At 42.6% G+C, this 143,331-nt stretch overlaps 9 protein-coding genes and 1 long non-coding RNA gene across 19 annotated transcripts; 5 read left to right on the forward strand and 5 right to left on the reverse strand.

Moving 5' to 3' along the window:
• Window positions 1-1,315: 1,315 nt before the first annotated feature.
• chst1 (carbohydrate (keratan sulfate Gal-6) sulfotransferase 1) lies at window positions 1,316-4,582 on the forward strand. Its single transcript, XM_012822357.3, has 2 exons — window positions 1,316-1,712; window positions 2,847-4,582. Exon 2 carries the CDS (start codon window positions 2,906-2,908, stop codon window positions 4,163-4,165), a length of 1,260 nt encoding a protein of 419 aa, XP_012677811.2. The 5' UTR covers window positions 1,316-1,712; window positions 2,847-2,905; the 3' UTR covers window positions 4,166-4,582.
• Window positions 4,583-12,151: 7,569 nt separating this feature from the next.
• On the reverse strand, window positions 12,152-35,410 carry zgc:101566 (Transmembrane protein 263-B-like). The gene is made up of 3 exons (XM_012822359.3): window positions 35,211-35,410; window positions 34,328-34,430; window positions 12,152-14,273 (listed from the first exon to the last, which is right to left on the reverse strand). Exons 1-3 carry the CDS (start codon window positions 35,217-35,219, stop codon window positions 13,993-13,995), a joined length of 393 nt encoding a protein of 130 aa, XP_012677813.1. The 5' UTR covers window positions 35,220-35,410; the 3' UTR covers window positions 12,152-13,992.
• A 3,294-nt stretch (window positions 35,411-38,704) lies between these two features.
• On the forward strand, window positions 38,705-39,999 carry guca1g (guanylate cyclase activator 1g). Its single transcript, XM_012822236.3, has 4 exons — window positions 38,705-39,011; window positions 39,238-39,387; window positions 39,494-39,584; window positions 39,878-39,999. The coding sequence occupies exons 1-4, from the start codon at window positions 38,808-38,810 to the stop codon at window positions 39,997-39,999; spliced, it is 567 nt and encodes a 188-aa protein (XP_012677690.2). The 5' UTR covers window positions 38,705-38,807.
• A 5,716-nt stretch (window positions 40,000-45,715) lies between these two features.
• acte1 (actin, epsilon 1) lies at window positions 45,716-50,563 on the forward strand. Its single transcript, XM_012822329.2, has 9 exons — window positions 45,716-45,810; window positions 46,407-46,557; window positions 46,989-47,117; window positions 47,376-47,486; window positions 47,687-47,771; window positions 47,963-48,124; window positions 48,636-48,827; window positions 49,560-49,741; window positions 50,224-50,563. The coding sequence occupies exons 2-9, from the start codon at window positions 46,429-46,431 to the stop codon at window positions 50,365-50,367; spliced, it is 1,134 nt and encodes a 377-aa protein (XP_012677783.1). The 5' UTR covers window positions 45,716-45,810; window positions 46,407-46,428; the 3' UTR covers window positions 50,368-50,563.
• Window positions 50,564-51,670: 1,107 nt separating this feature from the next.
• On the forward strand, window positions 51,671-52,913 carry LOC116219367. Its single transcript, XR_004163177.2, has 3 exons — window positions 51,671-52,105; window positions 52,430-52,481; window positions 52,582-52,913. It is a non-coding gene; the product is annotated as an uncharacterized LOC116219367 (long non-coding RNA).
• Window positions 52,914-60,759: 7,846 nt separating this feature from the next.
• On the reverse strand, window positions 60,760-66,597 carry LOC116219965. Its single transcript, XM_031564262.2, has 10 exons — window positions 66,188-66,597; window positions 64,982-65,054; window positions 64,739-64,799; window positions 64,619-64,655; window positions 64,314-64,468; window positions 61,781-64,058; window positions 61,576-61,636; window positions 61,327-61,454; window positions 61,067-61,139; window positions 60,760-60,948 (listed from the first exon to the last, which is right to left on the reverse strand). Exons 1-10 carry the CDS (start codon window positions 66,203-66,205, stop codon window positions 60,917-60,919), a joined length of 2,916 nt encoding a protein of 971 aa, XP_031420122.1. The 5' UTR covers window positions 66,206-66,597; the 3' UTR covers window positions 60,760-60,916.
• A 1,935-nt stretch (window positions 66,598-68,532) lies between these two features.
• LOC105895667 (liprin-beta-1) lies at window positions 68,533-97,386 on the reverse strand. Of its 9 annotated transcripts, none has more exons than XM_031564263.2 (30): window positions 97,179-97,386; window positions 90,424-90,508; window positions 87,434-87,639; window positions 85,091-85,177; window positions 84,871-84,984; window positions 84,321-84,452; window positions 83,072-83,164; window positions 82,696-82,788; window positions 81,156-81,273; window positions 80,843-80,887; window positions 79,433-79,494; window positions 79,140-79,224; window positions 78,382-78,521; window positions 77,612-77,685; window positions 77,362-77,422; window positions 77,154-77,186; window positions 77,027-77,056; window positions 76,324-76,504; window positions 75,973-76,005; window positions 74,664-74,805; window positions 74,290-74,421; window positions 73,881-74,043; window positions 73,377-73,488; window positions 72,233-72,321; window positions 71,526-71,648; window positions 71,267-71,392; window positions 70,840-71,028; window positions 70,292-70,513; window positions 69,893-69,958; window positions 68,533-69,671 (listed from the first exon to the last, which is right to left on the reverse strand). In XM_031564263.2, exons 2-30 carry the CDS (start codon window positions 90,485-90,487, stop codon window positions 69,588-69,590), a joined length of 3,099 nt encoding a protein of 1,032 aa, XP_031420123.1. In that variant the 5' UTR covers window positions 90,488-90,508; window positions 97,179-97,386; the 3' UTR covers window positions 68,533-69,587. The 9 variants fall into 9 exon arrangements, with proteins under 9 accessions (XP_031420123.1, XP_031420128.1, XP_031420126.1 ...); XM_031564268.2 differs by having other exon boundaries at window positions 70,349-70,513; window positions 97,179-97,385; XM_031564266.2 differs by lacking the exon at window positions 80,843-80,887.
• A 355-nt stretch (window positions 97,387-97,741) lies between these two features.
• On the reverse strand, window positions 97,742-103,483 carry si:ch211-245j22.3 (uncharacterized protein LOC563798 homolog). Its single transcript, XM_012822235.2, has 5 exons — window positions 100,510-103,483; window positions 100,105-100,237; window positions 99,149-99,298; window positions 98,716-98,821; window positions 97,742-98,192 (listed from the first exon to the last, which is right to left on the reverse strand). The coding sequence occupies exons 1-5, from the start codon at window positions 100,578-100,580 to the stop codon at window positions 98,014-98,016; spliced, it is 639 nt and encodes a 212-aa protein (XP_012677689.1). The 5' UTR covers window positions 100,581-103,483; the 3' UTR covers window positions 97,742-98,013.
• On the reverse strand, window positions 103,477-120,969 carry arntl2 (aryl hydrocarbon receptor nuclear translocator-like 2). Of its 2 annotated transcripts, XM_031564272.2 has the most exons (18): window positions 120,610-120,969; window positions 113,166-113,295; window positions 112,807-112,854; window positions 112,674-112,715; window positions 112,267-112,424; window positions 111,788-111,867; window positions 111,421-111,513; window positions 111,032-111,149; window positions 110,701-110,850; window positions 108,950-109,187; window positions 107,767-107,873; window positions 107,321-107,471; window positions 106,483-106,550; window positions 106,245-106,359; window positions 105,357-105,447; window positions 105,021-105,120; window positions 104,699-104,846; window positions 103,477-103,664 (listed from the first exon to the last, which is right to left on the reverse strand). In XM_031564272.2, the coding sequence occupies exons 1-18, from the start codon at window positions 120,665-120,667 to the stop codon at window positions 103,622-103,624; spliced, it is 1,938 nt and encodes a 645-aa protein (XP_031420132.1). In that variant the 5' UTR covers window positions 120,668-120,969; the 3' UTR covers window positions 103,477-103,621. The 2 variants fall into 2 exon arrangements, with proteins under 2 accessions (XP_031420132.1, XP_012677796.2); XM_012822342.3 differs by having other exon boundaries at window positions 103,477-104,846.
• A 14,773-nt stretch (window positions 120,970-135,742) lies between these two features.
• Window positions 135,743-141,713, forward strand: LOC116219030. The gene is made up of 10 exons (XM_042707488.1): window positions 135,743-135,909; window positions 137,076-137,148; window positions 137,334-137,394; window positions 137,478-137,514; window positions 137,665-137,819; window positions 138,066-140,343; window positions 140,488-140,548; window positions 140,669-140,796; window positions 140,984-141,056; window positions 141,176-141,713. The coding sequence occupies exons 1-10, from the start codon at window positions 135,892-135,894 to the stop codon at window positions 141,319-141,321; spliced, it is 3,030 nt and encodes a 1,009-aa protein (XP_042563422.1). The 5' UTR covers window positions 135,743-135,891; the 3' UTR covers window positions 141,322-141,713.
• The last annotated feature ends 1,618 nt before the right edge of the window (window positions 141,714-143,331 follow it).

A 143,331-nucleotide genomic window follows, 5' to 3' on the forward strand; every position in this document is an offset into this window, starting at 1 on the left:
TATAGGCCCTTGTTTTCAAAAGACATGACAGCATATTAACCATAGTTACAAGTAGATATGTTGAAAACTATTTTTACATGGATGTGTCAAATTAGTTTTAAACATGACACTTTTAGGAGATTCCTTGTGGTGTTCACACAAGCCCTCCCAAAGATGATGAATCTGACATGCATCACACTCTCTGTCCTAACACGTAATCTCCATGACTAATGTCAGCATAAGTCTGAATGGCTGGTGTCAAATTATACTCCCAAATGTACTTGTGCGCCAATTGTGTCGTTTGGTCTCAGTTCTGTAACCAAGCTCTGAGATAACATAGGAGCTAGCATATTTAATGAAAACATCTGGACGTGTTTCTGATAGCACAGCATTTGGCCTGGTTCTGGGAGACTTAAACTGGCATATTGAGCAGCTGTTGCTCTGCTCCCAGGCATTAAATAACTACAGGGAAAATGCAGTGTCTCACAAAATTGTTGCCATGTATGCAGAAGGCTGACAAGCCTAATTGTTTGAATGCTATGACTTCAGACACCAAGACTTAGCCATGAGTAGTATTAGAGAGTGAACAGAGGCATGGCTCAAAGTAAAGAGCAATGCACCCAACACTACCTAGCAATATAGGGAAAGTATAAGATGTACACGTATGAGTATTTCTTACTTTTCTATCACAGCAAAAATTGACACAGTATCTTCAAAGGCAAACAGTGTGTCTTTTGTATTATTCTTTGTAAGATCTGCTACGTTATACATAGATTGAATACACTTTTCAACTGAACACGATTCTAGTGTTTCATATGGGGTTTGTTTTTTGCAAGTAACAGGTTACATTGAGGGTTTCGTGTGTCCTCAGAAATGACTCAATTCTCAATGAAATGACTCAAAGATTAGTGACAGATACGATCATGTTTCAGAACAGTAATCATTTATGAGTCTTCATAAACCCATCTGACTAAATTATAAAGGCATTTCATGTTAGTGCAGGTGTATGTTAAAACTAATGCGAAAAGAGAAAATTATTCTTCGTATTGCTTTTTACGCGTAAAATGTTTTACTTGCTTAGAGCCATTGCATTAAATGCATAATGTCATTGGCCAAAACCTTTCAGAAAGGAAGGCATTGTTTATTTTGTCGAACAAATCATGTGACTGCTATTATCAGTAAAATTCTCAAATAACACCTGTTTACAACAATACAGTTCTTTCGTGGAGGTACAGTGGCAGAGATTTTTCTCACCTCAAATTGTTTTATGCTGTCGGCAGCCACGTCTTTAAGAGGCGGGGGCATATGTAGAGAAGGTTTGGGTGGTCCAGACTGAGCTCGAGCTGTAACACCTCACGCAACACAACCGTCAAGCCAGTGTACTTGGACTGTACAATGAGAAAGCTGGATCTTGTGTTGGACTTAGCTATGCTTGCCTCTTCATCCCTGAAACCCCATTGTTCTGCATTTATTTTCTGTCTCGCTTTACAGTCGTGCCTAGCACGTTTTAATCTGTGCTGCATAAATTAAACCCATCTCGGAAATATTTATTATTTTGGCACGCCGCTCAGATGGACGCTGGCTGGGCACAGGGCTTCTGCCCTTCATCATATCATATGGAAGAATCGAGTCCACATCTCTGTGGCTGGAGCTTTAGCATCTCAAAGCTTAATTCACCATCACTTGCGGACACCTCAATTTCCCCCATTATTCCAAGATTTCAGCTTCATAAGGCAAGTATACTGGCTGCTTTTAACATACAATTTGTTCCTCCAGGTTAACGTCGGTTACTTTAGATAAGTATGAGTATGAAGTGTGGCATGATAAAACCGAAGTGCAAATCTGGGAAATTAATAGTTTTTGACAATGGTCTTCATTACACCACTTTAATTTTTCAACAAATATGAATTCTGTGGCACTGCGGTAAATCAGATTCGGGTGCGCTGCTGTTTGTTCCATGTCAAATATATCTGCTAACAGCTTTATGTCTGAGATGGGAATATCACTCATCTACAGGTGCCAGCAGATCAGAGTCAAGTCGTAAGCGAAATTTGGATCGCATCTTCCATTAACCAGCTGCTTTCAATAGGCGCGTTCATCGAACTCATTAGCTGAAGATACCCAGAGGACAACGGCGTAAGACAGTCAACCCACCAACGGACCACAAATGTTTTTTTTTAAATCGTTATTAAAGTAACATTGAATCATTCCTCAAACGCCCTCTTCTTCATGACTCACACTACCAAAATATACATTAAAGCAACTTGTTGAGGGGAAAAATAAATTATGAAATAACCCAATTATAATTTTGCTATATATAATGTATTTTCATTGTAGTAAAAGGTATATTCTGCATTTACTGAACAATCAGACGCAGAACAGTAGGCTACTCTTGAGGGAGCCAGCCCACTCATATACAATGACTTTAAATCATTACACAAAAATCAGTGTACCATAGCCTACCAACTGTACAAAAATGTAGGTGTTTTTTCCGTTTATTATTTTTTTTGTCTCATCTCAACAAACCACCCATGAACAAATTTGAACTGACCTGTAAATGTCTTCAAATATACTGTGCAGTTTTATAGAAAAAATGTCAGCTGTATGTTTGTTTAGGGGGTTCATTTTATATAATAAATGGGTGCCCTCAAGGACATTTTATTCCTTACCTTTGGTCCACGGTAATCACGTGGAAATTTGAATAGCAAATCTCTTATGTGTTTATTTATATAGTGTCTTATAGATTGCCTCTATCTGATAATACTCTTCAACAACATTGTAGTTTCTTATGAAATGCTTTACTTCCTTTTGATTTAGCTACTTGCACATCAGACACACTCTCACTGTGCTTGTTATCCTGTTTTCAGCTGCACATTTACTGATAGGATCAAATCAGACTGCATCACCTAAATGAGGTTATTCAGCCATGCAATGTTCCTGGAAGGCTGTGATTCTGCTTGCCCTGGCGTCTATAGCAATCCAGTACACAGCAATCAGGACTTTCACAGCCAAACCCTTTCAGATGTGCCCGATCCCAAACCCTCTGAACTGTGGCCTAGGGCAGGACGCCGAGGCTTTCGAGCACGTTTGTGACGAGTATCCCTACTTCAACTACAACTTCTCCAGAAAGACTCACATCCTCATCCTGGCCACCACGCGCAGTGGCTCCTCTTTCGTCGGACAGCTGTTCAATCAGCACTCGGACGTCTTCTACCTGTTCGAGCCGCTCTACCACGTCCAGACCACTCTGATCCCCCGCCTGGCCCACAGCCGAAACGCGGCCGACCGGCGGGTGATGCTGGGGGCCAGCCGAGACCTTCTGAGGAGCCTGTACAACTGTGACCTCTACTTCCTGGAGAGCTACATCAAGCCGGTGCCGTCCAACCACACCACGGACAAGCTGTTCCGCCGGGGGGCCAGCAGGGCGCTGTGCTCCCCGCCCGCGTGCGACGCCTTCAGCCCCGGCGAGACCAACATCGAGGAGGGCGACTGCGTGAGGAAGTGCGCCTCCCTCAACCTGACTCTGGCCGCCGACGGCTGCCGGGAGAACCGGCACGTGGCCATCAAGACGGTGCGCGTGCCAGAGGTGGGCGACCTGCGCGCGCTGGTAGAGGACCCCCGGCTAAACCTGAAGGTCATCCAGCTGGTGAGGGACCCTCGCGGCATCCTCTCCTCCAGGATCGAGACCTTCAGAGACACGTACAGGCTCTGGAGGATCTGGAGGGCCACGGGCAGGAAGCCCTACAACCTGGACCTGACACAGCTGACCACTGTCTGCGACGACTTCCTGAGCTCCGTGTCCACAGGTATGAGTCGGCCGCTGTGGCTCAAAGGACGCTATATGCTGGTGAGGTACGAGGACCTGGCTCTGAACCCCCTCCAGAAGACCAAGGAGATTTACGACTTCCTGGGACTTTCCATGGACAAGAATGTGGTGGATTGGATTCAGAACAACACCAGGGGAAGCAATGAGCTGTTAGCGAAGCATAAATACGGCACTGTGAGGGATTCGGCAGCCAACGCGGAGAGCTGGAGGCTGAAGCTGTCCTATGACATTGTTGATTACACTCAAACTGTGTGTCAGCACATTTTACAGGAGCTTGGTTACAAGACGGTCAGATCCCTCGAGGAGCTGAAAAATATGTCTCTTTCACTCATCGAGGACAAAACATTTGTACCTTTTTAGTAACAAAGGTAATGATGCACAAGTATTTTTGATATGTTTATACTGTTGCCTTAAATCAATTCACATTTGCACTAAATCTGGGAGAACCCCTTTGGGGTTATGCTATGCCGAAATTTTGAACAGCACAACTAAGTTAAACTGGTATAGCTGTGAAGGGACTTCAACATTACTAATTAGAGTACAGAACGATGGTCATTTTCAAGTTGGTGTGATTCTAACAGATCCCAGAAGCATCATCTCACTTTAAATTCTTGTATGCTGGCTGTTGCTTTGACAAAAGTGAATGTTGATATTTGTACATTTTTGTCCCCGTAACGCTAGTGTTGCTGGGGATCGTATATGACAGTCCACTCCAATGCTGAGGTGTATGATAAAAATTGTGCAATAAAAATGTGAATGTTGCAGTCAACCTCAAAAGTGCTTTGTCAGCTGTCATAATTAGCATGTAATCCTCAAAAGGGCATCTTTTACTACAGAGCAGTAATAATCAGTCAAGCTGTGCACCCATTTAGGGATTACACACCACTGACAAATAATCAACACATGCTCAATTTCACGCAGTTCAGAGCAGTCTGCTACTGTCATTGGGAATAAAGCAATGGCTATTTTATGAAGTCAGCACTTCTGTTAGATTGTGTGTCTACACATGGTGCATTATTTTAACACAAGCAATATGAAAATGAATGAAATATGACTTAAGTAACAAGTAAGTAAGTAATATGATCATAGACATCACACCATATGTCATTTCAAATCATCTTAGATATTGTCTGCAAAGGAATCAGGCATGATTCTATCTGCTAAACATGATTGCATCGCCTTCTGTGCAATTCTCTTACTTAGGTGTCCTCACTTCTACAGTGTGTTAGCGATGCTCACCTTCCTGGAATTTATTGTAAAAGTGGGATCTTATCCTGACATGAGAGGAAATTAAAGTATAGTAAGACAAAGCAGGAAACACGATAAAGGTGTGCCACCACACGAAGAATGCAACATTGGGGAATGCCACATTGGGGAATGCAACATTGCAGACATAGGGTATTGAACCATGATGTGGTTGTTGTTGTGTAATTTACCAAGAACTGTAGTGTGTCTAATTACAAGGGGGAGTGAACACGCCACGGGTTCTGTGATTGGATTTATGGGCTGGCTCACAGGAACAATATCTGTCCTGCCCTCAATGAAGAGATGGACTGGGTCTTCATTTTCAGAACGTTTAAATGACTCACAGTGGGATCAAAGACAAATAACGAATAGTGTACGGTGTGTCACCACAATTAACAAAGAGAAGCAGGCACATCCAGGCTCTTCAGGAGTGCGGGGCTCTCAGAGAGGTCTGGGTAGCTGCTGGAGCTGGTGTGGACTTACTCACCCAGCCTGCCTAATGGAAAGGTTCACCGTGTCAGAGATGCTTCAAGAGCAGCACTTCAATCCAGCAGCTCTACGTAGCAGGAGGCTCCACTAATGGACTCCTCTAATATCTCCTTGCTGTTTTATTCAAGGGCTTATTAGGAACTGTAAGAAAGATGAAAGCAGATGGTTGAATATATATTATTAGAGCCATTGGTTTGCCTCCTCCTCCTCTGTAACGAAGGAATAATCATTCTATAATGTAACAGCAGAAGTCATAGCCTATCCATTAAAAGTAAAACCAGTGTTTTGTTAGATTGTGACCATCAAATCTTGATTGCCAGTAACATCCATCCTTTCTAGAGTGTGCAAGGATAAAATGGCTGTTTTGAAAAGAAAGTCAAAAAGTATTTGTTACATAAGTGTGTATAGGCAAACTGCCTCGCTTATAAGAGGACAATGAGCTATATTTATAAACGATACCTTTCATCAAGAAGAATTAGGTCAGTTGCCACTGTCAAGTGCTTTCAGCAATCCCATTCACTCCATTCACCTGAGTTATAATGGGGTGTTGAAGGCTACACTGATGGTTTTATCTGTTTGGCTGCAGAGGTTCCAGATAATCTAGAATATCTGGATTTCGGAGAAGTATTGTTTTATGGGACCACAAGTGACTCTGACACGTTGTAACAACGGGTGTAGGTTTGACGATAACGTGGACTTTTGGTATTTGTGTTTGTCTTTTATTCACCACTGCTCCTTTGAGCTCCAGCTTCACAAGTGTTGGACTGTGAATGTTTAAACCTCACTAAACTCGCCAGTCCTTCCCATCCACAGGCAGACCAAGTTTTACACATGCTTAAACCCAGATACATATGGTGATATACATCTGGCTCCAACAGACTGTAAGAGGTATTCTGAGGGTTATTTGCAAAGAATGAGTTCTAATACTAAGCATCATTAGTGGAATTCAAGATAAACGATTTTACTGGAATTCAAGAACATCAATATTGAAGAACAATAATTGATTAGCTATGGCAGACGAACATCAAAAAGATGGAATTCTGAATCTTTTGGGGAACTGCATTCAGGAAATACATCATCACTCATACCAACAACTCGCTCAGGAGGTGTAACACCTTAAATCCATTCTAGGCATTTTTCTCTTAACGGTAGCCAGGTGCCATCATATCCTATATTTTCACTGCATTGATTTTTGTTGTAAGATTTTCCTTTGGATTTTGATTGGGTTTCGGGTGTTGGTAAAAAGCTTGATCAGCTTGTTGGTTTGGTTTGGTTTGCTGTTGTGAGCTCAACAGCCTTGATTTGCACAGGCAACCAGTGAATCAGGTGTTATGAGCTCAACAGCCTTGATTTGTACAGGCAAACAGTGAATCAGACTTTACAAGGAGAGAAGGAGAAAAGCCTCGACGGGAGAAACGGCCAAGGCCTATTCTAATGCTCGGATTTTCATATTATCCCCCCAGCCATTTTCTACAGGTGGATTTCAAATGCCATCACTTCCCCATCCAACACTGAAAAGAACATCAAGTTTGCTGTGTTGACTTGTGGGTTGCTTAGTGCAGCTGCTTTTAAAGATTTCTGCCAACTGAACCATTTAAATTCTTTCACCACAAAATGTCACGAGTCAAAGATGCTGTAAGTTATGTTAGCATTTCTGCTTACATTTCTTAGTTCTGTCCGAGTTAGCCACCTGAATAATCTACCCCTATTCTTCGATGCGCAATACACCTGCAAAATAATTGGCGGATTTCTTTAGAAGGGCCCTTATTAGTCACCCAGACATTTTAGTTGTTTATTATCAAGCCCCAAGGAGTCCAGAAAACAGGTTTGTTTTGTCAGAGCTCTCAGTGATAGGAGCAGTGTAAGCATTCAAAAAGGATCTTCTACTGCAGTTTTAACAGTCACCCTTGTCTGGGCTGCCTTCTAAATTGTAAGCAAATACAGAAAAACACCTGACGCAAAGTATCAATATGGACAACATATTACTATTATCCTTCAGATACAAATCATTATTGTAGTTCTAGAACCATTTAAACATTTCCACAATGAAAAAAACATAGACTGTAGGCCTACCTTTTAACTGTTACACTTTTAAACAGTCAATTCTGGCTAAACAATATGATTAGTTAAAAAACACTCTCACAACAGAACAGCATTCATTACTTCTCATGACAGCACTTGTATAATGTATATATGTAATTGGTATAATTCAAGCAATGAAAATCATTGTACAATATTTCAGGGGCTTCACAGACCTCAGTATTACAGTGAGTGTAAAAATAAAAATGAGATTTAAAACAGAATTGACAACAGATGTTCGCATATTTATATGAGTTTTTACATTGAGGTAACATGTACATGAGTGATTGGTTAACATTACATTTGAGGATGGTCGGGTCGGGTCGACCTGATGCTCTAGCAAACAGACAGACAATTCATAGTTGTTTTTATATTTATTTAACATAGAACTGATTTAGTCTGATTTTCTGGCAGCAAGTAAGGCAGACTGACAAGAGTTGCCAGGGTTCAGAGACTCGCCAGATTTGAAGTTTGAACTCAAGCTGCTACAAATGTGTTCAGACTCTGCGCAGCTCTGAGAAGTGGGACAGTGGGCAACACAGGGCAGCGTGATGACGCACCCCCATCTCCCGCTAGACTAAGGGACTGCCAAATGCCTTGGACTGACAGACAGGCTGTGCCGACTGCCCCTCTCAATAAGCAATAAATTCAATGTTATTTGTTAGATGCTAGTTAATTTCGACGTGTCTGTGATGCCATTCCCAATTGTTGATAATATTTTTTCATCAGGTTTTTGGTTGTATTTTCTTTAGAGTATTTGCGTGTGTGGAGAGTCATATCAGTAGACGCCCAATCTGGGGGTCCCATGAATGGATTTCCATTTTTTACAAACAAGGCTGACTGCTGTCAGTTTTTTATTGCACAAACGACTCACTGCAACACACACGTGTTATATATGGAGGCGACACAGGACACACACACACACACACGCAGGCCTGAGGTCGCCGTGAATTCGTCTTCTGCTTTTTTCCCATCCCGGGACATCCTTCCTCCAGGACCCCCCAGGAGCAGTGGGCAGCTTCTAGCTTGATAAGCCAGCATTAAACAACTACAAAGGGTCACTACACTTGCACTGGTCAAAGTCGGTGTCAAAACATTAACAGCAAAGATAGTCCCTTCAACCAGGCAGTCTACAATCAGTGCTAAACCTCTTCTCTGTATTCCAAACTCTAGTGTTTGCTATGCTAACTTGTGAAATGTTGGGGAAAGGAAAATGCTGAGCAATCTGGAGTGATGTAAGGACAACCATTGCCAAACATGTCAAATCTAACTCTAGAAATGAGTCCAAAGAACTGCTCTGAGGCAGGATGCAAAATCACAGCGTCAGCTGTGTTCACCTTTGGCATCTTGCGAGCGAAACCTACCCACTCATCTCAAAAGAATCTTCGAAGGGCTAAATAACAGTGCTTACTTTTGCCTGTCAATAATCGGAGTGCATTCAGCATAAATTCGAAAACTTTCATCCATTTTTTCAGTCCATTCAGCATTCTACCCTACTAATGAGCAGTGTGTGTTGACAAACTATCCTCTAAAGATGTTGATATTTGAGCTCAACGACAAATTACACCATCGCAGATTGTTGATTGGCTGGAATTGTTTATGGCTTGGTCTGAGCCATGTCTCATTTACAGAGCCTGAGTATTTTGAGCACACACAGAATGGACATCAAGAGACAGAGAGGAGCAATTCTCTGAACTTGGGAATACATTTCCCAGTAATGGTGCAGTATGACAGGAAAGCAACACTGAGAAACACTTTGTTTTGACATCCTATTATAGATTGTTAACCAACTTCCAGTAGCTGTGTAGCAAATGCTCTTATTGTTCCTAGTATTGGTAACGGTCAACTGTCCTTCATCTTAACCTTACTGTGAGTTTATGGTGTTCGGGTCTGTGGGACCCATTTACATTTTTTTATCAAAACAAAAATAATACGATTAATTATTTTTTCAAACTCAGACTTATTGGCCTTGGCTCATTTTCTGCAAAGAAAATATATCAGACCACATTTTCCTTGACCGCACACCGTAACCCCCCCCCACACACATTTGTATTACATACAGGGTGTTCGGATCAAATAAAAGTGTGGAAATTGTAGGTCCTGTGTACCTTCAGTCTGTCCTCCTCCTGTCTGAGCCTGCTGTAAGTGTGTGTGTGTGTGTGTGTGTGTGTGTGTGTGTGTGTGTGTGTGTGTGTGTGTGTCTGTGTTTGTGTGTGTGTGTGTTGTATGTGTGTGTGTGTGTGTGTGTTTGCACACGTGTGTATGTGAGTGGGCCTGCTGTAAGTGTGTGTGTGTGTGTGTGTGTGTGTGTGCGCGCACGCGCATGCGTATGTGTGTTGTATGTGGGCCTGCTGTAGAGTAAGTGTGTGTGTGTGTGTGTGTGTGTGTGTGTGTGTGTGTGTGTGAGTGAGTGAGTGTGTGAGAGTGTGAGTGTGAGGAAGAGTTTTATGTTTCTGCCCCTGCCGCTGATGTCATTTAGGGGCCTCTGCCCCTTTGGACAGTATATACCATCTAAACCTGCAAAATATGGTATAAAGATCTGGGCTGCCTCTGATGCGACTTCCTCATATGCTTGGAACTTACAAGTCTACAAAGGGAAACCTGATGGAGGACGCCCTGAGAAAAAATCAAGGAATGAGAGTTGTCCTGGACTCAGTGGACACAACATCATATGCAACAATTTTTTTTTACGTCGTACAAGCTGGGACAGGAGCTGACCATGGTGGGAACGATAAGGGAAAACAGGTCTGAGCTCCCACCCCAACTGCTTCACACAAAGAACAGGCCTGTCAACTCTTCCCAGTTTGTGTACACGGCTGACACGTCCCTGGTATCCTATGTGCCAAAGGAACGCAAGAATGTGGTACTCATGAGTACACTGCACAAGGATGGGAGAATCTGTGGCCTTGGTGCCTTTTTTTGTTTGTTTGTTTTTGTTTGTTTTTGTTTCACAGCCTGACCATGGCCTTGTTTGATTTGGCACAGGGGCTGCAGAAAGAGCTAGTCCCGCAGCTGCTCAAACAGGCAGGCCGATGACCCCTATTAGTTAATACACAAGTCAGCTCTTCTGCTGATGTACCTCATTATCTTGACCATCTGAACTGAGGTCCCAAAAGGTCCTATCCACTTGGCAGTGAATGATAAGCGGTACAACATACGCTGTCTGTAGCCCAGTTTTGTTGATTAGGGGGTTATTGCATGTGTTTAGATATGTTTAGTTATGCTGGCATTTAGCATTTGGTTTGGTTTGGTACATGTGGAGATTTTAGGTCGTAAGCTTTGTAAGGGTGGCAGGGTGCACAGCAGTGCCCCATTGGCTGGTGAGAGTCGCAACACGCTGTCCCCGGGATCTGTCGCACTCCTTCATGGTACAACATACGCTGTCTGTGGCCCAGTGTTAGAGATTTCGGGTTTTTTGGATGTGTTCAGATATGTCTAGTTATGCTTGCTGGCTGGCTGGCCCAGCAGGTGATGGGTTTGTTGACGCAATTACTTGTGGCTATAGGATGCACTAAAGAGGAATGTGTTTAGTCTCGATTTGAATATAGGTAGGGTGTCTGCATCTCGGATGGAGGCAGGGAGATTGTTCCAGAGGAGGGGGTCTCGGTAGCTAAAGGCTCTGCCGCCTATTGTGGTTTTTGATATTCTTGGAATTACGAGGAGGCCTGAACTCTGGGAACGGAGCGGCCTTGGAGGGCAATAGGGGACAACTAATTCCTTAAGGTAGTTTGGTGCCAGGTCGTTTAGGGCTTTGTATGTTAGCAGTAGTACTTTGAAATCAATTCTACTTTTCTAATTTTGCCAATATTGCGTAAAAGAAAAAAGGATGTCTTTGAGATCTGTTTTATGTATGAGTCAAGTAGGAGGTCTTGGTTGATAGTTACACCAAGGTTTTTGATGCTAGTATTGGGTGTTGGGATGCCATCGAGTGTTGGTAGATGGCTAGATAGTGTCATTCTCAATTGATCGGATTATACTTATATAAGTACTTGAATACAAATCCTTAGTTCAGAAAATCTGATTCTTGTGCTCATCTGGAGGAAAGGATAATTAAGTCATTGATTACAGTTCCCTGGTTGTACCTTAACCTGCAAATAGTACCTTAAGATGGGTTGCAGATGCAGCTTAACCAAACATTTGGTCATTGCCAGTTTTCTTTAGGTCTTTCTAAGCTGGCTCTGACACTCTCTTTTTCTGTCACAGTGTTTTCGGAAACATTTACATATTATGTTGTCAGTGCAATGGAATCAAATTCAAAAGGTTACAGGTTAGGTGAGACTGCACAATGTCTCATTATTAATTGGTATTTCTTGATATTCGAAGATAACCCTTTGTTGCCATATTAATTCTGATAGTTGTTCACTTTAAACTAAACATTTCTTCAACCATGTGTTTAGCATTCCCAATGAAGGTCAACTGAAAGTTCTAAATGCTGTAGCGCAGTGTAAACTCTCAGGTGGTGGGTCTGGGTGGGATGAGGGCGGGGGTTTGGGCCAAAGTCATAGTGGAATGTAATGATGGAATACACTGTTGTCAGTTTAGACATCTTTTATTGGCTTTGTTGTGTCTAAAGGTGAATACTCAAATAAAGTGATCAGCCTTTTAATAGGTCAGCAAAAAACAACAAAAACAACAAAAACAAACAAAAAAAAAACCCAGGGCACATCATTTTAAAATACAGAGTTGCTTTATTTATAGAATACAGCAGATTTAGCAAAAATAGTTCTATAATAGACAAAATCTACCTGGTCTTTAAAGTCCAGTTTATCGTAACAGAGTTTCCAAGACATAAGCATCCTATCAGAAATACATAATGCAGATGAGCACGTAAAAAGACAAAGAAAAAAAAGCATAAAAAAATGAAACAGATTTATAATAACTTAAACAGTACACTGTGTGTAGAAGACACTGTTCTCAAGCTCAAATAACACACTGCAAAAAAGGTTGGGGACTTATATAGGATAATCATATATGAACACACAAACAAAACAAGATGTACATGGATGGTTTGTCCTGGGCAATTTGCTTCAAAAACTAAACACCTTTGAAATACGAAAAATCAGGAAAAGGACTTTGCAGAGATAACAGCTTAGTGTTTTTTGTGAGTAATCTTTTGTCTGAAAAGATTTTTCTATTGACGAAACAGAATACTGAGATTGGAACAAAACGTACACAGCAGTGGCACTATAACAAGGAATGTTCCATTTTTTAAAGGGCATAAGTGGCTACAAATCATTTATTTCCTTAAGAGCTGAGGCACATGGATGTACATTTAAATCAAGAGCAGAAAATGCCAGGGCTAAGTGTGTCCTCACATCCTGTGGCTTTCAATTTGTTTTCATGATGACATAACAGTTGTGCTGACAAAGACTTCTGGATGTTGCACAGAGAAGCCGAGGCCCCGATAAACTGAACTTGACAAACAGCAAAAGTAGAAGAAATACTAGACACAGTCCACTGATCTTACATGAAAGAAAAAATAACATTTTTATTCACACCAAATGTTGCATCCTCTGAACCTCCCTAACATGGAATCAAATGCCTGATTTTGAGGCTGGAATTCAATGAACAACAGACATACAAGACTGACGGACATGTGTGGTCTTGGAGTCAACATTTCAATGTTCATCGTTAAAATGACAAATGGAATTAATAACACCGTTCATTCATTCATTCATTCATTCTGCAGTGGGGCAGTTATGTGTAAGCATGTGAAAGATCTCCCTCTTGGAAAATTCTCTCTCCTGTTCCCAAACACATCCTGAAAAGAAGAAAAATGCTTCCCCCAAAACAAAAACAGCATAGATCCCAAACACGTTTGAATTTGAATTGGAAATACTAGCGAGCATTTGATTGCACAAAGTTTGTAATAATACGATGGATAATTCACACTACTACACATGTATATACGTTGGACCAATGGACATCTGTGAAACTAAGGCTGAATGTACAGCTTAGCTTTTTATTCATTGCAACATAAGCGTTAAGCTCAGCATTGACACTGAGTGTTGTTTGACCAAAATCAGCTTGAATGTCTACAAATGTCTACATTTAGCAACAAAGGCAAAAGCACCTACACTCAACCCTACATTGCTTGCACACATCAAGACACAGCCTTCTCCCAGAAGAGAAAAAAAGAGAAAACACAACTAAATCTAAAGTAAATGACAAAATTAAATTGCTACTGTCACAAGTACCTCGGTAACAGATTGTTTGCAATAAAACGGTCTTACTCTTTTTGTAAGAAAACATCTGTCTTGTTGATCGATTGAAGGGGCAGACACAGAAGCAGACAGAGGCTGTTGAGAGAGAGGTGGGGTCGGTGAGAGGGATCTCTGGTCTGGAGTGGGCAGTTGGACTGATTGGTTTGGACTTTAATCAGACTTGTCCTTTTTCTTTGGTGTGACTTTACTCGCCACTGCCGAGCCCACCGCGCCCACCCCTCCGGTCACCACGGACACGCTGCCCTTGACCAGGCCCACGCCGGCGGCGGGCACGCTGGTGACGGCCGTCTTGGTGAGCTCGTAGCTCTTGCAGCCCACCCAGGCCACTCCGCCCAGCGTGGCGCCCACCGCGCCCCTGGTCATGTTGAAGAGGCCGCCCGTCACCCGCCAGATCACGCCAGCCTCCGTCTTCGGGTGGTCTTTCTCCAGGTCTGCAAAAGAGCACAGGGGAACATGAAGGGCAGCTATCTGCAGTTCCCACCCATATCTCAACCCTAGGGGTAGTATGAGATCCCTCGGGGGCCACTAGAAGCTTACACAAATGGAATTCTATCTATTTTTGTCTAACTGCAGGGCAGGAGGGCATTTCAGATGCCATCCCAAACTGGAAGGATGACAAAGAAGTTTGCAATAAGACCTACTTGTACCATTTAAACACAAAAGACATGCATCCTAAAACCAACTAGGGACCGATCAATTGTGAGTGATCAATAGTGAGTGAAATGAAAAGGAGCCCGTGTCAACATTTGGTGTGAACAGGGAGAGGCAACTCAAAGTTCAGGTCACAATCAAGAATAGTTTCAGATGCAATGATAACACAACATGAGACTCACGCAGCGTGTATCCTTTGCTGGATAAATAAAACCCCCCTGCTTCCAACCATGACAGGCCTTATGAGCATTTAGAGGTGGAAGGCTGCTACAGAGCCCATGCAAGGCTGAGGAGGAGTAAAGCCTGTTTCACGACCTGATGTAAAAGGGTTACGTGAATCATAGTGTGCTGTTTTTCCCAAGGAGGAGGTTTTCGGTTGCCTTTCAAACACTGACATAAAGTTCCAGTCGGATGAAGCACTACGGTGAGTCACCAGAGTGAAAATAAACATGCCTTGGCTAAAAGAGAGGAAAACATATAAATAAAAAAAAGCTGTGTATTAGTATTCTGAGTAGGGATAGGCCAAACTGTTTTAAAGCCCTCTACTTTAGTGGCTCTCCTAAAATCCTTTCCCTTTCATCTGAATCAAATTCTATCTCTAATAGTACACTCACCCTGTGTCTAAGACTAACCCCACGTGCATATGCAACTGATGGGTTTCTTATCCCCTTCATGGTCAAAACAGACAGGTGGTCCTCCGATGTACAGAACGGGCAGCATGTTGTGTTGTGTGGACAGGACTGGTCCTAAACATCCTACCACTTGATAGCTCAGGTTTCCCCACAGGGACTGCAACATGTATCTACACACAGCAGAAAACAGAGCATTATCTCTTCTCTAGCTGTTCAAATTAGCTGCATTCTACCCTCAGAAGTTTTACATTTAGGAAATTCCACATGATTAAATGTGTCTTCATCCATCCCAGAGGACGTAAGTGCTTCTACCATCTAAACAGACTGATCTTAAGTAGCTGTTGATACAGAGGAGCCAATCAGATTCTTTTGTACAATCAGCTTTGTGCTAAATCACAGCCTTGGCAGAGAATGTGAGAATAGCTCCGGAGGATGACAGACCAAATTCAGTGCAAGACGAATGATGAGCTGGTAGGGACACTAGGATTACAGTTAGAGTTCAAACTGTGTTGAAACCTGGATGTTTTTTTGGTGACAGCCAAGTCACCAAGTTCCTCCTCTAACCACAAGAATTTAGGGACACTATTTTTCCACCGAACATAAAACTGCTCGCAGCAATGGCCAGATCAGTTTTTCAAGCCTTCTTTCTGAGGTCCTCCATGACACATCACAGCAGCCTCAGCTCCTCTGAAATCACCATGGCTACTTTACTGGCTGAGCAGTGACTATCACAGGCAAACACTACCACTACATCACTCTGTGTCACATCCCCGTAAGGGGGAGATTAGAGAGAAGACACTCACAGAGGAGCTCAAACACTCACACAACATCAATTGGACGAATGATTGGGATGTTGCCCATTACACCAAGAGGAAACAACATAAAACACTGGGATGAAGCTTCTTTAGACCTAGCTTCTTCTTCGTGTCTCCGTATGTAAATCATATATTAGTGCTATCAAACGCATACATTTTTGCTATTAATTGCTTTATATTCTTTTCTGCTTCTCAGCTTCTTTATCTTATTACCCGTTTCAAAATCTCTTCTCGCTTTACGTGCTACACATATCACAAGTATGCCTTTCAAGCCGACAGTCAATTCTGACTCTTTTAATCGACTGACAACACCAGTATGTATTTGAGCGTGTTTTGCATGTGGGTGTGTGCAGTAAATGAGTATTGGTCAAATGATGGTTCAAGGGTGAGCAGTGAGTAGTACCCAACCATAAGACACATTCAGTTCAGCTCAGGCGTCCTTACCAATCCCACTCAGACAGGTGTTCATTTGACCATACAGCTTGTATTTATTTCTGTAATCCTCAGCAGAACAATTCTAAGTCAGCTCTTTATTTTTTATTTATTTTGAAGTTAAGCCTTGCATCCTCATCTGTCCTCATAAGTGCTTAAGCGGATGCAACTTCACACTTGACTGGTGGGGAATAAATCACCCAGCACCCATCATCTGCCAATGATGTCTGGACAAATACGACAACTTCAGCCCAGCCCAGCCCAGCCCAACCCAGCCCAGCCCAGCCCAGCCCAGCCCAGCCCAGCCCAGCCCAGCCCAGCCCAGCCCAGCGGTGCCCTGCGGTGCGGTGCGATGCGGTGCGATGCGGTGCGGTGCGGCCCCTGAATCAGAACACTGCATCTGCCCACTGCACCCACTTTCCCTCCGTCCTGCCGGGAGACTGGAACACTGACCCAAACCACCTCTGGAATCAATGAGCGGAGCAGACGCACAAACAAACACACCGCTCTTCACACACTCACATCGCACAGTACACGCCCTACCTCTCACAGAGACGACAACCTCAAAACACACACACACCACTCACTCACACACTTTCTCCAACTTCGACAACACAGAGTCTGTCTGTCTGTCTGTCTGTCTGTCTCTCTCTTATTTTGCTCTCTCATTCAGTCCCTACCACAGTGACGCAAGGCAGTGAGTCATTGTCAAAACAAGGCAATAATAAGCAGATCAAAGCCAATAGTTCAAGTTAATGTGAGTGGGCAGAAAATCCCCACGTATCCAAACCAGAACAACTGAGCTGAAACAAAGTGACACTCGAGCGTCTGGGAAACACTGAGAGAAGCTCCACTCCCCTCCTCCACTCCCCTCCTCCACACCTCCTCCACTCCCCTCCTCCACTCCCCTCCTCCACTCCCCTCCTCCACACCTCCTCCACACCTCCTGCTTGTTGTGCTGTTTTAGTCACCAGAGAGCCTCCGCTCCCAGCACTCTGAATGGCCTCTAGAGTAACAGGAACAGGTTGGACACATCTTCATCTTCATCTTCGTCTTCATGTGCCTGATGACGGGGGCGGGGTGTTATCATTGGCGGTGGGGAGTAGCAGGTTCTCTTCTGGTGTATGGAAACAAGCAGCAGTAACAACATCTAGGCACTTTAATCCTCATGAACAAGATGTGATTGTGGTTGAGTGTGTGTGTGTGTGTGTGTGTGTGTGTGTGTGTGTGTGTGTGTGCAGCAGTGTATAGGTTATACCTAGGTGATGACATTGTGTGAATTTAACACCTCCTGAAACACTTTATCTGCAGAGCAATTAAAAAGCTAGCTGCCAGCATTAAGCTTGGCAAAGTGGTAATTAAGTATTTTCTCACTTAACAGCCTCTGAGCAGTCCGAAACTTGAAAGAGGGGGAAAAAAACAGCATCTCATTTCACGTCAGAGTTCACAGTGCAAAAGCAGCTATTTTAAAGTCATGTCCTATGTGTATTGGACAACTGCTTGCTTTGACAGCAACTCATTGGTTTTATTTATTTTGGATGAATAGATTAATAGACTTTTACCTACACAAAGTATCAATGATGAAGCCTCTATTAAAACAGAGCCTTTCACTCAACTCACTCCATCATATCTTTTATTACACTGAATGCGTGTACATATTATAAACAAACATGACCAGTGGAAGAGCAGTTTTCTGTCCGTGAGACTGACCAAGTAAACGGTCAGCGATAACTCCCCTTCCCTTCGCACTCTACTGTTTGCCTGCTAATCCGTCAAACGGCCTAAACGCTGGCTGTTATTCATAAGGTGGGGATTCCGTTGCACGATCATCCTTCTTATGTCCACCTTTTTCTGGCCTCAACCTCAAGCCGCCTGCTCCCAGGGCAGTGTCTCTGACAGAGCCTGACCCCTCTCCTCCTCCCCTGCGCATGGAGCTCTGTGTGGGGTGCGCACAGCCTGACCCCTCTCCTCCTCCCCTGCGCATGGAGCTCTGTGTGGGGTGCGCACAGCCTGACCCCTCTCCTCCACCCCTGCGTTGAGCTCTGTGTGGGGTGCGCACAGCCTGCCATTATCTCATTACGCCTTGCTTGAGTGTTCGCCAGAGTAACCATCTTTAATCTGTGCTAACTAATGACTGGCCTGCAGCAGCAGTGTAATAAAGGAGGTGGCGGGACGAATCAATCTCTGCGCTGATGGGGCAGAAGTGATGCACTCGGCAGCACCACCCTGTTGGGCTGAGCAGGTCTGGGGTGTGCGGTGGGGTGCGGTGCGGTGCGGTGCGGTACGGTGCGGTGCGGTGCGGTGCGGTGCGGTGCGGTGCGGTGCGGTGCGGTGCCTGACTGCAGTGTGCGTGTGGCACGCGGGTTAAGACAATTACAAGTCAGTGATAAGCTGCCGTGATGGGACTTGAACAATGTGATGATCATGTCATGAGCTTAAGCTCTTTACGTATCTTTTGTCACGGGTGTCACTCAACTATATTTAGCGGCACAGGCTCATTTTCAACACTCTCTCTCTAATAGTCTGTTCCTCTTCTGGTACAGAGGACTATGAGTCAGATATGACAGTTAGAAGCACCAATTCCATACCACAACAAAAGCTGAAATGTGTGTGAACACAATCCTTTAGAATAATTATTATTACACCAAGAAGAAGAGCACTCCCTGCCAGTGAGTCAAAGTCAGACTAAACGGTTCTTCGGCAGGGGCGGACTGGGGAAAAACTAGTGGCCCGGGACAGTGGCGTAAGGCAGTTACGACGGGCCCAGGTGCAGGCTATTATGACCTAGTCAGTGGCGTAAGGCAGTGGTTCCCAAACATTTTACAGTCCCGTACCCCCTTTTTTTCATGTTTGTAACCGCCGCCACGCCCCCTCCCCCCGCGCACATATTCCGCCTTCAGACTATTTAGATTGACGTAAATATATCTATGGCCCACGACTACGGACCCCCAAGACCCACGGGCCCAGGTGCAACCGCACCTGCTGCACCCCCTATAGTTACGCCCCTGAGGTGGGCAGGTATTGGACCGGTCCAATCCCGTCGGCCCACCAGGGATTTCCCCGGTATCCCCGATGGCCAGTCCGCCCCTGTTCTTCGGCATGCGTAGGCGGTATCCACATCATTCAATTAAGCATCCATTTAGAACACAAATATTAATTTGTACAATAGATACAGTAGATAAAAAAAGAAGGAAGTAGAAAAACATCTTTATCCTCATTCCAGGAATCAGGAATTTTTCAGCAATTTCCCAATAAATAATACTTTTTAAAACTCATAAAAAGGAAGAAAACATTTAATTAAAGAGGCATTATGGAGTTTTGGTCTAAAAACGTCAAGCTAAGTAGCAAGCCATCAGACTTTCCTTGCAAACACCAGCAAAGGCTTTATTTCAAGCCCTGATGATATACTTGGTTGCTTCTTAAGTCTCCCTCTCTCTCTCTGTCAAATGATTTATCCCACTCAGACCAGGGGTGGGCAATTCACCACACTGCAGTCTCCCCTGTTCCGTTCCCTTCCCGTGTTCCTCTCACCCTCTCTCTCTCCCCTGTTCCCTTCCCCTGTTCCTCTCTCTCTCCCCTGTTCCCTTCCCCTGTTCCTCTCACCCTTTCTCTCTCTCTCCCGTTCCGTTCCCTTCCTGTGTTCCTCTCACCCTCTCCCCTGTTCCCTTCCCCTGTTCCTCTCCCTCTCGCTCTCTCTCTCTCTCTCTCCCCTGTTCCTCTCCCTCTCTCTCTCTCTCTCTCTCTCTCCCCTGTTCCCTTCCCCTGTTCCTCTCACCCTCTCCCCTGTTCCCTTCCCCTGTTCCTCTCCCTCTCTCTCTCTCTCTCCCCTGTTCCCTTCCCCTGTTCCTCTCCCTCTCTCTCTCTCTCTCTCTCTCCCCTGTTCCCTTCCCCTGTTCCTCTCACCCTCTCTCTCTCTCTCCCCTGTTCCCTTCCCCTGTTCCTCTCCCTCTCTCTCTCTCTCTCTCTCTCCCCTGTTCCCTTCCCCTGTTCCTCTCACCCTCTCTCTCTCTCTCCCGTTCCGTTCCCTTCCTGTGTTCCTCTCACCCTCTCCCCTGTTCCCTTCCCCTGTCTCTCTCTCTCTCTCTCTCTCTCTCTCTCTCTCTCTCTCTCTCTCTCTCTCTCTCTCTCTCTCTCTCTCTCTCTCTCTCTCTCTCTCTCTCTCCCCTGTTCCCTTCCCCTGTTCCTCTCACCCTCTCTCTCTCCCCTGTTCCTTTCACCCTCTCTCTCTCTCTCTCTCCCCTGTTCCTCTCTCTCTCCCCTGTTCCTCTCCCTCTCTCTCTCTCTCTCTCTCTCCCCTGTTCCCTTCCCCTGTTCCTCTCACCCTCTCTCTCTCCCCCCTTCTCTACACACCATCTCCTCTTTCCAAGGAGGGGGAAATATCACTTTACTCTTTCCAACAGGAACCAGAAAGATCAATCCCATTCCACAGAAAAGACTAAAATGTCACTTTGTCTTCAAACACATGCCAGAGCACAATGGCATTTGGAGAGTTGGAGGAAAAGGTTACAGTATTCCGTAAGAGACAGGTTTTTTCTTTCAAGGGAAGGAGGTTGTAGGTCCTACTAAAAAAAAAAAAACATCCACAAAAAACGTACTAATATTAAGAGTTACCTTGGTGATGTATTTTCACAGAGTACAGAACCTATAGCTACATTCATCGCACCTTTTTTAATCCTCTCTTCACTTCATCTAAATGACACAGCAATTTGTGTGGTGTCAATTGCTGTTGCCCGCGGGGTGTAAGTGTTCTCTGGAGGGTAGTCGGAACTGGGTAAATTAGGGTGTGGGGAAGGAGGCAAGGAAACGCTGGCTCCTGCCTCGTTCATATCTCCTCACAGTTTCAAACACATCCCATCACCTCCCCGCCGTGATCACTCATCTCTGAGCTGCCACGCAGCTGCTGCACTCTCAAACAAAGAGAGAAAGAGACAGCGAGAGGGAGACTGAAGGAATGACAGAGACAGAGAGAGAAAGAGAGAGAGAGAGAGAGAGAGAGAGAGAGAGAGAGAGAGAGCTGGAGAAAGAAGATCTGAGGGGTGTAACCCTTTGTTCTCTCAGCACACCTGAGTATTCTCAGAGGAAGCTTCCTGCCCTCCACGTTGCATGATACATACTCACAGCAGGCAGTGGATGCAGCTGAACACTGTAGCTTCATGCCCTGGAACTCGTACTTATTGTATAAGGCTATGAAGAAAGTGATTTATATGGCTGAGAAATATCATTAATGTTGAATAATTAAATCAGTACCGAACACTATTTGTCAAAAAGGCTTAGAGTGTGCCGTTCTCATGGAGACTCTAGAGCAGAGTGCCGTGAGGATTATTGGATGGGAAGTCTGTGCACAGAGAAAATCCTCCAGCATCTTCGTGTGTGTGAACCCTATTAACACACAATCTACATCTTCTGACAGGGTCTGGCAAGCAATGACTGACACATTGAATAGCCGTTCATATGAATAGTATTCCATTGAGTTGCAGGGTGGCTAGGAAAGACACACATAGGGAGAGTGGGATGTATAATAATATACCTAGAGATATGGACAGACAGGAGGACAGACAGACAGACAGACAGACAGGAGGACAGAGAAATGAAGAACATATCCTGTGTCCCTCTCTGCTGTGCTGGCGTATCCCTGCCTGTGTCCCAGCCTTTCTTTATTCCCATGGGCCATATTGTTCAGGAAACACAGCGTAGCACAAAGCCAGATAAAAAAACCAGAGCTTATGTGGAAGCATGGGAATAAAATAAGGTCTGTTTTTGTTACTTTCCTTGTGAAGGCTGCCATTCGTGTTGTGTTGTATGGGGGAGTACATTCTTTGCTTCTGCAGGGTAATATAATATACGCAGAATGATTTTACAAATAGTTTGTGAAAGACAATAGGATGCATTTACTGTTTTACACACACACATGCATACAAACACTCTCACTCACTCTCTGATCCCTCACTCCTTCACTCTTTCACTCTCACTCTTTCACTCTCTCTTACACACACACACACACACACACACACACACACACACACACACACACACACACACACACACACACAATAGAAAGGCCCCTAAAAAGTATCTAAATTAGCCGTAAGAGCCTAGCATTGATGAGGTGAATAATGACTACATTAACAAGTAGTCTGAGGTGCAGGAGCGTGTGTGTGTGTGTGTCTGCTGACAAAAGATATTGCAATTACATACACAGAAACAAAACAACAGAGAACAAAAACACAACAGTCTTCTGTTCTTACTTTACAGAATTTGCTGTGGGAGATGGGTGCTGAAATAATTGCCTACTTCAGTTAGGTGGGACAATCCTAAGGGACATATAACTGCAAGGACCACTTTTGTCCATTTCTTAGGAAGGAGCTCATTATTTCTTTTCAAAGGGAAACTAGCCTTTTTCTCCCCAAACAATGCAGGCTATCGCTCAGGGTCCTTGGGACCATCTTAGACATTCATCTCTGTTATTGTGTAGCAAGAGGACTTATCATGTAGCACAGTACATATGGCATGGGTCCCCAAAACAAGTTTGGTACTTTGGAGTAGAAAATAAGGAACTTTACTTTGTGATTGTGTCGGCTATACACTAAAAAAGTATGAAGCAGTAACACTATATGACCACCTGTGCACACGTATGACATGTATACATTATCATAAATGAACAAAATAGCTGCAAGCAGCAATCATTGCTCTTCAACCGAAATATGCAAACTGCCCCAAGTAGTGAAAGATTGACTGATTCTGTGAATGTTCCGTAAGGATTTAAAGAACATTTTATTTTGAAGATTGATCAAACCATGTCAGAGGAACAGAGGAAAAGCGACATGATTGATTTGTTTGGAATAGAGTCAATACTTTCTGAATACCATTATCAATGAGTCTACAATATTCCATTAAGATTGGCCATTCACACAAGCATGCATTAGCTGCTGTATTTCGATTGACAATAGGTAACCATTTTGTTGAGCAAGCCAAATAGAATTTTAGGAGATATGAGCAAATGTAGCCAAGTATAAGTACACAAAATGTCCAACTTTTAGCTTCAGTGGTTCCTGAAATGTGTCAGTTACAGCACCCACTTTTCAACATTTGGAATGCATCCGAAAAATGTGGTAGCGATGCAGCATGTCAAATTTCACGAACTATTCACTAGATGGCGCTACTCCACAAATGAGTCACAATGAGCTAGGGTCATGCCTCTCCTAGAGGCCCACTTGCAATATCAATTTTGAAATTTTTGGTGAAACGGTTGTTGAGCCTCCACCACTTCAGGGGGCACTAGCACGAAGGGACACACCCACCTAGGGACACAAACCTTATATTCCATATCAGCCATGTGGGGCCACAAACATGCGAAGTGTCATGTGGATTGGTGAATACCTGAAAATACTGTACTATCACCTCCTAATCGTCACCTTATTACATTCAAATATGCAACGAGAATGGTGTGCACCAACGTATTCAGTTCACTTGTACAGCCGTTGTTTATCTGACAAGACTACATCAGAGTTCCTGTCAAAATTACCAGCCGCACTTGCCTCAGTTCTTACTGCAGGCGCAAAAAGAGGCACTAGCACATCCTCACCTCTGGTCACCCTACCCACAGATGGAGGCACAAATGTGCTTTTGCTCAACCCCGGTCACTGCTACACCACTGAGAAAGAAAATATGAAAACAGAAAATACTGGCTTTATGGCACACAGACCAGACTAGAAACTAGAGAGACTACAAAGAACATGGTACTCCGCCAAAGTAGATGTATTTTACCTGGCATGGAAAGATAGCTTTGTAGGCTATAAAAAAAAACACGTTCTGATGCCAAATCAGCCTCTTATCCTTCGTTGGTTGACATAAAAATAAAAGCCATCAAAGATTTCTCTTCAAAACCCTTTCTAGACTAGCAAAAAACCCCGATGCAGTCAAACCCTCTGTTCTTCCAACCTGTAGCAGTAATGACTTCATGACCTTTATCCTGGCTTAGGTCTTCCCCAAGTTCCCCAAGGCTCAGCGCTTGAACCCCTGCTCTGCTTCTCTTTGTAAGTGCTACCCCTAGGTGCTGTAATAAGGAAGCAATGGTATTAAATTCCATTGCTATGCTGATGACACCCAAGTACACCTATCTGTTAAACCGGACTAAATCATACAACTACATACAACAAGATAGAAGCATGCCTGAAAGATGTCAACGCATGGATGACTTACAATTTCCTAAACATTTGATAATGACACTATTCAGCCATCTACTCACACTCGATGGCATCTCACTAACATCCAACCAAAGTGTCAAAGATCTTAAGTGTTATTATTGACTAAAACCTCTTATTTGACTCATACACAAATCAGATCTCAAATACATTATTTCTTCTATGTAATACTACCAAAATCAGAAAAGTCTTATCCCTTCAATATGCAGAAAAACTAATCCACGTGACTTTCTTTGTGACTAGACTTCTGCAATGCTCTCCTTTCCAGATGTAGAAAAAAACTCTAATAATATAGATTGCTGCTGCTCACACACTTACTAGAACTAGAAAAATATGAACATATCTCACCTGTACTTGCCTCTCTGCACTGACCACCTATCAAAAGTAGAATTGATGTCAAAGTACTCCTTCTCACTTACAAAGCCCTAAATGATTTAGCTCCAAACTACGTAAAGGAATGACCGGTCCCCTACTGCCCACCAAGACCCCTTCATTCCCAGGGTGCAGATCTTCTTGTAATGCCAAGAGTATCAAAAAGCACAATAGGAGGCAGAGCCTTTTACCATCGAGCCCCCCTCCTGTGGAATAATCTTCCTGTCTCCATCCGAGAAGTAGACACCCTTTCCATCTTTTAGTCTAGACTAAAAAACATTCCTGTTTAGTGCATCCTTTAGTCAGGAATAACGCATCAAGATCCAGCCACATACTTCCCATTCGCTATGCCAGGCAGCCTCTCCTTCTACCCCTTCCTCTCTCTCTATATCATATTGTGAGACGTCATTGATACTGATGGAGGGGGGCCATATGACTTGTCTTCTTTGCATCCCAGTCTCTTTCCTATTCTTTCCCTACCCTAATTCAGGATCATAACCCTTTGGGGGCTCGCCACTCAAAACAGGAGAGGTGATATGTTCACACCTAGCATCAGAATCCATGGATCCATTCTGTTAACCCAGATGTTCCCTTGTGTTTCTGACAACGTGTTAATGAACGTCTGTGAAACACAAGCATCTGTGATGCACTTCAGTAATACAAGCAGCAGTGTGGTAATTAATGACCGTTGTTATTTCAGTTTCATTAGCAGCTAAATCGGTTAGCTTCCACTAGCTGTAGCATCCTCTTCACTGATAGCCCCACTACACATGCATCCTCCTCATTATGCAGTATTAGCTGAATTATGCAACGTGTTTTCTGCAAACTATTCCTTTCCCATCGCAGAGGCAGGGCTCTAACTCTTTATGTATTAGAGCTAAATGATGAGGGCCAGCTAGGTGACCTCAGTTGTGTAATCCTGCTTGGGGCTACGAGTGAAATGCAAACAGGTCCTGTTGCGTGGGTGGTTGAATATCTCAAAAGAAGGTTGCCCTGAGAAAACAACAAATGTGTGTGTGTGTGTGTGTGTGTGTGTGTGTGTGTGTGTGTGTGTGTGTGTGTGTGTGTGTGTGTGGGCCCCTGTGTTGGAGAAATAAAATACCAAATATATTATACAATTTGAAAACGTTTTTTTTTTTTTTATACATGTACAATAAATGCGACGTTTCTCTACAATTGTGTGCTTGGAATTTGTAGGTATAAGATAGATTCATAATGTTTACACCAATAAGGTCATTTTCATTTCATGCACTAAAATTGAAAGGAATGATTAATATTATCCTGAGAATTGACATTTTGACAAATGCCTAAGATGATCTACAATGACAAATGTCTAAATGTCATTGAAAAAGGAATGAGAAAGAATTCTGAGTACTGTTTTGTTAATGATGCACATTTTCAATCATAACTGCCAGTTTACCTCATCAATTAACCTTAAAATGGCATTTATGTCCCTTACGTAAGCAGCTATTCCAGTATCCAAGTTTTCATTTTGTCCAAATGTAAATGGTACAAAGCAATAGGAAATGAGGTGTGCACATTCAGTGGGCCACATCCTCAACCCGTCTGTCTCCAGCTCCACTGTACTGTCTGGAGAGACTGTTAGCCCAGTCCTCATCTGAACAAACCATTCAGTACAGTGCAGCCGAGATGGCGGCCATGTTGTCTTCACCCATGCAGTTGGTATGAGAGCTGAGGACGGAGAGAGAGTGCAATAATGAGCCTGGGGCTCCGTGATTCGTCACCTTTGACAGCGGATATTTTAATATCCCTCAGGCCTTGCGGAAGACGAGTGTAAAACGCCAGGTCTCTTCCATTTCCTGTGCAGGCTCATGCCTCAGCCCTCCTCCTATCTCCTATCTCCCTGCTCCAAGACACAATGTGTGTAGGGCGTCTGGATCCTGAACACATGAGCGCCAGGTCTGACAATGATCTGAGCACCGCAATCTCCACTGAGGGCACAGGCCTTTTCACTGTCGGTATTGCCTGCTGCAATTCACACCATGAGACCAGCCTTTCAGATCACTCTTGAGCCCAGCATCCAGCATTTGATGTTAGTGTTTGTGTGTGTGTGTGTGTGTGTGTGTGGGGGGGGGGTTGATATTGAGGCTGTGTGTCTGTCTGCAGGGACACCCTGCCTGCTCACGTTACTGTAGGCAGCAGCAGCCTCAGCCGTGTGTGTGTGTGTGTGTGAGAGGGGTAGTGCTGCTGCTGCAGGTATGCTTTGCTAAGGAGAGTTGATTCCTCCATGTTTGTGTGGGTTCTTGCGTCCACATGCATAATGGAGTTATCATTGTCATTCTCACACAGTGAACCTGACACAGTGATTCACAACCTATTGGATATGCATATGATTCCACTAGACTGTGTCCAGGCTATCAAATAGCCTCTACAGTGTCGTCACTATAAACTACGCATTCAGCTCACAAACTGTTGGACACTTGACTGTCAGCATGTTCGACTTCCCCATTGTCCACTGAATAATGCAACAGAGCTGTGAACTTTGATGGCAAGCCCCTGATAAGGTAAGGCATACGGTATTGTTTAATAATTCAAAAGATAAAACAACTGAGATTTTTTTTGCTGACTTGTTAGCATCACTGCCCTGGGATTTGCAGTGAAAGCAGTTCACTGCAAAACAAGCTGATGAAAGACAAAAGGTCTAACCAGGAAAGCCTCAGGGCTGTTTCATCTGATGCTTGACAGAGGCTCTATCTCTGTAGCAGGAGGACGCTGTCTGTGAGAACAGGCTGGGTTTAGATATTACATGCTGTTGTTTTGGCCTTCCTTACACTATATACTAATGGCAAGGCCATATCCATAGGAGATGTCCCTTACATCTAGAGCCTATAGTCCCTTAACACTGCCCACAGCACCAACCCAGAGAACCAGACAGAACAGTCAGATCTCCAAGTCTCAGGACCTGAGTCCCATTGCAATGAAATGAGAGAGAAAAAGGCAGGCAGTAATCCCTGTCTATCGCAAGGGCGGCTTGCATTTCTCTCATGACTGTTTTTTTGTTTCTTGTAATCTCCATTTCTATACCACATTTCACTCATATTCTCTCCATCCCTCCCTCCCTCACTGTATCACTCTCTCCAACCCTTGCACAATGCTGTATCGCTCTAACGTAGCCCCTTTGGGATGGTGAAACAAATATCAACATCTAGAGAGAGAAAAGAGAGGGAGGGAGGAGGGGGGGGGGCAGGTTTGATGGTACATGAGTAAAACTCTCTCCAGAGCATTCCTCCAGCCTGACCTGGTTCCCACAGCTCTGGGGGATGTATTTCAGGGCAGCTGGGGACCATTATGAGGTGTCAGACCACACCAGGTACATGCAGACAGCGAGCCAGCATCTTCCCAAGCATGGGGGAAAATTGGTTGAAGAAAACTGTGGGTAGTTTTTTTTTTTTTTTTTTTTTTTTTTTTTTTTTAGATAAATAATAGGAAACACTAGCTGAGAAATGAAATCACGCCATCCTGTCACTTCCACCAAAACATTATTTATTAATCTCCTCAGGAAACAAAAGAGGCAGAACATAGCTGTTCCTCGCTGTCACAGCAGATGATAATTGCACGAGAGAGCTGTGGCTGGTGTTGAATAGAGACCATATGAAAAATGTTTTCCTCCAAAATCTAAACTGTTCGAATTTGATAAACAGACCCCCCACCCCCTCTCCTTCCATTCCCTCCTTTTTTTCCTTCTCTCGTTCCCACCTGACGGCAGCGCTGTGTTTCATCTTGTCCTCTGATGCTTCGTGTCTGCACCCGGCCTCCCAGGGGACTGTTTAATAGCAGGGAGTGAGCAGAGCACGGCAAACACAAACACACCTCTGGAACAGCAGATAAGGCTTCTAATGGCACCTACTGAATGAAGTTGCTGCCGATGAGGGAGTCGATCTTTGTGAGCCATGCTGGATCAATCCACCATATCATTTAATTGCTGTCAGATGTGAATAAGCCTGGAACACCCACTGCAGCATTCCTTACAGAAATATGGAGAGAGAATCCTTCCCTCCCTCTCTCTATTCTTCACTGGCAGGATTTGCTGTTGCTGGACAAATATAGCTGACCTAAATTGAAGTTTAAAAAAAAACTACCTGGGCCATGATGCTTTTCGAGAGGAAGGAGCGCTGTGTTGATTAATGGAGGGTTATTGATGCAGCTGGGGGCTCAGCTGACTGGGAGGGAGCTGATGGTTATCGGGCCGCCCGCGCCCCGCGCCCCGCGCCCAGAGAGCCAGAGAGCCTGCGCCCAGACATCAGGTGGCACACTGGCATGACTGTGCATTATGTGGACTGATAACCTCCGGGTGTGCACAGTCAAAAATGAATCATGAAAAGAAATGAAATGTATAATGAAAAAGACCAAAATGAAGCAAATTCTTCGAAGCACATAAACATGTTCATCTTGTTCCATCAGCCTTTAGCGAACAGTTTTTAAATAATCTACCAGCTGAATATGTTGAGGGCAATCAGGCTTGTTAGAGTCACAGTTTGTGTTGGTATCGCTAGATCATATCACTGCTGTTGAATGGGTTGTCATATGAAGTCTCTAGATTCATGACGTTCAGACTTTCAGACAAATGCAAGCACAACCTCTTATGCCAAGGGGGAGGCTATTTCTGTACATTCACACAAGATCTGTGCCGTGTTTAGAATTTGTATGGAGATTCTGAAAAGGGCCTTTGAGGATTTCGGTGTGTTCCTGGTACCTGTACCCCAGATGAGAGAGATAATAAGCAGAGGTGTGAAAGCAGGGGGAATGGCATGTTTTACTGAAGTCATACTGCTGGAATAGACCTGGAAGGACCCTTTGCAGAAAAAGCTCAGGGCAGCATCTTCACAGCGTAGGGAAGGGAGGCCCACATGGATTTGGACATGGACTTGGACTTCACTAAGACATATCAAAAGTTCACTACAACATTTCAACATATTGGTAGACGATCTCCTCTGTCAGGTCAAACTATGTTTTTTTTTTTAACTTGGCATCTGCAGGTGGAGTAACCTCATCTGAAGTCTTCACCACAATGACAAACTAGACAGAAATACCAAATTTCATCTTGACTCTCATGACCGCATTTACGTGGAACTCCCATTTTGCTCATACTGACACTCCCATACGATGTGCAAACACAGCCATCCTGCCTCCCCAAGCAGTGTCCAACTCATGGCATGAAAATTATCACCATCTTGTTTTTATCTGGTTATTTCAATTAAGGATTTATCTCAGTGCATGGACATGGACTAGGTTTCCGTGTCTGTTTCTGTATGGCAGTGAGTCCTGGAGATTGCATTTCAGTTCGCATTTTACAAGGTTTTCACATCTCCGTGACTCATCCTGAAGGTGTGCCGGCCTTCTACAGATGCATCCTATGGGGTTCCAAAAAGATTTTTGGCAGCGATCAACCCTCTCCCTGTATCCTCTCCTCATTCATCTGTCCACTGCATACAGTCGTCTGTTAAGCCACAGTAATGGTCAGAGAGGGAGTGTTTAACGGAATTAGAAGTTCAAACTGAATTTGTTCGATGCCAGAAAAAAGGGAAATGGTATATTTCCATTAAGCACCACTGAAGGCAAAAAAATAGAAGATTTGATTATTGTAGAATCTACCTCCCTAGATCCACATCATATAGACGTGGGAAGGATGTCAGTAATAATGAGTAATTCTACAGCTATGAGGTGGAATGAATCACATAATATGGCAATTCTTTAACAGTACATATTCCTGCCGTGTGATGTCATTCATGACTATTCTTAACTTGGCAACTGCAGGTGGAGTAACCCCATCAGAAGTCTTCACCACAATGACAAGCTAGACAGAAATACCAAATTTCATCTTGACTCTCATGACCGCATTTACGTGGAACTCCCATTTTGCTCATACTGACACTCCCATACGATGTGCAAACACAGCCATCCTGCCTCCCCAAGCAGTGTCCAACTCATTTCAGTTTGCATTTTACTTGAAGGTTTTCACATCTCCGTGACTCATCCTGAAGATGTGCTGGCCTTGTATGCATCCTATAGGGCTCCAAGGCCAGCACCTGCTAACCCTATATGGCTTAGAGTGAGCAATGGAGACATTTTCTCCCTCTCAATATTACAGCTTTCGAGGAAACTTTAGATGCGATCATCTCCTCGGCAGTTACCAGTGTTGTTACATTTGATGAAGTCCTGAATACAAATCTGAATCTAAAGTACACTTCTAGAAAAGGGGTTTCTTCAGTGTGATCGTTGGGAAATCATGATACACCGCGAAACCCCAGTGTAATGCACCGTGTTATGTCGAACACAACTAATGCTCAAAGGCTGAGCACAAAGGCAGAACATCCTTTCAGCTTTATTTTCGTCCCAGACACGGGTATTGTGGGACGTCTGGATTTTCAGCTGTGTTCATGAGTCACTTTTTGTTTTTTTGTTAGTGTTTTTTTTTTTTTTTTTTTGCCTCCGTAATTCCCAGGGCGGCTCCTCCGGTGAGAACTGCGCTAATCAAAGAGGCTGCGAAGGAGCGCAGGTGGACCGCGCTCGGAGAGCTCGTCCGCCTGACAGTCCATCCATCACGCTTTCACAGCACATCACGCTCACGCCCTCCCCTGAGCCCTGGATCTGTCTGGATGATGGAACAGCCTGGCCAGTGTTGGCAAACAGGACAGGGTTTTGAAGGGAGGGTGAGGGGGGGAAAAAAAGTCAATACAATCTCATTTTGTCCAATTAATTACTCGTGTAACTGACATGTACTTTTCAGTTGTAAAAGTTGATCACATGTAGTATATCTGTGCATCTGTCTGTGTAGGCATGTGTTTGGCCGGTGAGGGAGTGCAGAGCATCCATTAGACAGATGCTTTGTATGGACTGCACAAGCAATAGAGAGGTGCCAACTTTTAAGCCAACCTAGTGAGTTCAACCACCTCTTGGAAATCACTTTAAAATGTTAGCTAAAAGCTCCTGCACTCAAGGCAGTAGGCAGGGCTAGGGGAACGCTCTCTTGGTGCAGGGACAGTGATTTTGTGGAGAGCTGAATTTATGACTGAAAAAAAAAAAAAACGAAAATGGGGGGTTTTCACAAAAAGGCATTGTGTCTGAGCAACGAGCCCAACTCTGGCCAGACAGTTTCAGTGATGGGGGCCATTACCAAGCTGTCTGTCACAGCATGAGTTAGAGTGTGTGGAACGCACCTACCCTCCATCTGTGTGAAAGTGTGTTTGATTTGAGAGATGAGAGGAGGCTCGGAATGTGTTTAAAAAACACTTGTGATAAACTCATGATAATCAGACCCTTTTTTGGGTCAAACATTAAAGCAGGCCTAATGCAGACTTAATAAAGTAGCAAAAGGGTAATTTAGCAGCTGTAGACTAACAACAAGAAACAAGCACCCAGATTTTCATCAAAAGGGTCAAAGGCAGAGTCAGTTGATGTTCAAATGTAGGGTTCACAAACATCTGCATCCTGAATACAAATGTGTCCTGTGTAGTCCAAAGTAGCAACAAACCATAATAAAAGTCCCTGCGATGCCCAAAAGGAGACCCCGTTGACAAATTCCCACCATCCATTTCAGCGCTACTAACCTTGTGCATCCTACTAAACACTCTAAATATGAAGCGCTGTTTCAGAGCAGTAGACAAAGCCTGTGCCAAAGGGGCAAACGATGCGTTATGCAACCACCTTGCTGCAGTGCCGTGAATCCACTCTGTGGAGCCTATTAGCTGAGTTCACAGCAACACAACGCTACCATTTCACCCCAACTAAGCACATGTAGACCTAAAATGGGACCCTATTTAGTTTGCCTTAAGAGCTTTATAGCTACAACCTAGAATGCAACATAAAACAAAGACGGGAAGCACACTGTGGAAAATTGTTTACAGATAAAAAAAAAGCAGAGTACGTTTGGATTTTTTTTTTATTGTGTGCATGTAGTGTTTAAAAGCAATTACTGCACAGACTAGATAATCAATGAGCCCCCCTCTGCCAAGATAGATCTCTCAGCACAGTTTAGCATGACTGATCCCACATACTGGAGGATCTCTCAGCACAGTTTAGCATGACTGATCCCACATACTGGTACATCTTTGAGTTGCCTGTGGATATACTTACACCCAAAGAGATTCAAATAATAAGTGACGTGAAGAGCTATTAGTTTGGAGTATTCCAACACAGCGGACTTAAAAGGGTTCAGTGTAAGAGGCTAATTCAGGTGCCTCGACAAGACAACAGAAGAGAGGGCAGAATGTCTTATTAATGCCTAATGCCTAGAGCAATGCTTGGCTTTGAACGTGCTTCGGACAGCCTTTATGAGCTTAATTTATATTTTATGTGTTTGCTGAAAGAATGCAGTTTATACAGAGAATGTTGATACTTAAACTACTCTTTAAAAGGAAATACCCATGGGGTATTGTGGTACACACAATATGCCTCCAAAAGGACTCAACACTCATTCACTTAAGTGAACTACATGTAGCTTGAATTAATTAAGCCAGTGAAATGGTTTCTCAACATATGGGCTGACAGTATCTGTAAAGGACCGCTCTGCAGGGAAAATCTTTCTTGACAGCCAAAAACTGGCATTTTTCTTTCTAAAAAGGACCAGAGAACTGACTAGCATTTTGGATGGTTCAGCAACAAGGTCTACCTTTTTTACAACCGCATTAACTAGGCTTGTGTGGCCCCCTGCTGACAGATCTTGTGTACTGCATTACAAACCAGTGACACAATGGAAGAAACAGACATTGTGACCTCAAGTAAATGTTGATATTGGTGTCCCTGCATTGAGGTGGCCTATCTAGATTGTTTTGAGTAGAGGCTGTGCTGATGATTGTGTCCCTAAGAGACTCTGAATCAGCTGTTTCATTCACGAGGCTATAAATAATTTTTTAAACAAAGGTCCTAAAAAAGAAGATGACTGATGACATAAATCTTCTGGTACAACTGGGAGCTCTTTAATGCTAAGTTAAAGACAAGGGTGTTCGTTCACTGGGGGGGGGGGGGGGAGTTGTCTTTCTGGCTTTCTATTTTGCACCAGTAGCCAAGTAGTTGGTGTGTAGGCTTAGAGTGATCCTAACCAAATTAACAATTCTCTGTGTGGTTGTCTGTTTTATTAACTGTCTGTGTGGTTTCACTAGGCATGTCCTTAGCTGAGGATATACCTGTGGTTGGTTAACAAGAGCCTGGAGGTTTTTAAAAAACATCTGTTTCTTGGTTCCTAGAGAAATTCTCTCAATTTATTTCACATGCATGTTCTTCTTGTTCTTGTACTTTTTACTGACCTAAACTACAGTGAGGTAAGTTTCAGAATACTACCTCAGATATTGAATGACAGACAGCTGCTACTTGGCGTTGTTGTTATTGGTACCTTGGAGGTATAAGATAAGGGCACAGGACTTACCTTCAGGTGGCTCTTCCCGGAGGTATGGTGGGATTTCTTCATTGTTAGCATCTACAGGTGATGAACTGTTCTCCTCCACAACCTCTGTGTCTGGGTCTGGACCCTGGGGATGCACCATTGAAAAGATTTCACTCAACAGTAGTACTGATGATTCCTTGCCCTGAAACTCATCCCAGTCACTTTATTCACTTGAGAAATTATCTTAAGTAGTGTGTGAGTTAAGAGGACTAGGGTATTCCAAGTACATGTTTTATTGACAAATAGATTAGCCCTATGGCTTCATTCTTCTGGCAAAATAAAGCCATTAGGCTCTTCTTTTAGGAGGTTTACCACATACTAAGAGTTAACTTACCCAGGTTTGTCACTAAACCATGTATTTGGAATACACCCCTTGTATGCATTTAGACTGAATAAGCACAGCTAAATGGTTCCGGCCTCTATAACAGCCTCCTAAGCAACGTACGTTGCTTACATTGTTGCTGTCATCAAATTGTTATGGGCTACAGATGACATACAAATGTTATTTCATTTTTATGGAGCGACAGATACATACATTTGTGGTGGCATCGTCTGACTGTGATTTGACGCCAAAACTAACTGTCACTTGAGGTTGGATGCTAGAAACTATTATGTTTGTCTCAGGGGGATGAGGGGCAGGTTATGTTAGTGGTGATGCTCCAAAAGAATAAGTGATGCCAAACATTTCAGCGAATCTGGAATTTTTCAATCTGCGTCATAACACAAAAAATACCTGAAACTATTGTGCAACAAAGCAATGGCACAGACGTGGTAAAGAACCTGAAGCAATACCAGCAGACCATCATCACCGTAGCTATTAGCAAATCCTATCAGAGGGGAACAACAACAAATCCACTCGACTCACCTTCATCATGTACCTGATACTAAACGGGAGACAGTGTCGATAATCCTTCCTTGAAAGACCACGTTGGTTGAATGAACAATGCGTGTGGGAGGACCTGTAAACACACTTTTTTTTCCTCAAAAGAGTATTTTGTGATTTTTCTTCTATTCACGATTTAGCAGTGTTTGGCTACACTGTACAGGAAGTGACGTTATAGATGTTTACTGTGTAGACTGAAGTAATGGTTGCACTTCACCACTAGATGGGAGCATTGACGACATTCGTCCACCTAGTCTTCTTGGTATTCTGGCCTGCCATGCAAATTCGTGGCCCGGAGGATAAGCCAGTGGTCCATGGTATCTTTAGTTTGTATGCAGTGCTTCAGTTAAATATCTTATCACAGCAAAAAAGGAAAACCATTCGAAGCTAATTCAGTTATATAACATATAATAACTTGGTACGGTTATGTATAAGATACATAAGGGACAATTCCAGAATAGGCTACTGTGCACAAGTTGTGCCTATAGACATAGGAAGACTTACGCCGAGGTCACAGTACACGATTCTACCCCTTATTATCCACTTGTCAACATGTTTTTCGATATCGCCGACAAAAGCCCCAGATCAGAGGCAAATCACACTCAAAAATGGGTGCTCAATTGTTATGCGTGAACAGTTTAAAGACACAACCCAAGAGACTCGCCAATGCCTTGCAGACACCCGAATGTCTCTACCTATCGGGGAGTCCAGGGGGTAAGCCTACATGGTTAGTGACAAACCTAGAAGAGCCCTTTGGCATTTTCTTTGCAAGGAGAATGGATCCATAGGGCTCTTCTATTAGGAGGTTTACCACTTACTCTGAGTTAACCTCCCCAGGTTTTATCACTAAACCACATACTTGGAATACCCCCAAATCCTGTAGTGTGAAACATGTTGTGACCTTGCTGTGACTGGCAATGAGGGGGGGACGAGCTGCAGCAAATGGGAGAACAAGACATTGGGTGAGGGGAAACCTAGGCTATTAAGGAAAGAGGGTTTTGTTAAACACTGAGTTTGTTAACCCTGAGATGAGGGAAACTCTAGGTTTGTAACTCAAACTTTGGGTCAGCTTCTATGGTATCTGATTCTGTGAACCAAACCTGTTCTCTGGCAGGTTTTTGTTAACAAACCTTCAGTTTCTCCCTCCTCCTGAGCAGCTATTGGACCCCTGATAGAAAAAGGCCAGTGGACCACTGTCGGCCCACTGGGGGCAGAGCTGGCCATCCCTTTGCTTATCGGTTTTCGGGTGTTCCACAGACAAACAGCCCATTTTATACTTCTTCAGTTATTTTCACCAACCCTTAACATTTGTATAGATGTTACCAGTTTGTAACAAATGTCTTTAATTGACCAAGTCATTTTTCACCAAGAGCCTTCTAGTATCTTGGGCTATGAACTTTTACAATTTTAAATAAACTATACTAATTCTGCTAACATTTTATGTTATTTTCTTAATATCCACACCCAGTTATACTAAAGATGATGGTGGTCCGACTTCTGGTCCGACTTCTGGTGCCGAGCACAATCCACCAGTGGACTATGCAATATGATTGGTACATGCACAAGAGCTGCCCTTTCCTTGTTTACCATGCGATGTTGAAGGAAATTCACAGTTAATTAATTAAGTATTGCAGTTTGTTTGTCCTGGTTTGGGCAGTCAAAATCATTGGTTGTGCTGTTAGGGTGTTTTTTTTATGTCACTTGCCAGAAAATAGATATAATTAGGCCTAGGCCTACTGAAAACCCATAACAGCACAAACGGAAAAAAATGTAGAGCCCAAACCAAATGTAATACTTTTATAAATGTTCTGATGACATGGGGACCAGCTTCACAAAGGTCTGCAACTGTGTTGTTTTTTTGTTATTCTTTTTTTGTTTCTGCTGAAAATGTGCTTATAGGCCTACTCGCCATGAGCACTATCACACCTTCTAAATTCAGTGGGGTGAAGTAGGACGACCTTGTAGCTCACCAGTTGCCATGGTGACTCATAGTATCGGAGCAGATGATGGCTTTTTATAAGTCGTTGGGCACGCAGAACGTACTCAGAGTTGATTGAACTAAGATCAGCTGGTCTGGAACCGAAAACTCAGGCTCAGAGTTGGGCTCAGCAGGGGGGGGGGAGTCGTAACACCTGCAACACAAAAAGCATGTTTTTCTTCCTGTGGTGTTACTTATGGATCAGCTTGGATCGCTCGTTTTTTGTGGACATCCATTGTTCAGAACACAAAAAAACTGTCTCGAGTGTGCTATTGTGTGCCACTTCTCGCGTGTGAGTGTCTAAATGTAGTTTGGAGACCAGACATACTCGTTATAGATTCCTCCAGGTGAAAGATTTTGTAATGTGTTACCCCATGTCGCTAATCAGTCATGTAGTGTAAACACCAAAACGACTTCAGTATTCCTGATTTCGGGATAGCAATACTAGGCTACCTGACGACTTTGAAAGTCATGTAGTGTGTCTGTGCTATGTCTGTGGTTGTGCCATCAGTTAGTGGTCATGAGTGGTAAAAGTGTGTCTTGGGGAGGTAGCCAACTACCCACTGTATCTCTTTATATCCACACTTATAAAATGTATTAAAAAGCAACAAGTCTGTGCTATGTAGTAAACTAACACACACAACATACACAGAGACCGTAGGCTTAAGACACACAGATAAACTAGGGGAAAAGGAGTGGCTCTCCAAATATTGAAGAGGGGTAGTTAACTGTTATGCAGCCTTGGCTGAGACACCCTGCCGCCCGTAGATCTCAACTCACAATGGAGGATATTTAGTAGTCTAATAAACAAATGGTCTGAGGTGCCTGTCCTTTTATCGTTTTAGAAACAGACAATACAAGGTTAGAATCAACCCTGTGGTTGACCCACTCCCAACCGACAGACTAACCTACCATCCAAACACCAGCATGCTGACCTCTGAATATAACGTCTCTGTGTTCGCCCTGGCCGTTTACCATTGAAAATAAACTGGAGCAAACCAGAATGGGGGGGCAATAAGACCAGAACTGAAAAAGACCACCATGAGCATAAGAGGAAATACTGTTAATTAAAGTAATCGGTTTTTTTTGCACTTCATTGTATTGCATGCCGGTGATAGGAGCCGAGTGTTACTTAGGAGCAATAGCAGTACTGATCCTCTATACAAACATACTACAGCTTACCCTCCAGCTTTACCCACAAGTCCCTAAGAATTAGCAAAAATGTAATCCTAATGCTATTATATAGCGCTATTTGAAAACATTTAAATGACAACTTTAACTTGCCTTTGGAAATGTATTCACAAAACTATTTTAAAGAAGTGTCTCCATTCACAACATAGAGGGTCAGTTCAGGTCTTTGTCTGTCTTTAAATAAGGTAGGGATTAGAGAAAATTAGATTGAAGCATTCTAAAAATGGCTCTTTTCAAATCTATGTGTCCCTAACTAGCAAGTCAAGAGGATTAAGTCAGTATGTGTAGTGGAGCCTTGGAAGAAGGATGCATATGGCTGATCACATATTTTAACTTGAGTTTTTGAAATTGCTATCAATGGTGATATGATGCGAAATATCTGACTTTTCTCTGGATTAGCAGCACTGACCATGGGTCAGTCCGAAAGTAATGGAGATGGAGATGGAGAGGTGGAATTGGCGCAGATCCAAGGCCTCTACACAGCCTTCATAAAGGAATGCCCAAGTGGAGCTTTACACATGCATGAATTTAGAAACATATTTGGAATATCAAGCTCTTCAGAAGAGGAATGTCTTTACATAGAGAGAGTATTCAAGTCCTTTGACCAGAACAAGGTGGGTTTTTTAAAGAGCTGAATTATTGCTGTAGGATTTCAGTCAATTGTAAATGCATTGCAGTGGTTAATGGAACTCCTTGTGTTTTTTCTTTCAGTCATATTCATGTAATTTGGTTTTATATTCTTATAGTCTTACAAGTCTCAGAACCCCCACAAAACTGTGTCTTAATCATGTGTACACCATTTCAATTTGAATTTGTAATGAAATGGATTGTGGTTTTCAGGATAATGTGATAGACTTCATGGAGTTTGTAGCAGCAGTGAACCTTGTTCTCCGAGGGAAGTTAGAGGACGGACTGAAGTGGTCTTTTAAAGTCTATGACCGAGATGACAACGGAAAACTTGACAGAAGTGAGGTGAAGCACATAATAAAGGTGAGGACTTTACGATTATAGATGTTGCAGAGCATATTTGCCTATAACTCATATTTGAGTATAACTTGTATTTACATAAAAGGTGGTTATTTGTTCCACTTTGCAGATAATTTACAAACTCAGGAAATCCAACTCAGACATGACACCGGACCAAGTCTGTGACAGAATATTTGAACTTGTGGATTCAAATAAAGATGGTAAGATCTCCCTTACCTAGAAAATTATTTTTGAACAGTTACATTGTGATTCTATGAACTGTAAAGCTGAAACTAAGGCAAAGAAGCATCATTTTGTGGTAAACTTAGAAGTGTTATTGCATTGCATTTGTGAACATCTAATGTGATATAAGTGACATTCTCTTGACTGACTTACTGAAATGTAATGCTTCAATATCAGACAATCACATGGTGTCCATTGTCTGAGACGAGTGTCATCAATGTGTTTCAGTAAGAGATTAATTGATTCTTTGAACATATCTTCTGTTTCACAGGCCAAATCTCCCTTGCAGAATTTATGGAAGGGGCGCAGAAAGATCAATGGATTATGGATCAGCTCAAACTGGACATTAATGCTAGACGCTGGTTCAAGGAGAACTGGAAACAGAAATTATAATTCCATTGGTATCATTCAGGACTCCCTAATTTAATATGTATTCTCCATCCATGCCTCTAAACATGGATCGCCTGCAAGGCTTTGGAGACTGGAGACTGGGTTACCCTATTGTGGGATTTTCTTTAGATATGCCTTCTGTTCCTGCGAATACACAGATCCATCTACACGGATCACTGTAAGTGGAATGTTTCTTTTTTTTGTATTGGCTGCCTGGATTATACACTGATGGGCCCAAATGTAATGACCTCGTGCCCAATATGTTTTAAGCCCTTTGAACTGTGAGGTGAAGCCACCATGGATTTGGACTGTTACTCAACTACATCCCACAGATGCTTGTGCAGATTGAAATGGGCCCAGGCTGAACCATGAATGCTTCTTCATGTTTATCAAACCATCCACGGAAAATGTGTGCATTATGGCAGAACACATTATGCCCAGTGAAAGAGGCCAATGCTATCACGGAATACCATGGCCATGACGATGTATTGCTGGACGTTGCAGTAGGTGGAATGTGTCAAACTTGTATGTGCTTGATTGCCATACCCATGGTTTCACAACAGAGCATTTGCAAGAGCATTACACTCCCTGGGCTAGTATGTCCTATTCTCTCAGTTCATCCTGGTGCCAGAATTTCCCCTTGTACATGATGACACCTGGTAGTCCATTTTGAAAAAGAAAACTAGGAATCAGTCCTCCGTTGCTCAGAGTTCCAGTTCCAATGCTTGCATGCCCATTGTTGGTGATCAAACTTGTTTGTCATCAGTACTGGGACTGGTCGGGGCGACAGTGGTACAGGAGGTAAAGAAGTCGTTTAGTAATCAGAAGGTTGCTAGTTCGATTCCCTGTCGAAGCGTCCTTGAGCAAGACACTGAACCCCTAATTGCTCCTGATGTGCAGTGTGCCATCAGTGTAAAATGTAAAGTGTATATACATTGTAAGTCGCACATATGTAAGTCGCTTTGGATAAAAGCGTCTGCTAAATGACTAAATGTAAATGTAAATGTGGTCTGTGGCAGTGTGATGCACTTTCATACTTTTCTCTTATAACCAGTAATACCTTCCTCTCATATCAGTAAATTGTTATGCAACTTGTGCCCTTTGTTGGCTTCGGGAGTTCAACATCCTGTTGCCATGTCCCTCCTCCCCTCTGCTGACCAGCAGTACCCCACAAGACCATACATTTTGGAGATTCACCGATCCAGCCATCTGCCCGTGATGGTTTGACTTTAGTTTCTCTAGTATCTGTATTCTTTAGTATCTGCTCATTTCTCTCCCATCCAGATGTCTTCTATAGACCATTGGCTTCTCTGCTGACATCCCAATCCCTGACAATCCAAGTGCTATTATTCCAAGCTTATTCATTATATTTTCTTCATCTGTAGTCATTGGTGTCATGATCTGATGGCACATCGGTGTGTGCACAAGCAGCTTGATTACTGTGTATGATTGCCCCTAGAGGGAAAATTGACCCTGTAAGATTTTGTGTCACAATCACCATGTATAGAAAGAACCAACACACTTTTCAGAACTTTTCCAAACTTTTCAAAATGCTTGAAAAATATGCTCTATACAACAACTATCCTGAAGAACATAGTTCTGATGTGTCATTTTGTGTGAATACAAATGTCCTAGCCTGCATATGTAATGTTGAGCACTGTTCAGAGTATCAAAAGGCTTCCTGGCAATGAGGGGTGAGAGGTTAGAGACAATGACAGATAGTGACTGTGAGTGGTGAATGTCTGGGAAATATAGTTCTATCTTGGCTGAGTTGTCAGCTCTGGACAAGAACCTTCTCTCTATCTGTTCTACGCCACAGATAGAGAAAGCCCTTTTTACCACTACTGCCAAACTATCTGCCAAAGTAGACTCTTTGCACCAACATTCAGAGAGAGCATGCTATCTAAATCATTTGACTAATTGAGTGAAGTTGCTGACATCAAATCTTTGCATGTTGGAGAAGGTTCCTTATTGATATGTTGTGTCATCATTGTTTGTGATAACTCTTCATTAAGGTTTGATTTAGAATGCATGCATTACAATATGTTACATAAAACAACTTTTAGTGTGAAAGAGTTCAACAAAAACTTTACGCTGGCACTAATACCTATGTTATAATGACATGGTAGTGTCCTGTTTTATAGTTATGACAAATTCTGTTCTAATGGAAAAGACCTTGATAGTACCATACCAAGGTTGATTGATCTCAAAACATGCTTGATTATTGGCTATAATCAAATTTTGACTGCCAACTTTAGCAGTGGGTTTCTTAACTGTAATGGTGTGATTGCTAACTTGTCTGATCCAGTTCTATTACATGTAACTAGACCAAATGGATCGATAAACCAAAATGTACCTTGTCTATTCATGTTTTTAATGTATGCTTAAAAGTTTAAAGAAACGTATTACTCTTGGACGCTTCATTGTAACCCAAAGGTATACATCAAAAATAAGTTTGCCATCTGGGATGTCCATGCCAAACTTTGGGAACACAGCATGATAAATGTCAAAGAATTCTTGAAAGAGCCTTGTTAAAACATCTGGAATGGTTCTTCAGTTAGGTCCTCTCCAACATGTTGGTTAAGCAAGGTTTTTTTGCTGGGTACATTTGAGTAGAAATGCTGAAAGCCTTTATTGTCATTGTATTTGCATAAGATGAAATTTGGACACTTGTACAAAATGTTTTGAATCTAATGTCTTACATGCATGTGTATTTGAGAAAATACCCCATGACATCATCAAATGGATTTAATAATATACAACTGCTTGAAATTTCATCAGTATTGATCATTAAGTTTGTCCAGGGGAGACAAAATGCACACAATGCCTGTTCATATCTTACATATGCATGTATATTTATTTTGAATAAATCTATTCTTTTTAACACATTTTGTGACTGATACTTGTGTTCAAGGGAAGTGATGGTATCCTCTGAAGATTAGCCCCCCATATGGTTAGCTAAGGTGAACTAATCTTAACTGCCACATAACCCAGAGCATGCTATTTATTCTCTAAGCCCCCAGAAGAGCTAATCCTCTGGTAATAAGTAAAACCATTAAAGACCAGTCACCTCTTTGCACAGGGTCACAACAAAGCTTATGGGAATATCTCGTTAAAGACATTTACAGCAGTATGTTTTGTGTGCTTCTGTTTATGATTGTTTCATTGCTCTCACTGCGACCCCCTCTGAGAAGTCATGAGTCCTGTGTAGATGTAGCCATGAAATATGCACTAGAGGTCCAGCACCCCTGATAATGCTCTTATGAGATTACCTTCTTCACCTTTAGCCTTGATTTGATGGTGACAAGATATAAGTCTCTTTCTTGGACTGAGGAAAAGCAATGCAAGTGATTGGCTGCAGGACCTCATTCTAAGAGCAATTCAGTATTTGTGTTGAATGTGACATGTATAATTCAAATCAATCAGTCTGTAATTTGTCTTAACAAACCTTGTCCTAATTATACAGATGTGGGATATAGTTCCTAAGCTCTCTGCCATACAAGTAAAATAGTCCTATATTCATTCTTATAGAGTTACTAGATAATAGAGTCAACTCAAAAGGTCAGTATGATGAACAAATTCCTTCTGAAAAGAAACACCTCATGGTTGGAACAGCTATAACCATTGTTCTTGTGGGGTTTTGTTGTTACTTAGCTGGTATACAGTGGAATATTTCAGAAGGAATCTGCCAAGATCACTGCTGTGCTGTTGCTGTGATCTGCTGTGTTGCTGTGATCTGACCTTATCTGGCAGATGCATTGTTGAATCTTCATACACTGCAATTGCTTCTGTCTGCCATAGAACCATAACCACTCGGTACCAAATATCACCTCCAAAGAATAAAACTTAAAGCGACTTTTAAACACATTTATTCCAAACTGTTCCTGTTGAAAAAGGCCCTACATCACAGTTGTTTGTCTTGGGCTTTGTAGGGAGGCAATATCTATGTTTAGTGAGGGAAGAATGTCAACTATGGAACAAAGGCACTGGCTCCAGGAGGGTGGTTACATGATCCCATGGTGACAGGATCTCACAGGAAACCTCATAAAAGCTGCTCGATTGACATATAAGGAGACCTAGTCTTTGATTTTTGCTCTCTTGTTTTCCAGGGGTTGTAGAAGGTAATTAAAAGGAAATGTAGTGAAGACAACGGACATGTGAGAAACATCAATGAAGTTTGAACGCGTGTCAGTGTGTGATGGAAGACTTATGAGAGGTCAGGGGTCACTCATAGATGAAGGCTAAAGTTTTGGGGCTGTGGAGTTATAATTACACCTATCAGTATACGCTAAAAACAAAAAGCATGTTCTCGGTCATATCTCCTTAACTAATTTACCGCCATGCACATCATGCCATGTCCTTAAACATACAGAGAAAGCAAACAGGTCATTGTCAATTGCCTGATATGCTTAACCAGACCAAACGGCACACTGTTCATTCATCCTCCATGTTTTGCACCAATGAACTAATGAAGTGTGTGTGGCTCATCCCCTCTATGACCATGTACAGTAATATCAGTCATATAGTCGTGTTGCATCAAGGCGGCCCTTCAGAGCGGCGCTATTGGCCGCCGGCCCAAACCCGGTGGGAGTGTGTCACTGTGAGATAGTTGACTGTGGGTAGCTTCACCCCCCCCCCGCTCCTCTGAGTGGACCAGAGCCAGAACTGCTTCCAGATGACTAAGAGCCAGGTGCTGAAGTGGGCCAGCGTGGAGAAGATTTAAGATCACCTGTGACACAGGAATACAGATAATCCCGCTTGTATAATGAGAGAGGTTGGTGAGATAGGTGGCATTAGCCACTCTCACACTGGTGTGGCTCTGAATGACTGCTGGCCCTCTACTGAGCAAATTAGACGTGATCTGTTTGGTAACTGTGCTTAGGTGTGTCACTTGGGTCCTAAGAGTTCGTGTCCATGCCTTGTCCTCATCTTCTTTGGTAACAGCCTGCAGGCATCCCAAAGAAACCCCAGCCAGTGTTTGTATTATTCAATGGGTTGTGTTGCTGGGTAAAAGAACCTGGCGTCATGTGAAGGAAAATAGACTCTGGATTTCCAGACAGTTTAGTAAATAATAAATACACTGTATTGTCATCTACCATTTCTTCTCAATGAAAAGTGTACAAAGGGCTGTCCATTTCACATGTCTTCTCTGTCAATCTATGTTTAGGTTTAGTGTCCAGTGTTGTTTAGTGTCTTAGTCAAAGACACTTCAGTATGCAGCCCAGAGGACTTGATTGAGGGACCCTGAGTCATTGAGGCCTGAGTTCCCAGTATATGAGCCTGTCCCACACCCAGTGCAGTGCACTGTTCAAAACTTCCTTTGAAGGCTTCTGGCAGAGAGTAGAGCCTTTTGTAGTTGCACTCCACGACTGGTATGCCTGAATCTGAATGACAGACAAGCATCTCCATCATGACGGATGTCCAAAGCCTTATTTATAGAGGACATACCATTCTCTACGACTGTGAGGGCTCCATCCACCTTGATTCCCACAATAGACTGTGCCATCCCCCTTGCAGCAATAAATTATCTTCTAATATTAAATGTGAGATGTCTGCTGACAACCAGTGTAGTGGCAATGGGTCTGGTGACTTTTTTTCAAACACACAGGACAGCCTACATTGCTGTTTTGTTGGTGGTTGTGTTGTCACCTAAAAAGGTATGAGGTGCTGGGGGCATGTTATGGCCCCGGAAGTGTGTGGCCCTATTTAAATACAGAGGAGCAAGGGAACGGACGTCTGACTCTCTCTCACACTCTCTCTCTTTCTCTCTCCTGGGAGCGACTGTAGACCAGCCTTCTCTTCCAGCTCTTCCGGGTGAGTCTGAGACACAGGCACCTTCCATTAAGCTCTCCGCTATGGGGAAATACCTGGTGCAAATCCTTTTCAATAAACACGTGTTAAGAGCTATTGTTGAGGGCGGTCTGCATACACCACAGCACCAATTGCAGCAGGTCTACAGGCATTGCTGTATTCTTAAATGTATTTTACGCACGCTGTAATGGTGCATAATTTAAGTTGTCTTATGTTGAAAAAAATGTAACAGTAGTAATCTAAAACCTATATAGTGATATGTGATGTATGATGGATTCGGTGGAATATGTCTTTTTCTTCAAGGGGTTCTTTTACTGTTCTACATAGGACTGTTCTTTGCTTGAGTAACAACCGGACATACTGCGTGACACTGTCAGAAAACAATCATGCGCTCAGTGAATTGTGGTGTATTGTTACTGCAGCATGTGTTGGGCTCCCTGCAGTTGTCCTGTCAGGCAGGGTGTGATTAATTGGACATGTACTCTCTGTGTGTGTGTGTGTGTGTGTGTGTGTGTGTGTGTGTGTGTGTGTGTGTGTGTGTGTGTGTGTGTGTGTGTGTGTGTGTGTGTGTGTGTGTGTGTGTGTGTGTGTGCCTGCAGATCCACAGCTGCCTAACTCAACATGTGCGACGAGGACGAGACCACCGCCCTGGTGTGTGATAATGGCTCCGGGCTGGTGAAGGCTGGCTTCGCCGGTGACGATGCCCCCAGAGCAGTGTTCCCCTCCATTGTAGGCCGACCCCGTCACCAGGTGCGACCCCTCGTCATTCTTTTCAGCTCTGCAGGATCTCACACTCACCTGTGGTCGTCCATTGATGAAATGAGTTTGGAGATTACAGATATAAAATAATTACATTTAGGTTTCTTTATTACTTTTCCATCTTGATGTGTATCCTATATTTCATCATGAAAGTGTGCTTCTATGCATTGACATATTGCTTTAAAATGCTCGCCTTTAAGACCTGGAAGATGACCATGCTGGATGTTATACATTCTAAAATATCAGATTACTGTCCTGTTAATGTGGATAAGCTAAATATCCGGTGAATATGTATTTTTAGAAAGCATTGTATAGACTTACTTACTTTCAGGGCAGAGCTAAAGTTTATGCACTGACTGTCCTGATGCGCTGTGACGGGGAGAGGATGTGATTGAGCAGCTGGTGTTTGTGTGTTTGTTCAGGGAGTCATGGTGGGCATGGGGCAGAAGGACAGCTACGTAGGAGATGAGGCCCAGAGCAAGAGAGGTATCCTCACCCTCAAGTACCCCATTGAGCACGGCATCATCACCAACTGGGATGACATGGAGAAGGTACACGAAGGCAGTGATAACACTTGGACATGAGAGTGTGTGCCGAGGAAGAGACACTTTCACATCAAATTCTTTAAATAGTTTCGGAGAAGGAATATTAGGCCCTTCACAGAAAAACACATCTTGACCTTACTTTCATGTTAACTATGGTAGAGATCACAACCCATGAATGTACTATCTCAGGTTTCACTGACGTACACAAAAGCCACACACACCCCAGCAGGCATACAATGTTGAAATTGACTGCTTTGTCTCCAGATCTGGCACCACACCTTCTACAATGAGCTGCGTGTGGCCCCCGAGGAGCACCCCGTCCTGCTGACAGAGGCTCCTCTCAACCCCAAGGCCAACAGGGAGAAGATGACCCAGGTCTTGTTTACTGAACTCGCAGCCAATCCAATAAGACTGACACAGCATGTGATCTCATAATACAAACACTAGATTAAGGCTACTTTTAAGGCTAAGGCTACACACAAGAACCACTTTAACATGACCTTAATTGCACTTTTGTTTGGATGTGTATTTTTGTCTGAATTGTAAGTTTAACAGCCAAACTCTGATCCCTGCAGATCATGTTTGAGACCTTCAACGTACCAGCCATGTATGTGGCCATCCAGGCTGTTCTGTCCCTGTATGCCTCTGGCCGTACCACAGGTGAGGATCTTTAGCGCAATGAAAATGAAAACCACCATAGTGCTAAATATAACCTCAAGTCTACACTAGAAAAAATGTCAATGTGAATGTGTGTGTGAATGTGTGTGTGTGTGTGTGTGTGTGTGTGTCTGTGTGTGTGTGTGTGTGTGTGTGTGTGTGTGTGTGTGTGTGTGTGTGTGTGTGCCCAACAGGTATTGTGTTGGATGCTGGTGATGGTGTGACCCACAATGTGCCTGTATATGAGGGTTATGCTCTGCCCCATGCCATCATGAGGCTGGACCTGGCTGGCAGAGACCTGACTGACTACCTGATGAAGATCCTCACAGAGAGAGGCTACTCTTTTGTCACCACAGGTAATCAGGACACCGCTTAGCGGTACAATAATCAAGACATACTGTATGTGCACTACATATTGATTTCTTTTGAGGACTGAGAGAGTAATTTCCTCAGAATGCTAGTTATGCACAAACCCTCTCCCTTTTTTTCACCCTCTGAGTTAGAATATTCATCAATTCAAAATTGCATCAAAACTCAATCCATCAATTTTATACCAGGGCACCATGTCTTCTTCAACTGTAAAGTATGTATGATATGCTAGTAGTTTTCAGCCCCTGTACACTCAGTGTGTTAAGGTTGTCCTCAGCTGTCATACTAGAAGTTAACAGTAAACAGTAGACATAACAGCTGCTGCTGTTAATGTGGTGAGTCACCACCTGCTGGTGTATAAGTGGAACTGCATTTTTGTCAACATTTCTGCCTCTGTCCAATGCTTTCAGTGAGGGGCCTTGCTCAATGAGACTCTAGCATATTGTGTTGTGCTGGTGGAACTAAGATTCTCTGAACTCTGTTTTACCTTTGGAACAGCTGAGAGAGAGATTGTCCGCGACATCAAGGAGAAGCTGTGCTATGTGGCGCTGGACTTTGAGAATGAGATGGCCACTGCTGCCTCCTCCTCCTCCCTGGAGAAATCCTATGAGTTGCCCGATGGCCAGGTCATCACCATTGGAAACGAGAGGTTCCGCTGTCCAGAGACTCTTTTCCAGCCCTCCTTTATTGGTTAGTACTGTCAGGTCGTGTCACGTAGTACAAAATGGGGGTAGCAATAAAGCTGTAATCTGAATCTACTTTCTCTAACGTTAGATGTGAATGTTAGATATATCAAGTGCCAAGAAGATGGCAGGGATAACTATAGACATCCATCATCATTTAATCACTTTCAGGAGGTCTTTTGAGTTTTCGGATTCCTCAGCGCTATACATAATGCATGGTTTTTCTTTTAAGCCACAGCCAAGCTAAGCTTCAATTGAAATATTTATTCAATGAATAATTCTCAATGGCACAACAATGTGAGAACAAAATGATGATGATTTAATGGCACATTCTGGAGCACATGTCTTCAAGGAATTGAATAGAAGTGAACTGAAAAGTGTTTGGCCATGAGAGTGTCTGGACTTTTAAATTTCTCTTACAGCCAAAGCATTAGAAAAGGTGCCCGGGTGACTGATCACCTCTCATTAGAGCTCATTTGGGGGAAATAATGGTTGAACGTAACTGCAGGCCATATCTCTACTTATGGATAGTGAGGATTCTTGGTCATTGATTCTGAACATCAATCACTTTCCCATCTGTGGAAACATTCCAGGACCTGGAAACATTAGCTCACATATGAATTTGTTACAAACCAAATATAACATTGAATTCTAATTTTACGTGTATTGTTTGAAATGGATATACAAAAAATTCTTGCTGTTTTACATCAGTTGCTGTCTTTGCCCTCGCCACATCCAGGTATGGAGTCTGCTGGAATCCATGAGACCACATACAATGGCATCATGAAGTGCGACATTGACATCCGTAAAGATCTTTATGCCAACAACGTCCTGTCTGGTGGTACCACCATGTATCCAGGTATTGGTGACCGTATGCAGAAGGAAATCACTGCCCTGGCTCCCAGCACCATGAAGATCAAGGTAAAGCACCCCATATCATTCAGCTATTTTGTATAGTATACTGCTGGTAATGCAAAGACTAGAAGTCATATAGAAGTCATATAAAAGTCTTCTTGGCAGTGAGCAGGACAACAGTAAAAAAAGGCCAAGCTGTTTCCCTAAATTATTTAAAATAATAGTTTGACTAAGGAAATTATGTTTATATATTTGGTGGGATCATACCACCATCATCCCAAAAACACTGGCACTTACAGCTCATAGAAAACAACTATTTCCACACCCCTGCTGAGAAAATCCTACATCAGTATTGATGGATTTCCATGCATTTATCTGTAAACAATCACAGTGTCTCAGTTCACAGTCACATTGTATTATGTCAACTTGGAATTTCTTTATTCCAGATGTACTATTTCTTTGTACTCTCAGTACTTTCTCAGTCAGTGTAGAGAGCTGTGGATTGGTGTTAACTGAACCTGAGGACTCATATGTGTGTTGTCTTGTAGATGATTGCCCCTCCTGAGCGTAAGTACTCCGTATGGATTGGTGGCTCCATCCTGGCCTCCCTCTCTACTTTCCAGCAGATGTGGATCAGCAAGGATGAGTATGAGGAAGCTGGACCCTCTATCGTCCACCGGAAGTGCTTCTAAACGTCAGGACCTCCCATTTTGTCAGCTCTCTTTGTGTGCTTCTTGTTTTCTGTCTTTTGTCTTCCCCGTCTCTCAGCAGATTTTGTTTATCTCAAGCCCATTTGTCATCATTATCATGAACATCTTCGTGACATTTCTGTTCCAAACCATGGCAAAATACTGAATAAACTGAGGACAAATCAAATCGTTTACTTTTCAACAAAGTGGTTCTTTGTGATTCTTTTGCCAGAAATCTCCAATCAACTATATGGGGGTGGTTTGGGATCACAGATTGACTAAAAGGGGATGGTTTTGGATCACAGATTGACTAAAAGGGGATGGTTTTGGATCACAGATTGACTACATGGGGATGGTTTTGGATCACAGATTGATTAAATGCTATTGCACCCACTGTGTCCACTGGGTGGCCAAAAAAGGACCATCTCCACCAACAAGGTCATAGGGAGAAGTTTTTGTTCCAGTGGTGAAAGTAAATGATGGCTGATGATTTCCAATGATCAATAATGGCTCTGAGTGAATCATATGTTTACAAGAGTTTGAATCAATTGATCTGTGGTTCTTTTTCCACACATCAGTGTGAAACATTATCAGAAAACGGGTTGGCAAAATCTAGGACAGAGCCATCAGTCTCTTTGTGGCATAAAATATGTTTTATACATTAATTCCCTATCCATCTCTCATGGAAAGCTTATCAGGGAAACACGCTACGGAGACTCAGTTCGGTCTATCCTGTCATTAGACACCAACCCTTTTCTATCCACATTCCATATGAAACAATAAATCAAAAACAATAACAAAAAAGTTTGAAAAATGAATCCCTTTGAACTTACAATACAGTCTTAAAGTCAAACTATTTGTCGACAGCTACAAAATGTTTGAAGCTACAACTCAGAAACATTCATCCTCTTCCTTAACTCCTCATGACCACTTTTTCCACACAGTAAATTGCTTCCCAAACCTGCTGGACCTGCCTCTATGATGTTTCCATTTATAAATCCAATTGCAGACCTAGTTCTCTGCTGCTGTCACGATCTGAGAATATGATTTCTTGTGGAGTGTACGAGAAGGTCATGGTGCCAGACCTGGTAGGCTAATGCTTGCTGCTGTGCTAGCTGCCTCTGAACCAGTCAAAGTCAAATGAAGGTGAAGGCATCTGAGAGGGCAAGTGAGTTATGCCCCACAAATCGTCTCTTGGGAGCAGTGCATGGGGGAAGGAGGTGGTCATTAATGAAGCCCACTGGCAGTCACAGGTAGTTTTAAAACATGCACAACATGATCATGCACATTGACCACATCTTGGAGTTCTGACGTCAACTGCTTGTGCCGAAGGTAAAATACACATGTAGTAAAAAGCCAATAGATGTCACATTCGTGTCGCTTGGATCCACACGTGTCCACACAAGCTGCTTTAATTACATTTCCCGGCTCCTCCTCCAATCGGCAGCATCCCTGCGAGCTGTTTGTAGTCCATGTACCGTTTGATATTTTCTCCCCCTCCCTCCTGGCTCCCGCATCTACTGCAAGAGCGGCACACATACACACGCAGCCACCTCCTCCTGCTTGTAATGCGGAGAAAAGCCGTTCGCCTCATATCTCCCTCTCCGAAGGTAGGATCTCATTTAACATCTTTGTTTTGGAAAAGAAAAAAAGTCGTTCTTGGGAGCTCGAATGGTTTTACTCTTTTTTTTGTCTAGGAAGACTCATATTTTCTCAATACAGGGGAAAGTACAGCAGAAAGGTGAGCATTTTGGCTTTTTTTATTGAGCAGTGCATTCGTGGAAAGTGGCTAGTGAAAAACGTATTCAGATGCTTTATTTGTTATATTTACTTAATGTTACACCTCTGTGGTAGTTGCACGTACTCTCTGTGCAGGAAACTTTGTTTTTTGTTTGTAAATCAGTATGTGAAATGCAACTAACTGTGTAGTTAATTTTATCTCTGCGATGATAACTTTGCTTGATCCTTTTTCCTTTTTGTTAGAGCACTGCATTGTTGTTGTATTGTACTGCGTTAGACCCCCTGTATAGAGCAATGCAATGATATTTGTGGCATGTGTCTCTAGGTGACCTCAAGGAGTCGAGACAATGACCCCAATGACTACGTAGAACAGGATGGTGAGCAAAGACCCTCCCTTTTTCTGTTTCAGTGCTGACCTTCATTTATTTCTGTCTCCTTGTTCAGCTCAGCTAACATAATCATTCTGCTCTCCAACAGACAAGTAGGCTACAAAGATGTCCGTCTTGAAAGCTTACCTCCGTGGTCAGTCCCCTTCGCAGTCTGAGGAAGAACACACCTGTGTGAGCACAGATTCATTATCTCCTCTGGAGATGCTCTGGTACCTGTTTATGCTAATTTGTGGCTTACCTCAATTTATCAATTTCCTGGAGAACTTGAATGAATGTCCTCTCCCCTCATTTTCCCAAGCAACATCTTTGAACTTAGCTGATGGCCTGAAATGGAAGGGACTTTTAACTGACATGCAAAGCAACCAGCCACAGTTAGTGGTGAGTCACTATGGCATTTAAAGAGAGAGAATGTTGTTGGTCATATTGAGACAGCTTTACAGAAGTACATGCACAGTTAAACTGGCAGATTCCCACTTAATGCAATACACACTCAGATGGTCACTGGTACTTTGTGGATGGGCTGTCGGTGGCTGAAACTATCTTCATCATATTTATATCATGCTTACTGTCTTACAACTAGGTGGAGGTCTTTTATCTCTTTTCACCTACACAATACTACGGCTGAAGCTCTACTCATATCAGCAGGTCAGCAGCTGGTACCGTGAGAGTGAATGCACAGAGGAACGTATGAGCTAGAACTTCACAATTAATGCATTCCTTAATAAACATTATGACTAATGTAGGGAGGTCTAAAGAAATAATATTTACAATTTTACATGAAGCCAGTTAACCTCACTGTATGTTTCAATTATTTTCCAGACAGAAATGATCAAGATGTGCATCCCATGTGCGCATTTCTGATTTGTTGGCTATGTGGAAATGGAGCTACATTGCGTATTACTAATGTAATAGGGGTTATGCGCAACATTCTTCCGGGTTCTACAAAACAGGTAAACACAGACGAGGTTATTATGGCGACCTTCTACAGCCGGTGTTTACAGGAGCTACCACGTATGACAATTTCTGATGTACATAGTATTGCCAAACCAGAGCCCCGACTACTCTGTTAGACAAGGGATTTAAGTTTTATGCCTCCTCATTTATTCATAATTATGAAGGTATATAGCTGCTATGTAGCTTTTGCTAATGGCACCCTTTAGCGTTAGCTAACTATCAGTAGTTGTAGACTTGTATGCGATCAGTAGTTTAGCCTTTTATTTTTGATCACAGACGGATAACCCAATCAAATGAAGACTGCATTTTAGTATAATTATACGATATCCTGTTTATGCTCGTCTAATGTGTCGACGTGTTATGCTGGTCTAATGGGTCGACTGTAGCTGCCAGGTCTAATGTCTGCTGTTCTGGCAGGTGTTTCAGATTGCTAAAACATTGCTTTGTATTATGACAAATGTGATGAATAAATGAATGAGTGAATGAATGGATGGATGCTGTATCTTCTTTTCCACCAGTGTCAAACAAAGACAGGTTGACAGGTACTGTGAGTGTCAGAGCAGCTTGTCACAGGTCCATGCAGAAGAATGAAAAACCACACAGCTTGAGAGTAGGCTAATGTTCAGGGAAGGGTTTGGGTATTGCTATACTGTGTAATATATGTTAATTGTAGTATACTTGTAGGAAGTCTTAATTCAGTGGTATCTGTTCTGCCAACTGTCCAATGTCTCTTTGTGTATTCTACACAGATAGTGCTTCGTGATGCAGAACCTGTCGTCATGACCTCCAGTCAGTGTTCATGCAAAGCGGGCACAGCAGTGTGTAATCACACTGTTGCACTGCTCTTTCAGACAGCTCACTACTCAGAGCTCAATATCCAGGTTATCCCCCCTGTTCATGCTTGCACCGAAACCGAACAACAATGGCACAAGCCCAGAACTGCAGTAAGGGTTGAGGCAAATGTACTGTATATGTATGTAAGAGTTAGGCAGCAATACAAATAGTAAATTGCTAAAAGAAAGTATAGTGATCTAAGGTCAGAAACATTAAAGGTGCAGCGTAATGTAGTGGAGACTCAGTTAAATCTCTTTACTTCAATAAGGGAGTGAAACCCGGGCCCGTAAACAGCATGATGATTACAAGACCCAGGCTAAACAGGCGCATGGAAGGAGGAATCAGGTGAGGTGCTGTACTGCAGTCACTGAGGTCATACACGTAAACATTAGCTGGGACACAGCAGGTTATGATTCGTAACAATATCACTGTATTAGATTGCCACGAGAATAGAAACTTTTCTGAAAACTAGCACTGAGTGAAAAATGGTTGCTTTTTCCACACATTGCAGTTACTGAAGCCAGCAGACTATGCATACAACATATTTTACTTTTATAATTGTAACCTACTTGTCACAGTAGGATATTAACTTTACCACTTTGTTTCATACATTCTGGAAGTTCAGAGTGGCATTAGCTGCGCAGGCCTAGAATAACCTCCTCCCACTTTAGAGAGGTGTGCTTTGTGAGGGGAGATGGTTCAGCACAGTCTCTGGCTGAACGCATCCTGAAAGGAACGAGGCAGACAGCGGACATGAAAAGAGGTGCAGACACACATAACTGTCCATTTCTAAATTAAATTAAATTAATTTTCTAAATTAAATTAACTATTACCTTGCAATGACATTCGTTTCCTAATTACAACAATTTTCATTATGATCACTGTATTGCGGTCATTCAACTCAAATTTAGAAACATCTTTTATTCAAACAGGTGCAGATATGGAGTTTACAGCAGCCCAAGAGTACAGCAAAATCAGGAACGTAAACTACATGCCCTGTGGCCTAATTGTTCATCCTGACGCCCCATGGCTTGGCACCTCACCAGATGGCCTTGTATTCAACCCCCTCGCACAGCCACCTTTTGGCCTAGTAGAGATCAAGTGCCCTAACGTCACCAGCTATGTTGACTGCAAGTACCTTAATATGAAAGAAGGCACACTGCTCTTTAAGGAAAGTCACATCTATTACTGGCAGATACAGGGGCAACTTATGCTAACATGAATGACATGGTGTGACTTTGTAATTTCTGCCCAAGAAGACATGCTAGTTCAACAAATCATAGTTGACCCAGAGGTGACAAAAGTGATAAGAGAAAAGGCAGACAGGTTTTTTTTTTCAATATTTATATGCCCAAGTACCTGACTTCTAACAGACGTTAGGTACTTGGCACAACATTTATTTGACAAAATTAAAATTATTTTCTGCAAACATGTTTCAATTATCCTTCATGTACTAATGTATTTACAATATGTACAATGGTAAATGGTAGATAATCTATTTGGCCCAAGCCTTGACCAGTGGCTTGTTCTGGTAATTTGATAGAAGGCAGGCTACTGCAAAAAGCTGGTTGTCTCCTTATAACGAAATGATCACGCCTAATGTTTCGGACCCATATCGCCCTGACTCTCATCCTTCGGAAACTGGTGGAAACTTACGATAGAGTTAAATCTCCCCGACACAGAGCAGCTCGGCACACAGCAAAAGCTGTTGTTTAGATGTTCCCGTTTTTGATATGTTACCATTCGTGACATTTTAATTAAAACAAATGCTCTAAAGTTTGACCAGAAATAAAAAAAAATATTATAATAAGCGACACTTAGAAGTTAGCTCAGAGGAGATAACCTACCGCTGCAGTCAACCTGTGTACGGAAGTGAGAAGCGGAAATTATTAGCTCTGTTTAGAAGTGTTTTCCGGTTCAAACGTTGGGCGTTCCGCATAAAGCGAATTGCCAGCCTTATTGTATGAAGAAATTTGGTTATGTTTTACAGAAACAAAAAGATGAATTCCTCAGGAAAGTGACATAACTCTCTGTGGTAAGATTTCAGTTAGAGCACCTTCATGTTGCATTGGATTACATGGTGACTAAATTACATCTACATTGAGTGTCATGGTATTTCCTCTTCCAGACCTCTACTATTTCCTTCTGGCCCCCACTCTGTGTTACCAGAGGGACTTCCCTCAAACACCAAGGGTCCGTATCAATTTCATACTTCAAAGCTTGGTGGAAATGGTGAGATTTTCTGCCATTCCATAAGGTTTTTTAGGGGTATATATATATATATATATATATCCAAATATATTCCAAATATATTCCTCTTCTCACACTCCTATCTGAACTTCCTCACTGAACTCCTGCGCTTTGGTGACCGCCATTTCTATGGTGACTGGTGGTGAGTCAGACCATCTTCAAAGCTGTAATCGTGCTGACTGCAGTACTTTTTATTGTATATTTAGTGACAAAGTTTTGGCAAATCCAATTGGAAAGCACACTGGGCTTTATTGAGCCCAGGCTTGTTTTGTATGCCAGACTCCAATTACAGGTTGTTACACAATAACATGCTGAGGCCTGTTCTGCATCAGACCTCTGAAAGAGGCCTGTTCCAGTGAGCACCCCTGAAAACGTTATGCCCTCGCACAGCGTTAGGGTGGAGCTCCATCAGCACTGTGGAAACTTAAACAAAGCAGTTACATAAACACATAGTCTGTTGGTGCACCCACAAGTCTGAACAGTATTTTCTATTATATGAGATTCATTATTTTGGGGAGGAATGTCACCAAGACCAAGTATACTCACAGGAATACGTGGTTATGGTGCTAAGCTTATTCTCATCAACATAGGAGAAGAGGGGTTTCACCAGTGGCTGGACCACTGTTCAGTATCATCAAAATTCCAAAGCTTGCCCTGGAAGAAGACACAATATAAGTCAAAGTAAGATATCCCGTAGAGGAAAATTTGCAATAGTAGAATTCACCTTATTAGTTACAGTATATTATTGCATAGCAGCACTGCATAATTATCAACATCAAACAAAGTAACACAAGCAGCGGAAACTATCTGTACTTATGAACCTATACAAAGTCGTAAAACTATTAACTTTAAGAACATTTTTCGACAAAGACTGTTGGCGTCACAAACGTAAAACCTGTCCATAACGTTAACACACTGAATTGACTCAACGGAGGATATTTAGCCACACTGACCATTTTTCAATATAGAATGACAGAACCACCAACAATAGCAATCCTGAGAGAAGAATACTCACCCGTATGCCATGGTTGCAGTCTGGTGAACAGTCAACAAAGTCAACAATTGATGATTCTGCGAGCGGCCAGGTCCTCCCCTCTGGTAATTAACCTGTTAATGGCATTAAACGCTGTTCTCACATGTCTATGCATGTCAAGATATTGACGTAAAATGGCCTGGTTGATGATATTGGATAGAACTTCACCATAATGCCCACACACACACACACACACACACAAGCACAAGACCACTATCTTGCACTACCCATCCTCACAAGCACAAGAACATTATATATATATATTTGTTTGCACTATCCACACCAGCTGCACAAGATCACTTTCCTCCTGGACACCGACACTGTCAAAATCATTGCACTCTGTACAATAGGGCCTGTATCTGGAAACACTCTGTGTGAAAAAATTCTCCCTATGTGTATGTATATGTGATTTATGTATGTATGTCGGTAATGTGTATAAGTGTATATGTGTATAAGCTACTGGATGACCTAAATTTCCCTCGGGATTAATAAAGTATCCATCTATCTATCTATCTATCTATCTATCTATCTAATGCTATTGAAGCTGCTTCTGTGCCATTCTCCAAATTCGTCCTGTGCCAATTTTCAAAGCATTCCCGTAACACTACAGATACTATTTCTGAAACACAGAATAGAGAAGTCATCTGGATGACTAGACTGCCTTCACAGAATTAAATGTACTACATAAATTAAACTCAAGTCCTGGCAGGGGCGGAGATCCCATTTCATTGTAGGGGGGGGTCACATGGTCAAATTTCAGAGAGTAATTCCTGGGGACACACACACACACAAAAATTGCTGTCTGGCCCTATTGCCCTCTCTCTCTCTATGCTAGGGTGACCAGATTTGAGTTTGTGAAAAAGAGGACACTTCGTGGCGGGGGGGGGGGGGGGGGGGGGGGGGGGGGTAGTGTATAGCATGCCGCACCATGACCATGTGAATGCATACAAATGTCACAAATGACTATATGAACATCTATTTATTGAACTTTAACAAAACTGCAAAGTGCAAATGTAAAACAAATCTTTTTTGTGGCATTTAGTCCAGCGCTTCTTTAATGTGTCTTGTCCATATATTGAAGCAATAATGATAACAAATAAAAAAAATCTAAATAATAAATACTTTATATAGCCACATATTAAAATAAGAAAATGAAGACACTTTTCAGTCCTCCTCATATATTAAAGCAATAATAATAACAAATACAAAATTCTAAATAATAAATTCTTTATATATCACTTTTCAGTCCTCCTCATGTGGTTGGGCATATTTCTCTGAAGACTGAATCTTTCCCATGAGTCGGCGATTACCTATCAAATAGGTATGAAAGTCCTTGCAGGTCATGTGTTTGAAATTGTACTGGGTGCACAGAATCCCCTTCAGCACTTGAGATTTTTTGAGCGGTCACCGAATCTGGGAAAATCTTTCTTAGCAAACCAGATGTGCAGTCCATTGATCTGTAGCTGTTGTGATGCTTTATTGTTTAAAAAGCAAGGGTACCCTCTGCAGCCGTAACAGAAGTGTCTGTTTTACTCACAAAAAAGTCTGTCACTTTACTCGATGAGCTCTCTCCTCTTGCTGCAGTTTTGTGTTTTGCAGAGTGCACGTGAGCTTCCAAATCGCTGCCACCTTTATTTGCCACCGACACGTAAGTGCCTGCTCTGCATGTCATGCACTAAGCTTCCGAAGCATCACGGCCGAGGCGAAAACATGGGTATTTTTTTTTGAGTTCGTCCGTGAACTTCCATTTACGTTTAGGCATGGCTGCAGATGTCATGTGCTGTAAACAATGCAACTAGTGGAGGCGGCAAGGTGCTCAATGTTGCCAGATTGGAAATGGTGAAGTATCTTACCAAAGGCTTAAAATGGTCGTATTTGGAGGATAATTATCGTGTATCTGGCAACACTGAGAGTGGTCGACCAATGACTGTTCTCTCTACAGTCAGCGCTCGCGCAAGAAGGTGGAACGTAAGGGAGATACCATTTCAAAAACTTGTAAGGGCGTAATAACTAGTTTGTGAAAGACCCAGAGAAACACAAATATCCGACGAAGCAAAATCCCGGACGTTTTTGGAATCCCTGCCGGACGCATTTTTTAGGTCTCGAAAAGAGGACATGTCCGGGGAAAAGAGGACGTCTGGTCACCCTACTCTATGCTGTCCTCGTACTGCGTTTTCTACCTTACAGGACTAGACAGCTAGCTAACACTTGTCTTAGCAGAATAAAGATGATGAATTTCAAGTGAATCTACAAGTCTTGTTTTTCTTCAGTTTACTGAAGTTGTCAGCATACAATTATTCATATAGGGCGTTTGATTTTGTAAAACTGTCTGTAACAGACAGAAATAAAGAGATACACACATACATACATGTCACGTCAAATAATGTGGCCTAAAAGTAGCATGATACCACGAGAGCTAGCATAACTTAGCTGCTAAATACCGAATTATCTTATAACATTTACAAACAGAAATTCAACGTCATTTTTAAATTCTCTAAACGGAATTAAATGTTTTAACACAAAATATCTACTCACATACAAATAATGTCAAAAGTTCAAACGCAAATGAAGGCTCTTCAAGGAGGAATTCAGCTGCATGTAATGAAAGTTTTCTCCATTCTATATCCACACGAGTTTAGTGCTTGTTTATTTATTCAATGCCATTTGTAGTGTTCGTGAAGTGCTTTTATTTATGTTACATCACGATGCCTCGTGGAATCATGACTATAAATGTGAAACGTAATTGTTTATGATACAAATACTCTTGTATTTATTATTATTATAATTATTTAAATCCGAGGATGTCTGTAGAATCACCAACGATTTCTCGCTAATTCAGACCTTAAGAACATGGGCGCACTACAATCTGGCCGATTTACGACATCTCAACTTCTCATCAAAACACAATGCAAAGCTAACCTTTCAGCTTCAAGCCTGTGACATATCTTACAATTAAGCACAGTTAGATTCATATGATTTGATATTTTAATATGAGATTAAAATCAATTAAAAGCTGTTGTTCAAGAACTTTGAAGAAACTAACAGATTCACAAACTTTCAAGCGCCACTGTATGTAGTCATCCTTATAGTACCCAACAAATGGCAAAGTTACACCAATATGCATGCAATAATAAGTTTAATTAAAATAGCCAGATTGGGGTTCAACAAAATGTAGTTGAAAGGACCGAAGAGTTCTTAGAGGATCCGATGATCCAAAGGATCATTGAGCTGTGTCGGTGACTTAAACAGCTAAGTGAGACAGTCCCATCTCTGGAGTAGATGTGTTGGTCAGTCTAGATGCAGTCTCTTCCAGGTAGTTTGGCTCTCAGAAGCAGTCAGTTCAGCAGTAGCCTCATTGAGCCGAGTCTGACAAGATGTTGATGGCTGAAAAAGAGATGGCGAAGAAAAAAACAACACTTTCCAAGTACGTCTACTTAGTGAATACTCAATGTTACAGTGAATTAATGTATTTTTATGTGTTCAGACTTTCAGTTTCACTTACCTGAGACATTGATGTTCTCTTCGAAGGACTTATCATCGTCACAATGCCCAATTTTAGCACCTTTCCACATTTTCTTATAAAGTAAGAGAGAGATTAAATCATTTCAGATTCAAATTGTAATGAATAAAAAAATATCTAAACTGCATACTCACAGATCATGTTACACCAATGTGTTCTTCACTCAGTAGCCTCTCTGATCAGCATTAGTACACATAATGTCTAAAATTACAATAACATCTCGTATAGAAACTGAACTCCACCTTGAAGGAGAACTTGAATTTCGGCATCCTGAAGAAACAGCACCCTACGGTCTCTTCCTCCTGTGGCATCTCCAGTGGGCCAGCAGATACAGGAGCCTTGGTGACCTCAGCCAGCGTCTCACTGAGCTCTGTGAAAAAAATAGGGAATGATTTATCCTCCTCATCCAAACGGATAATTTATAGCAGGCAAAAACATGAACATAGTTAGATCTAGTTGAAGTGTTGCTTCAAATATCACCATGAACTTACTAGTGTTTGCAACAGGAGAGGCCTGGCTTACAAGGAGACTCTGTGATCCTCTCTTTGGTTTCTGAAGAACACATTGTTATATAGTAACTTAAAGATGTACCCTACAACTGGGTACAGTACATCTTGTAGTGAATAGACAGTATGGCTGTATGACAGTATGACAGAAAAAAGCTCCATGAGCTAAATTATATGCATGATACTCCACCTTCGATTTGATTGTTGGCATCTTGAGCCAAACTGGAAACATTTTGTTCCTGGTCTTTTCCTTTCCTTGGTCTTGTCCAACTGTAGGTTGAATTGGAGGGAGATGTGTAGAAGCTGGTATGCTGGTTTGGCTACAAGTCTTTGTTATCTCTTTTGTTAGCGTTTCTACCAGTGATGATTCAAAAGATTGATCTTGTGATTCAAGGGCAAAACGGAGCACATCTTCAGACCCAAACTGTCGAGTAAGTTCTTTGTAAACGTTTCTGTAAATCTGGTGAAAATTCACATCCTTAGGATAGGTTTCATCGCCTGTCATACCAAAAGCTGTATCGAGCTCAGACAGAATCTTCCGAATCAAGTCTCTGGACATATCCAGCACATTATCTGGAAGTCCATCCTGGTGGGTGCCAATGTCCTGGTGTAAGCTATTGACTTTCTTCAGGAGTCGAATGACCAGCATGGAGACCAAGGAGGCATAGTCCTTCTTGTTGGACTCTAACAGACGTAGGTGACATGAACTGGTGACTCCTTCACACTGACTATTTTGCATCAAATCTGTATGTTCGTCAAAAGTACGAGGGGGCAGATTGTTTGAGTTAGTGGTGGGTGATCTAGTTTTAGTGTCCTGTGCCCGTTTGTCTAAGAGTTTCTGATCCTCCTTAACTAATTCCTTCAAGTCAGAAGAAACATTTTCCTTTAACTCTGTGGAGAGTGCCACCATGACTTCGTTGGTCATCACTTGTGTGAATACGTTCATTGTACTTCCAAACACCTCAGGTGATGATTTTGAGGTCTCTAGATTATTCTGTAAACGTTCTTGATTCTCAGAAGCTGCTGAGGGGAACAAACATGACAGGAGTAGTCGCTTCACAGCCTCCTCTACATAACTGTAAACGAACTCTGATGGAATTTCATTCTTTCCCTCAGCTCTAGATGTTAATTTGCAAAGCATAGAATCTGAAAGACTCTTTCCAACTGGCACGGAAATGGTCTGGAGACCATGATAACCTTTTAGTGTTTTATGTACTCGATCTGCAATATCACAGGAATATTGACCTATTTGTGTTTCAGTGATCAATTTCTCCAGTCTTCCAGTGATGGGTACACGTTTTTCCCATTCTAAGATGGTGTCTAACACACTACTGATGGTTTCATTTGCACATCCAGGAGACAATGAAGCAGCATCCATGTCAACAAAAGTATGCGTCAGAAGAGGGGAAATCCTTTCGATAAACACTTCAGGGAGAACAGCAGTACCAGGGAGTTTGGTTTGGTCATCTATTTCTGAGTGAAATGATACTGAGGAGTGTGACAATGGCAATCCAGGGCTTTGTGACCTGTCTGTTTCTGTTTCAATGTCAATCACTTGTACTTCATTCAACATAGCACTAAGGATCTTATCAATCAGCTCTACCTGCTCTAGATTTCCTGCCGTCTTGAGACCGGGAAGTTCACTCTGCATGGACACAATTGCTTGGCTAGTGACATTGATGGCAGAAGCCACTGTCATTTTCTTTTCACTGTCAGAGTGAAAAGATTTGCAAAACAATTTCCCCACCATGTTCTGAATTGCATTGAACATTATTTGACATGTTGTCCTGTAGATCCTTTTCATTGGAACAACAGTTCCTAGGGCTCGTGTTTTCTCCAAAAGATCTTTCATCCCTTCAATAACACATCCAACAACATCATATGATGTTGAATAAACCTCTTGGCCGGAGACTTTGTCCTTAATGGATTCAATAATATCATCAACTAGATCAACTGCAAGAGACTCTGACAGGGGACCAGATGGAAAGATAGCATGAACCCTACAGAGGTCTGTTTGACTTTCTGCTTTGGAGTTTGATTCCTCGTCATCTTCAGCAAATTCCTCAATTGGGGATTCATTTTCAAGAGTTTTGAGCAAAACCTCACTCACTTGCTTTGCTGCCCTTTGTTGAAATTCAGTGTCGGTGAACTGGTTGAGCAAGGGGATGGATTGTGATAGTCCTGAGGCTTTAGCGTCCTCAACCATCATAGGTGCTGTAGTAGGACCAGAGTCAAAGTCCTTAATGGTGCATGAGGCTGTCAAATCCACATTCTTTTCGGAGATGGAAGAATATCCCTCTGGTAAGGCAGGCACAACTGGATCCAAACCACTGACTATTCTGACAGATTCTTGAAAAATCTCATCGACTTCTTTCTTAGCTGCTGCCAAGAGCATTTCATTTGTTATCCCCTGAGATCCTTGGCGTAGAGATGACCCTTCAGGTCTCTTGGCCTCTGAGGTGCTTACCCTATTCCAAGGCATAAAAACCACATGTATAACTGACAACACATAGTTACACAGAACTTACACATAGTTCACTTTAATTAAAACATGACGATGAATCCCATGCTAATTCACAACAGGGATGTTATTTGGGCATGATTTGCAGTGGGGAAGTGCTACTTTAGGTTTGCATCTGATGACGGGAGTAATAAACAGTAAAATATTGTGTTTTATGAAAATAAAATGATAAACAAGTAATTCCAGTGATTACTGTACATACCAAAATGTGTGTTGCCCTGATCTTGTCATTCCACATACGTATGCGGCAGGAACACCCAGAATTTCACTGAGGACTGGGAGCAGGTAATAATGAGCAGTCTGGACTACTTTCTTCACTATGATAGCACAAAGATTGCCAACTTCTTCTTTGGTCCTCTGAGTAAACGAAATCAGACAATAAGGTATTTCATCAGAGAGGAATATTAAAGAATAAAGAATATTAGAGAATTTCTATTCAAATCAACCCTCCATATATAATCGAACAGTAATGAACGAAAGATTTGATGTGGGCGAAATCAAACTCACAGGCACACATAGAGCCTCACGGACAATTCTCCAATGCCTGCAAAAGAGAAAAGAATTTTAGAACATTGGAACTTTACTATCCGACAAGAAACACTGAATTTTTTAAAACTTGTCTCTTACTCTTCAGTCATGTTCTCCACAAGGTGGCGTATCATGGGGGAGAGGTTCATATGATCCAGATCTGAAAAAGCACATGTAATATTTTTAAGATGTGTGGTAGGGCATGTTGACAATTTTAGCAGTTTTCTTTGAGCACAGAGGAACTTGTTTTGACTGTTAGATATTAAATCTTTTATGTACTAAAACTCGTTTTGACTACTTTTATTGACATACTTTTTATGTCTGAATTTGGCATAGACTTACCTGCATCAAACCTTTTGGTCCTCGTTGTAGAACTACATTCAGCTCTTGATTCCTCAAAAGATTTTTTCTTTGACTAAGAGAAAACACATAGTTAGTTGTAATCATCAGTCAGCAGTCAGTCCCTTCAGGATTTGGGAATAAAATGCAAGTCATATCCTCTCTTATTCAGTCAATGTACTGCTTTCTGTCTGTTTGTTTTTCCAACATAAACATAAATAGCCAAACATTTCACTCCCTCTTTTTCTATCCTTCTTTCTCTCCTTACTGAAACTCAGCACCCTAGAAACCACCATGACTCCCCTAGCAATGCCCTAGCAACCAGCCTAGCAACCACTTAAATTACCATAGCAACTACCTCAACTAACCTAGCAACACCCTAGGAACCACTGCCATCATGACCACTTAGCGACCACCATAGCAAAAACCTCGACTACCATACCAACACCCTAGCAACCACCTTGACTACCAATGCAGCACCCAGGTAACTACCATAGTAACCACAACTATTATAGCGACACCCTTGCAATGACCATAGCAACCACCTTAAGTACAATACAAAGACCCTAGAAACACCCAGGCAACATTGACCTAAACATCCTGTAAGTGTTGCTATGACAACTGGATGTCATGACAACTAACAATTTAAGCTGTCTTGACAACATGCCTGTATGCTAAACTGCTATACAGCCATGTCATCATGACAATTAGCAACTTCTGCTGTCATGGCAACTAGGCGTATTAGACATGTCTGATCTTATGACAATTATAAAGAAGACATTTTAATTCCATATTTTCTTTTGTATTCATTCATACATACATTTTCTTGACCAACTTTAGACCTGGGGTGTGTTTGCTGAAAGCCTTGGCGAACAATTACCATAGTTAATAATTATCATTTTGAACACTCTCTCCGCAACAACCAAGGTATTTGGTCAACGGCACTTTCGAGAGAAGCTGTTATTTTTATTAATTTATTAGCTGGCACCACAAACTAAAGCCCCATATCAATGGGACACAAAATAGCTCAACACACAAAACTAGCATATCTTTTTTATATATTGTATATTATAATCTATAACAGGGGACCTAAGCAGAGGGACATTTTGTCTCATTTTAACCATTTTTAGGACATAAATAGTAAAAAATGTATATCTCTAAAACACGTAAGTCTAATGGTTTTGAAATAAAATTATTATTTAGGCCTACCTCGTTTCTTTCCGACATTGTGAGATCGGGAAGACCAGAATCCGCAAATATGAAATAAACCTTTAAAATACGAAGCCGATAGCACGATGAACTGTAGTATTGTGTTGCTCAGCCAATTTTAAGTTCTGTGTGAGGAGACTTGAAACATAAACGTGGCATCACTGTGCCTAATGATCTAACAATAACGTCTCATATGCGTCACAATGCCCTGATCTGCCCATGAGGCAGGAACACTAGCATTTCATGATTTCCAATTCAATAATGAAATAGGCCAGTATCGGATAATAATTTCCAACAAGACGAACCTTGCTATAAGAATGTGTACAACTTGTACTGTACTATCCAGGGGCGGAGATCCCATTTCTTTGTAGAGGGGTCAATACATGGTAACATTTCAGAGAGTAATTCCTGGGGGGACATGGAAAAATTGCTGTCCGCCCTCTCTCTCTGTATGCTTTCTTCGTATGCTTTCTTCGTACTGCGTTTGCTACCTTGCAGGACTACAGCTAGTTAACACTTGCCTTTGCAGAATAAAGATGATGAATTTCAAGTGAATCCACAAGTAAGTGTTTTTCTTGAGTTTACTGAAGTTATCAGCATGCAATTATTCATAAAGGACGTTTGATTTTGAAAAACTGTCTGGAACAGACAGAAATAAAGAGATAGGCCTACATAAATGTCACGTCAAATAATAAGGTAGCACGATACCACGAGCGCTAGCATAACGTGGCTGCTAAATACCGAATTCTCTTATAACCTTTACAAACAGAAATTCTCTAAACGGCATTAAATGTACCAACACAAAATATCTACTCACAGACAAATAATGTCCAAAGTTCACACGGTCAGCGGGGGTTTTGCTCGGACTTTACTGGAGCGACTTTCATCATGTAACCTAACTTCACTGGTGCAGAGGTGGAGGTAGCCTACTGTTGCAGAATTTAGATGTGTCCATTCTATTCCACCATGGCTATATCCACACGATTGAGTTTAGTGCTTATTTATTTATTCAATGCCATTTGCAGTGTTCGTGTAGTACTTTTATTTTTGTTAGGACATCACCATGCCTCGTAGAATCACGACTATAAATGTGAAACGTAATTGTTTATGATGCAAATATTCTTGTATTTATTATTATTATAAGTATTTAAATCCGAGGAGGTCAGTAGAATTGATGTGAACGCAATCACCAATGATTTCTCACAAATGCAGAACATGGGCGCACTCCAATCTGGCCGATTTACGACTACTATTTAGCATTCTTAAATTCTGTTCAAAGTTAAGAACAAATCGCAGATAAGAAAACTTCATGAATGCCAGAAATGTCCCGGGAACTTCGTAAGTGGAGTTAACAAGACATTTCCTCGGGCTCCATGTTACAAGCTTGTGCTTGTTGAACAAGGGGTGTGATAAATAATTTTCTGGTTCGGTTGATTTCCTCACAATCTGATAGTGTACTTGGCTGATTGACTGAAACAGGGAGCTGCAGGTATGGTAGCCCCGCCCGTGGAAATAGCATGTGAACCAAACCACTTTGAGGAATAGGGGGATCATGATTTTTCAACACTTAAAAAACACATTTATAAAAAATTATAATAAAAAAAAACCTACGTTTATAATTAGCACCGCTTGTGTTGTCGGGGTTTTATTTAATATTACTATATTATTCAAAATTATGTATTTGTGTTTACAATGATTGTCGGGGGGGACAACTTTATGGTAGGGGGGGTACGTAAGTAAGCAGCAGTAAGATACACTGTATAGAAGAGTCCCAATGCAGGGTTGGAGAGGCTCGTTGAGATGGTCACGGTGTTGCACATCAGCTAAGAGCTCCCAGTGGGGTCTGTTTATGGTCCAGCTCTGCATACGGTTCATGACATCGCTCTCAAGTTGGCGTCAAAACAAGTTTGTTTTCTCACAAACCCCTTTTCATGTATGTGCAGGCTACAACAGTAGTACCCGGGATCCGCAAAGGCACTCCTTCACAGTACAAGAATCGCTGCATGTAGCACACAAGTCCTAGAATCAACATGATTGCCCAGCCATAGAACCTGAACAACAACAACCAAGCTGCCCTCGTGAGCATGTCACCGGGGGTTTCAAGCAGGTACCTTCCCTCATCAGTGTTTCATTGAATTAGGCTCGCGACTCCTCCAGAAGGCTCAACAGTGGTGAAAAAAAAAAATAAAAACGTTCAAAAATACAGTGGAGTACTGTAATCCTGGGCGTGTATATGGTCTTTGGGCACATCCCTTAACAGTGTATATCTTAGATGGCCAAACTGTAGTTCTGGGGTTTTTTGATGCCCCACAACACCAACACATTGCAGAAAACATGACTAGTAGTTTTTACTTCAATAATTTTATTGACCTGATAAAAACGGATAAAAGTGGACACAGTACACATTTTCTTCTTTATGTGGTTAGGGCAGCCTGAGGCCAGTATCAGATGTTTCGTATCTGAGAATATGCCAACATAGCTTCTCTGCATATTTTTCACATAGTAACAGTCAACATGATTCGTTAACACATTTCTGTTATTACAGATATAGAAATGATTATTTCTGTGTTAGAACATGCTCAATGTTTTGGAAAACAGGACCGATATAACATGCAATGATACTTTACAACCAGACAATGGAATTCACTGTATTGAGTTTCATAGTGAGTTTGAGTGAGAATGCATGCAAAGGTATGCAGCCAGCCTGTGGGAAGTACAGCAATATTCCCTGTGCAAGGCAGATGCATTACAATGTTTTGGCATTAGACTCGCAAAGATGACATTTTCAGTAGCACAATAACCTCAAAACGGTTTCAATTTTATTCTGACACTCTTGTATAAAACCAGGTTTTGAACTCCGCCAATATCTATGTCAGATAAGAAAAGTGTCATTGTGCTGCTGGGCTATAAAAAGGGGGCTCTAGATGTTAATAAAAAAAAGCCATAATAAAAAATATGTCCAGGAACCAGCTGGTAGGTAGGTGAAAATGCAATGAGATCACTTTACTTTACTTTCATATTTTTACACTTTGGATGGAATAACGGGTTTCCCAACCTTAACTGTTAAATACACACAGACAGATGAAATGCATCTGGTTAAAATGGGAGACTGTGTTTTGTTTGTGAAGCAACCTGTCAGCTCCACGTTGAAATGAAGACAGAAACCAATGGAGTGATGCTGTGTTGTAATATGAGTGTTAAAGTCACGGCCTTATTGTAGCACAGAGATGGTGCTCGAACTGAGACTATGAGCTTCATAGGGGGGATGCTGAGGGGGACCAGGAATGGAAAATGGCATTGCCCCACGGGGACAGGGAAGTGGTGCAGGTTGGCACAGGTTTGGCACAGTCATTTGCGATCACAGCAGCATCTGGAGGTGCAGGCGCTTTGGCACGGTCCCTCAAACGTTAGAGTCGTCATCAGTCACACTGGGGTTGGGGGAACTTGAGTTCTCCTTAAACATGTCGTCATCTTTCAACATGCTCTACAGAAGCAAGATATTACCAATCATTATTACGACCAACATGTCATACATATCCACATAACATACATACATCTAAAATGATACAATTATAATTATGCCGTTGTTGTGCAAGATTCATTTTACTTTGTGGATACATGACATCAGGCTTTCTCGAACGGCTTGGTTTCAAGACAGAATCTTTGGCTCCACTTCATGTTAAGTGTACTCAGGTGAGCTCTTACCGTTAGGTTATTGATTTCCTCGGAGAAGGCTCCAATCTGCCTGACTGTGCCCTCGGAGTCCTCCATCTAATAACACATACACAATTAGAACACAGTCTGTGCCTAGGCCTAGAGATGGAGTGAATGACATATCCTGTCATAAACTCAAGTTGTGTCTCTACTGTCGTACTATCTTTACCAATTTCGCATGACTGCTTATGATCTTACTTGATTATGTTACTGGCTTAAGTAACATAATGTTCAAAATGTTCAAGTAAATGCAAAAATGTTCAATTACATTGTATTCTCTATTTATTTCTATAACAAACCTAACCTTGTATTGCTGCAGTGTTTACTGTGGTCAGTACTTGTCAGCCGCCTACAGTATATAGATAGTATGGACTACTCAGGACTACAGACCCATTTTTGAACACGGCACCAGTTTTGGATTATGAGGCCCCGTCCAGACTTCATCACCTGTTCTAGCCGGTCCAGGTCATCCTCGTAGATCTGCAGCTCCATGCCCCGGTAGCCCTTCTGGAAGCTGCGTCCCTTAGGCATCTCTACATCCATGGGGCAGACATACTCCTCCCGATCCTCTTGCTTCTTCTTCCTCAGGGTGCCGAAGCCGAGCTTCCTGGGCTGAGGACAGAAGAGCAGCATCGTATTTAGGGGGATGAGGGAACTTACACACACACTTACAGACCAACCCAGTCCTGCATCACTGTGTCAAAAAGCACAATTTAGTGTTGGGGCAGGTTCCATTTTGTTTTGGGGAAGAAACAAATCTTGGATATCTTATATTTGGGGTTGGTAGATCCATATTGGTGGAGAATGATGCATCTCAATATGGAATATGAAAATGGCTTCTAAGCGTAATCTAAGCAGGGTCTCCCAACCCTCATTCTGAACCTCATAGACAGTGCCGCAGACTGATGTGTCTGCACACTCTGTGGCGTGGTGCATACCTTGACCTTGGCGGTGGCAGTGAGGAGTGTATAGTCGGGGTGCTCCACACACTCCTGCTTGGACTGCTGGGCCTCGCTGCCCACCAGCAGGGAGAAGTGGGTGCCCAGGTGCCTGCGCAGCAGCGTCTTGTTAGGGGGGATGTTCAGCAGCAGGGCCATGGTCTCCACATTAAAGCGTGGCTCCAGGACCTGGAAAGTGAACACACACAAAGATGTAAGGTCATATGGATGTAGGTAAATGCATGCACACAAGTCAAAGCAGTCAAAAGCTTTTATGAGAAAACACTTCTGCATTAAGGATTATCCTAATATTCTAAAGTTTTCCACAGTATCATCTGACATAACAGTTAGCAGCATATATAGTCCTGCTCAAGACATCTTTACAAACCCCCCCAACCCTCCTCCACCCAGCTGTCTCCCCCCTCACCATGAGTCCTCCGTGGACTCCACTGCCCCGGAGGTTGGGCGCGTATTCGGCCAGGTCCACAGAGCGCAGCCACTCCATCACACGGTGGTTGGTCCACTGGGAGATCTCTGCAGGACTGATGTTGCTCTAGGAACAGCAAGGGACAGTATATTACCTCAGTGTTGCCATCACAACCACTGCTACCAATGGTATGGGTTGATACCCAGAGTCTGGAGTCTCAAGGGTTCCCGCATGTACGGTGTAAACCTCTGATCCTCACCTCATCTGAGGGTCGGCGCCGCAGACAGTTGGGCTCGTAGTTGTTGAGGCGCAGCACCTGGATGGCTCTCTTGATGCTCAGGTGGTGCAGCACACTGCCCACCTTCAGAGACAGCAGGTCATCCTAAAGGGAACGGAGACCAGATTAAGACCTTAAAGAGACAGCAGGTCATCCTAAAGGGAACGGAGACCAGATTAAGACCTTAAAGAGACAGCAGGTCATCCTAAAGGGAACGGAGACCAGATTAAGACCTTAAAGAGAGAGCAGGTCATCCTAAAGGGAACGGAGACCAGATTAAGACCTTAAAGAGACCTTAAAAGGTATTATGCTTTTCCATTTGTTCCATTTCCTTTAGTGTGTTGTATAACCTTTTGTGCGTGTGAATGGTCTGCAAAGTTACAAAAGCCCAAAGAGAGGGAGTAACTCTTTTCCACAGAAACCACTTTTCTCAGCTGCCTGAAATGCCTTGTTGAAATTCCAGCCTTTTCCTCTGCTACATGATGACGCAATCTCGCACAAAATCCTTACTACCCAGTGACAATGTTATTTCTCGCAGAGCTGACCAATCAGAGCACACTGGACCTATTGGCCATTAAGACAGGCGTTTTGTACATTCTAGCATTCAGAGTGTGTGCGTGCATTACATTCCCTGAAATGACAAAGCAAACATGAAGTCCACTTTTAACTGAAGACAACCAGACACTCACCACAGTCATGTAGTGCAGCATCCGCCCATCCACTCTGGCCTCATCAAACTGAGTCTTATACTGGGGCAGGCCAATGTCATCCAGCCACCCTGACAGAAAGGAGGAGGGAAGGGGAAAAAGGCAAAGGAGATGAAAGGATGGTTATGAAAAAAAAAAGCAGACTGGGGTGTGGGGTTGATGTTTGTGTACAGTATGAACTGATGTGATGTTTGTGTACAGTATGAACTGATGTGATGTTTGTGTACAGTATGAACTGATGTGATGTTTGCGTACAGTATGAACTGATGTGGTGTTTGTGTACAGTATGAACTGATGTGGTGTTTGTGTACAGTATGAACTGATGTGGTGTTTGTGTACAGTATGAACTGATGTGATGTTTGTGTACAGTATGAACTGATGTGATGTTTGTGTACAGTATGAACTGATGTGATGTTTGCGTACAGTATGAACTGATGTGGTGTTTGCGTACAGTATGAACTGATGTGATGTTTGTGTACAGTATGAACTGATGTGGTGTTTGTGTACAGTATGAACTGATGTGATGTTTGTGTACAGTATGAACTGATGTGATGTTTGTGTACAGTATGAACTGATGTGATGTTTGCGTACAGTATGAACTGATGTGGTGTTTGCGTACAGTATGAACTGATGTGATGTTTGTGTACAGTATGAACTGATGTGGTGTTTGTGTACAGTATGAACTGATGTGATGTTTGTGTACAGTATGAACTGATGTGATGTTTGCGTACAGTATGAACTGATGTGGTGTTTGCGTACAGTATGAACTGATGTGATGTTTGTGTACAGTATGAACTGATGTGGTGTTTGTGTACAGTATGAACTGATGTGATGTTTGTGTACAGTATGAACTGATGTGATGTTTGTGTACAGTATGAACTGATGTGATGTTTGCGTACAGTATGAACTGATGTGATGTTTGCGTACAGTATGAACTGATGTGATGTTTGCGTACAGTATGAACTGATGTGGTGTTTGTGTACAGTATGAACTGATGTGATGTTTGTGTACAGTATGAACTGATGTGATGTTTGTGTACAGTATGAACTGATGTGATGTTTGTGTACAGTATGAACTGATGTGTGAGATGTAAAGATCAGGAGGTAGTGCAGACGCTGGTCCTTACTGGTGACCCAGTGGTAGTCCAGCTTGCCCTTGCTGTCCTCCTCCTCGGAGCCCAGTGCCTGGAGGGCCAGCTGCAGCTTCTTCCTGTGCAGAGGGTGCTTAATGCCAAGCTCCTGTGGGGAGGGGGGGGAGAGAGAGAGAGAGAGAGAGAGAGAGAGAGAGAGCGAGAGAGAGAGAGAGAGAGAGAGTGGGTGCAGAATCATGGAAAGACCGTCATTCTATTTCTATTCAGCACACACACTGTGTACGCCAAGGGCTTGCAGTGACATTCAAAACGTTACCCTTCAGTGAAAACAGAACAAATATTACGTTTTGTCTTCCTGTATATCCACTTGGGCCATTTTCAAGGGCATTTGAACATGTCTGTGGTGGAGTGTGTGCGTGTGTGTGTGTGTGTGTGTGTGTGTGTGTGTGTGTGTGTGTGTGTGTGTGTGTGTGTGTGTGTGTGTGTGTGTGTGTGTGTGTGTGTGTGTGTGTGTGTGTGCGTGCATGCATGTTCCCTTACCCGCTCCAGATCGTGTTGCGAGGCCTGCAGCAGTGTCTGGCCTGAAGAGATCCACTGGCGAGCCAGACTCACGTACAGACCCAGACCCTGGTCCTGAAGCCATTCACACACCTGCTCCCGGCTCCAACGTGCAAACGGTGTGTCCAGATCACCACTACTAGTACTACACACACACACACACACACACACACACACACACACACACACACACACACACACACACACACACACACACACACACACACACACACACACACACACACACACACACACACACACAAGAATTGGATGAATCCACAGAATGCACCTTTCTACACATCGTCATGTTAAAGTTCTGCCCACATGGCTGAGCACTTCCTCTCCTCCTCCTCCTCCTCCTCCTCCTCCTCCTCCCCCTCCTCCTCCTCACCTCCTGGGGTTTTGCAGGTCCCGTGACCAGCCCAGTCGGGGTCCTGCTGTGGCCCGCACACCTCCCCTCTTAAAGTCCCCCTCGGACAGGTTGTCATCCAGGTTGAAGGAGGTCGACTGACTCCTCCGCAGCCTGCAGAGAGGGGAGGAGAAGCAAAGGAGTGAGAGGAAGAAGGAGACAGGAGTAAAGGACAGACAGAATGAAAGAGAACAAAGATGATCTGATTAAAACTCATTAGTTCAATATGTACATCATGGTTTACAGCTTGTATTCTGGGGGGGGGGGAAACGTGATCCCCATATTGCAGGGGTTTGATTAATCAATCCAATGTACCTCCTGTGACAGTGTGGAGTAGTTGAGAGAGACACACTCACTTTCCAAACAAAGCTTTGATTCCCTTTGACTTCTTCTTGCCATCCGGTGAAGTGGGCAGTGTGTGTGTGCTGTCGCTGTCTGGCGACCGGTGCGGCATCCCAGCCAGGTCAAGGTGGTCTGTGCCCTCTCGCTCGGTCTCAGCTGTGGGCACACAGAACTACATTAACCCACAATCCCAAACACAGCATGCACCCGAGGCATCAGGGTATCAGGAGCAGACATGATTATAGCCTTCTGAAACTGCGCTGAGCCAGCACGCGGGATATCAGGAACATTTCTCCTTGACGGAGAAGAAAAGAGAGATGTTAATTAGGAGGAGAGGAATGGGGTCAAAGGTCGGCGGGACTAGAAGGGGCGCAGAAGGCAGAAGAAGTTTGCCAGCCTCACGCGGCGTCCTGCTCATGACATCTGGGCACAACTACAGAACAACTGGATATATGGTGACTGATTCCCTGACCCCTAGCCTTCCTCCCGAACACATTGGCTTTCAATCATGCAGGGGGCCACACAAACACACACAGACATTCATGCACCCACACACGCATGTTGGAACACACGGTCATACTCGCTGCCATGCGATAGCACCGAGGTGCTCATTAAACGTAGTTACGAGCAGCGAGCCTGTTTCTAAATCCGACCCAAGCCCAGGAAACAGGGTCTGAGGGGGCTGCTTGTGGCTCGAGGTGCCTGTGGCGGAGTGCTAAGCCAAGGGCTGGGCAGCCGAGGGCACTAACGTGTGATTAGGGGGCACAGTTCGGCTTTCAGCACACAAGACGGAGCGCAAAGTAATGTCTGACGCCCTTGATCCAGCTTCCCAGAAGGGAATCCCACGTTTTCAGTTTCGTTCATGTCAAACGCCTCAGGTCTCCAACTAGGAGTATCGGAACAGGGGGGGGGGGTTACTGAACCGAAAGGTCCTATTACTGCCTTTTTCTTAGAGCATGCCTTCTATATCTACTGAAGAGTTCCTTTAGAGTGATGCTTTGCATTCCTTCCTTCAGCTTGGGCTTGAGCTTGAGCTTGAGCAGACACCACCGTGCCAAGCTTCAGTGAGATTCACTTGAGTTGTTAACTGGTGGGTGGGGGTGGGGGGGTCAGTATGAGTAGGCAGCAATGGGACTGCAGAGAGGGGAAAGGGGTGCATTCAGGAATGACTGTACAGTGTACAGGAAGTTAACTGAGAGAGTTATGAGATGGGGGTGGGGGTGGAATGAAGGGGGAGGGGGAATCCAGTTGTTCCTCTGCAGTTTTCCCAGAGAGGCCATGCAGGAGCAGCCTCTGTACCGCAGGGGGCGCTCTATACCATACCTAGCATGGGGGCGCTCGCACTTCGCCCACGGTCTTCACGCGCCACACAACGCACACACGCCACACCGGGACACGGAAGGAAGGAAGGACAGAGGACAACAAAACGTTACGACAGTGAAATAACAGCCATACAAACACTGACACAGAAAAATGAGAGCTTCCAACACACTGACTCCAGAGTGCTTCCCACTTTGGCAAAAACACCGACATAGAAACACACAGAGTGCAGTGATGAAACTAAAGGTCAACTAAAGGAAGACATCAGTCATATCTGGCACACACACACACACACACACACACTCAGGCCACTTGGTAAGAGTGTCTAACAGCTCCAAACCACTGCCTGCTCACCCAGGTTGGGGGTGCTGGTTGTCCTTTTGCCCCCTTTGACCTTGAAGAAGCCTCGGCCAAAGGAGGAGCGTGCCTTCTTGGTGCCAAAGCTATTGTCGTCCTCGGCCGGGGCGCGGGGGGCAGTCGGGGGAGACTTGGGGGGCAGGCAGGTGATTTTGTTCATCTCCTCTTGGGCTTTGCTCTGCAGAGGGGGAAGGGAATGGCATTCAGTATCACTGGAACACTGCTCAGATAGAATAGCTGTTAGTCACACAGACACATCACACTACATTAGAATACAAAATTAGAACTTCATGACAAGGCAACTTGTTAGATCTGAGGCTGGATTTGAGTAGATTGGGATTTGATGCCTTAGTAAGCCAACTTCATTTAAGAAATAAAAAAACAAGCAAACTCACAAACAAACAAAAGAAAAAAAACACTGGACACAAGATAAACCACGAAATACAAGCAGTCCTTGATGGCAACAGAAGCAGAAAACACACACACACACAAACACACACACAGGAACACAAGCACACACACACACACACACACACACACACACACACACACACACACACACACACACACACACACACACACACACACACACACACACACACACACACACACACACACACAGATACGCGCACACAGGAACACAAGCACACACAAGGGGCATTCAAGGTGGCCAACACAGCTGTGGACAGTGGCTGCTAACCTTGAGGAGAAGAAACAAGCTGTCAGTTGCCTGCAGAGGCCAGAGAGAAAAGAGACAGAAAAGGGACAGTTGATATGAGGGAAGATAACGGAGTGTGACTGACTGGATTGGCAGAGAGTTTACTCACCTCTGATGGCCTTTCCTGCACAGCCAGCGGCCTCTGAGGAGGGGAACAAGAAAACAACAACACCACTTGACATTTATCAAACCTTTCAACCCGACCGAGGTCAGAACAAGAGGGGACCGGAACACAAGAGTGAAGATCTGGCAACCCCTAATTATCACACTAGCGTTACTACAGCGCAACATTCCAAAACGAGTGGCAGGTCTCGCACCTTTTCACTGGTGCTGACATCCAGGTGGTCTTGACTGCCAGATCTGGGTGGCTCTGGGAAACTAAACGGAAGAAAAAAAAAACAATACAGCGCAGACAGGGACAATTAGCATATGTGAGAGCAGCTCCAATTTTGAAGATCTCCAAACAAAGCCAAAACAAAATAGCCTAATAGGTTGAACGATGGCGTTGTACTGTATCACAGTTAGAGCCTTAAAGCAGAGGCGTGTGATCAAACAGGCGGTGCTCACCCCTCTGGCTGTGCTGGGTCCTGCTCCAGGCACAGGGTGGCGCCAGGCCTGGCAGGGGGAGTGGGGGACATCTCCTGCATCAAAGGAGTGGGAGAGGAAACCTTAGGACCACGCCAAAGACACAGCTCCGCGTGAACACATACGTTCAACATGCATGTCCTCTCTGACCTGCGTTACATGCATGTCCATCTCAGCGAAACAGTGAACAAGAGCCATCTGTGAGATCCACCCACACGGTTTATTACAGGGAAGAATCTCCATCAGCACGGACATCAGTGACACATCCATGGCAACTAGGGTCAACTTGACCTTCAATTTACCCTTTCATCTCGAACCTGTCAGTGGCCTTGAGGTTTCAGCTGGAGAACCATCCGCACGTCTTGAGCTGCTCATTACTGAGTGAAGCCCTAAACCTGCCAAAGTGGCACCCCAGGCCAAACACTGCATGTCTATTTACTGACTGATGTGAGGCCAATGTGAGGCTCTTCAGGAATGAAGCCTGGGGCAGCAAGAGCACCCCAAGCTGCTGTAGTGTGATCAGGCACCCCACACTCCTTCAGTTGGTGAAGACTATATTCTCTGACACAGGGTGTGTGTGTGTGTGTGTGAGGGTGATTATATTCTCTGACACAGGGTGGGTGTGTGTGTGTGTGTGAGGGTGATTATATTCTCTGACACAGGGTGTGTGTGTGTGTGAGGGTGATTATATTCTCTGACACAGGGTGTGTGTGTGTGTGTGTGTGTGTGTGTGAGGGGGCCCGTGGTCATACCTCATCCAGGCTCGGCCCTTCTGCTTCGTCTGCGCCGGCCAGCGCCAGCCTCTCCACCTCCATGGCGACCGAGAGGGCCATTGACACGGAGCCAGAGCTGTCGCTATGACTCTCATCACTTTCTCCATCTTTCATTTTATCTGAGGTGAACAGTGGGGGTGGGGGTGGGGGTGGGAGAGTTCAGTTTATAGTAAAGGCCAAGAGCACACACAATCTCAAGATATCAGTGTAGTCTGCACGCACAGACACACACGTTCTTTATATTCGTCACTCTTGATGATCAGCCAAGTTGAGTTGAGTTCACTGTAGTTGATCAGCCAAGACATGTTTAGTTCCGGAGTTTGACTTAAATATTTGACTCACAATGTACGCCATTTGTGACTTTGGATGTACAACAGCATTGTGACTTCTTAGGTCAGTGTACAACATTGACTTAAGAAGTCACAATGCTAATGTTCAACCAAACATTTAATGTTTAATAAATGTTTAACTACAAGCTGAAGCCATCCTAAAGAAGCCTTAACTACATGTTGGCTTACAGCATAAACATATTTGCACATTTTGTATTTGACACTTTTATTGTATTTAGTGTTTTGAATATCATGGTAACAATTATTTTGAACACATGCGCATGCTTTGACAATGTGGCTTTAGCTAGTGCAGTGCAGACACAAGCTAGCAATGCTCTTAGCACACATAGACTGCCTTCTGAAGACATGCCGAGTTCTGCTGTGGCGGTCACCTCACAGTCAACTCACCTTTTTTCCCTTGCACCGACATCACCATCTCTTGCACTTTCTTGTACCGTGCCAGTGACTGCCGAAGCTCCTCAATCTTGCGGTCCTGGGGGACACCGACGGATGGACGGAAACACACACACACACACACACACACACACACACACACACACACACACACACACACACACACACACACACACACACACACACACACACACACACACACACACACACAGATAGTAGTCAGCAACAGAACGCTCAGTGTTACCCTGACAAACCATAAAGAGCTGACGTGTCTGTGGCAGCTGTACCTTCTCCTCATTAGCAGCCATTAACGATTCCATTGCTTTCTTCATTCTCTGCACCTCCACATCTGCAAAGACAGAGTACTCACAGTCAGATATCACTCGAAGAGAGACACGCTCTTGAGAATTCATAATTGAAATTGAGGCAAACTGAGTCAGAAAGAGTTCAAGAACAAGCCAACGGAACACATGAGGACATTTCAACAAGGAGTCAAGAAGTACACTCAGGGATGCAGTTTGTGGAAAGAGTGACTGCTGCCTCTGCTTTAAGATGGGAGAAAGCTCAGCCATGGATGAAGATCTAGGAACGACTCTCTCTCTGGAAAGCTACAGTGACAGCAGAGAGGAGTGAGGGATTAACGGTGAAGGATGCTGATGGGGAGAGAGGGAGGGGAAGAGTGGGTGGTTAGAGGGCTGAGGCGTGGGTGTTGATGGAGAGAGGTGGAGAGGTGAGGGTGGAGAGGTGTTGAGAGCAGGCTCCAGGCTGGAGAGGGTGATGACTGCTGATGGAGGAGACAGAAGTGGACAGAGGGGACAGCAGCACGAGGAGGAGGCGGCGGGACGAGGACAGGGGACAGGGGACGTTCTCGACATGCCGGACAGCCACCAGAGACACACGGCTCTCCTGGGGATCCTCCTGAAGACCTGAACTGCTAAGTCATCCTACCAACAAGTCCAGACATTTACCACAACAGGCACACTCTACTCTGAGTGGTTGGGAGATTACACATTTAAGAGATTGAGCCAACTACTTATTCCTTAGCTCTGCCTGGATTCTACAACAGTCCGATAACATGCAAAAGCTCCCTAGAATTGACTGTAACTGTTCCTTCATGACACTTCTGGAGAACAGAAGATGAGGGGTGAATGGAGAGGGGTTATCTTTCCTCTTCTCAGAGCAAAATGAGAGCACTATAGTGAGTCAGCGGGAATAATATACACTAATGAGTAAATGGCAGACCAGCCGGAGGTCACCACACAACACTGTGACAACAAAATACATGCTTTATAGAATTCCCTGCATGAAACCACTTTTTGAGGCAGCTATTTTCAGATATCACAGCATGTTCCCTTCTCTGCATTCTTCTGAGAATAGGCTCAACTTAAGATATTCTGCTATTTGCACGATACATGACTGTACTTGCAATGGTTGTCCTGATTAAAAAAAATCAAACAACTCCTGCACTAGTAATGTGACGGGAAGCACTTTTTTCAGCGTGTCATGGTGCTTAGGGGCTCTCTGCTGCTTCAGAGGAGAGAGTGGGAGATGGTACATGCCCACACATGCAGACTATGAGGCCAGAGGACAGCTGTGCAAGGATGATAAATAAACAAACAAACAAACAAACAAATAAATGAATGAATGAACAAATGGACAGATGGATAGATGACTACAGACATGGAAACGCCCCTTACGTTTCTCCTTCAGCCTCTTTTTACAAGTTTCCTCTGTGAGGGAGACTGGACAGGATAGAATTATACAACACTTAGTTAGAGTTAGTGCAAAAAAAATCATTGGATCACATCATTCAATGTTAATGACTCCAATAGACAGCAAAACTCAACATGGTTGCTGGTGGGATGACTAAGTGCTCCTTTCCACCTTGCAGACATAGCACCAAACCCCCCACACAAATATGGGCCAGCTGTAGAGGGGCATGTTGGGGCAGGTGACGGGGGTGATGGGGGTTTTCCCTGGGGTGGGGGAGGGGGCGGATTGGGTGCTCACCTCTCTCTCCGCCGTCGGCTCCTCCAGGCGTGACCGACCTGGAGCCCGTCTCGTCCTGTAGCCTCCTCAGCTCCCCGTCTCTCCCGTCCAGCTGCTGATGCAGGACCAGCAGCTCCTCCTGGACAACCCCAGACAGGGGAGTTACAGAGTTACATTTAGAGTCAGTCAGTCAGTCAGTCGCTTCACAGTCCAGAGTTAAACAGCCAGGAAAATGTTCAGAGGTCAGCGGTAACAAACAAGGAAAATGGGATTAGGAGAAACCATATTTGTTTGCACAATAACAAAACACCCTGCCTACTAATATGACACTCCTCCACTACACGATTCAAAAAAAAACATTCAGTCCCAAGTCTGACCAGTGACACAGACACAGACACAGACACAGACACAGACAAACACACTGGGTATTACTAATCTTCAGCCCAATATCTCACAAATGCTTTCGTGAGTAAAGTTTTGACATTATCCACCCTTGACCTCAGAGTCACCTCTGTGTGGGATGTTTACTTCCTGTATTGCTTAGTTCCTTGGTTTTATTTCTATTCCATTTATTTCCTCTTTCTGAAGGCAATTTACTGCAACGGGGTCCAAAGATAAGACACCAATTCCCACCCAATGCCTAAGCAAGATTTTGAAGTAAAACTAGGTTTTAGTGGAAGATGGTTTTAACACTCTCAGCATGATTACAGAACACATTGAAATATCAGAGAAACAAAATGAGAAAAGCAAACATGAACTGGCATGCAAGTAAAAGTTATGAAATTGGAAGCAAAGATGATTGATTGCAAAATATCTTTACAATGCCAACTTTCTGATCAGGTAAAAGATGTGAGGCTTCAGCCTATTTCCAGATACACAATGTGTGAATTATGCCTTTGAATAGAGCCTTTTCTAGACAAATAAATGTGATTAAACGCTTAACTGTTTTGTATAGCAAGCTGTCTAAAACAAACTGCATAATACGTGTGTGTAAAAAGTTACACATTTAAATGCTATCCTCTCTAGAATTTCACAAAGTAAGTGTATCCTTAGAGAGAGAGAGCAGAGTTAGGGTGGAAAGCCCTTCAATTTGAGCATACCTGTGGTTAACTTTATGTGCCTGCATCCAAAATTAGTACCTCAGGGACACTTCTTTGTGAGACTCAAAATCTCAATTTGCATTAGTGCACTTGAGTCTCCTCAGAAAACCAGCGTATGTGTTTGTAAGAGCTTGTTGGAACAGAAATATCTGTCTCCTATTCACTCCCCTGCAGGAGTGACTGCCAAACACCATCCATATCACTGACTACGTCTGGAGAGCACTGAACTGTCAATCATTCATCAATCACACTTCTGATGGGTAGAGGGCATGTGCTACTTTAAGGGGCATCACTGCAGATTGATTATGAAGTGAGCTGGCACGACCTCCCTTACAACTCATTTTCATCTTTCAAAAGACACTGGGAACACGGCACAACAAAAGCAGCAGCAGTAGCAACAAACAAAAGCAACAAGACAAGTCCAGTCCAAACGGCAAGGGGTAACCCTGCGAGGGGCAAACCTTCAGTGCCTGGATTTTGTGCTCCTTCCTCTGTTTCTCATACTGCATCTGGCCCATTTTGATTTTCAGGCTAGAGAGCTTGGCCATTAGCGACTAGCGGCAGAGATAGTTAGCCCAGGAGGAAGGGAGAAATAGACAGAGAGAGAGAGAGAGAAGAAAAGAGATAAGACAGAGTACACTACAAGGAGAGAAGGTAGGTGATTAGATACACCAAGAGCCTCACAGAAATACAGAGAAGAATCACAATGGAAGAACATGTGAAGGCACACAGTCAGGCCAGCGCCCGAGAGAGGCCCAGTGATGGTGCATGTTTGAGTGCAGAGAAGAGTGAGTAGAACGTAGAGTTTGCACTGATATTTTCATCAGCTTCACTCACCTTAGTAGACTTGAGCTTCCTCTCATACTGTAACCTCTCGCTCTCCATCTCAGACACCCGGTACCTCAGCTCATTGATCTCCAGGACTAAATTCTGGGCAGAGAAAAAACACACATGTAACGGTAACCAGTGGGTACAGCACTGTGCAGTGACTAAACCTCACTCCCCGACACCTTAAGAGATGTGCTAGCGACAGACACTAGACACTAGAATACACTACAAGGGGAGAAGGAAGGTGATTAGGCTAGGAGCTTGCTAGCACATCTGCCTCCCATGCCCAAGGTTGTGAGTTTGAGTGCGGCGTGTGACAAAAAGGACATTACATGCATATTGAAAACAACTGAAATCTTTGTTTTAACAGATGATGGAAAGTTTGGGGAGATAAGGATAACAGCTTTGTTTCAAGCAGAGCTGAATACCATATGTATTGTTTATCCATGACGTTTGCCATAGATGAATGGCAAAAGATTTTTAGAGAAGATACCATTTTTGTGTCATACTCCAAACACTCCCTGCATGAGATCCAACCATAACTGCCACCACATGTTTTTTGGTTCAAAAATTGAACTTGGAGCACAGGCCCATCCCTGGATATAACACCCACTTGCTCAGGAAGCTGGCCGTTCAGCTCTCTTCTTCTCAGGCCTCCGCTTAAGCTGAGGCCCATGGCTTCCTGGGTAATAACTACTTTCCAGGGAGAGGAAAAAGAGGAAAAAAAACAAACACCCAAAACAGCTTTGGAGAGGAAATGGCTCCTGGCTGTTTTTGCGCTGTTCCCCTTTTGTCCAGATAGCAAGTGAAGCACAACATGGATAAAAGCCCACTCTTCCACTGGACTGGAAGAGACTGCTGCGGCTCAACAACAACATGACATGATTGGTGCGCGGCCAAATGTTTCCCCTCGGCGCATTGTGGAGAGCAAGTCCCCCTGTTGAGGCCCCAGATTGAACTAAAAGGGAGCCTGTGCTTTGGGAGCTCTCCATTGCAGTCCACACACTTAATTGCATATGGTGTGATTTCTGGGAACAAAACCAATTTCTGACATAATACATAAAAAAAAGGGAGAGATGACCTAACTGTTGACATCTTTCTGACCTTTTCTAAATTGGACATGCTCCAAGTCTAACGTATTGTCTTTCTTCGGAGACAATGTGGAGAGCTAGACTTGCACAACAGCTCCTCAGCCAGAGGATTCCCATCATTCCGTAAACAATGTTTCTGTGTGACAGCGCAGGCACATTCCTCATACCTCGCCATCCCGGAACTGCTCGTTGAAGTCCAGCCGGTCCTTCTCCATGGCACCCAGCCTGAGTTTCTGGGTGGAGATCTCCGTCATCAGATCCAGCTTCTGCGTCTCCAGAGCTGAGCGGCACAGAAGCTCCTAAGGGGCCGAACCACAGCAGCGTGAGACCATTTGACACACAGTCTTCCCACAGTCTGATAGAACTGCCTACACTACATTGTGAACTTCACCCCCTAAAAATGAGTGGTAGCATTTATCAAGGAGCCGCAATGAGATTCACCAGGTCTTTTCCCTTTACACCTGATACTTTTGTGAATATAATTATTTTGCGGTATAAACTGGTGCATATACATTCTTAAGGCAGCAACATTAAAAGATAGTATTAGCAAAGTGTGCTAATGAGACAATGTACTAATAATACTTCTATGTCACTGTTTTAGGGGTTTAATACTTTGCTTTAAACTAAAAATACTATAATATAAGGCAAAAATATGTAACCAATGATCAAAAATTCTAAACATCTACTACAGACTTATGTTTCTCAGTGCTGGGGTACCTGTTGAAGCATCTCCTCTGTGGCGTTTAGCTTCTCCCGGTGTTCATCAAGGCACAGGTCAAGGTCCCTGATCTTTTCCCCCTGTGCTTCCACCTGGTCTGACAGCACACTCACCTGCCCATACAGTAAACCAAAGGGCATGGGACTCACAGCACTGGGATCTTAAAATGGTAATTAAATGGCCATTGTTGACTGACGGTATTAATACTGGAAATGTTACCTGAAGCACAAGGGACTCCTTGTCACTTTCAAGGCGAGCAAGTCTGTCCTGGTAAAGGTCGGCGCTCATAGGGATATGACCATTAGACTGTATTATGAAGACAAATAAATCAAACACATAAATAAGAAGTGTGATTGAGCAGCTAATTGCAACAACATTTGACATGTCTGTACATCAAAGCCACAGGTAAACGCTTCAGGGCAAACGCAGGGCACTCTAAAGCCTTTGAGAGGTTGAAACCCGAGCCGTGTTCGCTTGCACCCTTTTGTTCTGCCAACAGCACCTTAAATGGAGAATGGGCCGACAGAGGAGATCTCAGAGCAAACAGTGTGAGTTATGGTATTACACGCCTGCTTTGGCATCTATCTGGCTGCTTGCCAGTAACTACAGACCGCTGGTGCAAACAGTCAACGTTTCCTCCAGTGCTAGCCCTCCCAGACATCTATTGTCTAGTATTTACAGTGAGGACGGGACCAGGCTAAATCTTTCTGACAACTACCTAGACAACCACCAACATCACCCCTGAAGTGTCTACTTCACATCCAGCGAAACAGGGTCATTGTGTCTGGGCTTTCAGACAGCAGTGTTTACTATCAAACAGGCAACCAAGTTTACTATCAAACAGGCAACAACTGTCACGTGCCTTAAGGTTTCTGACAAGACCACAGGCTGGTGTTTCTGATGAAGCCAAGTTCATACTGACATTGTTTTCAATGAGGAGCTTATTTAGAATCATTTTAAATATGATTAATCATTACACAAGTCGATAAAGGGTTATGTTTAAATTAGGGATGGGCATTCGATTAAATTGTCTTAATCAATCGTCGGGAGAATTAACGATCGATTTTCGATTAATCATTAATATTTTTATATTAAAATTCACTATTTATAGGCTATATTAAAATGCAGTGAAAATAGAAAAAACACAGCGTGTTTCCTCATTGAGATCTTTATTACAAGATGAACAACTCTTGTTGCAGTTAAACTTACAAGATGGACAACTCTTGTGGCAGTTAAACGGGATCCGTTCAATGGTTACACTTGAAAATATGCGCTGCTGTACTCTTAAGCAGCGGAGCCGACAGCTAGAAGCCGGTGCTCATAAACACAACTTTTTTTTTCTCTCTAACTAATTAATCTCACATTTTGAAATTCATTCATCTAGATTCATCGTGATTAAAAGTTTGTTTTCTTCTAAAGACTAAATCTTATAAATTAACGAGTAATCACTTCAGACAGCGTGTATTTTAGACACTGTTGTTTAATTGTATTTTTTTCGTGCTCTCTCGCCGTCATACAAGGAATGTATGCGAGACACAATGGTGCCCCTCGACGGTAAATCGTAAGAATTGTCCCCTGAAGCAATTCGAATCACCTCAGTCAGCCCACCGTCTTCAACTATGTTGATGGGCCGGCAGTCACCGGCAACCTAAACTGCTACAGCCTTGGTAACCTTTTCACGGACTGGTCTAGTTAATTTCCTAGAGAAGTCGTGGAGTGTGGGTTGGCGACCATCTAACCTGGGACTGCTTTCTGTCGGGTGCTTTGCATTAGGGTGATAACTTAAAGACGAGCTGCTTCTGTGATAGCTACATTCAGCTTGACAAATGCTACATACAACTTTAGTTTTGTCGATTGTTCTGTCATTTTGCCTCTTAAACAGAAACTTTCCGCCCAACAATCCCTCAGCTCTCTCCATCTTCAACTACCGTCTCGGTCTCTTCTATCTAACTGACTGCAGACACGCGGCAGTTTCGTGCCATGGGTCAACGCGCACCGGAAGTAAACAAAGTTGCGTTCAAATATTGTATTGCATTAATCTCGGCCACAATAATCTCATAGAATAACGCGTTAACTTTGACAGCCCTAAAATAAATAAATTACACGCACACTACGCAACAGAACATGCATTAGTTTTAATCGATGAAAAAATAATTTCATCGAGGAAATTGTTAATGATCAATTAATCGATCGTCGATTAATTATGCCCATCCCTAGTTTAAATGTGTCACCTAGTAAACTGGCATTAGAGCAGCCATAATAATATATATATATATAAGTCTTGTGTTGCTACCGCTCCAGATTTCAGACCTCTACATTAAATTAGCATTGAAAAAAAAAGCAAAACAGATCCGGTGGCACTTTCAACATAACTTCACCGGCATACCGGCAGTTCATCCTATGTTATCAAATATAAATATCCTTTCTCCTGTTTAGTTACAGCATAGCAACACAACACATAATTATAACATGGGGGGGGGGGGATGTAAACACATGTGTGAGAGAGAGAGAGAGAGAAAGAGAGAGAGAGAGAAAAAAAAAAACACATGAATGTCCACACACCAAGGGCCCTTGCAGCCACTCCACCAGGCCGTCAGCGGTGGAGTCAGGGATCTGACAGCGGAGGCCCTCCCTCTCATCGCCATCCATCATCTCCAACACGCCGCGCAGGTCCTCCAACAGGTGCAGCGCCCGTAGCCCGCCCATGAACGGCGACGTTGGGGACTGGCAGTCGAACATGCCGTTGGAGTAGTCCAGAGCCTTGGAGCCTGAGCAGGGGCAAAGGGCAAAAGATTAATACAAAGAGGTCCCTGCTCATATAGGAGAATTGTTCCGGACAAAGTCCAACGCAAGATAAAAGGTATATTTCTTATTCTTATTTCTTATTCAATTGATCTATGATTCAGAGGTCAAAAGATGAATGACTGAAACAAAATGTTCAACTCCATCATCTTTCAGTGGAACATAAAGAGGGCTCTGGGGGTCGCTAGGCTAAATGCCACTCCTGCCTACAGTTAGCTCCTGGCACATGTCCTGATGTTATTTAACAGCTATGGTCGCAGGCACACACTACTGTACGTGCTCGCTTCTAAACAGCCTCCCCAGCCATGTGGCTCTCTCAGAGGAAAACCTCTGATGTCATCCCAAAGTGCTCGCCATGCCTGGAGCGTTCCAGTGTCCGTGGAGAAAGACAGTGTGAAAGGAGGACACGCTGAACAGGACTGTGCATGCCAAGCCTGGAAGAGAAGGGGAGGGGAGGGGCACGTACTAAATGAGAAAAGCTCACTCGAGGTCAACATCAAGGCTCCGGACACCTGGAGCGTGAAGTAACCGCTCTGCTGCAGGACGTCACGTAACTGGACTACACCCCCCACCCTCAAAAAACAGGGGCTGACTGCACTTCCCTTCTAATCCTGTTACCACCACAATGGACAGAACGCAAGGCTCCTTTGAGGCTTCGCTATTATCCCAATTCGTTTCATTCATTTGTGGTGTGGCCAAAGAAGTGGGCTAAAGCATCACATGCTGCTCCATCAGAAAAGCCATAAACCTTTCGTTCGTACCTTGAAATCGAGTTTATTTCCCTTTTAGAGAATTTAGGATTCAGTACAGAGAGGATATCATTGTCGCGCCGCCATAAAGTGAAGCACATCATTGTTTGGTCATGACGCAAGAATACAGCTATTTTAATTCTCTGTGGAGAAGAGCAAAGATGGAGGGGACGGCTGCGGACCACAGGGATGGGAGGCAGGACAGAAGAAAAGCCATGGTCTTACGGGAACCTCGGGGCATCATGTGATCTGACAGGCCATTTCCACTTGGAAATGTCAGCTATAATTAACCGACAGGGAAAACAAGCTACTACTTCATATGCCTATTCCCATGAGTTAGACTTTAAGAGATGCAAGCTTTAACTCAAATGACTGAGTACTTAGAAATAAGTGATGATATAACGCAGTGTCTTCAAAAAAAAAAAAAAAAGAGCAGTAAATGGCAACAAAAAAAAACCAGCAGCACTGTACACAGAAAATATAATAATAAAGACCTCTCATTATATTCATAAAAGATACGAAATGGAATTTCTGCTTTCCCACATTGGTCATGTGTAGTTTTTATTAAAGGACATTATGTAACAATTTTATCTTAAAATAACAGCTTAAAAAAAAATGTGGTGGTAAACTGACTTGTAATATGGAGAATGGTGTCTGTGCCACTGCCACAGCATACCTAGTACGCCTGGTATTGCACTGTGTAACGTTGGTGGATAGGGTGCGACACCCCTCACGAGAACTACTTAATGTATCACACATCATACGGCAACTTTTAGACCCTTATGCTAGCTATAAGAAGAAGCTAGCGCAGCATTCTCTGTATGGACCTCATGGCAGAGGCCACAAAGAAACCGAGGAAGAGGAAGCTGTTGGAGGAAGCGAGGAAGAGAAAGAGAGAGAGTAACCAAGCAAGACACCCAAACAAGGCTTTTTACTCGTTGGCAAGAGCTAAAAGAGACAAAAGGATGCAAGTCAGATGCCGAGCTGGCCTTCTTTCTGTTGGACTAGTAAGTAATAACTTATTAGCTGTCTTGTTATATCTTGTTTTGCTCTTACTTGTTTTTTTGGCTCGGTTAGGAAAGTTGGCGACTCGCTAGTTTTTCATCAAAAACATCCCAATGTTATTTATAAAAAATGTGACGTAGGCTGTAACCTTATTGGTGTCATCCCTGTCTCACAGAGATATGTGTTTTTTCCAGATGCCAAAAGTCATGGACCTCAGTCCCGTCTCAGGCTAGCATCCAAATAAGTTCATCTCACACCAAAAAGGTTTATCAGTCTTCGTCAGTCTCAAGTTTGCAACCTTGAAAACTCCGCTAGCTTGAAATAAATTACACTGTCAAATGTATATTGTGTACAATATGTGCCTTTATCATGTTGCCAACATCATTTAATTCGATTACACTTACTTCACATTCAAATGCTTAGAAAACTATGTCTATAGGCTGAAAACACAAGCAGTATTTCAGCAGAACTCTTTGGAAGAATTGCAGAAGAAATGCAGGCAGGGATGTCCCGATCAAGTTTTTGACTAAAAATATTTGTATATGGCTCTTATCACAATTCCACTTAGTGCAGCATTGTTTTACATTTGTTTCTTTAACAAAATAAACCAGTAAACTAACTAAAAGATGTCCTTATAAAGCTCTTATCAATTCCACTCGCATTGCGAACAATAAAAGTAGCTGTTGGACTGCTTTCATTTTTCAATTAAAAATATTTCCACACTTCAGCCATGTTAGCCATGTTCTGACGTAAAACAAAGGATCCGGCTTAGGTTTGTGCCTAATCAAGTCAGACTGGGACATCCCTAGTCATGTGCCACACAGGTCTATACAACATGATCTCACTTCAACCCCACCTGCTAAGCTTGCTTAGCTGGCTGTAACTATAGTTACACGCTTGCAGAGAATCCTAGAGCGCATTAGCATGTGAGGTTTGACAGGTTCAGCCCAGGCAGCTGTACAGGTGTTCTGGTCAGTCGCAGCAGCAGCCCCTTACCTGCGATGATGCCATCCATCTGCTCCAGCGCTGCCGCCAACATCTCACTGGCGTCTGACATCATTCTGGCAGGTCAACCGCAACCCTGCCAAAGGAACACATCACGCCATGAGGTCATCACAAAGAATACCCTGTCTTGCCACATCACATCGAATGAATATGCAGTAATGTCACATCTCTGGCTTAACACAAAACACATTCAACGGGACAATAATGTCACAACGTATTACACAGCACACAAGATGAAAGCATCTCGCATAAATAGGCAGCTCTATTTACGGCATTACAAATAAGATGAAGATACCAGGGGAGACAATACATCCAGTGAGAAAACCACAGGATGAAGGCTCTCGTAGTAGAAGGAGCTGGGACAGGACGGCACATACAGCCCTACAGACTGCACTCAAGCTGAAGAGAGCAAACACAGGGCCTAAGGGTGGGCCTTACATGAAGAGAGCAGGCCCCCCAACCACAGCACCGGAAACACTGACATTCAGCAGTGCACGCGTCATGGACAGCAGACAGGGCCTGGGTGTTCTAGAGGTCCCCAAAACAATGGGGGCTGTGAACAAACCTATTCCACTTGTGGTCCCCAGTACAGTGTAAGAGTTGTGGTGGTGGCCCTTTGTGTGCTGTCATAAAGCTGGGAGAGGGTGGAGCTGGCAAGACTGGGAGCGGGGGTGGTTGTCAGCGGCGCTGTGCTGCGCTCACATGCTCCCTAATGAGCAGCTCCCGTGACGGGCCTGTCATTTATCCCCAGAAACGTAACGAGGGGTGAGCTTTACTTGGCGCCAGGGAATGAGTGGGACACCAATTAGACCTGGGCTATGCCCACACAGAGAGCATTGCCTCCCAAATAATACACTGCAGTGTATGATGTAGTAGATATATTAGTACTCCTAAAAGAACATTAACATTTTCATTTTGATGGCAGGTTGGACTGTATTTGACATTACCATATGGAAATTATCTTCAGACGAATATCAGCATGAAACATAATTGCTGCCTCCAGGAGATTGCAGGTAAAGTGAAGGTAAACATCACAACCCTACTCTGCTAAATTTCAGGTTGTCTGGAAGGTGTCTGCGGTGTTTAGAGATGCGTGTGGAATGTGGGGAATCTCTCGGGCTTTACAGAAGGGTCGTTAACAGTGTTGTAAAAACGTCCGGGAGCTCAACTTGTTTCAGGTTGAGGGGTTTGGCTATTTCTAAACCGTTCTGCCGTTCCCTGGGTTACGCAGATGGCCTCACACCAACAGACACCCATTTCAAAGCAGAAGAGTTACCGGCCACCTCAATCCCTGGTGCTGTGTTTTGAGCTGCCACCGAGGGACACTGGGCACTTTGTTAGGCCAATAGCGAGGACACACTGTGGGCCTCCTTTGGACATCCGCCCAGAAACACAGTGGCCTCTCAGTCTAACCTCTGATTGGCAGTCACAGCCACACCAAACACAAAGTCACATTTTCTACACTTCATATTTGACATTATAATAATCCATGAAGGGTACCTAAGCTTTCTAAGGGTTCCATAAACTATAGCGTAAATGTTCAGAAATGAGCTCTGTGTCGAGCAACTATGTGATCGAGACTGGTGTATAGAAAGAAGGCTCTTTGTTGACTGTCCCCTAAAGAGAGGTTTGACCACACACCTGCCCAAGGAGCAAAGGCTAACTCATTCACAACAGACCTTTTGAGAAAGGGGGTGGGGTCCTCAAGGACCCGACTAAACATGATCACACATTACACAGAGGACATATTCACCTCTGTTGACCAGGGCAATGGAACAGGAAAGCATACGCACCAGAGTGCCACAATAAGTAATCCTAGTGTTACCCCTCAACAGTGCTTTCTTTACAGAACAGCCAAATGTTACAGCGGTTGGAGAAAGTGTGGAGTCATTTTGTTGGTGGAGTCTCCTATTTGTCCAGCTGCCTGACTTCCTGAGCACTGCCCACAACAGTGCTGACAGTGTCTCTTTTCTTCTTTTAGGGCTTGTTTAAAAGACTCCTCCCACAAATCCCCACCTGGTACTTCTGGGAGTCTTCTGACAAATGGACATGACACTAATTCATCTGCAAATGAGAAGAACCTAAACACTTTTTACAACACCAGCTGGAGAGGGTGGATTGCAGAAACCTTTTAATCTAAATACATAGCCTGCACAATATACACTAGGTTTTGTACTGTACTTTTGCTAATGAGTATTTGTGCGATACTCTTCTAAGGAGTTAGGTACTAGGCCATAATTTGATCTAAATATAAGTCTGGGGGTGTGACCATGGCAGAAATCTTTACAACAACTTCAAAAGCAAAAGTATTTCTTCATTCAGCAAACCATTTAGCACTTTGTGTGGTATTTCTGGAGTTTGAGTTTTAATACTTGGATACTCTCCTGAAGACTTGACAGAATGGAAATGGAACATTGTGCAATTGTGCATCAAAGTTTCACTCCCCTAAATGAATGTAGGTATTTCAGCATGTTTCAGCAAAACCTAAATTCCATTTGGCCATGGTGACTCAGGGCAGAACTCCCCTTTGCTCTCAACTCATCCCGCTAATCTGGGCACCGAGTTATGGAGGGAGAGAGAGAGAGAGAGAGTTCCTGTAGGATGGGATGAAAAGAAAGAAAACTTGCCCCAAGGACATGTTTGTCTCACCATCTCACACCATATGCAGCTGCTGTGCATAACACGCCTGCAAGGCCATGAAAATCCCCAAGGTCGGAACAAATCGCTTATTGAGGGCTTCTCTGCTCCTGAGACATGGGCAGTCTGGGGGTACACACAGCTAGTTGAGGTAAGCAGCAGAAGAGAGTTGATATCCCACGCAAGCATCAGCCTTGAGAGCTTCTGTTGGTACTGAGTCTATGGCTAGGTAGTGAAAACATTTAAACAAAACAGGCTGGAAGTCCATTTAGAAAGTCTGGTCTGGGCCATGACTCAACAAAATCGTTTACAAAAACAGGCAGCAGTACGTTTTCACTACATTTCCAAATAATATTAAACAGGATACCATTGCTCAAACAGCAGATATCTAAGGCCTGCATACCCTCCTCGCCTTGAGCAGCAGCCTGGCAGCAGAAAGAACAACAGATTGACTGTTCTGCTCATGTCTCTTGAAACGCCACCATTACAATAACAAAGCAGCAATGCCAAAGCTTTCCCCAAAACAGGGGTATAATTGCAGAAAATGAAGGCATTTCTACCGCTCCTCTGGAATGCACGTCATCTCAACTTTCCAAAAACATGGAGCACTCTGGGTTAAGAGGGCAGGTTGCTTTGCATAGCAGAACCCTAGGCTGGAATTTCCTCCTGGAACTCAGTCACACAATGGCATCGGACGGCGATAACACACAAGGTCTTTGTAAAGCTCAAGTTTCGCTCTTTTCTGGCTGACATCACATGGCCCAACACAGGCTCACTATTCTAGCATCCGCATTCAAGAATCCCAGCCTTTCACAAAGGGGGAAAATTCGAGGCATCCCAAAAATGCACGTCAACAAACATTACCATACATATGACATTTCAAATAATATGGACATGACAGCCATAAGATCCTACTAAAATTCAGTCCGCTGAGAAGTCAGTGATGCCTCAAAATCCCTTTGGGGAAGGGCAAGGATATCATTCATGTTAAGACCGCCAACTAGGCTGAGAGAACCTGGGAAACGTGTCATTCTCCATATAGTGCCATGAGAGAAGAGACCTGTGAGTGAGGGGAGCCAGTGGTGAAGAATGTGGGTGAATTCAGGTCTCAGCAAGAAACTCCCAATGAATACACATTTACAGATATGCCCTTTTTTGTGTAACAGTTGTTTTCACTACTGACTGTAGCAGACACAACAAAAGTCCAGTAATTAGATATCAACATGTATTTGTAGTCCACGATAGATTTGATACAAGTCATTAAGGGATCTTCAGTTCCATACAATACAACTTATAACTTTATAGCACACAATTCCTGCATACAATATTAGATTTTAAAACCCACCTGTCTCAGCCTCCTTTTAGTTCAAGAAAATGAAAACTAATTGGCTTGCAAGCTTTTACCAGTGGAGTAAAAAATCAGGAACGTTGGCTTAAGCAAAGAGAAAAGCATGACAACGTGAGTGGGGAGAAACCCTACTGACTTCTCAAAGCCATCAGCCCAGACCCTTCAGGGCTCGCACAGTACCAGACTCTATCCACGAGGATCTGGGACTGGCACACACACATGCGCACACACACACACACACTACTCTGCCTCGGCTCTGAACTCTAGCTCTCTGACAGAAAGCCCTTCCCTGGCACAATCTGGAGAGAAATGTCAGCCTTCAGGTCATTCATCTCTCTAATGGAGGGAGGAAGAGAGTGTTTGTGGCAGGCAAGTTAAGTCGACAGGCCTCGCCCGAGCGGTGCGGAGATGTGCAGCGGCAGAAAGAGAAGCGCCTACAAAGGGGGGATTTAGTGCAAATCTTATTTTCACGCGCTACGCATTGGGCCCAATACAGAAGTTCAAACTCTTTGTCTCATCTTAAAAAAAGCAGCAATAAACTATTATGTGAAAGAGGGATGCTAAGCAGTATTATGTGTGAAGGACAGTAAAACCATCTGTGGGGAATTTACTTTTACAAAAAAAAACCAGGGTAAAAAAACAGATATCCTAGGAAAATGCCCGTTAATGCCTTCCCATGAGCGCATGGATCACAGCGTGGTCCCCAGGCTGGGCCGCTCAGTGTCATCAGGCAGTGGGAATGGTGCCGCACTTGAGACAGTGAAAGAAAGGACTATTTCTGGATTTCCAGTTACTTAGCCTCAATAACAGTGAGCCTTTCACGGAGGAGTGGCTCTTTCTGCATGACCCCAAGGAACCTGTGCCACAGACGCTACGTTGTTGGACGACTCAGGTTAAAGACCTGGCTAGCACGTTACAGAACTCTCCAGGATCTTCAGACAAAAAGCATCACAGCAGTCTCACGGGCAGGGTCACTGGGCACAGCAGAGCAGCTGTAGCCTATGCATGGTGTCGACAGCCCGGCCAACATCGGCACACATTCCAGGCATCCTCATGGACGCCCATCAGGCGTGCATCGGAAATAAACACAGATGAGAGGGCCGAAGAGGGCAGAGAGGGAGAGAGAGTTATATACATATGACTAATTTTACACTCATCACAAATGCCTGAGTGAGACATGGTTTGCACCTGAGGGGGGTAGGGGGTTTCCAACTGTTTATATATAGCCCCAACTGTAAAAATAAAAGTGCCTGAGGGCTTAAGTAAACATTCATATTTGTAAATATGGCTGACCCAATGGGCTGGTTTCACTGTCTGCGTTTACTTTCATGTGGTGACTAGCGTGAAGGACTACATGAATTCGTACAAAAAAACCTTTACCAATACATCCCTGCAGTGGAAAGACAAAAAGGAAAAGCCAAGGTTTACAAGAGGACACAGAAATTCTGTATATTAATACAGATAGGCAGTCATATGCCAAATGTGTGTCTGAAGACATTAGGCAAATTCTTTAGACAGGGGTTGAAAAAAATGTAACTGGCCAGATGTGTGACTGACAAGGCAGCTGATTGAGTAAGGGGCTTTGGCTGTGAAACGAAGAATCACAGCTTCTCTGCCTATATGGTAGTCCTTATAAGACCTCTAACCTCTCTCAGTTCTGATGAGCTCAAATAACATGTAAACATATGCCATATCAACTCTGACATACGATAAAATGCTAATCTTTAAAAAAAAAAAAAAAAAATGTATTGAGTGCCCACATGTGGGAGGCTGTTCTTCAAATCGCTCATTATTTATGACGTGACTGAAATGACCCACACTAAATACGTCGCCTGACCAAACAGCATGGTGTATTTTTTTTTACTAGACTACTTCAACAAGCATGAATGGTAGTGCGACATCTTCTACAGCTGGTTCAGCTGATGGTCTGCTGCAGGAAGCTGGCAGCGTAAAAACTGTGGTAATTCTATACCACAAGCTGAAGTGTTTCCGAGTTTTGTAACGACCTCATCATTCGATAAGCGAGACTGAACAAGTTAGTAATATACTATGGTTCTGAGGGGATCTCACTTTCCAACTTCTCTGTGCCAACTGCAGCAGCGGGCTTTGACTAGTGGGGCTACACGGTCAGAGGTTTCTCTCGGAACATGCTACGTGGAATGTGTGAATCACGGCAGAGCAGTGAACTACTTCACACACAGAGAAAGTAGCAGCACTGAGATTACTTTGAAAAACAGCAAAGTTCCTGTACTATCCATTGTCTAACGCCATTTCGCAATATAAGCTAAATGTTTGTAGAGATTTTGCCAAAACCATTTGTTAAATCCACAGCTACGTTTTACTAGGCTACGTGTGCCTTGCAGTCATGGCGTTAAAATGCGAGTACTGTCATTCAAAAACATTTTATAGAACGAACAAACGCGCGGTAACAAAGTGTTCTCTTTGCAGCTGTGAGAATTCCCGGCGTTCGATTTAACTTGATTCATGTTTTCATTTGTAGCGTAAGCTAATAACTGGAAGGAGACATCAGGAAGGGAATTCCTCTGCAATGCAGGCAACCCCTTCTTTTCTTCTGTGCTGAAAGCGTCTTTTTCTGTATACGTACTTTTTCTTATACTGTAGACTACAGTGCAACGTACTTTTAAACTAATATGCAAACTTTTGACTTGTATTCAAGTGATCAAGTTTTCTCTGAGTTGACTAGTCAAGATTTTCGGTTAAGCTGTTACACGATAGGCGCTAAAACAAAAAGCTTACTTACCAAATATCGATAGAAATAAACGTCAAACTAAGTTTGATCAACAGTTCTCCCCTAGACAATTTCAAATCTGCTTTTTTCTTTCTTTTAACTTAGTCCAGTATGCTCGTCTCGTAGTCCGTAGTGCCCCCTCGCCTGCGCCATGACGGTAAAGAACTAGGGATGGGAAGGGAAGGCGTACGTCATGGCGCGCACACATCCCGCCACGGGGGCACGCACAAGTCGTGGGATCACATTATACGGCTTGCATGTTATTTCAGATTGAATATGCGTGTAGGCCTACTAGACGAGAAAAAAAAATGTGATTATAAGGCTTACTTATATTTACTTGTTTACATTGTTCTGAAAGCTATAGCAGCCGTGCAGAACGAAGTGGTTTAATTTGAAGTCAAAATGACTCGTCTTAACAGTTGTCAGAACAGCTGGGGGTTTGCTTGTCAAGCAGCCAGTCATCAGCGAAACGTCTTTGAAGTTTGTATCGCCGTAGGCTAATGAAAGAAAACAGTTATGTAGAAGTGTTGCTCTTTTGTCTTGGGCTAGCCAATAACATACGACTTACAAATGACTCAAAGCAAAGTTCTTTCATTTTAAGAGGGAACGGTGACATTTTTCCACAATAGGTTACATGGTACCAACAGCCACAAACAAGAATAATAAAGTTGTTGTTTGCATCTTTTGGATTCATATCTATGTAAAAGTAAACTGAGCTGAGCTCAGTTCTTTGGTGCTTCTTGAGGTGGTGAATAATGTTGATGCCTTTACTGTCCGGGTCCCCAAGACTCCTGACCTGCAATCAGGAAGGAACTTATGCAAATAACTACAGCAGGCTTGGAACTTTTCACTGATTCTGATTGTTTTCAGGGGGTGCTGATTGGAGGTGCATGTCCCCAGCAGCTGGGTGTAGATCAGGCTTTGGTGGCCGCTCGACCTTCATAGTGTTGGGGTCGCACTCTAGCATCTCTCTGATCCACTCGTCATCCAGAGCTCCCTCAATGAACTCCTCCAGACTGATGATAGCTAGAGGAAGTGACAGAGGGGTTAGTCAACAAAGGAGTTTGACTCACGGTTGAGATAGCCCAACACTGGCATAATAGGATGTCATGATGCAAAGCATGCATTGGGTTTTTCTGCCTTGAGTCATTTGTGGGTTTTAAAGTAGTGCACTAGGCATACTATTTCTCTTGACTCCATACTTCTATTAATACAAACAAGTATCAGTTTAATACATGGAACAGTCATGTATAGGTACTTGTAGAGCAGCTTAGTAGAATTCAAGTATGTAAAGGATTCAACAGAAGTCAACATGTTTAATGGCAGGGTTTACGGCATGTCAACTCAAATCTCTGGATTAAGGTAATGATCACAAACATCACCACATGTAAATTCAGATGGTTTGAGAACATATTGACAATATGCAGTTATAATAATCCCATGCTTAACTGTGTGATCTGACAGAGGATATCTGCTGTGAAAAGGTTTACTGAATAGTAGGCTATGTCTTCCTCATGTTATCCCCAGTTTATCCTTTTGCAATCCTCACCGTTGTTGTCTTTGTCTAATCGCACAAAGATCCTGTTGGTGCACTCCTCTGCTGTGAGGGGGTTGGGTTTGGTGATGGAGGCAGCCACGCTCATCTTGTGAACGGCCTGAGATCAGATAGGGAAGGTTCAGTGAGAAACTTTAGAAAACATGTGTTCCCCTCTGACTCCTTGTGGACAAACTAGATATAACATACAAAAATATGACGCACATACATTTATTCCTTACATGCAATTCAGTGGCAGTTTTATTTGTGAGTTTGAAAATACACAATACTAAACATTTGTATTATAAATGTAAGATTATAATTTACAAATCCAGTATATATCTGTGTGCATGTATGTGTATATGCATGTGTGCAATTAGCTGATAAATACCACACACGTTGAGCTGAATATTGTGGAATACCCCCATGGAGAGGAAGTGGGGCCCACCTGCATGATTTCTAGCATCTCCCCCCGGGTTATAGCGCCATCTTTGTCTTTGTCATAGAGCTTAAAAGACCAGCGCAGTTTCTCCACGGACGAGCCCGCAATCAGCATACTGATGGCTGTCACATACTCCCGGAAGTCAACAACTCCATCCTTCAAAGCAACATCCCCCAGTCAGTGGCATGATTATAATTTTGTTTTTTTAAATCTGTTCGCATGTATGCTTATGTGTGGTTCTAACTGCCACCCAACATATAGGATGCATTTGTTGAATAAGATGATTATTTACTATAATGCTATATTATGAAAGGGAACAGAGATTTCACAAGGCTGTCTGAGAGTTTTGAAAAAGTGCTGAGCTGAAGTTTGGAAGGGCTTGCTTTCAGCATTCTTGTGGTCAGACAAATTGGATTCTATTTTGGAAATCCCAATCAATCATTGATGAGTTAAACTTTGCACAGTGTTTTACCCATCCCACTGCTCCAAATCTAAAGACAAGTAACTATTTCTTCTGACTCATCTCATCCAATAAACATAATTGGGGTGAATAAAAGGAAGAACTCGGTCATAGAATCTGTCACTCAGCTTCATAACCCATAAACTACCACAAGGGGGCACTGGAGTAGACAGAAAAATCCTCCGCTAAGGCTATCCCACTCAAGGGACTGGAATACAACATTTCTAGACACACAAGCCAGAAGTAGCCAAAAACAAAACAAAGCAAACATCATCATAATTGAAATCCCAAACAGTGGGCTATTCTCATTTCCTTACTTAAATGTTCTCAACATGTATTTCATTGTAACCTAGATCTGTCAAGCTTTAGGATCTAAAACAGTGTATTCAAGTCTTTCTTAGCACAGTCCTGATTTATTGAGGAGTATCCGCGCATTATTTGAGGTCTTGTGAGGGCCGATGTACAGTGCCCGGCTGTAGCTGGTGCTGAAGCAGGTGCCTACCCCATTGTTATCCAGCGTGCGGAAGATCTGCTCGGCGTATTCGGCCGACTCAACCCCCGCGGTGCCATCGCAGAAGTGCCTCCTGAATTCGTGCAGGGTGATGAGACCACTTGGACACTCGTTCGTGAACTTTCTGACAATGATATTTAATTTGTGATATCCATGTCAGTGTAGCATTGATTTTTAGACTAATACAATTAAGTTATGGAAAATAAATAATGATGTTCCAATGGGACAAATCCATTCATAGTAATAGATGGCCTGTGAATTACCAGTACATCAAAGAGTCTATAATGGATAAACAAAGCCCAGTCCAGATAAGCAGAGATTTCATTTTCTTTCCTTAAATTAGCTGAAAAATGCTAATAAATGACATAATGAATGAGTAATGATCCAGACTCTTACCTGAACCATTCATAGAGTTCAGTGATATATGTGCCTCCTTTTCTACAGGGGAGCGTGGCAGCTTGACCCATCCTTCTCTTAACCCAAATTCAGAGACCCCGGGTCCTGTTATATACCAGCATCCAGCTTAACTTCCACGCAATTAATCACATTTACTAGTGACCTTCTAGAACGGAGATATAATGCAAGAGTAATCTCCCAGTGGGAGGCCAAAGGATGGAGGGGAGAGGCAAGGCAAATGGAATTAGCTCAAAATGGGCTGCTGGTGCCTGTCGGGGAAAGGTAAGACGCACGAGACACTGGTTGTTTTGAACAAGATATAAGCGGAATAAGTAATTTCACACATCTCTTTGTGTGTGTGTATATACACACACACACACACCCTACATGAAATACCTAAGTTATATTAATAACAATAACTGTCCAAATAATATACTTTTAAAATGAAATGGTGTAACACCTCACTGTTTTGAACTACATGCTGGCTGATTGGGAACCTCAATGGAGAGCATTAACCTCAATTTTCCTTTTAAAGGTCTTTTTCCTGATGGAAACAGAACTTCGGACAAATGTCAGCAGCTTCACACCATAATATTTATATAACCATCCATGTTTACAGACATGAGTCAGAGATTCCAAATCTGCATTGTCCCAGCGTGTGGGTTTGTGTGTGGGCGCACCTCATTGACCTGGGACAGATACAGGAAACTAATGTTTATTTAAGAATCTTTGTACATGACAGCCTGGAGAGACATGGGCCCTGTGCCACCACATCAGATGTGTTGACAGCAGCAGCGATGGCGCTTCATAGTAAACCCAGCAACAACAATAACAACAACAAAAATGACATTAAAACAAATACACAAAAATGTAAGCCCAGAGGTGGCTCTGGGGGCCTGGCATCAGATGGGCACCGTGTGTCATCCTGTGCACAAGATGGCAGTCCTGCCACCCTGTATGAGAGATGACTGCAGTCTGTGGCAAGCCAAGCTACGACCAGTGGAGACTTCCCCGGTTCACAAGAAGTTCCAGGAGCAAAGAAGTATTCAAGTCACTCGTGCAAAGATCCCAATGAAATGCTGAGAGTAACCAGCCACCACTGTTGGCCCAGAACACCCTGACTAAACAAACAAACAAACAAACAAATGCATAACAAAAGCCCAGTATGTTCCATAAGGCAAACAAACCTTTATCCTAGGATCCAACCGATGTTGAAAATAAAAACCAGACCCAAAGAAAACAAATCTACATAACCAAGGGATGTACAGAAGGCGGCATGCTGATTGCAGGGAAAGACGAAGCTAAAAAAAACAGAAAAGGGTGGGAAAAATGACTACACTGGACATTCCAACTAAAGAAGGGACTATGATGATAAGGTCTGTAATTCTAACCAATTTAAATAACAGTACTTCATTTCTGCACTTTGCCCCAGCCTAGTGGCCTTTCGGAGCAGTAGATGCACACATACTGGAAACAGTCATTGGTGGTCACACTCTAAATTATTGTCTCAGACTTCTGGAAAACAACCACAAACACATCATAAAGAGCATTAACATATACAGTACAGTGATTAAAAAAAAAAAAAAAATGAAAAAAGTATAATGCAACAAGAGCCTAAACGAAAACGATTCCTGTAACTTTTTTTGCCTTGTGTAGGACCAGCCTGTTTTTATGGCACATGCATCACAGGTCAAAAACGTATTCTCTTGGGAGTGGGAAGATGATGGAGGAAGTGCGCAGCCATTGCTGGGATTAAGGCCCTCACGACCCCTGCCCCCCCACCCCCCTAAATCTCAGCAAGCAGACCCAAGGACCTGATGCGTGACCTTCTGATGCCTACCTCTGCATAGTCTCACACTGCTCTGCCCCGTCCAGCCCAAGAGAGAATGCCCTTCACACAGTTCTCCCATTCAGTCAGGAGTCTCAGGAGTGGGGATTTGGGGGTGGGGTGGGGGGATTTGTGGTCAGGCTTACACGTTGTCTCCTGTAACCTTAGTAAGCAGTTGCACAACAGACAGCGCTTGTGTTTATGAAGGAATACCACATGCCATGCCAGAGCCGCTCTGCAAGGTTCAGCGTGGTCTTAATTGGTTCCTTCTTCCCCTGAATAAAGTGCTGAGCCCATGCACACTACACACATGTGGGTTCAAAGACAGTGATAATGTACTCCCACTGCCATTGACATGGGTGTCAAACAACTCAACACCATGGAAGGGAGGCCAACCGCAGGGCGACTGCAGCGCCGTGTATGTGAACTTTATAAATGGACTCATTTACAGTACCTTTGGTTTGTTCATAAGCAAAATAATGATCACATCCCCAGTCCAAACATTCACAGCTCTGGGGCTAAGTCCACCTTTAGATTCCTTACTCTCTCAGAGGAATAACATTGTGACCAGGGGAAATAAAAAGCTCTGCCAGTGTCCTAATATTGGTTGATAATGTAATACATTGAACAATTTATTCTCAAAAAACGTTATAAAAAGTCACGTGGCCAAGTGTTTCCAGCACTATCAACACCTTTAAAATACATCTTCTGCTCAAATGCTAGGGTGGAAAGGGGCAAGCGTGGAAAAAGAGATCCAGATTTTCAGCTACTAAGGAATGTAAACTGCATAGCTTTGCCTTGCCCATCTCAACTGTGGGCCACCCCATCACATCAGCCGGCTCACTGATCTCATTCCCTCAGTGCATAAGAAGAAATATAAGGTGGGGTGGGGTGGGGTTATCAGCAATCATCATCCCAGCTGAAAAGCCTTCTCACGGTAGGCCTGCCGAACTAGTGAAGAACAACCGTCCTCTGTTACTTCCTTCCTTGTCCGTCACTAATGATGTGATTACCAGCAGCAGCAGTAAAGATGTAAGCAGATGACAAAATGCAACATGTAACATAAGCAGCAGGAAGCCCACATGGCTGACTTGTGTTTTGGCGTTCCAGTCTGAGCACGTGTGTGTTTGGGGGGGGGGGGGGGGGGGGGGGGGTTGAGGGGTCTCCATTGCATTGCTCCCTGAGAAGTGACCTCAGCTGGAATGACAAATGTGTCAAAACTTGTCCTCCGTGATTGTTCTTCAACAGCGTAGATATCGTCCTCATCCTCGCAGCTCTCTGCATTCAGTGCCCTGGGTTGTCCTCTGGCTGGGGATCTGGTGCACAGCTGGAGGGCAGAAGAGGTGTCTGTGGCGTCAGGGGAGGTTCCTTGACCGACTTTACCAACAAACTAAATTCAAGTGTAGTGGACAGAAGCATGGGGCCAGTTATAAACCACATACTCACCCATCCATCCATCCATCCATCCATCCATTCATTCATTCATTCATTCATTTCAAGAGTAATGTTCAAGGCCTACCAAGTATTTGCACCCATTTTTTAAGGGTAGTATTAAAATCACAGCGTTTATCAGTCATGGGGGATACAATATATATTTCTTTTTTTGTAAATTTCCCTTAACAAAATGGGAACAAATCCTATATGGTTCAAATACTTGATAACAAACGTTAACACAACTGCTCCAATCTCTATGGCTACAAGCCCTGTCATTACCTAAGACACACACACACACCCACCCACCCACCCACACACACACACACACACACACAAACACACACACGGTTGCCCTATGCACTTTGCAATAAACACACAATATTTCCTTGCTATCCCTTAAGGAAGTAGGAGCCTTCCAAAATCTACCATTCAGTGCGTTTTTGCTTGATCACATCCATGCTTCAAGTGTAGACTACTCCACGAGAGGAAACCAGAACCTCCACATCAGCTGAATGACCTCTGACATCAGGTAGAGACTACTGCTAAACAGTCTGGTAAAGGCGGGTAGCTTAAATTCCTCCAGTACCCAATCAGGCACTTGGCCTTATGACCATTTCCTCCAGGTGTGAGAGGTCAGGAGGTCATCACCACTCTGTCCTATCAGCAGGAAACCCACCAGAGCTGGAAGAGGATATTACTGGGCTTTAGTCCCCAGTCACCACCACGGGGTGACAGTGTGTCCAGAGGGGAAATTAAGAACCCAATAAATTATGTATAAAACAACAACAAAAAAACAACAACAAATAAAGAATATTCAGGGGGACACCTGATGCCTCGTGTAGATGCAGAGATCATAGAGTCATTTTTAAGTGAAATAGGCAGATATTCTTTGAAAACTGGAGCCTAGTGCTAGGACGTCACAGAGACCAGTGCATGTCATCAAAGTCCATGGCCTCGCCCAGGTTGGCGTCCGTCTCCAGCAGGCTCATGATGACCGCCATGGCCGCCTCGTCACTGCTCAGGTTCCCCAGGCCTGCCACCCCGACCCCGTCCAGGTCCAGCTGGGAGCTCCCCTCTGGAGAGAAGGAGAGATGGACAGAGAAAAGGTCGCTGAAGAATAAGGCTGCTTTCTGGCATGTACACTTGCTGCTGGACTGATGCAGGCTGGGGAGGCCACAAGAGTGGTTGAATGAGATATATATGAGTATGTATGTATGGTGTAAATGACAGCAGAACACAATGGACATACCCATTAGAGAGTCGCCTCCACTAAACGGTGTGTTTCTCGTTTCGTCCTCAGAGGTGGACTTGCCCGCTATCTCCATGTCTGCCACTTCCCCATTTGTCACCTGTGACCAGTTGCATCACACACACACACACACACAAGACGGTTACGGTTCCAGTTCCAGAACTGACTGCTTTAGCACATGACATTCATTTAGCTTGTGGTGGCGTCCCCTGCATTCTGGCTGATGTCACAATGTAAAGCATTGAGTCTAAGAGAGTGGTCTTTTCTTGTGCAACACCCCCCCCCCCACACACACACCCCACTTTCCAAGAAAGAAAAAAAAAAACACACACTTACGTTGTTGCTGGTTTGAGTGTTGGCCAGTGGGGATTTGTCCTGCAGCAAACCGAAGGGGCTCGCATTCCCACTGGATGGCGAGGAGTTCATCCTGGAGAACGAGACATGAAGGAACAACACAATCACCACAAAAACATGAGAAGACAGCTAGACCAATCCAGCACCTCATGAAGGAACAACACAATCACCACAAAAACATGAGAAGACAGCTAGACCAATCCAGCACCTCATGAAGGAACAACACAATCACCACAAAAACATGAGAAGACAGCTAGACCAATCCAGCACCATGAAGCTGGGACTCAAAGTAGCGGGGCAGGGGAATTGTATGTCTGTGAAGTTGGAGGAAGACCAACTTTATTGTCTTTCATCAACATTTTGACGAGTAAAAAAAGTGAATCTCTTCAAACGCCAACATGTTCTGGCTCAGATGTTTTTGTTTGTTTACATTTTGTTTGCACACGTCTGTACAACGCTGTAGTGCATTTGGTTTCTATTTTGCTTGTAGGATTGATGTTGTGAAAGCTAGATTCTGTCTATACTTGTTTGTACAAATGAACATAAAATTAGATGAATGAATGTTTTGTATGCTTATAACTAGTGTTCTTTTTTTGAAAACACATTTGGGGAAAAGAAGCTTTCTGACTCAAACAGATAAAACAGAAGCAGCAAGGAACATTAGCTGTTAAGCTCACAAAGCTTGTTCAGTTCTCAAGCTTCCAAACCAAAGTCAATTATTCACTCATCTTTTTCCCCAGTCTCCTGCTCCCCACTAGGTAGTGCCCTTTGCTCATAGGCTTGTTAAACTCTCGTGCCTAGCCTAGCCTAGCCTAGTCTCTCTGCCCTCCGCATGTCTGCCTCTTCCTTTGGATTCCCTTTCATGCCAACCTGTTGAAGTCCAGCAGCTCATTGGCGATCTGGGTCCCGATGCTTCCGGCATAGATCATGGTTCCTGGAGTTGAGGCGATGCCAGGGATGATTGGAAGGGCCTTCTTAGAATAATCTGAAACAGGCAAAGTGCTGCGTTAAACCTGATGATCCACTGTGAGGTACTGTTCCAATGATGAAGGTTTCATTGACTGCATGGATCTACAGCAGCACATGATATCCCTGTGAGTGAACTCACCCTCAGAGGTCCTGGGGTTGCTTGGTGGCTCTGACTTGGCCCCTGACCCACTGGCACTACTCTTACCACTGTCAAAGAGAATGAAGAACACAATACTACTCTTACCACTGTCAAAGAGAATGAAGAACACAATACTACTCTTACCACTGTCAAAGAGAATGAAGAACACAATACTACTCTTACCACTGTCAAAGAGAATGAAGAACACAACGCAATACTACTCTTACCACTGTCAAAGAGAATGAAGAACACAACGCAATACTACTCTTACCACTGTCAAAGAGAATGAAGAACACAATACTACTCTTACCACTGTCAAAGAGAATGAAGAACGCAATACTACTCTTACCACTGTCAAAGAGAATGAAGAACACAATACTACTCTTACCACTGTCAAAGAGAATGAAGAACACAATACTACTCTTACCACTGTCAAAGAGAATGAAGAACACAACGCAATACTACTCTTACCACTGTCAAAGAGAATGAAGAACACAATACTACTCTTACCACTGTCAAAGAGAATGAAGAACACAATACTACTCTTACCACTGTCAAAGAGAATGAAGAACACAACGCAATACTACTCTTACCACTGTCAAAGAGAATGAAGAACACAATACTACTCTTACCACTGTCAAAGAGAATGAAGAACACAATACTACTCTTACCACTGTCAAAGAGAATGAAGAACACAATACTACTCTTACCACTGTCAAAGAGTCAGATTTACCATTACTACCGGTATACACAAATATTTTATATCTATTTTGTACATGCTTTGAGACATCCCAATTTCCCCATGAATAGACAGTATGTGAAAAGGTTTTGTACTTACGATATGACAGTATTTGTAGATACTATGTACTCTACTTCTTTGGTCCAGGGATTTATAAAACTAAACCACTGACTTTGTAAGTTGACAAAAGATCCATATTTCGTTTTGAACTTGTAGCAATTTGTTTCAATCTTCTCTTTAGTCCTCAGAACTGCAGGATAAAAGAAAAAACATACCGTGTTTGGATTTCCACTAAAGAGAGTAATGTTCTTAATGATGAGAAGTTCAATATGGAGTTAAATGCTGGCTATCAAAAAAGCTCAAATAAGAGCTGGTCCAAGATGAATCCATATGTGGCAATGTTGTTATCTTAACAAATTACTATTAGTTTAACAAAATATAACAGTCATACCCTTGACATCTAAACAAGTTGGTGGACAATGAACATGTAAAGATAAAAAAAATTATGAAACGTTTGTCAGTAGTTGACAAAGATAGTACCCTACCTTTTCGATGTCTATCTGCTAAGTGGGGCAAGTCATCTTGATGGAAGTACTCATAGCATGATGTTCCCAGCAGCTCCTGAGGCAGATAGCCCAGAATGGTGGTTGCTCTGCAACAGGAAAACTATTTCTTACAAACCGTTCACCCAAAGGTTGGGTGAAACAGAAACAGAAACAGAATGAAAACAGACATTCTGAAACAGAATCAGCTTTCCAACCCAAATACAATACATAGTCACAGGACTGGCCCTCATTTTCAGACGTGGTTCTATCTCACTTAATTACATTTCACTACTTTTGGAGACTCCAACACCAAATAAATATACAATAATACAAATACAATATACCTATTATATATCGCTATAAATAGTTATTGGGAGTGAGCATGATCACCAATAAAACTGTGATCACTAGATTGGCCACATGTGGGTCTTGTCTGTGTGTGAATTCAGAGTGTGGTAGGCATGTGTGATCCTGGCAGTTGGTCAGTGTGAGTTGAGGGTGACTGTTTGGTGACACTTATTTGGGTCCATTTGTGTACAAAGGGCACCAGCTGGAGTGGGAATGCAGTGTGTGCAGTGAAGTGCAGGTGTGTGTGTCACTCTGAAATGTCATGCTGTTGGAGAGCATCTCATTTATCTCTGCTCCTGAGGGGAGACATTAATCATCCCCACTGACTCACAGAGACTGACACAAACCTCTTCGGGCCAATTCAAACATAGTATATATAGTTCAAAAGGTATATAAATAACCTCTAGTGTACATCATAAGATATGGTGAACAATAGCTCAACACACACACTCAATGCATGTTTCTCGAGCCTGAAGTTGCACTTTTATGACGAAACAAAAGGAGGGTAGATCTAGTGCATGGGCACCATCTGGTCCTCTAGCTTCCATGCGTGGGTTGATGCTCCACATCGGTGCCTTTGGTCAAAGGCGCCCAACAGATGCCAGCTTTGCTTTGTGAGGCCAGAGGATGTACAGATTCAATTGACACAGTTAACATCCAAACAAGACACAATTACAGGTCTCGCTGCTATAATAAGACTGCACAGGTAACCCTAGACCTCCTTTGTTCATGCGTCATCCCTGAAGCCTCTAATGAGCTTGTATAACTCATATCTCTGTCCTCATCAGGTCTGCGCGTGTATGATTTCGATGTAAAGCACTGGCAGCGGACGTACCGTTGATCCACGTAGGTGAACTTTCCATCCATGGCGCAGCGCGTGATGAACTCTGTGGGCTTAACCTTGATCTCTCCGTTAAGCTGTGGCGTGGAGTGGGGATGCACGCGGCCCACAGCCACCAGGCAGCTGAAGTGGGAGCTCTCCTTGTCGGCCTCGGCCTCCTCCAGGCCCAGCTGGCTCATGGGCCACGTGCGCATGTAGCCTGTGCAATGGACCGTGCAGTATCTCTGGGATTCTGGGACGCAAACGCACGCACATTTAGAATTTTGAAATGATACACTATGTACAGTAACAGTGTATCCTCTAAAATGAAAGTGGTTTCACTGTGGTACACTTAACTCATGAACCTGAGCAGGTTTCATACCATGTACAACAAAGGCTGCATAAAATAACGGTGCATTACTGTACCAAGTGTATGCTTTTGGAGCTCTATATACAAACATATTACTGCCAAATGGAGTATTTCTGAGTCAAACTAGAGACGGGATAGAACTATGCACTCACATGGCCAAGACCAATCCTTACAATTCAAATGAATATGCCAAAAACAACCTCAGAGACAGCTTCTTTTAGTCATGCTGTTGAATGGTGGGGTATGGTTTTGTGCTTTCTTACATTTAGTGATGCAGTAAATACATTTCAGCCAATGCTATTCAAAATAAAATGGCAAAGATATGATTTTAGGGTGTTCTAAAAACGAGTTCCCTGCACACCTGTGGTTCCCAGGTTATGCACTTTGTAGTTTTGTGGTGCAGGAACGAAACAAAATGTAGGAACTGCTTTTACAGCATTGCTTTGCCAAATGTATCACCTGAAATATCCATGAATTAGCAAGCTAGCTTGCTTTTGCTGTACTTGTTTTTGTGTTTACAAGTAGCGATGGGAATCACGAACCGGTTCCAAATTGCCCTATCGATCGGAATGATGTGCCTCAGGCGTTATCAATTCCTTTTATCAATGGCGTCATGACTTTCTCACAGTTGCACATTGCAAAAACTCATGAAGCATGATGTCAAACTCTGTTCCAAGTCCCGATTGACCAAGATGGTGGTGCAATCACATCACGAGGCTCAGCGCCTCACTAGTTTTTGTGATATGGAGTCATTTACTTAACCATGCCCTGTGTTTTGGCTCGTTTCACTCCTGCGAACCTCCCATACACTCAGAACCTCCTAAACAACACTCAGACACTACTATTGATAGTAATCATTGCTGTCATTAGCTATTAATCGCCAATCGCCCAGAGATCTAGGTTCCTCCAAGAGAAAGCAGACATGCTCATTTTTCTGCAGAAGAATTGTTGACTTTATGTTTTATATTTGGTTCAAGCTTATTCCCTTTTGAAAAGGAATATTATAATTTATTCAAATGTTACTAGACATACAAGCTTCTTTTTTAGTCAGTTTCATATTTGTTTCCCAAGTTATAACCTATAAAAGGAGCATTGTTGTTTATTTGTTTATTTATGTTCGGCTGTTATTAAGCAGTTATTCTAGACTGTGTTCAGACTCAGAGATAAAACAGCTGCGTTGACACTGAAAACCTGCACAGACCTACTTTTTTCCACACTGAAAATTGATAAGGAATCTATAAACAATGGGACCGATAAGCAGAGTCAGCTTAACAGTTAGCAGTTAGCTTGCGCGATTTAGACAAAAACTTTTTAACTAACTTTTTACTAATTTTGAAAAAGAAACGCCATCTCTTACTGGATTGATTTCCCCCGACCCACAGAGCGCATCCCTCACCTTTCTTTTTGCAGGAGCTTGAGGGGAAGTCCTTCTCCTCCAGCTTGACAGTGATCCGGTTGTACTTCATCCTGCAGAAGAAGGAGCGCCGGGCCCCCGAGCAGAAGCGTGCCGCGCCCACGGGCAAGTCTGCCTGCACCTGCAGCCCCGCTGTGGGAAGAGCACAGGGTGACTGTTAGGACACACACACACACACACACTTAGAAAAGACAATACACATAAACAATACATGTCCACAAGAACATAAGGACACACAGAAATACACCAAATTGCACCGGCCGCATAAATAAAGGTTAGTAAACATCATGAGCAAATGCACAGCAGTATTTACTTTTGGCATCGATGAGTTTCTCACGGGGGTAGAGCTCAGAGGCGGACAGCTGCTCCTTCACCTTCCCAATGTCCTTTGGGTGAATGTAGTCCAACAGACTCTGTCCAATCAGCTCCGTCTGAGAGACAGCACCTCAGAATCACACACCATCTCTTGCATAAGCTGTCTGCTTTAAGACCAGGACACTTTGAAACCGAGCCATTTTTCTATACTGACAAATGTCTTACGCTTCTACCTCTAACCTCTTAGCTAAAAGGTTCCACACAAACACCCAACCTCTGACTGCTCACACAGCTCTCCAAAGCCCTATAATCCTCTTCACTAATGTGTGCCGTCTGCCCCAAAACAACTGCTTGCGGTTAGTATTTCGTTTAGCAACGGTAACTTACCCGACTGTAATTCAGTATCTTCGAGACGGACTCTGAGACAAAGACAATTTTTCCACGATCACAGCCGACCACAAAGAGGAAGCCATCAGCAGCCTGAGCATGGCAGAATTATAAGTGGAGTGGGGGGGGGGGGGGGATAAGGATGACAACTGAGAAAAAGAAGAGCATGCAAGACAATAAAGACAAGTCTGCACTGGGTTCAATAATATGGCTCTAAAAAGGACAGCTATATCATGGGGAATATAGATGTGTGCCACTACTGTTAACAGCCACTACTGCAAGACATGACCTCATCCAGCCATAATTGATTACCAACCTCTTAACCTGAAGTTTTAATCACCCATTTGAACTGATCCAAAATCCTTACCCTGAGTACAAGGTGCTTGAGCTCGTCATCAGGCAGGAATGAAGGCTTGTAATTGGCTTCGGCAAAGGAGCTGGTGGTACCTGGAGGTCCAGCGTAAAAGACTAGTGACTAAAGAAACTGTTTCTGGTGTGTGGTTCAAATGCCAGTTAAACAGATCAATGTGTTGTGTTGACACTCCCTAGCAATACACCAGTAGTATGCAGTTCACCTGCGTTTAGCTGAAAACCCTTTGACACACTGCAACTTCTTCAATTCAGGATTTACAGTGAACATGCAGAAAGGTATCTATAGTACACTAAGGGCATTCCTCACATCTTTTGGGTGATCTAAGGCACTCAAATACTTCTATTGCTGCAAACCAATAACGCTACTGCTTTACAGTACAGCGAACCAGACACAGATTCACCCCTGTTCACAGACAGCAGTTTTCAAAGCATTTTAAATATTTCTAGTGCGCACCATTAGAGTGTGGCTCTCACCTTTTAGAGATTTGAGGTGCTGCACTGCCAAACGCAGCACGGTGAGCTTGTCTAACTTGCGCGCCATGGGGTTACAGGAAGGGATCATGCCCGACAGCTCATCAATCAGGTTGTTCATCTTGTCCCGTCGCCGCTTCTCGATCTGACTGTGCGGCTCCCTGAGGATGGAGAAATGGCCGTTTCACTCTCGAGTTCTCTGCAGTTCAAAAATAACTGGCCCCCTCCACCTAAAGCTGAGGTTTCTGGTGTGTGTGCTGGGATGGGGTACTAACTCAGTAAGGTAGGCTGTAAGTTATGTAGTGAAGAGACAACAGTGTGTGTTGGAATAATAGCGTGGCTATTACACAGATAAAACACATACAGCCATTGCCCATCATGGTCTATGTAAAAAACATATAGTTCAGTACCTGAAACACTTGATCTTCACATGCTGGTCATCCCCCTCGGACCTAGAGCAGAGTAAAGGTTCACACATCAGGTGCTATATAAAGCAAGCAGGATGACTCATCACAGTAAAGGGACACCAGACAGAATCTCTACCTGTCCTGGTCGTCATCCATGTCCTCATCCATTGCAGATTTAATTTCCCTGGAAACAAGAAGATGTATTCACGCAACTGCTGAGATAATAATATGGACACACACACACACACACACACACACACACACACACACGGTTTCCTCTTCCTCCACAGTCTCCACCTCATTTTCCACTTAATTGTTTCATAATGAAATCCCTCCAGAGAAATTACAGCAATCAAAGGCACATTAAAAGCCTTTCTCAGTCTAATAGCGGCAATTTAACACAAAGGTGCTCATCCTAGCCTCATCCACTGGTGGGCTGTTCTATGAACCCCACTTAACCCAGTCACCCCCTAAAGGTCCCTCTCGGTGACTTACTGGTTGTCCACGCTGCCCTTGCGTTTCCTGGTCATGTCCATGCCAGAGGCCATGGCAGCAGCAGAGCTGGGGGTCACCAGGCCTGACACAGAAAGAGAATGGCTTTGGAGCTCCTCCTCCAACACATCCCCTATGTATTGAAAGACAGACAGACAAAGAGAGAAAGATAAAAAAAAGAATGAATAAAGTTAAAAACTATATATCACTATATAGTACTTTCCACAGAGATACTGTGTAAAATCTACAGTCAAAATATCAAGAACTAACAGCATAAACTGAAATGTTTGCATTTAGGTTAAATTAATTTCCCGTTAGAAAGCAATATCTGCAAAAGGCTACAAAAGGCTAGTTCATATCTTGATATGATGTCAAAATGGAGTCAAATATAAAATATAAAGCGACAACTAGAGAGCTTCCTACAAAAATCTTTCGCAAGATGTTATATCAGCCAAAAGATGTGTAGTGACTTAGCATGGTGCCCAAACTTTTGCACATGCCACAATTAGTATTACATTTTAATCTTACTTTAATTTACTCTAAAGTTCATAACTTAAGTAATAACACAGCATTAAAATGACAAGAAAGCCTCATTGCTTTATGTTATTTTGCTGCAGGGTTGTATCTACTTCTTTCACTTTAAAAATCAACCAAATCTGTCATTTCCACAAGGATGCATAAATGTTTACACACAACCATACATCTTCTGTTAACTTTTGCTCCTTATTTCTCACATGTGTTATCTCTCACAGTTAAGTTGTCTTTAATACACCTTTAAACCCTTCGAGTCTCAATGGTATTAATCCAGTAACCTCCCCCTTTCCGGGAGTAGTAGTTGGCACACAGTCTTAACGCTTCACAAAGCTCTGATTGACCTAACCTCCTCTAACACAAAAACAGAACTAAACTTTAAAGACGTTTCTGAACCCTGCGTAGTAATCATATTCGATTATAACCCTCTGCGTAACCCCCCAGTTATATTTTCATAGATACTCAGCACATCAACAGGATTAGTCATGGGTACCAGCACACCCCATCTCCTATCACTGCTGCTATCGTAAATCCTATTCATTCCGATAATGCCACTTTATAAGGGTCCGAGTTGATCAATTCAGACACCGCATATGAGCTCCTTCCATTCAGTGAGGTGAGGTGATGTGATGTGTACACAGCGCTGCCGTGTGTGGGACCACGGGCGTGGGCCAGCAGCTGGGAACATTTCATGACCTAATCTCTCCTGGCACACTCCCGCTGGCCTGGCCGTACATCAACACAACACCTCCTCCAGATCCTCAAGCGCTCCTGTGCGTGCGTTTGGGCCTGTGTGCGTGCGTGAGAGGAGTTCTGCGCACAATGGCGAGGGCTGCAGAGCTGAACACAGGTTCTATTTTTAGCTCTGCTCCATAGACCCGCTGACCTAAATAACCATAAACAGATCAGCAACAACCTGATTTTTAATCCTGGGCTCTCGAGTGAAGATCTGTTTGGCGGATTATTGGGGCCTTGAGAACAGGGTGATGCGATGTCCTTATGCGGATAGACAAACACAGTGTCACACGTTCATTCAGTCAGCCAGCTGGCCGCCTTAGCTCAGATGAGTATCAGAATCGGGGATATTGCAGCAACAAGAGATGTGGTTCACTCCACTCCACTACCATACTGACATTTCATTGGTGTTGCTACCCGACACGGATTTGATTTTTATTAATAATCACATAAACACAAGCACCAGTTGTAGAAAAACTGTATATAGGACAGAATTCTTTCCAAACCTTTAAGGAATCCTGAATGCTAAATGTATCATTTAAAAACGTATGTGGATTCACTCATATTGCGTGCTTGGACATCCAAGATAGATCTGTTTCTAAGAGTCGCTGATTCTTTAAAGATGGTTATTCTCGGTGATGAATAATGATTCAAAGATTATTTACTACAATTTAGAACAAAAACAATTAGAAGCGGTTGGTGTACGGACCATTTTCTTTCTTTCATTCACCTCAGAGAAAGGCCACACAGTAAACCTGGACGATGTCTTGCTGCCAAAACTCCAGGAAAAAATGTGTTTTACTCAAATCATACAAATCTGTACAAGTTTGTACCTGTGGCAAATAAAGATCCTTTGTTTGCCTGAATGGCAAAACATGGCATCCGAGTGGCAGTTGCCTTTAGTCACTATTTTGAGAACTGGGTGACTCAGTGTTGGTGATTTGTTCAACACTATGAAGTCTATCTGAGTATATTTGCAGTGTATCAAGAAAAAAGGGGAAACAAAAACAAGACCCGTAAAATCTGGGGTATAATTGAACAACTCCAGCGACTGGAAGTCAGGTCACAAGACAACAGTTTGAATCGAGTTGTTTAGGCTACATCTCTGCCGATCCAGAAAACAATTATGAATGGAGGGGTGCAACACTTCATGTACAGTTTTTTAGGCATAATGTGAAAGTGCTGTTTTCAGAGTCCTCCCAAAAAATACCCAAGAAGCAAAAAATCCTTTTCAGCAGGGGAAAGTCAAGGACAAGGTGAACCTAAAGCAGGAATCAACCTACTATAACTGGAAAATGGTATTTGATGAAGATCGTGAAGTTATGGAAGATACAAAATAATGTCATGCTATATTCCTGAATGAAAGTAGCGAATATCATGATTTAGTAAGGTATTTTTGTGGCAACATTATGAGAACATACATGAAAATGTTTTATTGTTACTAATATTTACAACATACATTATATTTACAAAATTTTATTTACATTGTATTTATCGTCATGTCAGCTCAACACAAAAATAAAACAATGTTTTCCTTCAAATGTTATCAAGAACTAAAAATAAATATTCAGCTCTGTGTGAAGTGAAGTAAAGACTAACAAAAAAGGCCTCATGATGCCATGAGTCCAAAAGTGCCTACAATATGAGTAATATGCCTTAATAATTAATTTGACTGTAACCTCTTGAGGCTTCTTGTGAGAGTGTAGAAGGAGTTGTCCTGAGATATAGTATAACGGTCCAAACCCATCAGGTAAAATGCTTTCATACATCACAGCAGTTGAGAGACACTGGCAGTGGCAAACAGGGTGGAGTTCTGAATGGCTATTTCTTTTCATAATTGTTTAATTTACATACAACACAATACAACTTTTGTTTGAAAGATTAAAAGCAGAACTCAAATTTAAAACGAAGCATCAGTAAATGAAACTGAATACTGATACTTTGTATACTTTATTAGACTCTACATCTTGCCCCAGTGTGAAAGACAAGAAAGTGTTAAAAATATGCCCAGCAAACACACCAGCAAACCACCTGATACACACGCTTGGCTCGCCGCATGGTAGGTTGCAATTAATGCGTGAATTTATTAAAGAATGTAAAGAACGTCAGTATAATGGAAGAAAGCAAAAACGTAGCACCGGTCAGTGTCTAGGGTTGTCAGTAAAACCCAAAACAGGAAAAAAAAGCCAAATGCCATCAGAGAAAGCCAGGGTGGAGTGCAGACCTCTTATCCCCCTGCCAATCAGGACCAATTCACCTATTGCAGAGAGAGAGGGAGAGAGAGCACAGGCACACAAGGACGGCAGGCCACGGAAGGCCAGATAGGGCCGTAACACCAACCCCCTCTTAAGACAGAGGCCAACAAATGGGACTCTCTAACTAGTGAAAAACAAATACAAAATGGTAACATCTTAAAATACCCATAGTAAACTTCTAAGCCATACAAAGTCTCATACCCACCAAAACTCTCCCATATCTACAGCTACTCAGACGCCACCATCCCACCACAGACCATTCATCAATCCCCACTTCCCCAATACCTCCACGCCATCCTGTTCACCAGCAATTCCTGGCGCCTGGAAAAGCAAATTAAGGAGAATAGGAACAGAAAAGACAGGAGAGAGGAACTGACAAAGACGCCCACAACTATTCCGCCCCACGCAAGGGACGGGACAATGCGTCTGCCATCACATTGTCCACTCCACGGATGTGGCGACTTTGCACATCATAAGGCTATGGAAATCAAACCCAGCGCATTAGACGCTGATTTGCGGGTTGTGGTCAGAGCACAGCACCACAGGATGCACCCCACTGCCCACGTATACATCAAAGGGTTTCAGAGCCCAAAACGCCAAAGCCTTTTCTTCAATGGTGGAATAAAATTATACTGATAACTGTTCGTGAAAAATAACACACAGGCCTAACAATATGGTGCTCATCCTTCTGCATAAGCAAAGCCCCTGCCTCAACCTGGCTTGAAATTGGAAAAAAAAACTACGATAATAGCCTGACTGAAGCAGCACACACAACGGATCTAGCATAATTAGACCTGGGTTTATTCCTAATTGGCAGCGCAAAGCACTCTTTCTTCCAATGACCACTCTCTAAACAATAGTGACACTTGTTTTCAGAGTCCCCTTTCCTGAGAAGAGAAACATCCTGCCTGGATTGAGGACTACACGGTGCCTTATTGAAACGACCAAGTAGATGTTCTTGGCGACTGTGTGCTAACTGTGCTGTAGGCCTACATGATCTTTTATTCTACTCTTATGAGTTAAGACAAACTCGTCGGCTTCATCAGCCGTTTTGACTTTGTGCTTATTAAAACAATTGCCCAGATGCTCAGAAACGATACTTGTTAAAATGTTCCAAGACAATTAGATCACACAACGCCTCGAAGGTAACACCTACAGCCACACACCAGAGATTAAAGAACCCAGTGAGCTCCATGGCAACCCCAGCGTGAGTCTGCCAGTCACTCTTCCTTCAGTTCCTAAACCGCAGTCTGTTAGTCCAATTTGAACCAATTTGATGGCCTTCATTAGTGCGTCCCTCACACACACGCTCTGACACAGATAACGCAGTAAACGCTTCCTGAGCCTTTCCTGTAAACACACTCTGCAACAGCAGTGAGCTGCGAGTCGTCTCAGCCTCGATCATCTGCAATTCCTTCAAACAAAGAAAATAAAATGTCAGGGTTGCGGTCATTAAATTTAGGTAGGAATCTTATCATACCAGACAGGCCAACCTTGTTGTCCCTTTCTGTCTCCCATCTCTAGTTGCAGTTGTTTTTCAAGTTTGTTGGCTAAAAACTTTTGTTCCTTTTTAATTTGGAGAATTTCTTTCTGTTGTTCAAATGTTAATGTCATCATCCCTGAACGCGAGACAGAAACCGAACCTTGCGGAGTATCAGACGCTGTTGGCCCCACTGTTCGATCAAAGGATTTAAAGATAGGACTTCCATCTCCGCCAGTTCAATTTGTATCAACTCTTTTAGATCTTGTTTCTTGATGCTCTCATGAAGACATCCCTCGGGTTTATTAATACTCTGCAAGTTTGCTCAACTGACCTGTAGTCAAACAATCTATGCAGTCTTCCGATGGAGACGCAAATAATTCCATTAACGTATCCTTTTTTTCAAAAACCTAGAACTCGCCAGTTTGACAATGCCAACTTAAAGATTGAAAAGACAGGCGAAACATCAAATGCCTTTTCTCCCAATCTTGCACGGCCAGTAATTAATGAGCTGGTGCAGGTACCCCGAATAAGTCAGGAGAGAAATTGATTCCAATGAGCTGCCCCGCATCTAACTCAGATAAGGCACCCTAAATATTTCCAGGCCTGGTTTTTGGTGTGCCCACATGCAATTGAGTTGCACACAGCCCCACCTCTACTAGTTGTGATAGTCTCTTTCAAACCGTCTTTATACCACAGTGTAGATGCCCTTCCTGGTGTGGACAAGTGCTCTCATCACCCGAAGTGCACTATACCAGCCAGTTCTTGTGCTTTACTTAGGAATGGGTTAAGAGTTATTTTCTTTGGGGCGTGAAAGCATGGACAGACATATTTACAATAAGATCTACTACACGATGCAGGACAGAAACGTACACGTTACACAAAAAATATTGCAGTGGGTTAAAGAAAATGAATTTGCCAACAACCTTTAATCTGTATAATTAATTACCAAAAATAAACTGCAATGTATGAGCAACTTACAAAAAATAAAACCTCACCTCAACAGCTATGTATTTACCTCTATGATGGGGACATCAATGCAGCCACATCAGTATTCTTAAGACCACTTAACGTGTTTATGTAGAACTGTGGACACATGATCCCACGATCTACTTTGTTCCTTCGAACATTTCACATGATACATTTTGATACATCTGGGGAGACTTAACAGGCTCTGCGTGCACAAAGTACATCTTCAATATTTCATCGGTGCAATAAATAGAAAATCTTGGTGAGGCGACGACCCGAAGAGGAAGAGAGCCTGCCTTACACCAGTGGCCCAGTGTTTCGCTGTTTGACCTACATATTAGCTTACATAACCATCACACTGCAATAACGGCTTTATCCATCAAAACAAGTCACTAACACACAAAATGAACACCGTATAACGTGAACTGCATATATATATACACAAATCAAAGAATAAGGTTATTCATATAACCGTGTTCCGTATGGTTATAGTGTTTTGCCAATTGGGCAGCATAACGTTAGGCACACGGTTGTGAGCCTTCTATACTGCTTTAGTTGTCCAAGGTCAGCTATGCCTTTCCTTTTGTATCTGACAGCGAAATAGGTTGTTCGGAAGAGTCTACGTTAGTTAAAAACGAGTTTATGTCTCTGCTGGCGTGAGAAACAACGAGCATGTTAAATAAACAAATAATAAAATTTAGAGTGGCACACTTTTTGATAGAGTGGAAATACTGAATATATAACATGTCCTAGCTACTGACAGTTAACTTAAAACCTGCCACACATTTGAGTCACACTGAACCATGATGCTAACAATGTTTTTTCAGATGTCACATCCTTCCAACACTACTTGAGTGGCATAGGTTTGATTCCAACATATTCGGCGTCATGACATTGGTTAGATAATTGCGCGGCATCAGTCGGCTACCCAGCTGCAACAACATATATTACAAAGGCAAACCATTTAAAATTTGAATTTGCGAATGGTTGACCACAATAGACACTGCCCCGGAGTTATGACATTATTTGCTCACATCGTAACATATATCCAAAGGCTGTCTGTATTAGCTAGGGTTCGCAAGCTAGCAAGATAGCCACAATCCTATGAAAACTGAAGTCTCCGGAAAGGCCTTGTAATAGGCTACTAAAGAATATCATTGCCTCGCTGATATAATGTCAAAGCTCACTTGAAGAGATTATTTATTTGTTGGCTAGGCATATAAATAACAGTTTGCCAAGAAGTTGTCAATAATTTGCCTTTAAAGGTTAGGCTATTAGAGAAAAACTTAACTGCAGAGTTTGCTCTACTGAACTACTGACCTAGTTTCGGTGAGAACACGGAGTACAAGTACACACTGGGAAATACCAGCGGCCTGTTCTTCACCGCACGGCACCAACATGGGAAATTCTCATAGTAACACCAAACAAAACGTATGTGACTTTGAGATATCTGTTCTCGCTGTTAACAGTCCATTACCTGACTGTTCATCCGATGCTCTGTCACCGTCGCCCACTGCTGCATTCCTCGCCGACATGGCTGGAGCCGGTACGCCGGGGCCCAGGACTCCAATGCATGTGGACGAGGCGGTATAGCCTAGTTAGACTAGCATATGTCGTGAAAGGTAACGTTAATAATGAGAAAGCCTTGGGAGAACAAAGCTGGGGATATATGACTGACTTTATTTTCCTCCTTTTCAGCCAGGTGGGAGGTTAGAATCGTGCGAAAGTACACACGGTGAAATGAGATCACCGAGGATGAAATCCGGGAAAATGCGGAAAGACACACATAATCACCTCCTACAAACTACTACTCCGCCTATCTGAAATCTTTGACTACACCGCCTTCTCTTCCTTCCCTCTGTGAGAATGTGTAAACTCTCGCGATATTTCTCAGCGTACACCAGAGGGCACCAGTTTGCCACGGTCTTCCAATGACAGTAGGCTGCTAGTCTATCTGTGATAGATACACTAAGATCTGTTTATATATATTAATGAGAAACTTAATAAATTGGATTTTCTATTTAACTTCATTTTTTTTAAGTTTCTAAGTGTTCACCGTGTTCACACAGTAAAATACTTAGGCCACAACAGATTTACATCTATTATATCATTAAAAGGGGTTGTTTAAGCAATAAGCCCCAAGAGGCCGTGTTTTGCGCTGATTTTAGAACAGGTAACAGGCACGACGCGAATCGGAATCAGCGCAAAACACGGACTCGCGGGGCTTATTGCTTTTCTAAAACTGTCAATACAAATATCTGATATGGTTTCATTAAATAACGGCAATTACATTTAAGAAACAAAATAGTTTAATAACAAACCGTCATTCTTCCGCCACTACAAAGTATAGTTCCTAAATAAATCGTTGCCACGCAACAGCCAGGTGGAACACTTGCGCTACCGACAAAAAAGGGGTGCTTATTTATTCACATTCATTTGTATATCGACATTAATAGTGCAATTGTTGAAATAGTTTTCAAACAGGCTCCTCTTTGCTGGTGCAGCGACAGGGGTATCTTGATGTTGACGCTTGTGTCCCAGATGATGTTTCAAGGATGTTGCTCCACTCCTTCCTCTCGCTGTAATTTGGACGCCAGTACGATTTCAGTGACGACTCGCACCTATCTATGTCCCGTCACTGCCATAATCTCTCTCCCCTAGGAGCTGTTCACAGGCCTTCCCAAAAAAAACCTTAAACAGCTTCAAATGATACAAAATGCAGCAGCCAGAATTCTTACAAAAACAAAAAGAACTGACCACATAACCCCTATACTGAAATACCTGCACTGGCTCCCAGTAAGTTACAGGATTGACTTTAAAGCACTGCTGCTTGTTTTCAAGTCACTTAATGGGATAGGGCCAAAGTATCTATCTGACATGTTTCAGCAGTAGCCTACGTACCACTCAGATCTCTCAGATCGCAGCATAAATTTCTATTAGTAAAACCCACTGTCCAAACTAAACAGGGTGAAGCAGCACTCAGCCACTATGCGGTTCACCTCTGGAACCAACTTCCAGAAGACATTAAAAACGCTCCAACTACTTTCAGTTTTAAATCTAGACTAAAGACCAAACTTTTCTCAGATGCCTTCTGCTAACTGGCCATGAACAGTTCCTTTGAAGTATTATTGCTTACTCTAATAGAGTAGTGATTGTTATTATTCTTTTTATGCTTTTATTTCCTATATTTTACTATTTTTATGCCTTAATGTTCTCATGCTTTTATTTTCTATAATTTACTGTTTTTATGATCATGCACTGACCTTTTGCTTTTATTTTATTTTATTTTTTTATGTGAAGCACATTGTTGTGCATGTATGTGAAGCACTTTGAATGACCACGGTGTATGAATTGTGCTATACAAATAAAATTGCCTTGCCTTGCCTTGCCTAGGCCAGCGTCAGCTTTGTAACGTCTTTCTTTCTTTGAAATATTCCATGCGCAGTAATATGGAATGTTATCATAGAATGTTATGAGGACAACTTGAAAGCTTATGCTGGATTTTACAACGGCATGGAACGCGATTTAGCCAATCACAATCAAGGATTGGAACAATCAGTTTTAGAAAATGGGTTTTATACAGACAAGACAAAAAGACAATGTCAACAACAATCCAACCTCACATAAACATTATTATAATTATTATTGGTGGTGGTGCTGTTGTTGGTGGTGACACTAATTCCATTTATGTTGCTTTATTGCCTTAAAGTGTGACATTTTTGCATCTGTAAAATCCGATTTATTTATGTGTTGGGCCTAATTATTAGTAGGCTAGATTCTCTCTGCCTTTATTATTGAGAAATGTTATCAATAATTTGTGATCAATAATTTTATATTTGGATTCCTCCTCTCTAATTTGTCATTCCCACTGAAAGCCATTTATTTAGGTATCGCTATTTTACTGTTATTGTGCCGTGTGGGAATGGGAGTTAAACGGTCGAATCGTTAGCCTAACACGTCTCCAGTGTGAATTGGAACCATGGTTCTCAAACTGGGAGGCGCGCCCCTCTTTTGCAATTGGGGTGTGTGGTCACAGACCTCTCACTCCCAAAAAGGGACGTGGAATAGAGTTGCACCAACAAATCACAGTTATCATTAAAAATCTTAACAACAAACTTTAACAGACGACCACAAGTGCATAAGACAGTTCAGATATCGTAAACGTACCACTTGCATATTCATACCTTGAGTTTTGCAGCCTTATAATAGGCTAGTGTTCACAACAGCCTTTTAAAAAGCCTTTCCTATCTTCTTGCTTCGGTTTCAAAACGTAAGCCTACCTAATGCTTTGTTTCCATTTGGGCGTTAATCGTCCCGCTCTCATTGGGAATGAATGGAGACGATATCCCGTCTGTCGAGCAACGAAACGCCTCTGCCTCCCTTTCAAAGTTGACGATTTTTTTACTTTATGCAAATGCAGACCACGCGGTAACCAATCAGTTTGGCGTGTGTGAGAATTGGAAGCTGACGTTGTGCAGAAGGGCGGGAGTAATCAAAAAAATCCAAACAAGATGGCGGGGTCTCAGGATTCTGTTACTGGGACATATTGTATGTGAATAAAGGTGAATACAGGTGTTTACACGACTTTTATATGTCTACATCGACTCGGTTTGTTGTTTATATACTACACGATCACTGTCAGGGCAAACAGAATATTGTAGGTCTTAACTGAAGCTCTCGACCATTATTGTTATCTTGCTGCTAACACTTTAATTGAAGATCAATGTAGAAGCTAGCTGGTTTGTAACCTATAGCCTCATCGGTGCGTTTTGCCTCTGATATGTGTGATATCGTGATTTAACTGGCTGATATAAATGAATCAGAGAAAACAAATGAATAAAGGAATACATTTAATGGATAAGTAAATGAATCAGAGCATGAGTGACAGCCGCAACATATACCATATTTTCATGACTTCACAAGCTAATCTGCTATATTAGCGCTGCACTGCAACCGAACTTGCTACTTGACAGAGAAACCTGATTTTTCTGACAATGCCCACTAGGCGGAATACCGCCTGCCGATAATACCATAGATAAATATAAAGGCTAGATGTCTCGTCCAACGGAGTCGAACGTCCGCACATGGCGGCCATCTTGCCCCAGGCAGCTCGCTCACCCATAACATTGTGTTGGTAGTGGTATGTACTTTTTAAATAACCATAACTTGCTCAATTTTCAACGGATTTTTAAACGGGTTGGTTTGTTATAAACGCCAGAGATGTAGTTATGACACTGCATACTTATGAATATTTATGTTATTTTCTTAAAAATATCCAAATAGCATCCCGAATTATAACCACGTTAATAACGTTTGTAAGAAACCAAACCATTTGTAAATCCGTTGAAAATGGAGCAAGTTATTGTTATTTAAAAAGTACATACCACTACCAACACAATGTTATGGGTGAGCGAGCTGCCTGGGGCAAGATGGCCGCCATGTGCGGACGTTCGACTCCGTTGGCTGGCAACGCGGACGAGACATCTAGCCTTTATATACATCTATGGATAATACGCCCCAAATGGAGACATACGGTGGGTGTCCACGGCACAAATTACATGCGTTAAATCGCAGGCGTAAAGTCGCCTGGGGGACGTGGTCAGAAAAATCACTGGCTGTAGCAAACATAGATATGTGGTACAGGAGGTAAAGAAGTCGTTTAGTAATCAGAAGGTTGCTAGTTCGATTCCCCGTCGAAGCGTCTTTGAGCAAGACACTGAACCCCTAATTGCTCCTGATGTGCAGTGTGCCATCAGTGTAAATGTAAAATGTGTATACATTGTAAGTCTCACATATGTAAGTCGCTTTGGATAAAAGCGTCTGCTAAATGACTAAATGTAAATATATATGGTAGCAAAGTTCAAGTAGCAAGTTCAGGTGCAGTGCTGCGCTAATGTAGCACATTAGCTTGTGAACTCCCCCAAAAATAATGATAGATGTTGCGGCAGTCAGTCATGGGCTGATTCATTTAATTTATAATTTGTTAATGTATTCTATCTAATTCATATATCAGCCAGTTAAATCACGAAAACGTTATATGTAACTTATTTAGCAGCTAGCTAGCTAGCTAGCTACTATGTGTTTCCAATGGGTTTTCGTTTAAAGTGTTAGCGGCAAGCTAACAGTAATAGTCGAGAGCTTCAGTTAAGACCTACGATATTCTGTTTGACCTCACAGCATTCGTGTAGCATATAAACAACAAACCGAGTCGATTAGACATATAAAAAGTTGTGTAAATAACCTTTATTCACATAAAATATTTCCCAGTAACAGAGTCCCGAGACTCCGCCTTCTTGTTTCGATATTTTTGATTACTCCCGCCCCTATGAACTACGTTGGCTTCCAAATCACACACACGCCGAACTGATTGGCTCTCAGCAGGCAGCAAATCGCTCTCATTTGCATAAAGTTAAAGAATGCCCAACTTTCAGCAGGCAGCAAAGACGATTTTTTCCTCACCAGGCAGCAAATCGCTTCCATTCTATCCCAATGAGAGCAGCACGATAACGCGTGCCGTGGACACCCACCGTTAATCTATCGGGTGGGTCTAGTGGGTGTCCATCAAAAATATCGAAACAAGATGGCGGAGTCTCGGGACTCTGTTACTGGGAAATATTTTATGTGAATAAAGGTTATCTACACGTCTTTGTATATGTCTAATCGACTCGGTTTGTTGTTTATATGCTAATCTTTCACCATTTCTCAAAGCGTGTGTGTGCGTGTGTGTGAAGGACAGTGAGAGAGAAAGAGAGAGATCGTGTCTGCTTTTTTCAGCCTTGTAGGGATCTGTTGCTCCCTCACCACGCTGTGTATGGTATAAGTTACATGCACTTAAAAAACATTTTGTTGGATTTGCTTTGTTGTAATGTGGACATCGTTGCACATTAATGTGTGAATCAACACAGATTTCTCTTGTAAGCCTTTTAGACACAACTTCAACTAATTTCAATGGAATGGTTCAGTTAGATGAAAGGTGTCAAATGTCTTTATTTCATCTATAAAACTAGCGTTATGTTATGCAGGATTGATATGCAGGTATATATCCACCATAATCTTACTTAGTAATGTATTGTTAATATTGCTATCACAGAAATGACATCAAAATCTCACAATGTCATTGCTTTTAGACATTGCGCTTCCTGAATAACTCGGGCAGCTACACTGAGCGTCATCTGACATGTTCATGGGGCAACAATTCAGTTAGTTTGCAAATCTGAAAATCTGGTCACTGAGTAAATAGTCTCTTTCACAAATAAAATCCGTAACAATGTAAAAAAAAAAAACAATTAAAAACGTAATCGATAAAGAAATGGCATTCACATTTAGCAAAGTCACAGCAAAGTTCCGCATGTCTTCATTCCTACATGAAAAAGCATTTTGCGAAATAGTAAAAGCGAACCTCCGCGAGATGAGAGACAGGCAACACATACCAGCAAAGATTTTTAGTATAGTGACTAAAATAGACCAATAATTCATGGCATAGTCAGTCAGAGTAGGCTTAATGAATGCTTTTAGCATTAAAGTTCAAATCCGAGTCACGTCGTTTCGGATAACCTACAATAAATAATGACATAGGCCTATCCAATACACATTTCAGACAACAACGACGATAAGAAACCTCTTAAGCGGTCATTGCCGACAGATGCCAAACAGTCTTTGACTGAAAATGAAGCCGAATTGATGGTGATACACAGCTGCTTTGAAAGATAATAAACGAAACCATGCCCAAATGAGCTATGCTTCTGTTGTGCAGAGACAACAGGCTGCCTCGCTAAACGATGCACACCTGTAACTCACGTGACCCTGGTTATTATTGAAACAAGAACGAGGGCGTCGTGCCTTTATAAGACTGCGTTAATAGTTCCGTAGAGTTATCCCTTCCGTTGTTGTTTATTGATTGTTAAACATGGCGTCATTTGCAAAGGTGGTTGTGTGTGTCCTCATTGCTTGTGACTGTAATGGTAAGTTTTCCCCTGGTTTCTGTTGGTTGTGTTTTATCTTGAAATTCTGTCTGAAATAGTCACTCGTTTTGTCTTCCTTTGAACAGCATTCGGTTTTCCGAAGAGAGATGTGAACTTAAAGGCCTCTGCAGTTGACCGCCAAAGTGATGATGTGGTTGTCACCACAACACCCGTTCCCCACAACCAGACCACCTCTGCCCCTACTGAAGCTGGTGGTGAGGTTTCCTTTTAACGATATTTATGGGTTCTGTTGAGTCTTGATTGTGTTGGTTAAATGTTGACTCTTGTATGTTTATCCTAAGGTGGTGCAAGTGAAGATGCTGTGGCTACTACCCCAGCACCTAATCCACACAACCAGACAACTTCTGCACAAACTGAAGTTACTGGTAGGGTGTTTCTTTTTAGTTTTTGTGTGGTTTTCTGCAAGTTTGGTTTTTGTATAAAATGTGTAAGTGTGTCCCTTGGCTTCTCTCTGGCCCCCTCACTCATGTGGAATCCCAAGATGGGGCCAGTGAAGATGCTGTGGACCGCCAAAGTGATGTGGTTGTCGCCACAACACCCAATCCCCACAACCAGACCACATCTGCCCCTACTGAAGCTGGTGGTGAGGTTTCCTTTTAACGATATTTATGGGTTCTGTTGAGTCTTGATTGTGTTGGTTAAATGTTGACTCTTGTATGTTTATCCTAAGGTGGAGCAAGTGAAGATGCTGTGGCTACTACCCCAGCACCTAATCCACACAACCAGACAACTTCTGCACAAACTGAAGTTACTGGTAGGGTGTTTCTTTTTAGTTTTTGTGTGGTTTTCTGCAAGTTTGGTTTTTGTATAAAATGTGTAAGTGTGTCCCTTGGCTTCTCTCTGGCCCCCTCACTCATGTGGAATCCCAAGATGGGGCCAGTGAAGATGCTGTGGACCGCCAAAGTGATGATGTGGTTGTCGCCACAACACCCAATCCCCACAACCAGACCACATCTGTAGCTGGTGGAGGTTTTTTTTTTTTTTTTTTTACGATATTTATGGGTTCTGTTGAGTCTTGATTGTGTTGGTTAAATGTTCACTTTTGTATGGTTATCCTAAGATGGAGCAAGTGAAGATGATGCAGATGCAGATGAAGATGATGCAGATGAAGATGATGATTCAGCAAGTGAAGATGCTGTGGCTACCACCCCAACACCAAATCCCCCAACTACATCTGACCACACTGCAGCTACCGGTAAGGACATCAGTGCATGTCTGTTTTGATGGAACACTTTGAATGTTTGCGCCCCCCTTTTGACAGTGTCCCTTTCTATTTGTGCGTAATCGCAAGATGATGCAAGTGAGGGTGCTGTGGCTGCCCAAACTGGAGCTACTGGTAAGGGAGTTATGATTATACAAGGAACCACTTGGATGGTCCAAACCGTTTGCTCTTAAAAATGTATTCACAAGGAATCTGATTCAGTGCAAGGGTCTAGGAACTTTGAGTGTTGTGGTTTGGCATGGTCACTCGTTAATGTTTAAAAATGCAGCCTGGCAGGTCTCTAACAAATCTATACCTGTAGTCACAAATGTTTGTTTGGTTGAAGTTGAACAGCTCTGCCTGGAGCAGTGGCATACCGTAGGATTTCAGACAATAAATGTGCAATTAAAAAGGTTTTTGTTTCTTCTCCCTGTAGTATCCCATACGACTGAAGTCTGATTCGACTGCTCCTCTGGTCACAATGACCTGTCTGGACTTTTTGCCTCTACATGTTGACTGCAATAAAGGACAGATTTGTATTTTTTAATCAAATGTTGTCTTGCCTTTTTCAAATTGAGGCCTTGTCCTGTTTTGGTAGTGGAGATGACTATGAAGCCTCTTTCCTAACGTATTTCCTGTAGTGGTTTTACTATATGCTTCATGCAACAAGGCCTTCAACGACTCTACAATTTAAAAGCATCTAGTTTTGTCTGAATTTGTAAAATGGTTGAACTGGTAGTGATGCACTATACCGTATTTTCCGGACTATAAGCCGCTACTTTTTTCCCACGCTTTGAACCTCGCGGCTTAAACAACGATGCGGCTAATTTATGGATTATGATACCTGTGACTGTATACGGTGGCTTTGTGTTTACGGTGGCTTTGTGGAGCTAGGATGCTAGCATGGATGCAGCCGCATGGATGCTTAGCTCCACGCGATTTCTCAGTATCTCTCAATAACTTAACTAATGTCAAAATAACCACAGTCTACCAGCGTAGACAGAACACAACTCAAAACACTTTAGAAAATAAAATAAAAGTTTACAACAATACAAATCCAGTCTTCAAGTTCTTTAGCTCACTGGTTTCAAACTAGCGTCTGTCTTCAATCTAACGTTCTAGCTTCTGATTGACTCTTGCGACTGTGTGCTCTTAAAGCAACAGTGCACTTATCTAACTGGCAAAACTAACTATTGTATTAGTTTTGATATTCATTTTAGCCTGTGTAAAGTTAATTTGTTTCAATGTTGCGGTAGGCACCTGCGGCTTATAGACATGTGCGGCTTATTTATGTTAAAAATAATTATTTTTAAAAAATTTAGTGCGTGAGGCTTATATTCAGGTGCGCTCAATAGTCCGGAAATTACGGTAATGGTGAACTGCTTGTGGCATTTCAATAATCTCTACTGTACTGTTTGACATGTACATCTCAAGTGAATTTGCGTGGTAATTGGTAAACTGATGTCCGTCCCTACTAAGGGAGTACTGGCCTTAGTAGGCTAACCCCCTGAAAGGCATTCAAACAATAACAGCCTAGTTGAGGCTGAGGGAACCTTGCCATTGTGTTAACTGGTGTCTCTTGACAATACAATTTACAATGTTGTGCTGTGAAAGCTTTTCATGGGGTCTTTAGTCCCAGAGCAGCAGGGACCAAGTGCATATCCAGGATGGGTAGTGGGAATCTCTCTTTCACAGGACCATATACAATCAAAATAGAAATATCAAAACTTGAAGTCTTGTGTTAATGTTTGATACAAACCTATCCAAGTATATAACACAATGGTCGGCCTTTTATTTGTTTTGGAGCAATTCTGATTGGTGTTTTACTTCGCATCAATGTAACGGCTATATAAATGGCATACAGTGTATGTACTTAACTTTTTAACACAGAGCTGAATATACCATTACATACTTGTGGTATCTATTTGTGGAAGCCTACCTTTACTATATCACAACTAGTTTGCTCTGCATTATATATTGGCAAATCTGCTGTAAGTAAGGAAAAATGAAAGACATGAAGTGTAACATATTTAACAAAAAACACCTGCTTTCTTCTCACGTAAGAACAGATCTGGCCCTGATCTAGCATGAAGCCGTCCCAGATATTGTTCCGGTATAGGGCTGCCGCATCAGCACACAGCCATTTAGTGATCTTGTTAGCAATAGATGCTCGCATGTGGCGTACCAAACACACAGTACTTCTCTTCATGAACAATCAAGTTGGCCAAGCCATGTTTGATAGGCATGGCTCATGAATGGATGGAGGAATGAGTGAATAAATGAATGTACTTATATGAACACACCTTTACACCTAACTATGTACCTGTTTAGATTACCCAAAAGGGCTTCACATGTGGTAGGCGAATGCTGTGAGGTCAAACTGAATATTTTAAGTCTTAACTGAAGCTCTCGACTATTACTGTTAGCTTGCCGCTAACACTTCAACCAAAAACCCATTGGAAACACATAGTAGCTAGCTAGCTAGCTGCTAAATAAGTTGCATGTAACGTTTTCGTGATTTAACTGGCTGATATATATGAATTAGATAGAATAAATTAACAAATTATAAATTAAATGAATCAGCCCATGACTGACTTCCGCAACATCTATCATTATTTTTGGGGGAGTTCACTGCACCTGAACTTGCTACTTGAACTTTGCTACAGCCAGTGATTTTTCTGACCACGCCCCCCAGGCGACTTTACGCCTACGATTTAACGCATGTAATTTGTGCCGTGGACACCCACCGTTACAACAGCCTTACAACACTATTATTGCAGTACACAAACAGTCTTTGTAAAGGTTATTGTCGTCTCTTACACTAGTTAATTCATGTTGAAGTGTTCTGGAACGATGTGATAATGCTTTCCCTTGTGTCCAGTGAGAGCGTGAGTATGTGTGAGCATCTTTTTTTCTTACAGCTGGACTCAGGGGCGAATTTAGGTTCCCACTTGGATAAAACATAGATAAAACCTAATATTTTTCCTGTGACCCAGCAAAACTAGGGGGTTTGGGGGCATGGTCCCCCATAAGACATTTTTGAAAATATCCTTTTAAATCAAATCCTTTTAAATTAAGTCTGTTTCCCCACCTACCCCAGCAGATCATGCTGGAAGATAAAGCAATTAATGATCCTAAGGAAGTTTGTAATGCTTTCAATAATCATGTTATCCAATGCGGCACTTTGTTTGACCTTTCTAATTTCCCTGATGTACCGGATGGAGTGCTAGATAACTTCACTGATGATGCCAGGTCACTGGGAACTGACCCAACCACTTCCTTCTCTTTTAGACCAATACAACAGCATGAAGTCCTCTCTGCTCTTCATAATTCTAAATGTATGAAGAGCTCAGTGGGTGCAGACCAGTTAGACCCACATCTCTTGAAGCTTGCTGACCCCATTATAGCCAGACCCTTGACCCACATTCTTAATCTATCACTTTTTTCTGGCTACATTCCTAGCATCTGGAAATCTGCATTAGTGATGCCCCTTAATAAAGGTGGAGACCCAAATGATATGAACAATTATAGGCCGATCTCCAAGCTCCCATGCCTAGCCAAAATGTTGGAATCCTTTGTAAATGAGCAAATTAGCTCTTTTCTATCTTTAAACTCAATTTTATGCCTCTTTCAATCAGGTTTCAGAGCTGGCCACAGTACCATTACTGCAACAACCCTTGTGGTAAATGACATAGCCTCTGCTGTAGACAAGAAACAATGTTCTGCCGCTTTATTTATTGACCTGTCGAAAGCTTTTGATACAGTAAACCATGAGATACTTTTTGGCAAACTGGACTCCCTGGGATTTGATAATGTCTCCCTCAGATGGTTCAAAAACTACTTCACAATAGAACACAATGTATAGATGTAGCAGGCCTTACATCTGAGGCCCTAGTAATTAATTCTGGTGTCCCTCAGGGCTCTATTTTAGGCCCGGTATTGTTCTCACTTTACATTAATAATATCTGTGACCATCTAGAACATTGCAAAGTCCATTTTTATGCTGATGATACAATTTTGTATCCCTCAGCGCCCTCTATAGATCAAGCAGTTTCAAACCTTCAACATGCTTTTGATTGTGTACAGGATTCCCTAAAGTCCCTCAAATTGATGCTGAATGAATCTAAGACTAAATTCATGATTTTCTCCAATGGTAGAAATAATGTCCCCCCCCACCCATAGGATATGCACCCGTTCTGGGACTAATATTGAGCAAGTTCCTTGCTATAAATACCTAGGTATCTGATAGGATGTCATTTAAATCACATGTTCTTGACCTAGCTAAGAAGGTTAAAATTAAACTGGGCGCTTTTTATAGAATAAGATCTTGTTTTATTTTTGAAAACCGAATGGAAATAGTGCAATCAACAATTTTGTCAGTTCTTGACTATGGTGACATTGTTTACATGTATGCTGCACCCTCTACCTTAAAACTCCTGGACTCTGTTTACCATAGTGCTATTCGCTTTCAGTGGTGGAATGTAACGAAGTATTTTTACTTCGTTACTGTACTTAAGTACATTTTTACGTATCTGTACTTTACTTAAGTAAAAATAATAGTGCATACTTTTTACTTTTACTCCATTACATTTTTTTGCTATTATCTATACTTTTACTCCGCTACATTTCTACAATATGTGTATCAACTCCAATGATATCAGAGTGCGCGTCTGGCAGCAGCACTAGCGGTAGCTTTGCCTGTTATACCTGAACATTCAACAGACAGCCTGACTACTGACTATTCAACATGGATCCAGAGTCGGCCTGAACGGAGCCCTCTGATATGAGCCACCCTTGGCCCTATTTAAAAGATATGTTCGAGTTCAAAGGCCCCAAGAATGACTCCTGGAGGTTTCAATGCGTTTCCTGTCTCCCTCAAAAAAAGGAGTTGCCTTCAATAATTCGCCCTCAAATTTAAAGTAGCATATCGAGGTAGGCAGAGTGATTGCTATGCTAAGTTAATGTCCCTGACTTTTGAATATTGATATATGTATTTAATTTGTTTACTGACACGATATTATAATGTTATCTAGCGAAATGCATGTTGACATACAGCAATAGCATCAAAAAACATGATAAAGCTGGTAGGTTAGCTATGTCAAGCTAGTGTGCCTTGTTCCATGTTTCCCTTTTTTACACGTTTACAATTAAATAAAAGATTTAAAGATATCACATGGTGTCTTTATTGGTTTGGCTTAATGGTATTAACTTTGCAAATAATCCCTGGTAGATAACTTGTCATCCGCAGAATTGTAAGATATAGTGTGAACAGTATTACAGATGGTAGGCACAATAAGTACACCAACCTTTCCAATTAACAAATGTTGTTGCTTATAATTATTACTAGTAGTGACATCTGTAGAGGCATTTATTACCAGTAGCTATTTCTTTATCAAAATGGCACAGCCTAGACATTGAGAGACAACCCATTTCGTGAGTACTTTTACTTTTAATACTTAAAGTAAATTTAAAAGTACGTACTTTTTACTTTTACTTAAGTAGGATTGTTGATGTAGTACTTTTACTTTTACTTTTATTTTCCTGGGTACTTGTACTTTTACTTAAGTACTAAACTTCAGTACTTCCTCCATCACTGTTCGCTTTGTTACAGGAGACGCTTTCAGGACCCACCACTGTAACTTATACAAGAATGTTGGTTGGTCCCCTCTAGCAGACAGGAGGGAAAAACACTGTCTTTTATTTGTTTATAAAGCCTTAGTGGGAAAACTGCCTAATTATCTCATGTCACTTTTAAAATTAAAATCCATCTGTCATAACACACGGTCACAGAGCCTCATCTCCCTTGAAATCCCCCTTACAAAAACGAATAAAGGTAAAATAGCTTTTAAGTTCTTTGCTTCCCATAAATGGAACACTGTTCAAGTGGAGTTGAAAGTAACCAAGTATTTGTCAACCAATTTAAGAGCCTTTTAGATGCTAAGGATGTGCCTCAATGCTGTTGTTTTAAATGATTCTCTGAATTATTTTTTTTACTTTTTTATATATATACTTAATTTCGGAGTTGTTTAATGTGTTTTGTTTATTTATTTTGTCTGTTTTGTTTTGTTATGGTTTGTTTATTTATTGTTCTTCTGTATTATGTTGCCTCAATCAGGGCATTGCTGCAAAAGAGCCCTGTGCTCAGTCAATTCTCCCTGAATAAATAATGATGATGATGAAATAGTGTCCTCTAGGGTTTTAGGAAGAACAATTTACAAATTAAGATTAAGAAAAATGGCACAACAATAAACATATTGAAGACATCTGCTGAGATCATTTCCAATGGTAGGGATTTGCAGCTCAAGTGAGTAGGTTAACATTGTAGGCTAGAGTTAGCTAGTTATAGCTGGCTGAGTAGGCTAGCATACCCACAGGGTCAATGAAGTGGCATGATAAAAGAGAGCCACGACATCTATAATTAACTTGTGATGATTTAACCATTTCGTTTCTTTTAATATTTTAAACTTCATGTGCTATACCTTTATATCTAACAGCTGATTATGGATTACGGACAGTCGCTCCCAGTCTGTTTACAAGACGTTACTTACTCGCTCACTCACAACCAAACAGAGCCGTGTGTTTGACACCACAGTCTCAAACAGGCGGGATTCCTGTGCTACTCGAGACTATTTTAGGCGGAGATCCAGGGGGACAGGGGGGACATATCCATAAAGTTGTCCCCCCCAACAATCATTAAAGTGAAGTTAGGTTACATGATGAAACTCGCTCCAGTTTAGTTCGAGCAAAACCCACGGTTACCGTGTGAACTTTGGACATTATTTGTCTGTGAGGTAGATATTTTGTGTTGGTACATTTAATGCCGTTTAGAGAATTTCTGTTTGTAAATGTTATAAGAGAATTCGGTATTTAGCAGCCAAGATATGCTAGCTCTCGTGGTATCGTGCTACCTTTATGCCACATTATTTGACGTGAAATGTATGTATCTCTTTATTTCTGTCTGTTCCAGACAGTTTTTCAAAATCAAACGTCGTGTATGAATAATTGCATGCTGATAACTTCAGTAAACTCAAGAAAAACACTGACTTGTGGATTCACTTGAAATTCATCATCTTTATTCTGCAAAGACAAGTGTTAGATAGCTGTAGTCCTGCAAGGTAGCAAACGCAGTACGAAGAAAGCATAGAGAGAGAGGGCGATAGGGCCGGACAGCAATTCCTCCCCCCCAGGAATTACTCTCTGAAATGTTACCATGTATTGACCCCCCCCTACAAATAAATGGGATCTCCGCCCCTGGATAGTACAGTACAAGTTGTACACATTCTTATAGCAAGGTTCGTCTTCTTGGAATTTATTATCCGATACTGATCGGCCTATTTCATTATTGAATTGGAAATCATGAAATGCTAGTGTTCGTGCCTCATGGGCAGATCAGGGCATTGTGACGCATATGAGACGTTATTGTTAGATCATTAGGCACAGTAATGCCACGGTTATGTTTCAAGTCTTCTCACACAGAACTTAAAATTGACTGAGCAACACAATACTACAGTTCATCGTGCTATCGGCTTCGTATTTTAAAGGTTTGTTTGCGGACTCTGGTCTTCCCGATCTCACAATGTCGGAAAGAAACGAGGTAGGCCTAAGTAATAGTTTAATTTAAAAACCATTTGACTTAAGTCTTTTAGAGATATACATTTTTGACTATTTATGGCTTAAAAATGGTTAAAATGAGACAAAATGTCCCTCTCTGCTTAGGCCCCCCTGATTATTATATACCGGTATAATATATAAAAAAAGATTGCTAGTTTTGTGTGTGTAATTTAATTGAGCTATTTTGTGTCTCATTGATATGGGGCTTTAGTTTGTGGTGCCAGCTAATAAATTAATAAAAATAACAGCTTACTCAACAGGACTGTTTCTCTCGAAAGTGCAATTGACCAAATACCTTGGTTGTTTGCGGAGAGAGTGTTCAAAATGATAATTATTAACTATGGTAGTTGATCGCCAAGGCTTTCAGCAAACACACCCCAGGTCTATACTTGGTCAAGAAAATGTATGTATGAATAAATACAAAAGACAATATGAAATTAAAATGTCTTATTTATAACTGTCATAAGATCAGACATGTCTAATACGCCTAGTTACCATGACAGCAGAAGTTGCTAATTGTCATGATGACATGGCTGTATAGCAGTTTAGCATACAGGCATGTTGTCAAGACAGCTTAAAATTGTTAGTTGTCATGACAACCAGTTGTCATAGCAACACTTACAGGATGTTTAGGTCAATGTTGCCTGGGTGTTTCTAGGGTCTTTGTATAGTACTTAAGGTGGTTGCTATGGTCATTGCAAGTGTGTCGCTATAATAGTGGTTACTATGGTAGTTACCTGGGTGCTGCATTGGTAGTCAAGGTGGTTGCTAGGATGTTGGTATGGTAGTCGAGGTTTTTGCTATGGTGGTTGCTAAGTTTTCATGATGGCAGTGGTTCCTAGGGTGTTGCTAGGTTAGTTGAGGTAGTTGCTATGGTAATTTAAGTGGTTGCTAGGCTGGTTGCTAGGGCATTGCTAGGGGAGTCATGGTGGTTGCTAGGGTGCTGAGTGTCAGTAAGGAGAGAAAGAAGGATAGAAAGAGAGGGAGTGAAATGTTTGGCTATTTATGTTTATGTTGGAAAAACAAACAGACAGAAAGCAGGATATTGACTGAATAAGAGAGGATATGATTTGCATTTTATTCCAAAATCCTGAAGGGACTGACTGCTGAGAATTAACTGATGATTAATAACTATGTGTTTTCTCTTAGTCAAAGAAAAAATCTTTTGATGAATCAAGAGCTGAATGTAGTTCTACAACGAGGACCAAAAGGTTTGATGCAGGTAAGTCTATGCCAAATTCAGACATAAAAAGTATGTCAATAAAAGTAGTCAAAACGAGTTTTAGTACATAAAAGAACGTTTAATATCTAACAGTCAATACAAGTTCCTCTGTGCTCAAAGAAAACTGCTAAAATTGTCAACATGCCCTACCACACATCTTAAAAATAATACATGTGCTTTTTCAGATCTGGATCATATGAACCTCTCCCCCATGATACGCCACCTTGTGGAGAACATGACAGAAGAGTAAGAGACAAGTTTTAAAAAAATCAGTGTTTCTCGTGGGATAGTAAAGTTCCAATGTTCTAAAATTCTTTTCTCTTTTGCAGGCATTGGAGAATTGTCCGTGAGGCTCTATGTGTGCCTGTGAGTTTGATTTCGCCCACATCAAATCTTTCGTATATTACTGTTCGATTATATATGGAGGGTTGATTTGAATAGAAATTCTCTAATATTCTTTATTCTTTAATATTCCTCGCTGATGAAATACCTTATTGTCTGATTTCGTTTACTCAGAGGACCAAAGAAGAAGTTGGCCATCTTTGTGCTATCATAGTGAAGAAAGTAGTCCAGACTGCTCATTATTACCTGCTCCCAGTCCTCAGTGAAATTCTGGGTGTTCCTGCCGCATACGTATGTGGAATGACAAGATCAGGGCAACACACATTTTGGTATGTACAGTAATCACTGGAATTACTTGTTTATCATTTTATTTTCATAAAACACAAGATTTTACTGTTTATTACTCCCATCATCAGATGCAAACCTAAAGTAGCACTTCCCCACTGCAAATCATGCCCAAATAACATCCCTGTTGTGAATTAGCATGGTCATGTTTTAATTTAAGTGAACTATGTGTAAGTTCTGTGTAACTATGTGTTGTCAGTTATACATGTGGTCTTTATGCCTTGGAATAGGGTAAGCACCTCAGAGGCCAAGAGACCTGAAGGATCATCTATACGCCAAGGATCTCAGGGGATAACAAATGAAATGCTCTTGGCAGCAGCCAAGAAAGAAGTCGATGAGATTTTTCGAGAATCTGTCAGAATAGTCAGTGGTTTGGATCCAGTTGTGCCTGCCTTACCAGAGAGATATTCTTCCATCTCCGAAAAGAATGTGGATTTGACAGCCTCATGCACCATTAAGGACTTTGACTCTGGTCCTACTACAGCACCCATGATGGCTGAGGACGCTAAAGCCTCAGGACTATCACAATCCATCCCCTTGCTCAATCAGTTTACCGACACTGAATTTCAACAAAGGGCATCAAAGCAAGTGAGTGAGGTTTTGCTCAAAACTCTTGAAAATGAATCCCCAATTGAGGAATTTGCTGAAGATGACGAGGAATCAAACTCCAAAGCAGAAAGTCAAACAGACCTCTGTAGGGTTCATGCTATCTTTCCATCTGGTCCCCTGTCAGAGTCTCTTGCAGTTGATCTAGTTGATGATATTATTGAATCCATGAAGGACAAAGTCTCCTGCCAAGAGGTTTATTCAACATCATATGATGTTGTTGGATGTGTTATTGAAGGGATGAAAGATCTTTTGGAGAAAACACAAGCCCTAGGAACTGTTGTTCCAATGAAAAGGATCTACAGGACAACATGTCAAATAATGTTCAATGCAATTCAGAACATGGTGGGGAAATTGTTTTGCAAATCTTTTCACTCTGACAGTAAAAAGAAAATGACAGTGGCTTCTGCCATCAATGTCACTAGCAAAGCAATTGTGTCCATGCAGAGTGAACTTCCCGATCTCAAGACGGCAGGAAATCTAGAGCAGGTAGAGCTGATTGATAAGATCCTTAGTGCTATGTTGAATGAAGTACAAGTGATTGACATTGAAACAGAAACAGACAGGTCACAAAGCCCTGGATTGCCATTGTCACACTCCTCAGTATCATTTCACTCAGAAATAGATGACCAAACCAAACTCACCGGTACTGCTGTTCTCCCTGAAGTGTTTATCGAAAGGATTTCCCCTCTTCTGACGCATACTTTTGTTGACATGGATGCTGCTTCATTGTCTCCTGGATGTGTAAATGAAACCATCAGTAGTGTGTTAGACACCATCTTAGAATGGGAAAAATGTGTACCCATCACTGGAAGACTGGAGAAATTGATCACTGAAACACAAATAGGTCAATATTCCTATGATATTGCAGATCGAGTACATAAAACACTAAAAGGTTATCATGGTCTCCAGACCATTTCCGTGCCAGTTGGAAAGAGTCTTTCAGATTCTATGCTTTGCAAATTAACATCTAGAGCTGAGGGAAAGAATGAAATTCCATCAGAGTTCGTTTACAGTTATGTAGAGGAGGCTGTGAAGCGACTACTCCTGTCATGTTTGTTCCCCTCAGCATCTTCTGAGAATCAAGAACGTTTACAGAATAATCTAGAGACCTCAAAATCATCACCTGAGGTGTTTGGAAGTACAATGAACGTATTCACACAAGTGATGACCAACGAAGTCATGGTGGCACTCTCCACAGAGTCAAAGAAAAATGTTTCTTCTGACTTGAAGGAATTAGTTAAGGAGGATCAGAAACTCTTAGACAAACGGGCACAGGACACTAAAACTAGATCATCCACCACTAACTCAAACAATCTGCCCCCTCGTACTTTTGACGAACATACAGATTTGATGCAAAATAGTCAGTGTGAAGGAGTCGCCAGTTCATGTCACCTACGTCTGTTAGAGTCCAACAAGAAAGACTTTGCCTCCTTGGTCTCCATGCTGGTCATTCGACTCCTGAAGAAAGTCAATAGCTTACAAAAGGACATTGGCACCCACCAGGATGGACTTCCAGATAATGTGCTGGATATGTCCAGAGACTTGATTCAGAAGATTCTGTCTGAGCTCAATACAGCGTTTGGCATGACAGGCGATGAAACCTATCCTAAGGATGTGAATTTTCACCAGATTTACAGAAACGTTTACAAAGAACTTACTCGACAGTTTGGGTCTGAAGATGTGCTCCGTTTTGCCCTTGAATCACAAGATCAATCTTTTGAATCATCACTGGTAGAAACGCTAACAAAAGAGATAACAAAGACTTGTAGCCAAACCAGCATACCAGCTTCTACACATCTCCCTCCAATTCAACCTACAGTTGGACAAGACCAAGGAAAGGAAAAGACCAGGAACAAAATGTTTCCAGTTTGGCTCAAGATGCCAACAATCAAATCGAAGGTGGAGTATCATGCATATAATTTAGCTCATGGAGCTTTTTACTGTCATACTGTCATACAGCCATACTGTCTATTCACTACAATATGTACTGTACCCAGTTGTAGGGTATATCTTTAAGTTACTATATAACTATGTGTTCTTCAGAAACCAAAGAGAGGATCACAGAGTCTCCTTGTAAGCCAGGCCTCTCCTGTTGCAAACACTAGTAAGTTCATGGTGATATTTGAAGCAACACTTCAACTAGATCTAACTATGTTCATGTTTTTGCCTGCTATAAATTATCCGTTTGGATGAGGAGGATAAATCATTCCCTATTTTTTCACAGAGCTCAGTGAGACGCTGGCTCAGGTCACCAAGGCTCCTGTATCTGCTGGCCCACTGGAGATGCCACAGGAGGAAGAGACCGTAGGGTGCTGTTTCTTCAGGATGCCGAAATTTAAGTTCTCCTTCAAGGTGGAGTTTAGTTTCTATATGAGATGTTATTGTAATTTTAGACATTATGTGTACTAATGCTGATCAGAGAGGCTACTGAGTGAAGAACACATTGGTGTAACATGATCTGTGAGTATGCAGTTTAGATATTTATTTATTCATTACAATTTGAATCTGAAATGATTTAATCTCTCTCTTACTTTATCAGAAAATAAGGAAAGGTGCTAAAATTGGCCATTGTGACGATGATAAGTCCTTTGAAGAGAACATCAATGTCTCAGGTAAGTGAAACTGAAAGTCTGAACAGATAAACATACATTCATTCACTGTAACATTGAGTATTTACTAAGTAGACGTACTTGGAAAGTGTTGTTTTTTTTCTTCGCCATCTCTTTTTCAGCCTGTGCAACATCTTGTCAGACTCGGTTCAATGAGGCTACTGCTGAACTGACTGCTTCTGAGAGCCAAACTAAACTGGAAGAGACTGCATCTAGACTGACCAACACATCTACTCCAAAGATGGGACTGTCTCACCTAGCTGTTTAAGTCACCGACACAGCTCAATGATCCTTTGAATCATCGGATCCTCTAAGAACTCTTCGGTCCTTTCAACTACATTTTTTTGAACCCCAATCTGGCTATTTTAATTAAACGTATTATTGCATGCATATTGGTGTAACTTTGCCATTTGTTGGGTACTATAGGGATGACTACATACAGTGGCGCTGGGAAGCTTGTGAATCTGTTGGAGGTTCTTGAAAGTTCTTGAACAACAGCTTTTAGTTGATTTTAATCTCATATTAAAATATCAAATCATATGAATCTAACTGTGCTTAATTGTAAGATATGTCACAGGCTTGAAGCTGAAAGGTTAGCTTTGCATTGTGTTTTGATGAGAAGTTGAGATGTCGTAAATCGGCCAGATTGGAGTGCGCCCATGTTCTTAAGGTCTGAATTTGCGAGAAATCGTTGGTGATTCTACAGACATCCTCGGATTTAAATAATTATAATAATAATAATAAATACGAGAGTATTTGTATCATAAACAATTACGTTTCACATTTATAGTCATGATTCTACGAGGTATCGTGATGTCCTAACATAAATAAAAGCACTTCACAAACACTGCAAATGGCCTTGAATAAATAAATAAGCACTAAACTCAAGGGCGTGGATATAGCCATTGTTGTGTTGTCCAATAAAGAAACTGGTTGTCATTAACTTCTTTTATTGTCAACTCTGTTCGTCTAACATACATGTGACTTATCTCTGTACTTTCGCGGTCTCCTCTCCTGGCTTCCGTAGTTCGCGTTTCCTTAACTATACTACATATTCCTCCCTTTGTAGATTTATTCTATCTTTATCAAATACATTTTAAATCTATCCTGGTATAACATAACATTTCAACATGTAGACCTAGTCTCCAATTCTTAAAGTAAATTATATCTCATATTCTTAATTTCAAAGTTTTAAATCAAACAGTTCCTTAACTCTAACAAAGTATTCTGTTCCACAAAATTAAACATAAGACATTTCTTTCAAAAGAGTACATTCTTTGTCTTTTTTTTTTACAATCATGTTCTGAAACGGGCTGGTTTCCTGATAGCCCTCCCTGATCTGGTGGTTTAGGTTCTGGCACATTGACAGTCTCTTGAGGGGTTTCTACAGCAGGCTGATGCTGTGGATGTGGTGTATCCTCAGGTACTCTCATGTCCATGTTCGGTGTTGCTGGTTCGGGAATGTTAAACTCCAATGGGAAAGGTGCATGTCGGAGGTGTTTGACATTCCTTATCACCAGAGTTCCATTTTCTGTATTGACCAGTTCAAAAGAAGTGTCAGAAGTGCTTCTTAATATGACATAACGAATGTTCTTGTATTTTGCATCTAATTTGCTGTTTTCCAGATTTGCAATGTATACAATGTCTCCAATTTTGAAAGTGTGTTCTTTTGCTCCATGTTTCTTATCTGCATACTCTTTCATTTTGTTTTTGTATTCGTCATGATGTTTTCTGATCCCGCATTCTTCTTCTTCTTCCTTCTCCAAGTTTGGTAGTTTTGTGCGCATATCCCTTCCAAAGATAAGGTAGGCTGGAGTTTCACCTGATGCTCTGTGAGGGGTGGTACGGTATGCCATGAGAATCTTTGGCAATTCCGCCGTCCAGTTCTTTCCTTCACATTTGGCTGATCTGAAGGCCTTTTTCAGATAACGATGGAAACTTTCTATCTTACCATTACTCTTGGGGTAATAGGGTGACGCCCTAATGTGCTTGATTCCACAAGTTTTGAGAAAATCTTCGAAGAGATGAGCTACAAATTGTCTGCCATTATCAGTCACTACCTCTAGGGGGTATCCAAAGCGTGCAAAGATTTTCATCAGTTCTCCAATCACTGACTGTGATGATATATCTGATAACACTATAGCTTCTGGGTAAGACGTGTAGTAATCAATGACTGTCAGTATGTGTAGATTTCCTATTGGACCAACTAAATCTATGCCTAACTTTGTCCATGGCCTTGGAGGTAACTCTAGTGGTTGGAGTGGCTGATCTTCATGTA

This window comes from Clupea harengus, chromosome 3 (assembly GCF_900700415.2).
Source record: "Clupea harengus chromosome 3, Ch_v2.0.2, whole genome shotgun sequence".
In the NCBI taxonomy this organism is placed as follows: domain Eukaryota; kingdom Metazoa; phylum Chordata; class Actinopteri; order Clupeiformes; family Clupeidae; genus Clupea; species Clupea harengus.

Excerpts from the sequence above, each read along its gene's own strand:
- chst1 (XM_012822357.3), top strand. The coding sequence starts at position 2,906 with ATGCAATGTTCCTGGAAGGCTGTGATTCTGCTTGCCCTGGCGTCTATA.
- zgc:101566 (XM_012822359.3), bottom strand. Across the intron at positions 14,274-34,327 it reads CCGGGAAGAGCCACCTGAAG|ACCTGGAGAAAGACCACCCG; the intron begins GTAAGTCCTGTG and ends GCTCTTTTGCAG.
- guca1g (XM_012822236.3), top strand. The coding sequence starts at position 38,808 with ATGGGTCAGTCCGAAAGTAATGGAGATGGAGATGGAGAGGTGGAATTG. Across the intron at positions 39,012-39,237 it reads AGTCCTTTGACCAGAACAAG|GATAATGTGATAGACTTCAT; the intron begins GTGGGTTTTTTA and ends TGTGGTTTTCAG. Across the intron at positions 39,585-39,877 it reads TGTGGATTCAAATAAAGATG|GCCAAATCTCCCTTGCAGAA; the intron begins GTAAGATCTCCC and ends TCTGTTTCACAG.
- acte1 (XM_012822329.2), top strand. The coding sequence starts at position 46,429 with ATGTGCGACGAGGACGAGACCACCGCCCTGGTGTGTGATAATGGCTCC. Across the intron at positions 47,118-47,375 it reads ACTGGGATGACATGGAGAAG|ATCTGGCACCACACCTTCTA; the intron begins GTACACGAAGGC and ends CTTTGTCTCCAG. Across the intron at positions 48,125-48,635 it reads CTACTCTTTTGTCACCACAG|CTGAGAGAGAGATTGTCCGC; the intron begins GTAATCAGGACA and ends CCTTTGGAACAG.
- LOC116219965 (XM_031564262.2), bottom strand. Across the intron at positions 64,059-64,313 it reads TCAGGGCAACACACATTTTG|GGTAAGCACCTCAGAGGCCA; the intron begins GTATGTACAGTA and ends GCCTTGGAATAG. Across the intron at positions 60,949-61,066 it reads AGAGAACATCAATGTCTCAG|CCATCAACATCTTGTCAGAC; the intron begins GTAAGTGAAACT and ends TCTCTTTTTCAG.
- LOC105895667 (XM_031564263.2), bottom strand. The coding sequence starts at position 90,487 with ATGATGTCAGACGCCAGTGAGATGTTGGCGGCAGCGCTGGAGCAGATG. Across the intron at positions 81,274-82,695 it reads ACAAAATCCAGGCACTGAAG|GAGGAGCTGCTGGTCCTGCA; the intron begins GTTTGCCCCTCG and ends GGGGTTGTCCAG. Across the intron at positions 80,888-81,155 it reads AGCCGACGGCGGAGAGAGAG|TCTCCCTCACAGAGGAAACT; the intron begins GTGAGCACCCAA and ends TATCCTGTCCAG.
- si:ch211-245j22.3 (XM_012822235.2), bottom strand. The coding sequence starts at position 100,580 with ATGGGTCAAGCTGCCACGCTCCCCTGTAGAAAAGGAGGCACATATATC. Across the intron at positions 100,238-100,509 it reads GAACTCTATGAATGGTTCAG|AAAGTTCACGAACGAGTGTC; the intron begins GTAAGAGTCTGG and ends TATCATTGTCAG. Across the intron at positions 99,299-100,104 it reads GCACGCTGGATAACAATGGG|GATGGAGTTGTTGACTTCCG; the intron begins GTAGGCACCTGC and ends GTTGCTTTGAAG.
- arntl2 (XM_031564272.2), bottom strand. The coding sequence starts at position 120,667 with ATGTCGGCGAGGAATGCAGCAGTGGGCGACGGTGACAGAGCATCGGAT. Across the intron at positions 110,851-111,031 it reads GAAACTCATCGATGCCAAAA|CGGGGCTGCAGGTGCAGGCA; the intron begins GTAAATACTGCT and ends CTCTTCCCACAG. Across the intron at positions 107,472-107,766 it reads AGCAGATAGACATCGAAAAG|TTCTGAGGACTAAAGAGAAG; the intron begins GTAGGGTACTAT and ends TTTATCCTGCAG.
- LOC116219030 (XM_042707488.1), top strand. Across the intron at positions 137,395-137,477 it reads GTGGAGAACATGACAGAAGA|GCATTGGAGAATTGTCCGTG; the intron begins GTAAGAGACAAG and ends TCTCTTTTGCAG. Across the intron at positions 137,515-137,664 it reads GTGAGGCTCTATGTGTGCCT|AGGACCAAAGAAGAAGTTGG; the intron begins GTGAGTTTGATT and ends TCGTTTACTCAG.